Below are 122,777 nucleotides of genomic sequence, written 5' to 3'. Positions count from 1 at the left end.
CTCAAGACAGCATTTCTCTGTGTAACAGTCCTGGCTGGCCTGGAACTCACTGAGATCCATCTGCTTCTGCCTCCCAAATGCTGGGATTAAAGAAGTGTGCCACCACCATCTGGCTTAATTTATTTATTTTCAGACAGTCTCTTGTAGCCTGGGTTAGCCTCAGAATTACTTTGTAGTTGAGGATGACCTTGAATTTCTGATCTTTCCACTTCCTGAGTGCTGGGATTACAGGTATGTATGTACCAGCATACTTGGATTAAACAGTTCTGGGACTTGAACCCGGGACCTTGTACATTCTGGGCAAATACTGTACTTATATCCTCAGCCAAATTTAATTAATTGATTAGTTTATGTTTTTGTGGTGGTGGTGGTGGTGGTGGTGAGGTGTTTGTTTGTTTGTTTGTTTGTTTGAGCAGGGTTTCTTTATGCAACATCTCTGGCTGACCCGGAACACAGTTTGTAGATCAGGCTGGGCTCACACTCACTGAGATCTATTTGCCTATGCCTCCCAAGTGCTGGGATTAAAGATTTGCACCACCACCAACCGGTAAAATTTACTTTTTTTTTTTTTAAGTGCCAAGGAAGCTAGGTGGTGGTGGCGTGTGCCTTTAATCCCAGCACTCAGGAGGCAGAGGCAGGCGGATCTCTGAGTTTGAGGCCAACCTGGTCTACAAGAGCTAGTTCCAGGACAGGCTCCAAAGCTACAGAGAAACCCTGTCTCAAAAAATTTTCAAAAAAGGAAACTTACTTTATTTTTTAAAAGATTTACTTATTATGTATACAATATTCTACCTGCCTGCCAGAAAGAACACCAGATCTCATTATAGATCATTGTGAGTCACCATGTGCTTGCTGAAGATTGAACTCAGAACCTCTGGAAGGGCAGCCAGCGCTCTTAACCACTGCGCCTTCTCTCCAGCCCTCTAAATGTACTTTTTATTTGGAGATAAATTCTCATTCACTAAAATTCCCGAGACTGGCCTAGAACTCACTGTGTAACTCTGGCATGTCTTGAGATCCTCTGGAGAAACAGTGATTGTTAGCCTGCACCATCAGCTCCTGCTCCCACCTTTAATTCCAGCACTTGGGAGGCAGAGGCAAGTGAATATCTGTGAGTTCCAGGCCAGCCTGATCTATATAGTGAGCTCCAGGTAAGCCAAGGCTACATAATTTATTTATGTGTGTGTTTGTAGATATACATATCCCATATAACTTGTATGGAAGTTGAAGAATGATTTGCAGGAGTTGATTCTCTATTTCTATCATGTAGAATCACGGAATACAACTCAGGCCATGGCAAGGTTTTACAGGCTGATCCACCTCTCCAGTCCTAAACCCATATCTTTTTATCTGACTCACTTCTCAGATGTGCTGAAGTGACTTTTGGAACCCTCTGATGTAAACCATATGGTCTATGTAAAACATATGGTCTCCAGACCATGAAGAGAAGAAATGACGTGCTATTGCAAACAAACCTAAGCTCTCTGTTTTTTTTTTAAATATTTATTTATTTATTTATTTATTTATTATGTATACAATATTCTGTCTGTGTGTATACCTGCAGGTCAGAAGAGGGCACCGGACCCCATTACAGATGGTTGTGAGCCACCACGTGGTTGCTGGGAATTGAACTCAGGACCTTTGGAAGAGCAGGCAATGCTCTTAACCTCTGAACCATCTCTGCAGCCCCAGCTCTCTGGGTTTTAAACTCAATGTTTCTATCATTGATTCTAGAACATGCTCTTGGCTTCTGACCTCTTGAGAAGTGGCCCAGTCAGGTGTGCTAGCTCATGCCTATACTACTCACAGTGATCAAGTGGCTGAGGTAGGGGAATTTCTCTGAGTTCTAGAGCAGACTGAGATAATGAGTCAGACCCTGTCTCAAACAAACAAAAACAGAAGTGGTCTGGAGGATCTGACATTGTCTCCCTGTTCAACAGTTCTCAGCAATGACTTTACAGAGGTCCTGCCTCACAGAGCGGAAGGAAACATCCTTTGGGTTTCCGGAAGCATAAAGGGAAGGATGAAACAACTCTGGGGTAAGTTGCAGGGGATTTCAACAGAGAAGCTCGGACTTTAGTAGCCAAGAGAAAATTAGTAGGACTGGCTGGAGGTGGGGGAGGAAGTGGCTAAGGTTGGGTAACTAGGGAGTTTCTTATTCTTTCGGTCTAACATGGTAGAAGCATTATATGTCCAGTTGGAAACCTGGTTACTTCCCAGAAAGACTGGAAGTTTGACTGCCCCAAGGAAGGCCTGCACTTTAAGTGAGCTGGACTTTGTTTACTGAAGATAAGTGTGAACACTAGGAACCTCAGGTGAGCATGTCGTGTGTGTGTGTGTGTGTGTGTGTGTGTGTGTGTGTGTACAGTCTTACTTACTTACTTAGTCCTCTCATTTTCCAGGTAATTACAGAACATTTGAGGTCAGGAGAACACTGGTACAGACCTGAGACCAGAGAACCACTGTGAGTTCAGGCAGTCTGAGCTATATAACAATACAATCAAGAAACAAAAGGAAAGAAAGATCAATGCTCACTTGTGCAGAAGGAGGAGCAGAGGACAAGGGACTCCTGATTGTTCTTCAGGAAGGGAGAAGGAATTATGGGCAGAGGATGCCAGGTTTATGAGGAGCAGTCCACGCATTCTGAAGGGGTCTGGGGTTGGGAGAAATAGAGAATTAACATGTTTCCAGAAGAGACATTTGATAGGAATTTAGGAAAGAAGTCTAAGAATGTGAAAGAAAGGTCAGAGAGAGCCTAAGGAGAGAGCTGGGAACTTTGAGATGAGGTGGTGTGAGAAAGGCTTTCCAGAACCATGAATTCAAGTGAATTTTAGGAGCAGAACAGGTGTGAGGGGACAAAGCTGTTCATTCGAGGCAAGACAAACACCAAATTCTCATTCCATCTCGCTCTCATCTCCCTTCAGTCTCCATCATGTGGAACACCTCGGATACCAACTTCTCCTGTTACCACGAGTCCGTGGTGGGCTGTCGTTACTTTGCCGTTATATGGGGCGTGGTAGTGACTGTCACAGGCACCGTGGGCAATGTGCTCACCCTGCTGGCATTGGCCATTCGTCCTAAGCTCCGAACCCGCTTCAACCTACTCATTGCCAACCTCACCCTGGCTGATCTACTCTACTGCACACTCCTGCAGCCTTTCTCCGTTGACACATACCTCCACCTCCATTGGCGCACTGGAGCCAGCTTCTGCAGAATATTCGGGCTCCTCCTCTTTACTTCCAATTCTGTCTCCATTCTCACCCTCTGTCTCATTGCTCTAGGACGCTACCTCCTTATCGCCCACCCTAAGCTCTTTCCCCAAGTTTTCAGCGCCAAGGGTATCGTGCTGGCGTTGGTGGGCAGCTGGATTGTGGGGGCGGCAAGCTTTGCCCCACTCTGGCATGTGTTTGTCCTGGTGCCAGTGGTCTGCACCTGCAGCTTTGACCGCGTGCGCGGCCGGCCTTACACCACCATCCTCATGGGCATCTTCTTTGTGCTTGGGCTCAGCAGTGTGGGCGTCTTCTACTGCCTCATCCACCGCCAAGTGAAGCGTGCTGCTCGAGCGCTAGACCAATACAGGCTGCAGCGGGCCAGCATCCGCTCTCCCCAGGTGGCTGGGACAGATGAGGCCATGCCTGGCCACTTCCAGGAGCTAGACAGCGGGCTTGCCTCAAAAGGGCCCAGTGAGGGGATTTCATCTGAGTCAGTCAGTGCTTCGACCACGCAGACCTTGGAAGGTGACCCGTCAGAAGCAGGGGACCAGGGCACCAGAAAGGTAACCCAGCATATTGTAGAGAGAGGCCTTCCTGAAGCACATCATAGGGTCCGGGAGACTGCAGGAGAGCGCAGAGCCCCGGATGCCCCGTCGGAATTCGGAAAGGTGACGCGCATGTGCTTCGCGGTGTTCCTCTGCTTCGTTCTCAGCTACATCCCCTTCTTGCTGCTCAACAGTTTGGACGCCAGGGGCCGCGCTCCCCGGTTACTGCACATGGTGGCTGCCAACCTCACCTGGCTAAACAGCTGCATCAACCCCGTACTCTACGCAGCCATGAACCGCCAATTCCGCCATGCATATGGCTTCATCCTGAAACGAGGGCCACAGAGTTTCCGTAGGTTCCGTTAGAGCTGGTAGTTCATTCATCAGGCCAGCCCAGCATCAAGAGTGGCCCGCAGGATAGGAGCCCTTCGATCCTTGGATATTTTCACAGACAACCTTATTGGTGTTTGGACACACCCCTTTCCATCCAGGAATCAATGTGTCAGTCCTGCGTTACCCAAGGTCAATTATTAATAAATGCATCACACTTCCTCACTCTGCATATGTTTGTGTGTGCATGCGTGTGTGCCTGTGGTGTCCTTCCTGGTCTCTTTCCACTTTTTTTTTTTCAAGACAAAGTTTCTCTGTAGCTTTGGAGCCTGTCCTGAAACTAGCTCTGTAGACCAGGGTGACCTTGAACTCACAGAGACCTGAGTGCTGAGATTAAAGGCAGGCATGAGCCACCACCCACCACCGCCTGGCTTAGTTTTTTTTTTTTTAATTGATGGTTATTGAGCTCTACATTTTTCTCTGCTCTCCTCCCTGCCTCTCCCCTCCCTCTTCAACCCTCCCCCAAGGTCCCCATGCTCCCAATTTACTCAGGAGATCTTGTCTTTTTATACTTTCTACTTCCCATGTAGATTAGATCTATGTAAGTCTCTCTTAGTGTCCTCATTGTTTTTTTTAAATATTTGTTTATTATGTATACATAATTCTGTCCGTGTGTAGAAGAGGGCACTCTTCTCTCATTATAGATGGTTATGAGCCACCATGTGGTTGCTGGGAATTGAACTCAGGACCTTTGGAAGAGCAGGCAATGCTCTTAACCACTGAGCCATCTCTCCAGCCCCCTAGTGTCCTCATTGTTGTCTAAGTTCTTTGGGATTGTGGTTTGTAGGCTGACTTTCTTTGCTTTATGTTTAAAAACCACCTATAAGTGAGTACATGTCTTTCTGTGTCTGGATTACCTAACTCAAAATAATGTTTTCTAGCTCCATCCATTTTACTGCAAAATTCAAGATGTCATTATTTTTCTTCTGCTGTGTAGTACTCCATTGTGTAAATATACCACATTTTCCTTATCCATTCTTTGGTCAAGGGGCATTTAGGTTGTTTCCAGGTTCTGGCTATGATGAACAAAGCTGCTATGAACATAGTTGAGCACATGCCCTTGTGGTACAATTGAACATCCTTTGGATATATACCCAAAAGTGGTATTACTGGGTCTTGAGGAAGGTTGTTTCCTAATTCTGAGAAATCGCCACATTGACATCCAAAGGGGCAATGCAGGAGTGTTCCCTTTTTCCCACAACCTCTCCAGCATAAGTTATCATCAGTGTTTTTGATCTTGGTCATTCTTACAGGTATAAGATGGAATCTCAGAGTTGTTTTGATTTACATTTCTCTGATGACTAAGGATGTTGAACATTTCCTTAAGTGTCTTTCATCCATTTTGGATTCCTTTGTTGAGAGTTCTCTGTTTAGGTCTGTACTCCATTTTTTAAAATTGGATTATTTGTTCTTTTGATGACCAATTTCTTGAGGGTTTTTTTTTTTTTTTTGTATATTTTGGAGATCAGACCTCTGTCTGATGTGGAGTTAATGAAGATCTTTTCCCATTCTGTAGGCTGTCGTTTTGTCTGTTGACCATGTCCTTTGCTTTACAGAAGCTTTTCAGTTTCAGGAGGTCCCATTTATTAATTGTTTCTCTCAGTGTCTGTGCTGCTGGGGCTCTATTAAGGAAGTGGTTCCCTGTGCCAATGCGTTCAAGTGTACTTCCCACTTTCTCTTCTATAAGGTTCAGTGTGGCTGACTTTATGTTGAGGTCTTTGATCCATTTGGACTTGAGTTTTGTGCATGGTGATAGATATGGATCTATTTTCATTCTTCTACATGTTGATATCCAGTTATGCCAGCACCACTTGTTAAATATGCTTTCTTTTTTCTATTTGATATTTTTTTTGCTTCTTTGTCAAAAATCAGGTGTTTGAAGATGTATGGATTGATATCTGGGTCTTCTGTTCAGTTCCATTGGTCCTCCTGTCTGTTCTTATGCCAATACCGGGCTGTTTTCAGTACTGTAGCTCTGTAGTAGAGTTTAAAGTCAGGGATTGTGATGCCTCCAGAAGTTCTTTTATTGTACAGGATTGTTTTGGCTATCCTGGGTTTTTTGCTTTTCAATATGAAGTTGAGTTCTGTTCTTTCGAGGTCTTTGAAGAATTTTTCTGGGATTTTGATGGGCATTGTGTTGAATCTGTGCTTGGCTTAGTTTTTACAACAGTGTTTCTCACTGAACCTGCAGCTCAGAAATTTGGCTAGATTGGTGAGCCAGCAAGCTTCAAGTACCCTCCTGACATGGCCTCCCCGAAGCTGGGATTACAGACATGCATATCCATACCCAACTTTTACAAGTGTGCTAGAGATCCAAACAGAGGTCCCATGTTTGTATAGTAAGCCCTTCACTGCCCAGCCCACCTCTCTAGCTGTGTATTACATGCTTTTTACACCCAGGAATGTTTATGTGGGAAAAAAAAAGATCTAAGTCGGGATCAGAACTGAAACCTAGTAGTTAAGGCTTTGGGGTGACCTGTGTTAGAGCAATGTAGAAAGCAGCTATCCAGGTATAGACACAGTCTGTGACTGACAGGGTTCCAGGTTGCGGGACATGTATGGTACTTGGAGAGATTTAGCTTTCTTTCCCTTTTCCCCCCTTTAAGCAGTCTTGCTAAGTAACCCAAGTTGCCCTCAAACTCAAGACAGCCCTGCATTAGACACAGCATGATTATAGGTGTGTATCTCTTTCCTTAATAAAACTGCCCTTACCACTCATCACTGCAGCCAGGATACCCACCCAGGCCAGGAAGTTTATTCAACACTACAGGTTATATCCCTGCAACGAATCCTGTTCATTGTGTTCCAAGCAAGGAAACAGTCAAGGTGGAGACTGTGCTCTTGGAAAATGGAACCGAGCTTAGTGGGTGGCAGCTGTACATGGGAGACTCTCTTTCTCTGATCTCCCTGAAGAAAGTCCCGCAGAAACAGCTGGAGGGCACATCCCTGTCTTCCCAAAGCAGCTTCCATTCTGTAACAACCGCCTGGAAACATAATGTCCACCAGATGGCGCTGGATCTCTGTGCTTCCTTTCTGACTTCCGGTTGAGTATTGAAAGTGCAAGCAAGATCACTGACAAAGGGTGGAGGAACAGGATTTGCATCTACACACACACACACACACACACACACACACACACCCCACCACCACCACCAAACTTGGCAAGGGAAATGAAGAATGAGAAATTTTTTGGTTTTTGTTTTGTTTTGATTTTGTTTTGTTTTGTTTTTTTTTAAAGACAGGGTTTTTCTGGCTGTCCTGCAACTCACAGGCTGACTTCAAACTCACAGAGATCCACCTAATTCTGCCTCCAAAGTGCTGGGATTAAATGTGTGTGCCAATACTGCCCAGCTCGTTTTTTGGTTTTTTTTTTTTTTTTTTTTTTTTTTGCTTTTTGATAAAGAGTCTCACCATGTAACCATCTCATGATCCTCCAGCCTCAACGTTTTAGAGGGCTAACTATTAAAGGCATGTAATCCTTGCTGAGATCATTATTTTTCGTTTCTTTCTTTTGAAACATGGTGTCACTATGTAGCTGAGGCTGGCCTTGAATACCTGATCCTCCTGCCTCAGACCCTGGAAGGTGGGAATTTCATGTGTCAGTCACTATGCTCAACTCCTAGAGCCTTCATCCTCCTCTAAGGTGGGACAGGGTACGGTACTGGGTGAGCACCGGTAGAGTGCTGGAGATGGAATGTGGGTTGGGTTGACAAGATGACCCTACATGTGACCCTTTTCTATCCCTAAATGCCTGTTTTGAGACAAGAAAAATTTTAAGTATTGAAATAAGAATAGAAAGATACCCCCCCCCCCTCCGGGAGGGACTAATCCAGAACCTGTGTTTCTAGATGTTCTCCACAGTCTACTGAGACAGGGTACAGACAGATGCCTGGGATTGTGGAGCTGAGACCTGGCCAAGGACCTGAGTGACAGCTTCATGAACTTGAGACCCCTGGGTCACTCTAGGCTCCAGGTTTCACGGTCTGTAGAAAACTGAGAGTAGGGGGATACTCTCTGTGTAGCAAAGATATTTCATGGAAGCATAAAATTCCCATGACGATCTATTATACTTTCTTAAAAGGGGAAAACAAACACCAACAGGTTAATTTGTTCAAAGTCAAAGGGGTAGTAAGTGATAAACTGTGGTTTGAGGGCAAAGTGTAACCAGAGCTGTTGCCAGCATTAAGGACTAACCGCTACAGAACAGCTGCCTTGTTGAAGCTAGATCCGGGGACCGGGCAAACTAAAAGTTCTTCCTGCTCAGCCCTTCCAAGATTCTAAAGGTTTGGTCTACAAGGGCTAGCTCCAGGACAGGCTTCAAAGCTACAGAGAAACCCTGTCTTGAAAAAAACAAAACAACAACCAAGATTCTGAAGATTGACAACTCTCTGAAGGCTTGTAAAAGGGTTCACTTTTCACATTCAATTCAAAAGCTTCAAAAGCTTCCTCAAAGTAGAAGAGAGCAACCATAGAGACTGCTGTTAAACATCAGAGTGACTTCCTAATCTTCAATTGCTGGGGGTTGGGGGAGACCAAAGGACTGAAATTTAGCAAGGAAACTAGCAGCTGTTTCACGGGGGGGGGGGGGAAACGACGACTCTGCAATCATCTCCTCCCTTCCTAATTTCAATAAAGGCTGGGTTAGGAGAAAGAGAACAGAAAACAAGGCTTTCCTGAGGGTTTTCTCTTGGGTCACTCTTCAGATGAGAAGTCAGTGCCTGAATAGGATTTCACACACACACACTTCTATCTGTCAACCTCCCGCGCGAAGCCTCGCGCTGTCGCGGCCTCTCTTTGTCCCTCTCCATCTGGGCGTCTCTCGGATAGACTGCAGTCTCAGGCCCGCCCGCGCCCGCACCCGCGCCCGCTCGTCCCCGCCTCGCGCCTCCCCCACGGCCCCGCCCGCCTGCTCTCGCTCGCGCGCACACACTCTCTCTCCTTCGCTGTCTTTCCCAGGCAGATTTATGGTCAGCCCCGAGACTCTCATTGGCCGAGTGCTGACAGCGCTTGATTTAATGCCACCTCTCATTGGCTGTTCTTGACAGGTCGATTTACGAGTCGCGTTGCCATTGGCCCAGCGGCCTCGGCCCTGATTTACAGTTTGGTGGGCGCCGAGGGGGGTGGGGCGCGGCTGGGAACGAGGCCGCGCGCCCCTCCCCCGCGTCTTCGCGTGCCCGCAGCGCGTCCCCGCCGCGCCGCTTCGAAAGCGGCTCGGCGAGGTACGAGAGCCGCTGGAGACCGGCGGGCCCGAGGTCGGCGGCGCGCAGCCCTGGGAGCTCTGCCGCGTTTGTTGCGCGGGACCCCTCCCACCAACCTCCTAGATTTACGAACTCAGGCTCGGCCTTCAGGAATTAGGAATATTTATGCTTCTTTGGGAGTGAGGTTTGGAGGGTGATAAATAAGGGGCCTCTGGGGTGCGATGGGGGCTCCTATTTCGGACACGGCCACTTTGCCAAGGACCCCATCAGCGGCTCCCTCTAATCTCAAGCCAGAGGGAGCTCCGGGGCTGTGGGTGGTGGGCTTTCGATACCTGCAAAAGAGTTAGAATGGTTCGGCCCTTGAGAGCCCCCGCCGATGCCTGCTGAGTTTTGCAACTTATGGGATGGAAGGCAGATCAGGGAGGAACTTTGTGAACATACTGTCGTTCTTGGAAGCCCTGGTGGGCAATTACAGCCTTTCTGCAAAAGACCGGGAGAAGTCTGCTGTTACTTAACCTCTAAACTCAGTTGCCGATAAATGAATGGGGGAGAGGAGCTAGCAAGCAGGTTTCTCGGGGTTGACATCTCCCTCACAGAAAAGGGATTTGAAATCTCCCCCAGCCCCTCCGAGCACACAGCCTGGATCCTTGGGAAAGGAGGCTAGGAATGTGGCGCCCAATGCATCTCCTAGCAGCCTCGTCCCCAACCTATCCACCCGCTTTGCTAGCTGAGAATTAAAAACACTCCTTGCCCTGGGCCTCCAGGAAATGGGCAGGGGGTGGGGTGGGGTGGGGGATCTGTCTAAGGATCCACATGCTTTTTCCAGTCCTCAACCCCTGGCCAGCAGCTTCTTGGCTCTAGGCTTGGGGAGGTAGCAGACAAAGGATAGGGGCCATGACATAAGGGGGGTCTACAGAGAACTGGGGAAGTCACCCTGTCCCCACCCATGACCCGGGTGACACTGGCCATCTTCCCGCAGTGAGATGGGGAAAGAGAAGGGTCTAAACTGGCCCTTTAAGAGTCACTTAGGGTCAGAAAACCTGGCCTGCAGAGAGAGGAAGGAGCTGATGTCAGAAGACGGATGGGCAGCAAGATGGGGATTGATGCTAATGGGGGAGTTAAAGCTAAGTACCCAGACACTCAGAGGGCAAAACTGCAGATCTGTCTTCCTTATGCTCACCTCCCCCCAACACCAAGGTTGTAAATCTGCCTCCTCGATGGAGGGAAGTGGGGGGGGGATAAGAAAAAAGACAGGATCTCCTCTCCCTTTTCCTGCCCCTCCCAATTCTTTTGTTTTCTCCCTTTCCATTACCTTTTCCAGTAAAATTTCCAACTTCTAGCATTTCATCAGAAATAGAGACAGTGATTGCGCCTTATAGAGGAGCTGGAGAACAGATCTCAAGTTTCCCCTCATCCGCTCTGGGTAGAAATGGGTTGCTGGGACTGAGGTGAAGGCTCAGAGCTCTTCCACTTTGCTCTTGCTTCGAGTTTACTCTATTGTCTGTCCTAAGACAGGAAGCACGGTGCTGGATTCCAGGAGCACCAAGATTTTGGAGGGGTCTCCATGGGGAAAGTTAAGAATCCACCCATAGAAGATCCACAGTCTGGGTTCTCAGAGCCCCCGATCACACAAGCCTCTCCTCCACACATCCTGTCTGCTAAGGAAACAATCCAAGGCCAACTGATGCTAAAGGCAGCTTTTTCTGTGTGCCATGAGATGGAGGACCCCCAGGAGGCAGAAGTGGTAAGCCCTGACCAGCCTTCTCTTCAGCGGGAACCATGCCCCCTGCCTTCCTGCTAGTGACCTGACAGACCTGCCATGTGAGGCCCTCTGGAAATTAGAAAGCAGTTCTCTGTACCACATCTGGCAGCCTCCTCCCTGATTTTCCTAACCCAAGAAACAACTAGAGGCCTTGTTGCCTCTGGTTTCCAGTCCTACTCAATACCCATAAGAGAATGACCCTGTGACAGGAGTCTTTTCTGTTTCTCTCTCAAAATTTCCTCCAGAGGCCAAAAAAAAAAAAAAAAAAAAAAAAAAAAATGCCTCAGGGGCATCTTCTCTGTTTTCAGAGAAAAGGAAGAGAGCAATGTTGAGTAGGAACACTAGGGGTTATGGGCAGGAGCCAGAGAAGCCTACCCTTCCAGTTTTTTCTAACAGTCCAGTGTCCCCTCCCATCTCAGCCCTGCTCTGACTGCTTCTCTACTCTGGTAATAAATCCTGTCTTTGTCTCCCCTTTGACCCAGGCCCCAGAGTCTGGGGGAGGGGTTGCTGCAGAGGAGGGGACAGACAAGAAGAGTGGGAAGAGGAGATGGACAGGAGCGGCTGGTAGGCAGCCATGGGAGTGTGTAGTGAGGGGATGGGACCTTTTGATTGTTCTGTGGGTCCTGAACATTCCAGCAGGATTGTATTCTAAGTGAGAAAGTCGGGGTTCCTGAGAAGATGTGGAAATACCTTCAGAATGGTCCCTGGAGCATCAAGAATACTGGAACATGGTGTGAGGAGCCTCAAAGAGAGAAGCTGCCAAAAGGCTAATATTATGGACATCATCCTTTTCAGCACCTCAGGCCCCCACATACAAGTGTCATGTGCACATGTGCACACACATGATTTATGACCTGCCAGCTTGCCTCCTGGCCCCTCCCCAGTGCCTTTTCTAGCTGTCCTCTGTCTCCACCTCCATTCTTTCTCTGCTCTAGCCCTGCCGGCCTTCTTTGTATGGATTTCTCTCCCAGATTCCCACGTTCACTTCTCTCCACTTCTGCCTCTGCCTTCACTGCTTCTTTCTTTTTCCTTCTTATGCTCCTCTTCCCCTTCCCAGCCCCTGACACTGTCATCCTCCTGCCTCAGTTCCACCATAAACCCTGTTGCAACCCTGCAGAGAACTTTGGGTGTCAGGTTACAAGGATGGATGGGAGGAAAACAGACTCTACATGGGTCCCAGCTTTAGTGGATGCTAGTGGGCTATGCTCTGGCCAGGAAGTGGCAGAGTCAGGGTGCCTGGGAGGTGAGCAGAGAGCAAAGCTGCCTCTAAAGGAGGGAGACCCAGGAAGACATAGGGAGAGGACACCAAAAGCGAAACACCAAAGAAAGAAGGCGGACCTGTGGGCTTATATGAAACACAGATGGAGACACGAGGCCTGGAGACCCAGCCAGAGATGTGGAACTTCAAAGTCCACAACACAGCGCCAGTCATGGTCTTTGGTCTACCTAGGAAAGCCCTCTGCATCTAGCTCTGGAATACAGGCTCCATTCTGTTAGCCTACTCCGGTCCCGTCCTCCCCTGCTGAGAATGACATCAGCTCTGGCTGACACAGTCCTCAGTCCTGCTGCAGATTTCTTTCCCAGGGGTGTAGCAAGGGTGTCACCCTTTACCGACCCATTCCTTTTTCTGTCAGAGAGGGAGCCAGAGCTCCCCCAGCCCAGGGACCCTGCAGGGCTTCCTGGTCTTGGTGGGAAGAGGGGAGCATGGGCACCAGGCCTGAGAAGCCTGAAGGGGGCACTTGAGGAGGAGACTGTGGCAGTAAATCACCCTGTGGGGGGCTCCCTCTGCCTGGGCTCGGTGAGGCGGGGGCAGCATGGGGAATCGCCACATCTGGCAGGCAGGTGTCTGGCACTGTTCAGACTGTAGTCTCTTTCCCAGCCAAAGGGGGAAAAGGGAGGAGGGCCTCCTAGAATTCCCTGGGGAAGGGGGAAAGGTTCACAAACAGGAGGGGGAGGCAAACCAGACAGTCCAGGCCCCTGCTGTGTCTGTTTTAGTCGGTGCTAAGGATGGGTTGGTAGAGCCCCAAAAGGAAGTTGCTGGCCAGAGGACTGGGTAGGCAGGGGCACCAACATTTTAGTTCTGCTGGGAAACAGAAGGCTGGAAAAACAAGCTCAGAGAATTCGGGATTTGAGACTAGAACACAGAGAACGACATTCTCCATGTTGCTTATCAGCCCTCAACTCTGTAATAATCCTGCTCTCCTGAACCAAAGGCTATACAGGGGCTAAAGCTGGGCATTGCTCCTCACAGATGAGGCATCATGGCTCTTCTCCCACGGCCCTCTAGCTTCCAGTACAGACACCACACAGGGATGGTCCAGCAGATCGTTTTCTGTCTGCTTATGAGCATCTTAGGCCCAGGTACTTCACAGATGCTGAGCCCAAGTTCCAGATTTTCACAGAGGAGGAAGGAATGTTCAAACCACTGGCTTCATGCCCTGCAGAGAGGGTCTTCCCATTCTGTCTCCTTCCTCCTTCCCTTAGCCTCCATGGTCCAGGTTTGCAGACCCATGTCAGAACAGTAGAGGTGACAGAGGAGACCCTTCAAATCTCAGTGGAGAGGAGGAGTCCCCACACTGCCCCCTCCTTAAAATCCTGCAGAGGAAAGGGGAAAGAAAACCAAAGCATTCTCCTGTCGCCGCAGCAACCATAAAACCCCCAGCTAAATCCATCTTGTGAGCTCACCGCCCCATTAAGATGCAGGGCCAGGCTCTACGCCAGCCCAGCCACATTCATTTGTGCGAATAAAGGTGGAAGAGGGGGAGGGGAGCGGGCTCTGGAGGGACGGGGAAATGGCGAGAAGAGGTTATTTACACCACCGTCCTGACCTTCTGGAGCAGTGCTGGCTCCGATAAATAACCCGCTCAGTGCCTTTTCAGAGGAATGGGAGGTGCGGGAAGGGAGTAGGGGCTGGAGGAGAGCCCCCACGCAGGTGCGCGTCTCCAGGTTACTAATGGCTGAGGCGGGAGCAGGCAGCTGGCTTTGGGGGTGTGTGGGGAAGAACTCAGTTCCCCAAGTCTCCCACTGAGAAATTACCATCCCCACCCCACCCCTGGCGCCAATTTCCAGGCGAGGGGACCGAGAGATGCCAAGGAGGCAAACAGCCCCGTAAATTAGGGGCGGGAGTGCTGGGGAGTCTCTGAGGTACGAAGAAATATTATAAGGAGAGGTGGGGGGGGGATTGGAGGAACAGGAATAGCTGCCAAAAAAGGGAGGAACAGAACCATCACACAAAGGCAGTTTGGAAGAGATTCACTTTATTCCTCTGACACACAGCAGCGTACAAGGTGGACTTCGTCTGACTCCATTTCTTGCAGAGGCCGCCTCCAGTCTGCCCACTTCAGTCAAGGCAGGGGGTAGAATGTTTGCAGGCAAATATTTTTCTAAGACATTTTCACGGAGATGTGGGGTCAAGGGACAACATTTCACCCAAGGACGGAAATCCAAGCCTTAGAAGAAAGGCAGGCACCAGACCCTCGGCTGCGGGAAAGGCTGGGGCAGAGAGGGAGAGGTCAACAGCAGCCTGCAGAACCAAGGCAGAGGAGTGTGAGTGGGAGAGCAGAGAAGGAACATGGCAAGGCCCAAGTCATGAAGGACCCTTTTTTTCTGGTTCTGTGTAGAAACTTTTCTGGAGGCTACCTCGCTTTTAGTTCCAAGGTCTGGCTTTGCTCCAGGCTACCGGAGGCCACACCAGGCAAAGATCTCGCAGGTGCTACAGACAGAGGTGTGGTACAGACCTAGAGTAGGCTGCTCTCAGGTACAGGCAGGCACAGCAGCTTTGAGGCTAAAGGCCAGATTACAGCAGAGCCTACACACTCACGGACAGCATTTAAATCACTGCCCCAACAGCTCAGCTGAGGACAGGGCAGCAGGAAGGAGAGAAGCTGCACAGCCAAAGATGCACAGCCCCTGCCACTCCATACCCACTTGGGCTAAAAGAAGGAGTCCTCCCCTTTGCTGGACATATGGGCTGCTGGGATGAGGGCCCTTGGGGCACAGGAAGGGAAACACTCAGCACATTCTTTCTCCTGCTTTGATCTGAAGTACAGCCATAGAAAAGGGCCAAGAAATCAAGGAGAGAATGTGGGGGTGGGAAAACCAGTGGAGTAGGAAGAGGGTGTCCCCTGCCTCATTCAAATCTGCCCTGGAGTGGGAAGGAAGTGGGGGACAAACAACCCCGGAAAGGACAGAGATGCAAGGGTCCATTGTGATTCTCCAACATGACCCTAAGAGCATCTGTTGGGGACCTGGATAACAAGTCATAGCAGATGTGGGGGTTTGAGGCGCAAGGAACTGGGCATGAAACATCTTCACCGAAGGAGGGACCACTTGATCTGTTCCTTTGCTGACTGCAGCACCTGCGGAGACAAAGGCAGCACTGAGGCTTGCAAGCCGCCGGGTGTGCGCAGGCTGAGGCTCTCCTTCCCCACACTTGCCTTCCCTCTCCTTAGAAGAACTGGGGATAGAAAATCCCAAGGGTGGAAGAATAGGAGGAAGCTCTCTAAGGCCCTAGAGGATTGTCAGTTTGGGAAATTCCCCCCGAATTCAAATCCACTGGGGGGATGAAGAGAGAAGAGGTATACCTGGGAGAAAAGAAAAAAAAAGCTGGGGGTTATTGGACACAGTTATAAAAACGAGATTATACATCCAGATGGTGAGGATTCCTACTAGGCAGAACCAGAACTCTTCCCTTGCAGGCCCCCAGGTCAGGTAGACAGCCTATCTGCAGTCAAGGCAGAAGGACGGATCTGCACACTCTGCACAGTTCAGAATATGCATTTCCAGCTCAGCCCTCATTTGAATAATAAGAGAAAGAGGAGTGTGTGCTCACAGGCACACAGACCATCTGCTTAAGGCAAGTCTCTGCCGGGGAATAAATCACTGCCTGAGGTATCTGGCAGGGAAGGTTTGAAGGGTACAGAAAGCAAGGCTGACAATCATGATCACAGAGAGAGAAGGGGGCACGGCTGAGGACACTGTGCTCCAGGACGAGAGGCAGCCAGGCCACCTCACTGAATGTGAGGTCTCAATTCAGACTTGGCAGGTTCTGTAATAACACGTGGAAAGGAGGGAGGAAGAGAGTCATACCTGAGACACGGTCTGCTCTGTAAGGGGGACGTCCTCACCCTGTGTAGAGATAAGTGTTTAGACTGGAGTCTGAAGCAAAAGCAAATACCCTAAACTTCTCAGCCCCTTTTTCCAAAGACTGAGCCATACTTTTACTCTGCCAGAGGGACTGTCAATACAAAGGGTCATTTTATCCATCCTCCACTGAGAGGCAGGGGACTTCTTAAAAGGGTTAGTTCATTCCAAGTAATCAGCAGGATATCTGATCCTTCCCTCCCTCGAATCTGGGGTGAGGACCTGATTCCCTAGTCAGAGAAGACCTTCCATGAATATCAATATCAAGGGGGGGGGAGATGGAGGGAGCCAGGGTTAGTTTAATGGATACCGCAAGGCCTCATGGGTAACGACGGCATGTTAATTTGAAGAAATAAACTGCTGCAACAGCAGCCTGAGAAGGGGAAGGGGGAGACAGTGTGTGGGGGGAACCCTCTCTCTTGCCACATAGAGACATATGTTAGAGGAGAAGATTAAACTATGCAAATGGAGCCCACGGCAGTTAAGGGAGAAGACTTCCCATTACCCAGCACTGGCAACTTTCACTCTGGAGGTCAGAGCTGGGACACTGGGAACTGGCAGTGCTGCTCTGTTCAGACATCTCTGCACCAGTTCCCAGGTGGGCTCTGCAGGCTCTGTCATCTCCCAGGTGGGCTCTGCAGGCTCTATCATCTCCCAGGTGGGCTCTGCAGGCTCTGTCATCTCCCAGGTGGGCTCTGCAGGCTCTATCATCTCCCAGGTGGGCTCTGCAGGCTCTATCATCTCCCAGGTGGGCTCTACACATGCTATCATCTCCCAGGTGGGCTCTGCAGGCTCTATCATCTCCCAGGTGGGCTCTACACACGCTATCATCTCCCAGGTGGGCTCTGCATGCACTATCATCTCCCTGAGCAGACATGAAGCCAGTACCTCAGACTCCTTTCTGCTGTTACTAGCGCCAAGGAGGGCTGAGGTGCTGGCAAATAAGAACTTCCTGAGGGTTCCATGAGACTAAGACAGGAAAGACACTCCAATGCCTCTGATGACTGGATCCATTCTCAAAGAAGCAATAAGCCAACCTCAAGCTCCTTTATAGTTTCAGAACCATGAATAGCAATGCTTCTTTTACTTTGTCCATTCCATATGTTTACATTAAAGTGGCCATTTTGTGTAAGACCATATAAAATGCTAGGTTCCATGTTAGAAAAACAAGCAAGTTCCTTCGCTTCTCTGGTACACTGAGGTGGAAAGACATGTGTGAGGATAGGAAAAGGTAAGATGTGTTTATGAGCTGCACCCTCAGCTACACTCAGCAGGCTTGGCTTGAGAGAACCTGTGGAGAAAAGGGGTTGAACATTCTTGCTTACCCTCAAAGCCACCCGGTGCACCACTTGCTGGGGGTCGCTCTCTAGGATCACCCTACAAACACAAAGAAGATCATTGCTTGCTTGTCCTGTCCCAAAGGTAGGGATCACTGGCTGGTCAACCCACTTGACTTGGAACAGGGGCAGCCACTTCCCTTTCCCACTCCAAATCCAGGCAGGGCAGAGAACTCACCCTCCATCTACAATTTCATCCACAGCCAAGAAGAGCCCCTCCATGTTCTCCAGCAGAGCTCTCTTTTCTACATTCTTCCTAAATCCCCAAAAGAGAAAAAGCAGATTGTGTGTGAAAGGGATCCTGGGCCACTGTCTGAATAGGGGATCTTAAGCTAGACCAGTAACTGTCTTCATTACCCCACAAGAAATGTGTAAGGTAAAGAACCCTTGAGCTCTAGTGATCAAAATATCAAGAAAGGGATTCCAAACAGCTAACTTCTGACTCCTGGGCTGACTATCCAGAATGCTGCTGTTGGTGAATACAGCTCACAGTCTGGAGTGGGTGCTGGCGGAAGGTGGGAGGGGTAGGATGCAAATCCTATCTGCACTCAAGTGCTGACAAACTTGTAAAATCTCTCTGCCTTCCCCCTCCCCCCAGGTCTGTTCAAGCCCTAAAACAAAGGCCAAAGAGGGGTTAGGAACAGCCAGGGGCTGCACCCACCAGCCACAGATCCGGTGGTTTGTGCATGTGGCCTGTCACATCTGTCAGTGTGACTCTTTTCTCTAGATTACCCGAAATTAAGTCTATTCATCCACCTGGCTGGGAAATAAATCATTCCCCTTCCTGAGGAAACCTGAGCCTTTGGCCTGCTGGTTTGTGGGCTGAGAGCGCCCGCTGTTCTACTCCGGATGGATTTCTAAAATGCCTTCACTTAGGAGCTGCTGTGGGTGAAGTTCAGCACCTTGAATGTTTTCAGAGAAAGTATCTTACATTTTTTCTTGCTTGTGTGCATGGGAACAGAGAGCTACTGGGGAGGTAAGTAGGGCCAAGAGCACAGTGGGGCCATTCTATGCACCGAGAGACTACAAAGGCAATAGTAATGGAGACTGGCAACGCTTCACCTGGGACACGTTCCTTGTCCTTTCCCGCCGGCAACTGCAGAGGACAAAGCACCTAGGGGCTCACAACACTGTCAGAATCACTGGACATGACAAGCGTGGACAAGGACACCATGGTGCATGCATGTACTCTCAACTACTCTGGACACTGAAGCAGGCAATTATATGTTCAAGAGCTGCCTGGGGTACAGTGTTCTAAGACAACTTAGTAAAACCTTGTCTTAAATTAAAAGAAAACACAATAAAAGGTTTGGGTGAGTAGCTCAGTGTAGAACAATTGCCTACCAAGGTTCAATCATTAGTAAAGCCAAAGGAGAGACAGAAACTCCTCTGTCCCTCAGTAAGAGAATTATTCCATAGGAGGATCATGCTCTCCAGTACTCCCTCAAAGTACTCCACAAAGAACAAGCACAGTTTCTCACACTGAACTAATTCCCCCAGAGTGGCTCTGATTTCACACAAATTCCAGGCCCTGAGGGATAGGTACTTTCTCTTCCAAATGTAAACTGAGAACGGCTGCTCACCTCAGCATCTGGCTCAAGGAGTCAAACAGGCAATTCAGAACAGCCATTAGCATCAACTGTTGAGAAAGGAGACAGAAGGTTCAAGGTCCTAAAACTGCTACCCCAAAGCAAACCCCTCCACTTGCTTCCTTAGCAACACGCACAGGTTTTCACAACGATCAGAGACACAATGTGAGGAACAAACACAACAGAATTAGCCTCTGGTTTCTCAGAGAAGTTAATTCTGCTAAAAAATTCCACAAGTGGAGGTTTCTTTTCTTTTTTCATTTTTTTCTTCCTTCCTTCCTTCCTTCCTTCCTTCCTTCCTTCCTTCCTTCCTTCCTTCCTTCCTTTCTTTTTTCTGGAGACAGGGTTTTCTTTGTACAGCCTTGGCTGTCCTAGCACTAGCTCTGTAGACCAGGCCAGCCTCAAACTCACAGAGATCTGCCTGCCTGCTGGGATTAAAGGTGTGCACCAACTGTGTTAAGTGAAGGTTTCTTTAAGACAGAAATTCAAAAATTCAGAACTTTGCTGACATAGTCCTCAATGTATCTTAGTTCTCTGTGTGTTTGCTTTTTATTAATTAAAGTGTTTGTTTGTTTTACGAGACAGGATTTCTCTGTAGCTTTGGAGCCTGTCTAGGAACTAGCTCTTGTAGACCAAGCTGGCCTCGAACTCACAGCGATCCGCCTGCCTCTGCTGGGATTAAAGGCGTGCACCACCACTGCCCAGCAAAATTTATTTTTATTTATGTGTGTGTGCTACAAATATACAGGTGCCCACGAAGGTCAGAAGAGGGCACTGTATTCCACTTGAGCAGGAGTTACAGATGGTTGTGAGCTGCCCAACATAGAAACCAAATTCAGTTCTCTGAAAGAACAGTAAGCAATCTCTCCAGCTATGTTTTGTTTTTGTGTAGTAGTGTCTCACATTGCTTAAACTGGTCTTCAACTAGCTATATAACTGAGGTGACTCTGAATTCCTGCCTATACTTCCCAGGTGTGTGCACTGTCATGCCTCTCCGCCTCTATGTCCCTGTTAGTTTATATCATGTATGCTCATGTTTGTCTGCATCTATATCTGTATAGATGTATACATCTATATCTGTATCACACATGTGCAGGGCCCAGGGCTAGAAGAAGGCACTGGATCCCCTGGTATTGGAGTCATAGGCAGTTGTGAGTCACCATGTGGGTGCTGGGAATCAAACCCAAGACCTCTGGAAGAACAGCCAGTGCTCTTAACAAGTGAGCCATCTCCAGCCCCTACCTCTATGTCTTTACTAAGCTACCCGATGGGTTAGTAAAGAGAGAAATCATAAATCCAGCAAAAGCTGAAGCCAGAGGAAGGTGGTGGAAGGTCCATTTTAAAAACTTATTTATTTATTCATATTTTATGTATGAGTGCCTTGCACGTACACCTGCAGGCCAGAAGAGGGCACCAGATCTTATTGTAGATGGTTATAAGTCACTATGTGGTTGCTGGGAATTGAACTCAGGATCTCTGCAAGAGCAGCCAGCGCTCTTAACCATTGAGCCACCTCTCCAGCCTCCCACCCCACCCCAAGCTCCTTTTTAAAAATGATACTAGGGGTCAAATTCAGGATTTCAAATTTGCCAAGCACATATTTCACTACTAAGCTGCGTCTCCGGCCTCAGCTTGGGCTCTTGAGTCAGAATTAGGTTTGAATCTCAGCTGATTCTACATTTGTTATCCAATGGAGTATAAGCTCATAAAACAGCTACTTCTGTAGTTTGACAAACACCAAATACAAGTAATTTTATGATTCTTTGTGGTTTGCTTTTCTCATTGGTAAAACAAAAATAGCAATGCCTACAACCCACAGAATGCTGCCAAGCTAAAACAATAACTTCACAGAGTGTATGCACAGCCCAGAGAGCTCAGCAGGACCTTATTTCCCAAACTCTTTAACTATGATGGAAAATTATCTAGTGACTTATTTACCTGCCTACTCTCCCAGAAGTTGCTACCACCTGAAATAAACAGATTTTCCTGCATACAGGAAGGTTAGGACTGCACTCACCGTCCTACTTGCAGTGTGAGACTCATCCCATACGGCTTCACCCTGATCTAGAGCACACACACCCTTGACCACACCTTTAAACAACACTGTGGGAACTTAGCATACTGGCTCACACTGTATCTCAGCACTGGAGAAGCTGAGACAGGAGAACTGCTGAGTCTGAAGTCAGTCTGAACTACAATGTGTGTCTCAAAACCAAACAAACAAAATCTAAATCATCACTGTGTAGGGAAGGATACTAAAAACATTCTAATTGGACATGGTGACTCATACCTGTAATTCCAACACCTGGAAAACAGATTTGAAAATAGCCTGTGTTATAGAGTAAGATTCTGCCCCTTGACTCTTTGACTGGGTCACTTTGTAGGCTGACAGGAACCTCTAAAGGACTTCTTTATGACCTTGCCAGACATCAGAGGAATGTGGCTCTACAAAGTCCAAAACTAATGGCTGTGTCCCATCTATGGTTTCAGAAGCGACATTAGAGGTAGCAAATGGGCAGGGATTCTCACCTCATTTTCATAGGAGCTGCCAATCACATAGAAATAGAGATCGATGCTACTTTTATAGACCACTGTCAGCCCTTCCAACAGAGCAATTTCACCTTGGGAAGAAAGCAGAAACTGAATGGTGGGAGAAGAGGAGACAGAACAGGAGTTCCCATGAATTCCTGGGGACAGCTCTGTGGGCCAAGGAAAGGTCAACTGTACTGACCTCCAGGCACTAAAGCTATCTATTGTTTATGGAGTTGGCAGAAGGGACACAGAAACTCAGGGGAGTCTAAATCCATGTTCTCTAACTCTCCCTCCCCCCACTGCACTAGTCTCCGCCCTGTGTACGAGGCAGGACACCAGTGATCCTGCGGAGGGGAAGACGCAGAGCGGTCACCTTTACAGGCTTCCATTTCCCTGCCCTAATGGATGCGGTACAATAAGCAGAGCTGCAGTTAAATTTGTCAGGTGAGGCTCATAAATCCAGGGACTAGACAGGTAGCTAACAGCCAAGCTTCTAGTACGGTATTCCCGCGTGAGGTACACTCACCTCCCCATTACATTTCTGAAGAGTTTATTATATGAGGGGAGGAAGAGAAAAGAAAGAGAGAAAGCCACAACATTTTCTCTTTTTCTACAGTCTTGCTGATACCCCTTTCCCATGGTTCCCCCCAACACCCCTTTCCCATGGTCCCCCCAACACAGGGAACAGTGAAGGAGAATGACCTACTATCTGTCCGATGGGTCTTGTTGAAAATGTTCTTCTCAAAGGCCTTTTGCTCCTTGACACTGGGATAGGTGTCGTCATAGTACTAGTGGGAGGAAAGGAGACAGGGTTGGGTCATCATAGCTGCGAGCCCAGAATGATTGGTAATTGTTCTACTCAGGGTGGGAAAGGAATACTAAGAGAAGAAAGGTCTGCAGAGGCAGGTAATGGGAGTGAGTGATGGAAGAAAAAGAGGGAGCAAGGTAGGGAAGGAGGAAAGAGAGAGAGAGAGAAGGGGGGGAGGAAGAAAGGAAGGAAGAGAAAAGAAAAACACTTGATGCCAAGCCTCACAGCCTGAGTCTCATCTCCAGAGTCCACAGGTAGAGGAAGAGAGCCAACTCCTGAGAGCTGTTCTCTGACCTTCTCTAATAAGCGCACATACACACATCCACACACACAAAAAATAAATGTGTGGGGGACTGTCCTGTAATCAATCCTATTCTCCTAATGCCATCTCTAAGACTGAGGGCAAAACCTACCAGCTCTCCTAAGGACACGCCTACTACATACTTCCCAGGGGCTGCCCTGGTCAGGGACAGTGCGAGGAATAAGCACACTAGATGCAGGAGTTCATCCTCAGACTCCCCGTCACTGCAGGGAGACCAGTCCTTTCTTTTGGGGGTGAATACTGGGGAGATAGTTTTGTTTTTTCAGACAGAGTTTCTATGTAGCTCTGGCTGTCCTGAAACTAGCTTTGTACACCAGGCTGGGTTTGAACTCAGAGATCTGCCCATTTCTGCTTCCTAGTGCTAAGATTAAAGGTGTGTGCCACCACCACTAGTCTGGAAAAACCACTCTTTTACTGAGTAGTGGAGAAAGGCCATACAAATCTCTTCCATAGTAAGGCAAATCCATGCACTGTTCTCCTGCACATCTTGGCTGTTTCTGCCAGCTCAGCGAAGGGGGCTGTTAAGCACTTCACAGAGCCCACTCCCAAGCACTCCTAGCAAGGGGTTGGAGATGCAGGCTGCTAAACCGCCTGCTCTTTAGGGGCTAATCCGTCGCAGTCAGCTGAAGACCTATGACAGGTTTGGCATTTAGTAACTGGATAACTGTTTCCAAAGGTGTCCTGCATAGTTACATCCAATTACAGGAAGGAACAGCTGGTGAATTCTAACTAATCTCCACCTGCTGATTGATTTATGCTCTGCTCGCCCAGAGTTAATACACCAGGGACAGAAGGTATTTCTACAGGAGGGGGAAAATGAAGGAGAGGGGTGTCCTTTCTCCTCTCAATCCATCCAAAGTTAGCAACGCCTCACTGGGGCATGCAGTGTGGTGGACACCACAAACCTAGGGCTACAAGTCAGAAACTGGAAGACTACGGGGAAAAACTCAGGTTGCAAGACAAAGTAAGAGGGACAGGGACAGAAGGGGCAGACAGGACAGTCGGGACATAGACAACTTCTAACATTGAGACAGTGTTGTGTTTTGGAACTAAGGTACCAAAGTTCTTCTCGGCTCTGATGAGGATGACAGAGGAAGTTCAAGGACTGAGCATAGCTGGAAGAAAGCACTCCAAGGGACAGAAGATTGCCAACTTGGATTTATCTGGAGTGGTCAAGGTAAGACGGAAGAATTTTCAAAATCATGATACTCTTGAAGAATTTGAGTTAGTAGGGCCAGTCCCAACACCTAAATCTCCAATGTCTCCTGCTCCTAAATTAATATGAAAGGAAATCTCACCTTAGCAAAGAGCCGATCTCCATCATTGTCCAGAATCAGGACGGCCTTGACAGTGTACAGGGAGGGCTCCTGAGGAAATATGAGCACAGCTTCAGTTTTGAGGGCCTCACCACCACTAGCAAGCCTATTAACTTCCTTCCCTGGTCACACAGGGGTCTGTGCCCCCTACGGCAGCATGGTTAGGTCTCATACCCCCCCCCCGCCTCCGAGGATAACTAAGTGGAGGGTAGACGGACTGAACCGAGGAAGGTTTCGGTAGGAGCTCCAAAGCAGACTCGGAGAAACAGCTCAGACTCACAGCTTTCAGCAAGAAAGTTACGCTGTTATTTCCAGGTCCTAAGGCCAAATCACTTTCCAAGTCACCCTCCTCCCTGCCTCCTGGGCACAGTGGGCATGGAATGTGACCATGCTAACAAATGACACTGCTCATCTGAAAGAAGGTTGTGTACTTAGTCACTGCAATCTCAAAGCAGAAGTTAAAGCAAGCCAAACACAGCAGAAGAAAAGCATTTTGTACACACACCAGGTCTCCAAGACACCATCCAAAAATTCACTTATGTAACCTTTCCTCTGCTATATATGAACCATTATCACTTAATCTGTTAGGATAAAAATCAACCTGAATCGAAGTGTGGTAAACAGAAAAATATTTGAGAAGTCCAGGGTCCAGGAGGTAGGTAGCTAATAGGAGGGGAGTTTTCTCACACTACCAAGAATATAACTAAGGGCTTAGTAGTGTGGCTCAGAGCTACAGTAAACGTTTAGTATGCAGGGAGCCCTGGGTTTAATCCCCAGCCACTCCCCTCCAAAAAGAACAGCCGCCACTGGCTCCCGCAGGCACCCCAGTCATAGCTGACACTGGCTCCCGCAGGTACCGCAGTCATAGCTGACACTGGCTCCCGCAGGCACCCCAGTCATAGCTGACACTGGCTCCCGCAGGCACCGCAGCCATAGCTGACACTGGCTCCCGCAGGCACCGCAGCCATAGCTGACACTGGCTCCCGCAGGCACCCCAGTCATAGCTGACACTGGCTCCCGCAGGCACCGCAGCCATAGCTGACACTGGCTCCCGCAGGCACCCCAGTCATAGCTGACACTGGCTCCCGCAGGCACCCCAGTCATAGCTGACACTGGCTCCTGCAGGTACCGCAGCCATAGCTGACACTGGCTCCCGCAGGCACCGCAGCCATAGCTGACACTGGCTCCCGCAGGCACCCCAGCCGCAGCTGTGCCGACACTTCACACCTCTCTCAGCCCACAGACGGAACATGAGTCTATTAAGTCTGGTGCTCTCTCCTCTGTCCTCATAACTTTCGGAAGGGAAGAGTGGGAGGAGCTGGCGCTGTGCACAGAGGCCTCTGTCACTCACGTTATTTGACAATCTCACCAATAAATACTACTTTCTGTTACTTCTTGTGCCAAGGCAAGACTGTTTGCTTTGTTTTCCTGGTCATGTTTGACAAAGACATGAGGCAGAAAAAGGATCCAGACACTGCAGCCCTGTAGAGGTAAAGTGAGGCTCCGGAGGGGTGGGGCTCCACAGAGAGACGCAACCTTAGCTTTAAGAGAATGGGAAGTAACCAGGCTTTTCTAACTTTTATTTATTATTATTAATAGGGTCTCTTAATATGTAGCCCAGGCTGTCCTCGAGCCCACAAGATCCATCTGCCTCTGCCTCCTAAGTGCCATCACTTATGTTATTATTTTATATGTATGGGTGTTTTCTACACGTATGTTTGTGCACCATCTATATGGCTGGTGACCTTGGAGGACAGAACAGGCCCTAAAACTGGGATTACAGATGCCATATGGGTGCTAGGAGTTGAACCCCAGTCCTCTAGAAAGGAAGCCAATGCCCTTTTTAAAATTAATTAATTAGTTAATTAATTTATTTTTTGGAGACAGTGCCTCACTATGTAGCTCTGGCTGTCCTGGAACTCACTCTGTAGACCAGGCAGCTCTTGAACTCACAGAGAGCCATCTGCCTCTACCTCTGGAGTGCTGGAATTAAAGATATGTGCTACCACTGCCCAGCAGAAGCCAGTGACTCTTAACCGCTGACCTCTCTCTCCAGCTCACTAACCTTGTCTTCTGAAAATGGGATAGGAGGGCTGGAGAGATGGCTCAGTGGTTAAGAGCTCTGACTGTTCTTCCAGAGGATCGGGGTTCAACTTCCAGCAACCACAGGGAAGCTTACAACCGTTTGTAACTCCAAGATCCAACACCCTTACACAGACCTACATGCAGGCAAAACACCAATGTAAAATAAATTTAAAAAGAAAAAGAAAAAGAGATAAGAACTGGGCAGTGGTGGCATACACCTTAGTCCAAGAACTCAGAAGAGACCCTATCTCAAAAATCAAAAGAAAGAAAATGACCTAAGAAATGAAATCTTTGTCTTCCCAACTTTTTTTTTTTTTTTTGAGACAGGGTTTCTTTGTGTAGCCTGACTGTCCTGGAACTCGCTCTTGTAGACCAGGCTGGCCTTGAACTCAGAGATTTGCCTGCCCCTGCCTCTCAAGTGCTAGGATTAAAGGAGTGCACCACCACTGGCCTGATTTAAACTCTTAAGAACGCTAATTTTTGATGAGGCCCTGTCTCAAAAAGAAAAAAACAAAAACAAAACAAACAAAACAAAAACAAAAACATTCATTGATTTTTGTATTTTGTTCATCAGTTCATCTAAGTATCTGGAGCAATACCTGGCATATTCCTCAAAATTTGTTCAAAATTGAGAATAAAGTTTAAAAAGAAATCTCTTGGTGTGATGGTGTATAGAACCAGATTTTACATCTAAGTGGATTTTGTAGTGAGACCATTTGGGGTGCTGTCACCTCTCCTCTGACACACTTAAAACTGTTCATTCCAGACATACTGCTCTCTGGAATAATGGACAGGAACACCTCCTCTGCAACTGTGGAGCTGTACTGTCTGGCAGTGGGAAGTCTTCTGGGTCTAGTCTGAGACAGCACAAACAGAAGCTGCTCTTGTAACTCCTAGTTCTAAACAGAAAAACCACCACACAGGACAGGCTCTTTGCTATAGTAACTTAGCAGCTCAAGTACCAAAACTGAGCCCTCAATGGGAATAAGTTTCCTTAATGGACAAAAGTCCCAGTGAAAGGAAATGGTTATGCCCTCCATCCACACTCACGGCAACCACAGAGGGCTAGCTGCCCACAAGTTGAAACTGGACCTTAATCTGGCATTGGTGACTGTTCTTACAGCCAGAGTTTGGCATTTCAGGAAGAAATGGGAGCATACACCCCCACCCCAGCGCACGCCAAAATCCCTAATGGCCACCTGCCAAGTAGGAGAGCCAACTTCTTGTGGCCAACACTGTCTAAGCACCTAAACAGCCATGCTGACAACTGAGAAACATAGCCCAGGGTTCTGCTCCCGGCTCTTGTCACTAGCTTCCTAGAAGATGTGATCAAAGAATCCTCAAAGCAGAAACCCATAGTCTTCTTGGGCACAATAAGACAGGGTAAGGAGGAAGGAGAGACCAGCTTTCAGGCACCAACATTCTGGGAAGGGGAAAGGGAGGGAAGGCAGGACAAAGGTCTGACCATTGCAGATTTGCAAAAGAAAAGTCACAAGGAAAGTTGAGGGCTTAGGCAGGAGGAATGCACTTGAAGGCATCGCTCTGCTGCAGCAGAGCCAGCTCTCCCAACTTCTCCTGCCACCTCCTAACTCTAGCTGGGCCCTCTTCACCCTATGGTCTTTATCTCTTACAAGTGGGAAGTCTGAGAGTTCCCTTCATGTTATAAAGTCAGTCAGTTCAAAGGTGCCAGAAGCCACTGCTGATAATGTAATTTCACTCTAAGTTTTGCAAAGGGCACATTTATAAATAACTCCCAGATACTAAGAAATGAGCTTCATTGGGCTGGAGAGATGGCTTATAGGTTAAGAGCACTGACTTCTCTTACAGAGGTCCTGAGTTCAACTCCCAGCAACTGCATGGTGGCTCACAACCACCTGCAATGAGATCTGGTGCCCTCTTCTGGCCTGCAGGCATACATGTAGGCAGAACACTATATACATAATAAATAAATAAAATCTTAAAAAAAAAAAAAAGAAATGAGCTTATTCATGGACTGGGCTTTGATCTTGTAATACATTAAATGCTGACTCCTGGGAAAGACCCTACAATTTTAGGATCATATTCAAAGGGCTGAAAAGATCTATTCTTCCCTCTCACTTCCCAAAGGGGCAGCTGCTAGAAAGCTTTCGAGACAAAGTTCTGTGATGCACTGACTTTCAGAGCCACAGCCTGAGTGTATAACAGAACTTCACCTCAAATGCTAATTGTGCCTGCAAATGATGGATGGGCAGACTGACTTGTGGGAGGAGTACCAAGGATAGATTTTCATGTCTGCTTTTATTATCAAAAAAACTAGAAAGCTGCCCTCATCCACAGGACAGCAAAATGCCATCCAACAAGCAACGAGGCTGCTGCAAATATCTCCCTGGTCTCAATCAGGGGCTCTGGAAACCTGATGTAAAAATGATGTCTGAGAGCCTCACAACACACACTGGGAAGGCTACAGCGATAAGAGCCCTTCCCAGTGCTGCCCTATGCGGGCCTTCTCACTGACTAGCAGCTTCCTCGGGATTATAGCCCAAGCAAACGGTGCTAGAAAGGCAGTAATTTGCTATTTGGCAGAATGCTTGCCTAAGGTGTGAGACCTTGTATTTAACTACACACAAATCAAGAGACCTTGTGTTTAATTCACACACAAATCAAAACAAAGCAAAAGGGGGGAGGGAAAAAAATCCATCACCAAACTCTATTTGTGTGTATTTTGTATTTTAAGTAAAACTAATAGAAATAGGTTCAGAAAAGAAGACATAGGAAGCTGACTGACAGTAGTGCCTGTAGCCCCAGAACACAGGTGGTAGAAACAGAGGAGCAAAAGTTTAAGGTCATCCACAGTTACTTAGCAAATTCTAGGACAGGCTGGGACAAATGACCTTGTCTCAAAACAAGTACAAAAACAACAAACTATGGAATTAAGTCTATTGAAAATATATACAGTAATCGTAAGGGAATACTTGAATAAGGTCATTGTATTAACACCAAAAAATCTTGGAGGGACAATGTGTACGGCAGAGAAACAGAATATTTTAGAATTATGACTATTTGATTCACTTAGGTGATAAGACTGAAAGGCCTAAGAATCAGAAGGGACGGCTCAGAGTTTAAGAGCATTTGCTGCTCCTGCAGAGGACTCAGACTCAGGTCTCAGCTCTCAGTTCCAGGGGTTCCTGACACCCTCTTATGGCCTCTGAAGGTTACTGCATGCACATGGTGTCCATATATGCATGAGACAAAACATTTACACATATAAAATAAAACTTAGACGAAATCTACTTGCGATTCCTGGAAAGTTCTATGTTCCCTATTTAACCAAGATATTCTTGGGGCCATGGTAAAAGGGGAAAGTGCCTTGGCTTAGCAATGGATCTGACCAGTTAAAAACTAACAAAGCTGGGTCATGGTGGAACACACTTTCAGTCTCAGCACTCCATGAGTTCAAGACCAGTCTGGTCTACTGAGTTAGCTCCAGGACAGAGAAACCTGTCTCAGAAAGAAAGAAAGAAAGAAAAAAAAAAAAGAGCTGGGCAGAGGCAGGCAGATCTCAGGGAGTCAGGGAGTTTAAGGCCAGCCTGGTCTACAAAGCAAGTTCTAGGGCAGCCAGGAATCCTATACAGAGAAATTCTGTCTCAAAAAACAACAACAAAAACAAAAGCAAACAACAGAAAGAAGAAGAAGAAGAAGAAGAGGAAGAGGAAGAGGAAGAGGAAGAGGAAGAGGAAGAGGAGGAAGAAGAAGAAGAAGAAGAAGAAGAAGAAGAAGAAGAAGAAGAAGAAGAAGAAGAAGAAGAAGAAGAGGAGGAGGAGGAGGAGAATCCTTTTAGGCACTGAGCTGAGCTGTACTGGCACACATGAAGCCCTGGGTTCAATCCCCAGAATTACATAAAATAAGACATGGTACCACATCTGTAATCCCAGTGCTGCTCAAGAGGTAGAAGTAGGAAGATCACATCACAAGTTCAAGATTATCAGCTATAACAAGGTCACAAGCCTGTCTAAGAAAATACTAAAATAAAAACAAAATACGCGATCTGAGGAGATAGCTCAGTTGATGAAAATACTTGTCATGCAAGCATGGGGACATGAGCTTGAGCCCTAGGAGCCACATAAAAACCCAAGCACAGGGCAGGCAAAGATGAGAGGATCCCCCGGTGCACTAGCAAGACAGCCTAGCCAAACCAGAAAGGTTAGTCACAGCAATAACAACCAGGTAGACAGCTGCTGAGGAGGAATGGCCTCCTACATTCATGCACTCAGCCCACACAGACAGGAAACATGGAAGCACATGCATGGGACAAAACTGCGAAGAGGAGGAGCTGACGCTGAAGTCTGAACTCTGAGTGAGACATTAACTGAGTTTCCCCCTCCCTTTCTCTAAGAAGTGAAAGGCTGGGCCTAGATCAGCTAAGGCTAATGCCTTTTTTTCTTCCATTAATTACACAGACCCTTGTGATAAGCTGATAATATCTATGGACCTTGTTCCCATTGTAAAAACATACCACACAGTTTATGAGAAGTTCACAGACTAGGTTTAGAATGAAATAGTTTTTTCCTCTGAAGATAAGATTATATGAAGAGCCTAGTTTGGTGGCATACATCTTTAGTCCCAGTATTCAGGTGGAAGAGGCAGACTGGCAGACTGATCTCTGCAAGTGTGAAGACAGCGTGGTCTACACAGTGACCAGTCATAGCTACATAGCCAAAAAAGAAAAGACTGTGAGGAGGAAAATTGAGAAAATGAATGATTTCCCTTCAGCCAGCTAACAACTTCAATAAAAATACGGGGGCCTTTCTAAGTTAATATGACCAAGGATCTCACTCAGCCTGCAGGGGAGAAGTAAGGACCACACTGGGCAAGTTAACCAAACCTCAAGCTCTTTGGGAATGCAGGGTACCAGGTCTTTGCTTTTCTTTTTTTTTTCTAAAAGACTAATTTATTTGACATGTCTGAGCAACCAGCATTGTTAGAGAAGGCTATGATCTACTGTCAGTGCTGGGAATCACACGGGTTCTCTGTAAAAGCAACAATGCTCATAAGTGCTAAAGCCATCTCTCTGAACTCCAGATATCATCTGAATGCTCGAAACAGCTGCAAAACTTCCTCCACAGGAGTCACATGGTTCCTAACTCGTTAGCCATTACCAAGGCAAGTGTCACAAAAATGAGGTGGTGCTGAACAGAGCGACAGGCCTGAGGAACATCAGAACATCCTCCCACCTGAATTGGGTAATTCAGAAGCCCACACTTACATATTATTCAGCAAAAGAAAAATAATCAAATGAGGCACGAGACATCTTTTGTTTTCTTTCCAGTCCTAGGGATAGATGAAACCCAAGGCTGAGAATATGTTAGGAAAGTATGACATCATTGTACTATATCCCTAGGTCTTGGATATTTAGTTTGAGACAGGGTCTCAGTGTATAGCCCAATCTAGCCTGAATTTTGCAATCCTCCAGCTAAGCCTCCCAAGTAATAGAATAATGGGTATGTGTTCACACCTGGCTGGACATCTAAATTTAAGAGACTCTGAAGTCTTAAATTCTTTTTCTTTTCCTTCCTTCCTTCCTTTTTTGCTTGAGACAGGATTTCTCTGTGTAACAATCCTTCCTGGCTGTCCTAGAACGCTCTAGGTAGATCAGGCTGTCCTCAAACTCACAGAGATCCACCTGCCTCTGCTTCCTGAGTGCTGGGATTAAAAGTGTGCACCACCACCACCTGGCCAAGTCTTAATGTGAATTTCTCTTCGTTTTCAAGGCAGGACATTACTACAGTTTCCAGTCTGGCCTCAAACTCTTAGACTTGGGTCAGGAGTCCTTCTGTCTCAGCTTCTTTAGTGTCGGGAGTTACAAATCCATTTTTGGTGCATCCTTGGCCATAGTTTATATCATGGTTAATCCTGCTGCCCCCTTCCAACTGCTCCTGAGAAAAAGAGCTAAAGACTAGATGAGCAGCCTCTGAGTTCTTAAGTATAACACAACAGAAAAGATACCCGTAACTCCTGCACGCAGAAGACCCTGCTCCCCCAGTGCCCCATCATAAACACACACACACACACACACACACAAGTGGAAGATAACTGGTTGACAGAATTTATTCAGACCAACTGGGTACATATGGAATTGTGTACACTGATTGTGAGGAAGAAGGGAAGGAAAAGCCATTAAGAGACAGACTTTCTTTTCTTGGATTTATTTTGGGGTGAGGGTGGGTCTCATGTATTCCAGACTGCCTTCAAGTTGCTATTTAGCTGAGAATGACCTTGACTTTCTCCCAATCTTCCTGTTCCTATCTACAGAGTATTAAGATTACAGGTGTGTACAGACAGTCTATTTCAGGATGCTAGGTAAGCACTCTACCAACTGAACTACATCCCTAGCATCAAGATAAGCTTTTATCTGCAGCACATGAATTAAGTTACACAAAAGGATTTCCTGAAGACATGGCGGTTACAGAGGCCCATTTGGAGGCCCTTACCAACACTGGATCTCACACTGCACATGGATCTGGCCTCCCAAAGCACCTTCATCAGCTGTACTCTGTTATTCTAACGTAAATGGTTGTACAAGCACCGATGATGCCTGCTCCATCCTTATTGTCCCCTCTAGCTCCTCCTTCCTCTAGTTTTTCTGACAATACCCTACTAATATCAAGCCAAGTCAACCAGTGGAATAAGAAACAGCAGGAAGAACCTAGATGAGAAGCCTAACCTGCCTTGGCTTCCTCACATAGGTGGGCAGCTACACTCACAACCTGCAACTCAGGCAGGACCTGGCTTTCCAGGGTCTGCTTTTCTTCGGGTAGAGGCCTCCTCCACCCCTTCTGACCACGTGATGGCTCCTCTAGACCTTTGATATAATTTATACCTTGCCAGGGACTAACTCTTTCCCACCACTGTGACAGAGAGGGAAAAAAATATATAAATAAGTATGTCGGAAATCTATAACGAGGTCTTCTTGGAGGGCAAGACATGGGAAGAGTTAGAAGCAGCGTCAATTACTCTTTAGGGGTTTTAGTTCAAGCTAAGGTCTGCTTCTAGCAATCAACCATTAAAACAAGCCGGCCAGAGTAACAGCACAGTTTATTCTGATCATTTAATTTGAAGTGTCAATAAATTAAACTTCAATCAATTAAACTAGGTGTGCAATAACCCAGATGGACACTCTGACACCAACATAATCACAATAAAAATTTTTATGGCTGCCAGGGACCTCACCGGGGGCAGTGCTGGCACTGCTCAAGCCCTGGCTGAGAAATATATCTCCACAGCACAGGAACAAGGAGATTGCTTCTCCTAACGAAATGGAGGGCCAAGCACCAGCAAGGACACAGCTGGGAGTGGGGCACAGGGGACTGCCAGGAACGAGATGGGAGTGCTTTGGGGGCTTAATGTAATTGATACCTTTGCCCAAAGCAGGGGGAGGGGGCATTTAGGCCAACTATCTCTGTTAGTGCCAAAAGAATTTAACAAAAGCCCCATTAAGATGATTCAGGAAGCAAGGGCCACGAGCCGGCATCAACCTTTGAGTCACTCATGTGTTCACAACCCCCTCCTCCAGACACATATGCATCCCAGTGCACTTTAGAGGGCCTGATATTTGAATGGGACGTGGAAATCAGAATTTTGTCAGTTTAAGGATAAAATATTAAGGGAACACAATGAACAGAATTGAAGACTAATCTGTAAGACACTGGGAAAGCATTCTAAAATTAAAACCTGGAAATAGGAAGAAAAAAAATCGATGTACAAAGGTTTTAAGGATCTGAACTACTACAGTAATTCAGCTTTGAGGGTGAAAAAAAAAAAAGCAAAGGCTGAAGGAAAGTGTAAGTTATTAACTTTAAGATTCCAAATTATAAATGGAGAATGGCAACCACAGACTCCTGTCCACTAACTGAGAAGAGAAGAGACGGCAGACACAGCAGCAGAGGAGGCTGAGGCCAGGACAGGCTGGGAGCTGAGACAAAGGACTGAGGAAGATTACACAAATTCGGTCATGAGCTAAGGCAGGGATGACTCTTTAAAAGATTTATTTTATGTATATGGCTGATTTTGCCTGTCGATGTGTGTATCACCTGCATGCCTAAAGCCTAAAGTTAGAAGGTGTGTGTGTATGTATGTACGTATGTATACATGCACACATACACAGGAAGTTTGGGGGTTATTGTTTGGTTAGTTTTTTGAGACAAGATTTCTCTGTGTAGACCAGGATGGCCTCAAACTCACAGAGATCCACTTGCCTGCCTCCCAAGTACTGGACCTAAGATAGGTACCCCTAAGTACCAGTAGGTATTTTATCCTCAACAAAAACTGTATACAACTGATCACTGAAAGGAAATTCTGCACAATGAAGGAGTGTAAGAACCTACAGAAATATCAGAGAGAAACTTGGTGAGAAACTAGGAGATTACAAATCCAAGTTCGGCTTTGGCTACATATTGAGAGTGTTTCAAAAAACAGAGATTTGTTCTGGGAGAACAAAAAAGCAAAGTAGAATGGAGCTTTTGTACCAGGCTGCACTGGAAAGTACGCTAGTGGCAAAGACTCAATAAAGGTAAGGACCAGGCAGTGGCACACACCTAGGCAGAGGCAAGCAGAGCTGTGAATTCAAGGCCAGCCTGGTCTACTGAGTGAATTCCAGGACAACCAAGGCTGTTACACAGAGAAATCCTGTCCCAGAAAAAAACAAAACAAAAAAGTAAAGGTAAGGGGCGTCCAACAAGTTAGCAAGGACCTGTTACTAGGTGTAGTCGGTCAGCTCAGGTTAAAGTGGAAGGATGAGGAAGGAGCAGGGGCAGAGAAGGAAGAGAAACAACTCTCCTGGTGCTGGGGGCAGCAAGAGCGTGTGCTCTACCATTGCACTACACCCAGCCCAACAGAACCAACAGGAAAAGAAACCCTCAAGTATCACCTTCCTTGCTCTTTTTGCTTGTTTTTCTTTTTCAAGATAGGGTTTCTCTGTGTTGACCGAGTTGACCTGGAATTCGCTATGTAGACCAGGCTGCCTCAAACTCTAAGATCCACCTGCCTCCACCTCCTGGGTTCTGAGATTAAAGGTGTGTGCCATCACCACCCAGCACCGTCCTCATTCTTTAAGCTAGTTCTACTAAATTAATTTTGGTTGTTGGGTTTTTTGTTTGTTTGTTTTTCGAAACAGGGTTTCTATGTACTGGCTGCCCCGGACCAGGCTGACTGCAAACTCACAGAGATCCTCCTGTTTCTACCTCCTGAATTAAAGGTGTGTGTCACCAACACCCGGCTAATTTTGGTTTTATAAGACAAGATCTTATTCTGGGGGCTGGAGAGATGGCTCAGAGGTTAAGAGCACTGACTGTTCTTCTAGAGGTCCTGAGTTCAATTCCCAGCAACCACATGGTGGCTCACAACCATCTGTAATGAGATCTGGTGCCCTCTTCTGGCCTGCAGGCATACATGGAGGCAGAACACTGTATACACAGTATATAAATAAATCTTAAAAAAAATAAAAAAATCAATAAAAATAAATAAATTTAAAAAAGATCTTATTCTGTAGCCTAGGCTGGCCTCAAACTAGCAGCAAAACAGCTTCAGCCTCCTGAGTGCTGGGGTTATAGGTGTGAGCCACACACCTGATTAAAAAGGTTAAAAACATACAAGGAGGGCTGGAGAGATGGCTCAGAGGTTAAGAGCATTGCCTGCTCTTCCAAAGGTCCTGAGTTCAATTCCCAGCAACCACATGGTGGCTCACAACCATCTGTAATGGGGTCTGGTGCCCTCTTCTGGCCTGCAGGCATACACACAGACAGAATATTGTATACATAATAAATAAATAAATATTTAAAAAAAAAAACCATACAAGGAGACCAATTCCACAGACTTTATCCACATCTGTTATCAGGTTTAAAAAATTCATTAACTGACTGGTATAGTAAATACTTGAAGCTACTCAAGACAGTAAGCATTTTGCTTCGACTTGCCCAACTCACATAATGAGAGTAAATTTTCTTTGACATTTGAAAGAAGGGAAGTAAGACAATATAGGCAGATGGGTCAGCAATAAGTGCTTGCTGTACAAATGTGAAGGTGGACGTGGTGGTCTGCCTTGGTTGTGTGGCAAAGGTGATCCCAATATGATCTACATGAAACCCTCAGGCACACACCTTTAATCCCAGTGCCTGGAAAGTAGAGGTAGGCGAATCTCTGTGTGAGGCCAGCGAGGTTTACACAGGAAGTTCCAGAATAGCTGGGGTTCCAGGGAGGGAGGGAGGGAGGGAGGGAGGGACGGAAGGGGGAGAGAGAGAGAGAGAGAGACCCTGTCTCACACAAAACAAAACAAACAAACAAAATAAAAACCATTAAAAAAAAAAAGAAAGTAGGTAAAACTTGTTTTGTTTTCTTTTACTGACAGGGTTTGACATGTATGCACACAAGGAATCTAAAGGAAAACAGGAGCCAAGGAAGACTCTATGGAAACAATCCTGGAATTCAACTCAAGGAAAGAATCTGAAAGTTAAATTCCTACACTAACACACAGACACAGGCAGGCAGACTCCAGGCATCTTCAAACTGCCCACCAGTGCACGTGAAAGAAATGCTGTCCAATCCTATTTTAAAGGGGTAGTGTTCTATTTGAACAAGCAGAAAGAATCAGACAAAGGAGCTAATAACACTCCTGTAGCCACCACAATTCTCATGTAACCAGAGGAAAGTCCTACAGTTCCTAAAATCTGAAGGAGGAGGGAAAAGGGGACAGAATAAGGAGTCAGAAAAAATACCCCAAAATCAATACTAGCTCTAGCAGATATTCCAGAACTTGGACGCAGTGCTGATTCTCAATCATGACAGAATTATATACTAAGGATTAACAAGAAGCAGAAAACATGAAGAAGAGGACATGGAATTGTTAATTATCTTATCCTGACCACCACCAGGAGTTATCTGAGGCTGACAAAACACCTCTATTCTGCTGTTGCCACTTGAGGGGAATATGATGGTAGGTGTGATCGACAATGCTAACCATGTGGGAGAACTTGAAAGAAGACCCCATCCAGTACACTCAGAACTGTCCTATGGACCCCGCCTGCTCTCTTCAACTTTGCCACCGACCCTGCCCTCTTCCCGGCAAGGCTTCCTCCTCCGAACCGCAGCTCTAGGTCCCAAGTAGGCCACACTCGAATTCCTCGGGCAGCGGGAGCTTCGGCCCCCGAGGCCTGCCCGGAACTCCCCTCTCCCGGCCCCAACTGCTAAACCCCGCCTCCCGGACCCTCTGGACAGCGCGGCGGCGCCACCGGCCCTCCAGCTCCTACCAAAATCAGTGCCTCCATCTTGACCGCAGCTGCTGCCGACGTGGAGGCGCACAAGGTACGTCGCCGCTGATTGGCTCTGAGTCTTCACGCGGCCCCGCCCCAGGAAAGCAGCATTGGGTAAGGATAAGCCAGGCTTCGCTTCCTGACCAGTCGGCGTAGTCGCTCGTGTCCCGGACGCGAACTGTCCAGCCAGAAGGAGCGGGTGTCTGATTGTCATCTGGAATAGTCAATGAAAGGCCAGAACCTCACCATCTGAGAGGCGGGAGGATCACTGGGGGCGGCGTTGTTTCCATGGGGAACGGAGGAAGCGAGTGTTACTTTGCTATTGGTAGGAGGAGGCCACGTGATCCTGTTAGTCTCTAATCCGCACTCGCTGTAGGGGGTGCTATGGCTCTTTAGCCCTTAGTATCGGCCTTGCTGAAGAGTCCTTCCTGCCCGAACCCGGATTCTTAGCGCCTCCTTTAGGTCCTGCGGGATATCCACAGTTGCTGTCGTTCCCTTGGGTCATCCCAACAACCTTCACCGTTGAGCTAATCAGCCATAGGAAGCCATTAACTCGACGAACCAAGGTCTCCAGAATTATATCTGGATGTGCACCGTGTCACATGCACACATAACCAATAAATATTTTAATGTAATATATATGTACATATATACATATATATTAATTTCTGGGGCTTGGAAAAATGACTCATTAGTTAAGAGCTCATACTCTTCTTGTAGAAGATCTGAGTTTGTTTCCCAGCTCCCAGGTCCCACTCAGTGCTCAGCTACAGAGAATCTGCCGCCCACTTTTGGCCTGGAGGTGGAGGAGGGGATTGCACTTATATGGACAATCCCCACTACTTCTAATTTTTTTTCCAAATAAGAAATTAGGGAACTGGAGACCAGAGAGAATAGAAAGAATAAGGACCAAGGAAGAAAGAGATCTGAATGGAATATTCTGAGTGGGTAAAGGAGAGGGTTGTAGTTGGGCGTGGTGACACCACATTTAATCCCAGGACTAGGGAGCCAGAGGCAGACAGATCTTTATGAACTTGAGAACAGCCTGGTCTCCATAAAGAGTTCCAGGCCAGACAGAACTACACAGTGAGACCTTGGTTAAGAACACTGACTGGTCTTCCAGAGGCCCTGGGTTCAATTCTCAGGTGTATATGGGTACACATTTGCGTACTCGCTCAGAGAGAGAGCGACTGTGGCTTTCCAGTAGGGAAGAGCCCTTACAAAATAAGAAATACGAAAAGTTTTCTGAATGATGGGGATTTCATAATAGAAGGAGTTGTAGAAATGTGGTTCTCCCATGCCTCAGTTCCCAGCCCTAGAAAAATCCAAAACCAGTACCTTTTGAAATATTCCTTTAGAAACTTCTAAAAGTGCATGCAATTTTTTTCCTTTTATTTATTTGTTTGTTTGTTTGTTTGTTAGTGTTTTGAGACAGAGTTTCCCAGTAGCTATGGAGTCAGTCCTGAAACTCGCTCTGTAGACCAGGCTGGCCTCAAACTCACAGAGATCCGTCTGCCTCTGCCTCCTGAGTACTGGGATTAAAGACGTCCAACCACCTGGCCAGAGTTTTTCTTGTAATTTCAGAATGCAGCTGAGAAAAAAATTCAATATAAAACGAATTACATAGTTAATATATGCTAAGAAAGGAAGTAATGATATTTGTGGTGAAGTCTCACTTGATAAGGTTTTGTCTAAACAAGACAAAAATGTGGTGGTTTTGTGTGTGTGTGTGTGTGTGTGTGTGTGTGCGCGCGCGCACGCGCGCTTTGTTTGTTTTTGAGACAGGGTTTCTATGTTTAACAGCCCTAGTTGTCTTGGAACTCTCTTTGTAAACCAGGCTGGCCTCAAATTCACAGAGATCCACCTGCCTCTGCCTCCTGAGTGTTGGTTTTAAAAGCGTGTGCCACCATGCCCAACTTGGTTTTTACAGGGTCTCAGTAAGTAGCCCTTACTGACAGAATTTCACCTTCTTCTGCCTCCCAAGGGTTGGGATCACAGGTGTGTGTCATTACACCTTCACACTCAGCTAAGTTTGGCTTTTTCTACTGATGGACAGTTATCTAATCTGAACACTAGCCTGTTGTGGATTATTAATTTAAAATGTGTTATATTCATTTATAGTGTGGAATCTTTGTTTAATGATGCAAAGATGTGTTGCATCCTTCCATGTTACATTTGTTTAACTCGGTAAAGCTGTGTTACTTTCTTTGCCTAAAATATGTGACCTGTCTAATATAGAGATGAATGGTCAATAAGTAGGCAGGAGAGAGAAATAGGTGGGGCTTGCATGCACAGAGAAATCTAGGGACAGCTGAGGAACAAAAAAAGGGGGACAGGAGGATACCAGGAACAAGTCACCCAGCCACACAGTCAGCCATGGGGTGTAGTACAAATAATAAAAACCCAGAGACAGAAGTTTGGGTTCAATCTGAAGGTCAGAAAAACAAAAAAGCCAGTCACTGGCTCTTAGCTCTACCTCAGTCTGAAATGATGATCCTGCCTCCAGGAGTCTCAGAACGAGACTGTGTCTGTGAGCTGTCTCCTCCCATTTTATAATCCTCTCTAGGCCTGGGATTAAAGGCTGAACCCCTGGGATTAAAGGCAAGCACCACCTGGTTTCTATGGCAAACTAGTGTGGCTACTGGGATTAAAGGTGTGCGTCACCACTGTCTGGTCTGTACAGTTGTCCAGTGCAGCTGTTTTACTCTCTGATCTTCAAGTGAACTTTATTTATTAAAATGCAAATTAAATATCACTACTACTAGGAAAGAAAGATATATACAATAATGGTAAAAAGCCTAGAGGCAAAACATAGTTAAAGAGAAATTGGGCTGTGGAATAATACTTCTGCATACTGTGAATGGGTTGCTCTCATAGTTAATAAACAGCTGATTGGCAAGTGGCTAGGCAGGGTTTTCAGGGCAGAGAGCATGCTGGAGAGAAGGGAGGAGACACCGTGAGACATAGACTGAGCAGGATGGGAAGGACATACATGAAGTAAATGAGCCTTGGGGCAGCTCATAGATGAATAGAAATGGGTTAATTTGGGTTAGAAGAATTAGCTAAAAGCAAGCCTAAGCTATCAGCCAAGCATTTATAATTAATATTAAGTCTCATTGGGGAAGTGCTCACGGGAATGTAGCAAAACTCTGCCTACAAAATAGGATAATTTAAGGTAGAAAAGCTGGATAGAAACAAGCCAAGTTAATAACAGGCATTCGTAAGTAAGAATAAGTCTCTGTGTATTTATTTGGGAGCTTGGTGGCAGACCCTCAAGGAGTAAAAAAAACAAACTATTATTCTTATTATTCCATTGTTCTATTATTATTGTTATTATATGGATTTTTGCTTAAATGCATGCTCATCTTATGTCAACTTGACACAAGCTAGAGTTATCTAAAATGAGAAAACCTCAGCAAATTGAGAAAAATGCCAGGGTCTGGAGAGATGGCTCAGTGGTTAAGAACACTGCCTGCTCTTCCAGGGGTCCTGAGTTCAATTCCCAGCAACCACATGGTGGCTCACAACCATCTGTAATGAGGTGCCTTCTTCTGGCCTGCAGGATATTGTATACATAATATATAAATAAATATTAAAAAAATTGTGAAAGGGGAAAAGAGAAAAAAGGAAGAAAGAAAACGTGAAGAAAGCCAGGAGTGATAGTGTCTCCCATAATCCTAGTACGCAGGATGCTGAGGCAGGAGGATCAAAACTTTAATGCTGTTCCTCTCCGAAAGGAAACAAAATTTAAAAAAATACTGTTGAGGAATTGATTTCATAGTACAGAAGATTCAAATAAAGAAATTTGAAAGATCCAGGTGTTGGCATTGGTGTGAAGACCTAAAATCTCAGTACTTAGAGGAGCATTCAAAGCTCAACGCCAGCCTAGTCTTTGTATTCAGAGCTATATAGCCACCTTGGAAGGGGGGTGATTTAGCTCAGTGTAGAGTACTTACCTAGCAAGGGCAAGGCTAGATCCCTAGATGATGACAGATAGGTAATAGGTAGGTAGGTAGGTAAACAGATAATAGATAGATAGATAGATAGATAGATAGATAGATAGATAGGCAGGCAGACAGACAGATATAGACAGATAGAAAGACAGACAGGTAGAAAGGAGAGACAAGAGAGGCAGATGTGTATGAATATGATCAAAAGTACATTACAGGGAGCCAAAGAGAAATACACACAAAAAACACACATAAATCTTTTTTTTTTAAAACTAGACGGTGGTGGTGTATACCTTTAATCCCAGTACTTGGGAGGCAGAGGCAGATGAGTCTCTGTGAATTTAAGGCCAGCCTAGTCTATAAAGTGAGTTCCAGGACATCCAGGGCTACACAGAGAAACCTTGTCTCAAGAAACAAACAACAAAAACCCCAAAACAATCACACACACACAAACACACACATACACACATACAATTGTGTTAACATTTGTGATAATTAGTTATACTTGTATAATAAAATTTAGAAACTAAGCAATAAGGAGGAAAGAAGGGAAGCCTGATGACCCAAATTCTATCCTCTGGTCCCATGGAGTAGGAGGGCCTTCTGTCTATGTGTTACTTTCATTGGTCAAATAAAGAAACTGCCTTGGCCTTTTGATAGGACAGCAGCTTAGATAGGCAGAGTAGACTGAACAGAATGCTGGGAGAAATAAAGCAGAGTCAGGCAGACGCCATGGCTCTCCTCTCCGAGATGGACGTAGGTTAGACTCATCCCAGTAAGCCACAGTCACATGGTGATATACAGATTATTAGAAATGGGTTAATTAAGATGTGAAAGTTAGCCAAGAAGAGGCTAGAAATAATGGGCTAGGCAGTGTTTAAATGAATACAATTTGTGTATTGTTATTTTGGGTGAAAACTAGCCTGGCGGTTGGGCACCAGGAATGCAGCCCACTGCTCCCTCTTAGTACAGTCCCACGTAATGGAAGGAAAGAACCAACTCTTGAAAGTTGTCTTCTAAATTCCACATGTACACACATACACATGCATGCATGCACATAATAAAGTAAACTGGGTGTAGTGACTCATGCCTTTGCTCCCAGCACTCGAGAGTTCAAGGCCAGCCTGGTCTACATAATGTGTTCCAGGGCATCCAGAGAACATACTAGTAAGAACTTTGTCTCAAATGTAAACAAATAAATATGTAATAAAAAAATAAAAGATTCTAGCATTATCTTGTGAAGTTAACCATGACTAAGATTGGAAATGGCTCCGCAGTTAATAATATGTAATGGGGGTTGGGGGAATGACTCAATGGTTAAGAGCACTTACTATTCTTTCAGAGGACCCATCTGTTCCTAGTACCATGTGACTTCTCACAACTGGTTACTCCAGGAGGATTCAGTGCCCTATGCCTCTGACAATGACACCAGGCACACACTTGGTGCACATATATACAGGGAAAATACTCGTACATATAAGATGAAAATAAATAAATAGATAAAGGGGGGAAGTGTGTGTTGCTCTTCTAGAGGACTAGAGTTCTGTTCTCAGCATTGTAAGGCAGCTGAAGACTGACTTTAACTCCAGCTCCAGGGGTGTTGAGGATCAGATTCTTCCAAGAATAAAACCTAGATCCTTGGAAAGATATTCACAATTGGTAGAGGTAAGAGGTAGAAGTTCAATGGACAGTACAAGAAAACTTCATCAAGAAAGAGAACTTTGGGACCTGGAACTGTGGCTCAGTGGTCTGGTACTTGCATCCCACACTCAAGGAGGACCTGGATTCATTCCCCAGGAAGGATGGGGAGCCAAGATAGACAGGGGATAAGCCCCCAAAGGGTGTAATGGTAAGAATAAATTATGAATAGTTTCACATACATGGTTTTGTTTAATTTTATTACAATCTTGTACTTTGAGTTTAGAAAATTTTAAAGAAAAAGATTAAAAATGAGATTGGTAGTAGCTCATGCCTTTTATCCCAGCACTTGGGAGGTAGAGTGGGGGAGGAAGCAAAACAGCTCCCTGAGTAAAGGTAATTGTGGCTCAGCCTTATGACCTTTGTTTAATCCCCAGGACTCCCAATAAGAAAACTGACTCCAAAAGTTTAGCCTCTGACTTACACACACATGAACACACATGCATTTACACACTTCTTTGGAGAAAAGGTCTTTGTAGCACAGACTGTCTTGGAACTTGCTATGACAAGACAGGCTGGTCTTGAACTCACAGAGATCAACCTGCTTCTGCTTCCTGAGTGCTGGGATTAAAGATGTACACCACCAAAATAAATAAACACACAAAAGATGTACACACAAAGAATAATGAGAAAAATAAAAATAAAGTTATTGGGATAAATTTTTAAATTTTGGCAAAACCCACATTAATATTAACCAATTTAGGGACTGGAGATGGCTCAGCAGTTAAGAGCCCTGGCTGCGGTAGAGATGAATACTTTGCATTGGTATGGATTTTGGTTTATTGATGCAAATTTAAGGTCAATTTCTGCTCTTGATTAAGGTATTGTGTATGTGCAGCTCATTTAAAAATGTAATGTAAGCTGGCCGGTGGTGAAGCACACCTTTAATCCCAGCACTTAGGAGGCAGAGGCAGGTGGATCCCTGAGTCCTAGATCAGCCTGGTCTACAAGAACGAGTTCCAGGACAGGCTCCAAAGCTACAGAGAAACCCTGTCTCAAAAAAATCAATGTATAATTAAGAAATATAGGTTAATAAATAATCATCTATAATAGAAGTCATGTTAGTTAGGTTTTCTAGATATATAGAGATATATTTCAGTTATATAGGTATTTTCAAAATCTTTCAGAGACCTTCAGAATATGGCATTTAAAATGTTTTAAGAACTTAGGAGGAGGCTGAGAGATAGCTCAGTGGTTAAGAGCATTGCCTGCTCTTCCAAAGGTCCTGAGTTCAATTCCCAGCAACCACATGGTGGCTCACAACCATCTGTAATGAGATCTGGTGCCCGCTTCTGGCCTGCAAGCATACACACAGACAGAATATTGTATACATAATAAATAAATAAATTTAAAAAAAAAGAACTTAGGACTTTTCATGACAATGAGACACATCTGCTCCTCATAGCACCAATGTACTTCAAGAGGATGATGGGCATCAAAGAGACCCCTTATGGAGTTTGCTAGCTATTTGGGCAAGAAACTGCTCTTGCCTGGACTGCTTGATGTTATGCTGTGTGAACTGGCCATGCAAGACCCACAGAAAAATGACTGCTGAACTTGCCTAAAGGTGAGACTATTCTTCAGGGTTCCTGCTTCATAAGAGTCTGCCAGACATTCTGCAGGACACAGAAGAAAGCAACCGATGGACTTTGCCATTACAAAGAAAAATAGATCTTCAAATTTCCTGCTTCATGGACAAGTCTACCAGATACTATGGGCCTGTAGGCTTGAAGACAGGTGCCCCAATGTTACAGAACTTTGGGTGACTGTCCAGGCAACGAGATGTCTCTGTCATTTCTAGAGTTTTGGAAGTTGCTTACAATGCACTTCCTGTTAACTCAGGTAATATTATATCCTTCTGGGATCTTTGATGATGTTGAAGAATAATTATATTTTTCCTTAATTATGATAAAAGATAAAGTAGAAAAGAAGATATAAATATTGTAACTGTAATTCTTGCTTGATACCTGTTTTGTTATATGTAATTTTACTATGCTAAAGTTAAAACTTTCCTTTTTATTTAAATACAAAAGGGGAAATGGTATGGGAAGTCCTTCAGACTATGTGTTGCTTTTATTGCTTAATGAATAAAGAAGCTTCTTTTTGCCAATGGCTTAACAGAATATAGCCAGGCTGGAAAAGATATATATAGAGAGAGTAGGCAGAGTCAGGGAGAAGCCATGGAGCTGCCAGAAGAGAAAGATGCAAGCTGCCAACTGGAACCTTGCTGGTAGGCCACGATCCTCATGGTAAAATATAAAATAATAGAAATTGGTTAATTTAAGATATAAGAGCCAGCTAGCAATATGTTTAAGTGATTGACCAAGCAGTAATTTAAATAATATAGTTTCTGTGTGATTATTTCGAGTCAGGGTAGTCAGAAAATGATCTAGTGGCTTTTGTCAAAACTCCAGCACTCAGAGGGCAGAGGCAGACAGGTCTCTGATGTGGGATTCTCTCTGTATGCTGTGAATATATTTTATTACAATTGGTTAATAAAGAAGCTGATTGGGCCTATGGCAGGGCAGAATATAGCAACGTGGGTAACCCAAGCAGAGATAGAGGAAGAAAGAAGGCAGAGTAAGAGAAACACCAAAGGAGAAATTTGTCAAAACCTTACCAGTAAATCACAGCCTTGTGGCAATACACAGATTAACAGAAATGGGTTAAGATGTAAGAGCTAGCTAGGAATATGCTTGAGCCATTGGCCAAACAGTGTTGTAATTAGTACAGGTTTTGTGTGATTATTTGAGTATGGGCAGCTGGAAAACAAAAGAACAGTCTTTGCTTACAGATCTCTGTGAGACTGAGGCCAGCCTGATCTACAGAGCCATTCTAGGACAGTCAGGGCTACACAGAGAAATCCTGTCTTGAAAAACCAAACCAAGAAAAAAAGAAACAAAAAACCCAAACTTTCTTTTACTTTTTTTTTTCTTTTTGAGACGGGGTTTCTCTGTGTAGCCTCAGCTGTCCTGGAACTCACTCTGTAGACCAGGCTGGCCTCAAACTCAAAAGAGATCCACCTGTATCTGTCTCCCAAGTACTGGGATTAAAGGACCCTCAGCTCCTTCTTAGCACCATGTCTGCCTTCATGCCACCACATACCACCATGAAGATAATGTACTACAAGATACCTCAGTTAAATATTTTCCTTTATTAAGAGTTGCTGTGTTAGCCGGGCAGTGGTGGTGCACATCTTTAATCCCAGCACTCGGGAGACAGAGGCCAGCGGATTTCTGTGAGTTCGAGTCCAGCCTGGTCCACAAGAGCTAGTTCCAGAACAGACTCCAAAGCTACAGAGAAAACCTGTCTTAAAAAACAAAACAAACAAGCAAACAAAAAAGAGTCAATGTGGTTGCTGGGCAGTGGTGACACAGGCCTTTAATTCTATCACTCGGGAAGCAGAAGCAGGCGGATCTCTTTGATTTTGAGGTCAGCCTGGAACTACAAAGTGGGTTCAAGGACAGCCAGTGCTGTTACACAGAGAAACCCTGTCTTAGAAAAACAAACAAACACACAAACACCAACAAAGAAATAAAAGATAGTTGCTGTGGTCATAATATCTATTCATAGCAATAGAAACCCTAGCAAAGACAAGAGGGGAGGGCTTATTTGGCTCACATATGTGAGGTCACAGTCCATTTAGAGATGTTAAGACAGGAACTCAGGGCAGGAATCTAAAGGCAGGAACTGAAGTAGGACCATGGAGGACTGCTGCTTTCTAGTTTGCTCAGTCTGCTTTTTTTTTTTTGATTTTTGAGACAGGGTTTCTCTGTAGTTTTTGGTGCCTGTCCTAGAACTAGCTCTTGTAGACCAGGCTGGCCTCGAACTCACAGAGATCCACCTGCCTCTGCCTCCCAAGTGCTGGGATTAAAGGCGTGCGCCACCACCGCCCGGCTTCAGTCTCCTTTTTTATACAATGCAGGGTCACCTGTTCTAGGGTACCATCACCCATAATGGACTGGGCCCTTCTACATCAATCATTAATTAACAAAATGTCCTACAGGGACCGGAGAAATGGCTCACCAAGACAGGATTTGTCCGTATATCTCTGACTATCCTAGAACTTGCTTTGTAGATCAAGATGGACTGGAACTGAAAGATCTGCCTGCTTTTGCCTCCTGAGGGCTGGGAATAAAGGCTGTAGTGCCACCATACCTGGCTGAACACTTGCTACTCTTACGAAGGACCCATGTAGCACAACTAATAAAAACCCATACACAAATATAGGGGTTCAACCTGAAGGTCAGAAAAGCAAAACAGTCAGGTGATTCTCACCTCTACCTCAGTCCGAAATGGCTATCCTGACTCCCTGACTCCAGGAATCTCAAAATGAGACTGTCTGAGAGCTGTTTCCTCCCGTCTTTTTTGGGGTGTGGGGAGTGTTTCGAGACAGGGTTTCTCTGTAGTTTTAGGGCCTGTCCTGGAACTAGCTCTTGTAGACCAGGCTGGCCTTGAACTCACAGAGATCCACCTGCCTCTGCCTCCCAAATACTGGAATAAAAGGTATGAGCCACCACCGCCTGGGAGACAGAGGCTGGAGGATCTCTGAGTTCGAGGTTGGCCTGGTCTATAGGGTGAGTTCCAGGACAACCAGGGCTACACAGAGAAACCCTGTCTCAAAACAAACAAACAAAACAATCCTCCCATCTTATATTCCTCTCTAGGAATTAAAGGCGTGCACCACAACCACCCAGTGTCTATGGCAAACTAGTGTGGCTACAGGAATTAAAGGTGTGTGTCAACACTGCCTGGTCTGTAAGGCTGATCAGTGTGCCTGTTTTACTCTCTGATCTTCAGGCAAGCTTTATTTATTAAAATACAAATGAAATATCACTGCATTTCCATTTTTTGTCTAAAATAAAAAAGAAGGCTGTAACTATTATAAGAAAAATTATATACAATAAGTACAATGACTATATACAATATATACAGGCAATAAATATATCAACAATGTGTAGTCTATTTGCATTTAATACATTCAGAGAAAATACTCCATATCTATCCTATCTTGATGAATCAAAGTCTTGCACCTAATTTACTTTCTGTCATAACTTGCTTTTTGTATCAGGTAAACAAGGAAAAGTATAACTGTCTAGTGTTCAGGCAAGTTTAATTTATTAAAACACAAATAAAATATTACCACAGGGGCTGGAGAGGTGGCTCAGTGGTTAAGAGCACAGGCTGCTCTTCCAGAGGTCCTGAGTTCAATTCCCAGCAACCACATGGTGGCTCACAACCATCTGAAATAAGATCTGGTGCCCTCTTCTGGCGCACGGGCATACATGGAGGCAGAATGCTGAATACATAATAAAAATAAATAAATCTTTTAAAAAAAAAAATATTACCACAGACCCAGGTTCAGTTCTTTTTATCCATTCATCAATTGATAAACACTTGTGTTTACTGTACTTTTTGTTTTTGTTTTTGTTTTTTTGAAACAGGGTTTCTGTAAGATTTTAGACAATTCTGAAGCCATTTCTGACAATTCCAAACCCTCTCAGCCTCTGTGAGCCTCAGTGCTTCCCCTCCTCCCCTGGGAACCAAGGACCTAACAGCTACACATGCACGTACTCAGTTCCTGAACAATTACCCATACACGTATATTTTGACTCAGTCCCCTGGGAAACGGGGTCAAAATGACCTCTTACCTCATCTGATCTGACAATAGTTCTCCAGTCAATTATTGATATTAGCCCTTTTCGAATAAGCCAATCATAATGGTGAAGGAACAACCCCTCTTGTTTCTATGGGGCCTTCTCCTTTAAAAGTACCAGCTAGTCGGGGTCTCTTGGCTTCCCGAATGCTGAGGGACCCTGTCATGACAGAATTAATAAAATCCTCATGCTTTTGCATCATCGACTGTGGTATATGAGGTGGTCTCTGGGGGCGACTCCTTTCTCAGTTTGGACACTAGAGTCCAACATTTCTCTGTAGCTTTGGAACCTGTCCTAGAACTCGCTCTGTAGACCAGGCTGGCCTCGAACTCACAGAGATCCTCCTGCCTCTGCCTCCTGAGTGCTGGGATTAAAGGTGTGCGCCACCACTGCCTGGTTCGTGTTTATTGCACTTTTAATGTTTGTGAATAGTACCACTATGAACAATCATGTCACAAGTATTTGCTTGTGCTCAGGGAAACAGATCAGTGGTGGACTATTTACCCAGCATGTGTAAGTTCCTGGGCTTGAGTCCCAGACTTAAAAAAAAAAAATGTGTGAGAACATGATTTCAATAAATTGGGAGGCGGGGTGGTGGTGGTGCACACCTTTAGTTCCGTTACTTGGGAGGCAAAGGCAGGCAGATCTCTGTGAGTTCAAGGCTAGCATGGTCTACAGAGTGAGTCTCAGGACTGTTACACAGAGAAACCCTGTCTTGGAGAGAGGGAGCCAATTTCCCAGCTCTCGGGGGCTAGAAGACGAGGCTCAGAGGTTATGAGATCTTCCAGAGGTCTTGAGTTCAATTCTCAGCAACCACATGGTTGTTCACATCCAATATGTAATGAGATCTGGTGCCCTCTTCTGGTGAATGTATAAATAATAAATAAAGAAATCTTTCAAAAATTAAAAATAGATTTGGATATATATTTAAAGGTAGCAATTCTGTATTCACCTTGGAAGATTTGTCAGATTATTTTCCTATTGCCTGCACTATTTATTTATTTACTTTATGTGTATGTGTATGCCTTAGTGTATGTCTGTGTGCCATGTGCATACCAGAACCTACAGAGGTCAGAAGAGGACACTGGATCCTTTGGAAATCGAATTTACCAATAGTTGTGAGCAATCATGTGGGTGCTAAAAACTAAATTCAGGTCCTTTGCAAGAACTATACGCACTCTCAATCACTAAACTGTCTCTCTAGCTGCAATTTTTATTTATTTACTTGTTTATTTATAGATTATCCTGAGCTAGCCTTGAACTAACTCTGTAGCTCAGGTTGGATTTTGAATTTGTGACTTTTTGTTTGTTTGTTTGTTTGTTTTTGTTTTTGTTTTTCAAGACAGGGTTTCTCTGGCTTTGGAGCCTGTCCTGGAACTAGCTCTTGTAGACCAGGTTGGCCTCTAACTCACAAAGATCCGCCTGCCTCTACCTACTGAGTGCTGGGATTAACGGCGTGCGCCACCACCGCCCGGCCCAAATTGTGACGTTCTTAACAGGGAGCACAGTTCAGATGATAGAATCCTTGTCTAACATGTGTGATGCCCTGAGTTTGATGACTTAGAGAGAGAGATCCTTCTGTCTCAGTCTCCCAAGAGCTGAAAGTACAATGGGATGACCATTTTACATCCCTTAAGAGAAGTTATTATAAGGTTTCCTGATTTCCCCACATCTTCACCAACACTTAGTCTCTGAGTTATTGTTGTTTGTTTCTGCATTTTGTGCATCCATTCTCATGGGGATGAAGTAGTGTCTCATTTCCTACATAATGAATGCTTTAGCATCTTTTCCATATTCTTGTTGTCTATTTGCATATCTTCCAGAAGAAATATCTGTACAAGTCCTTAGCCCATTTTTAGCTTATGTTGTCTTTTTTTCTATTGAATTATAATAATTGGGGGTGAAGAGGGTCATAGAGAGACAATTCAGAGCATATAATACTCTTTTTTTTAGATTTATTTATTTATTATGTACACTGTGTTCAGCCTCCATGTATGTCTGCAGGTCAGAAGAGAGCACCAGATCTCATTACAGGTGGTTGTGAGTCACCATGTGGTTGCTGGGATTTGAACTCAGGACCTCTGCAAGAGCAGTCAGTGCTCTTAACCTTTGAGCCATCTCTCCAGCCCCCAGCATATAATACTCTTATTTTCTTTTCTTTTCCTTTCTTCTCTTTCTTTTTCTTTTCCTTTTTTTTTTCTTTTTGAGACTAGTTTTCTCTGTGTAACATCCCTGGCTGTTCTGGAACCCACTTTGTAGACCATGCTGGCCTTGAACTAACAGAGATTTGCCTGCTTTTGCCTCCTGAGTGCTGGTATTAACAGCCTGTACCACCATACCAAGCTAACCCTTTTTTTAAAGTTTGTTTTGAAACAGGATTGACTTTGAACTCACAGAGATCTCCAGGTCTCTGTCTCTCATGTGCTGAGCTTGTAACCATGCACCAGCAAACCCAGAAACTTACAGGAGATATTTATGTATTCCAGATTTTAGATACTGAATCTTTGCCTGACATGGGAATTGCAAGTATTTTCTCCTATTTTATAGAGGCTATTATTATTTTGCTATGAGGTTTGCTATATTGCCCAGACAAGTTTCTAATTTCCAGTTTTTCTGCCAGCCTCTCGAATAGCTGGGACTGCCCAGCAGGTGCCCTTAAGATGGTAAATATGACATCCATGTGCAGAAAGGATTGTAAGAGATGGGAAAGACAAAAAGATCATAGTGCTTCATCTTATAGTCAGAGCAGTACAGTCAGGAAATACACAATAGAAACAACAAAGTCAGAAAATGCTCCTAGAGAACATTTTCAATGCAGAGTACTCTGGATGGACTGAAAAAGGCAAATGGTGTTAGATTAGGTCAGCCTTTTGTGGACACGGCAAGTGATCTGACGTAGTTCTGGAAAAGCCTGGATCTGCCAACGGATCTGCAGGTGTAGCAACCTAATCACTTGAAGTGAAATAGCTGGAGCCTAAATGCAGCCAGGCTCTAACAAAATCCATTACAGCAACATGACTGAAGGGGATATAAACAGAAGCAATCACATTACACTTGACAAGAACTGTAACCCAATCAACTGAACTGTGCCTTGTCTTCATAGAAAGGGGAGTCACGGTCTTCAAAGAGGCTTCCCCACCTTCATCTACTTTTCCAGTGATGTTTTGGGGGAAAAGGCTCCCTGCATGGCCAACATGAATGAATATCTGATATCTTTATTAAAGTAACAGATGTAGGTCTATTACTCATGAAAATTAGAGCAAATTCTACTTGTTCACCAAGCAACCTTCTAATTACCATATTTGCCTCCTGAAGTAACCACCTATTATAATTAGACAATAGAATGTCCAGGACACTCTGAGTTTTATGTAGAAACATGTAAATCAACCATATGGCTTATACATCATGCTCTTTTAAGTTAGGTCAACATAAGTGAATTCTTCCAAGATGAATTAATTGACCTAAATTGGACTAAAATTGAATTTCTAAGTATTCAAGTCAAAGCTTAGTTCTTTGTACAGAAAAACAAATCAGTATTATCAGATATTTATACAATGTAAAGATATATTGCTGTGATTGGTTTAATGAAGGACTGAACAAGTTGGGTGGTGGTGGTGCACACCTTAATCCTAGCACTTGGGAGGCAGAGACAAGTGAATCTCTGTGAGTTCGAGGACAGCCTGGTCTACAGAGTGAGTTCCAGGACAGCCAGGGCTACACAGAGAAACCCTGTCTCAAAACAAACAAAAATAGCTGGGCAGTAGCGGCACAGCCTTTAATCCCAGCACTTGAGAGGCAGAGGCAGGCAGATCTCTGTGAGTTTGAGGCCAGCCTGGTCTACAAGAGCTAGTTCCAGGACAGGCACCAAAAGCTACAGAGAAACCCTGTCTCGAAAAACAAACAAAGAGGGCTGGAGAGATGGCTCAGAGGTTAAGAGCACTGACTGCTTTTCCGGAGATCCTGAGTTCAATTCCCAGCAACCACATGGTGGCTCACAACCATCTGTAATGAGATCTGGTGCCCTCTTCTGGCCTGCAGGCATACATGGAAGTTGAACACTGTGTACATAATAAATAAATCTTTAAAAAAAAAAGAAAAAGAAACAAACAAATAAATAAACAAACAAGCAAACAAATCTTTTAAAATATTTCACATATTGAATCACTGAATTTAACATAGTGTGTGTGTTGTGGGCTGTGGTGGTGCAAGCCTTTAATCCCAGCACTTGGGAGGCAGAGACAGAAGGATCTCTGTGAGTTTGAGTCCAGCCTGGTTCACAGAGTGAGTTCCAGGAGAGCCAGGGCAGTTATACAAAGAAACCCTGTCTCAAAAGCAAAAACAAAATCTGAAAAACCAAACAAAATGTGTGTGTGTGTGTGTGCATGTGCTTGTGTGTGTGCGCGTGCGTGTGTGTACATGTGTGTGCGTGCGTGTGTGGTAGTACTAGGCAAGTATGCTGCCACCGAATCACTCTCAAGCCCTCTTTTTACTTTTTGTTTTAAGACAAGGTCTGCCCAGGCTAGCCTTATACCCAAACTATAGTCTAAGCAGACCTTGAACTTTCAAAACGACAAATGAATTGTAAGGAGCCATCAGGACATCGCCATTATGGCGCTGGCGGTCCTGCAGCTTGGAGGCAAACGTATTTGCACAACTGAGCCTTTGTCCCTGGCCAATCCCGAGGCCCCGAGCATCTGCAAAATGGTATTCACCAATCAGGACAGTATCCGAGTCCCTCCACCCTAGAAAAGCAGCTGCCTTTGGGCTTTCCTCCCTCTCTCGCTCTCCTGCTCTCTCTCGCCTGCCTTCTCTCCCTCTCTTGCTCTCCCCCTTCTCTCTCTCTCTCTCTCTCTCTCTCTCTCTCTCTTCCCTCTCTCGCTCCACGCTATCCCTTCAACCGAGAGGCTCCAATAAAGTGTGATTTGGGAAGAATCCTCAACGCGTGGTCGTTCTTGCTTGCTGGTCAAGCAGCGCGCCACAATGAATATATACACTGAAGCAGTCAGAAAATGTGTTGTGGAACTGGCACTTGACTTGACATGGGCTTTGTAGAGTAGATCAGGGGACCGACATCACTAGAATTTCCAGTAGTAAACAATGTACATTGCCTCATCTGATCCCACACGTCCTGTAACAGAAGTTCACAAGGAGAAACTGAAACTCAGGGAAGTTAAAATATCTGCCCAGGTTCACACTGCTGGGAGGTAAGCTGAGGCTCAAAGCCCAGGAGGGCATTCTGGGTTAGAGAAGCAGTAGGGGCAAAGATAGGAGGGTGGGAGGCAGGATGCCTCTGAAAGGAACAGTAAATAGCTTGGCATCCAGTCATCCTTCCTGAGGGTGACTCCTCCTAGGCAGTTCTGTCCCCTGCAGAGGATTACAACAGTGGGGTAGGGTAGGGGCTCTGGGGTTCCTGGAAGGTGACTGAAGCCCATAAGACTGGTCCTGTGCCCACTCTGTGCTGGTATGGGAGAGCCATGGGCTGAGGCTAGTTCCTGGAAGTCTAGCTGCCAAACCTGTATCTGTGTTTCTCCCAGAATCAGGCCACCTCTTAACTTCAGCTGTCCCAAACATTTCTTCACCAATGTGACCTCCAGATAGAGTGTTCTAAATTCCTGAAGCCCCCAATACCTAAGCATTCACTTCCTAATAGTAATAAACTATTGTTTGTTTATTCGTTCATTTTGGTTTTTCAACATAGTTCCTCAGCAGCTATTGAGCCAGTCCTGGAACTCATTCTGTAGACTAGGCTGGCCTTGAACTCAGAGATCTGCCTGCCTGCCTCCCGAGTGCTGGGATCAAAGGGGTGTGCCACCACCACTCAGCCTAAAATAGATTTTAATGGCATCACCTACATTTTTTCAGGTATGAAAGTGAGGCTCAGAAAAGTTGTGTTTTCCAGGGCCACACAGTCAATACTAAAAGCCAGGACTGAAACATATGTAGTAAGATTCAAGATCCTAGGAGAAAAGCAAACAGAAAAAAAAAAAAAATTAAGATGTCCTCAGCTGGGTGTGGTGACTGAAACCTGCAATCCTAGCACTCAGGAAGCTGAGGCAGGAACAGTACTGGGAATTTAAAGGCCAGCTTAGGTAACAGAGTGAGTTCCAGATCAGTAAGGGCTACACAGAGAAACCCTGTCTAGAAAAATTAAGGTGGGGGGGAGAAGGGAAAAGAAAAGAAAACTTGATCCTCATTATACTAGGCAATCTATTTCTCCTAGGTTCTCCTATTTCTCCTAGGTTTAATTCTAGAATTAAGCTCCAATGACTATTTTTTAAATGACTTATTTACTTTTATTTTGTGTGTATTGGTGTATTTTAATTGCACATATGTTTGTGTGATGGTGTTTGATCCCCTGCAACTGGAGTTGCAGACAGTTGTGAGCTACTGTATGGATGCCGAGAATAGAACCCGGGTCTTCTGAAAGAGTAGCCAGTACTTAACTGCTGAGCCATCTCGTCAGCCTCTCCGAGGGTTAGTTTCTTTCTGGGATAGTCTAACTCTAGGCTCTGCCAAGACACAACCCTTAGATTCCAGAGTCCAGGGGAAACTGGAGTCCCGCTCAGATCCCTGCGAAGCTTCTGTTTCTTTTAGCCTCAGAGTGTAGCTTCCCTTCCACCTCCAGAGTCCTCTGAGAACTCTCTAAGAAATGGGAAAATCCTATCGCCGTTCCAACTGCAACACAAGGAAAATGAGTGGTGACTCTGGACATCGCACTGCACTATGTAGCTTTAGTTTATACTACCCTCACTCCCGACTTTAGCGAGGGGAGCTGCAGTATTCCCTGGTCTCAGGCTCCTCCACCACCTCCCCCATCCGGGGCAACCGCCCATCTCTGCTGTTTAGGATAACACCCAGTCCTCCCCTTGGCCCCCTGTGGCTGCCTCCCCTTTCCGTCTGTTGAGAGAGGAAGCCAGGGGGTGGCGGGTGCAATGCTGCCGGGCACTGATAAAAGGCCAGTCCTATCCCCGCCCTCTGGGGCCACTGCGGTCACACCAGTAGGCAAGGTCGGCGAGGCAGCCAGTTCCCTGTGGGACCCATGGCCCTCCCCTGGTTCCACCTCTACCCACCCCGCCCTGCTCACCCTTCTCGGGAAACTGGTTGCATAAGCGGTGGTGTGTTTGGCAACATTGCTTGTGGCTTGACCTGATGCTGATGGTGGTGTGCACATACGTAGTGGGGGTGGGTTGGCCAGGAGTGACAAGTTAACCATTTAGGGGTGTGAGCAACAAAAGTGAAAAATAGGAACATGGTACAGTTATACAGCCACTATTCTGTGCATTCAGTCTCTGCCTTTGTTGAAGTGGAAGGATTTTGGAGACAGGAAAATCTTTTGTTTTTCTTTTTTAAATAACTTATTTAAATCTATGTACATTGGTGTGAGAATGTCAGAGCCCCTGGACCTGGAGTTACAGACAGTTGTGAGCTACCATTTGAGTGCTAGGAATTGAACCCTGATTATCTGGAAAGGTAGCTAGCTCTTAACCATTGAGCCATCTCTCCAGCCCCCTTGTTTTGTTTTTCAAAACAGGGTTTCTCTGAGTAGCCATGGCTGACCTGGAACTCACTCTGTAGACAAGGCTCTAACTCACGGAGATCCTCCTGCTGCTGCCTCCTGAGTGCAGGATTAAAATCATACATCATCACTGCCAGGTACAACAGGAGAATCTTCGTCATTCTTACTTAGACAGGTCTATGCAGTCCACTCAGGTGGCACTCCCCAACACCTGCAGATTGTAAGTGAAGCAAAAGAGACAGTGTAAGTGTAGCAGGCAGGACACTGACTGTGGACCAAGCAATTTGAGAGGAGAGGGCTTTCTGGGGTGACCTGGAGATGGAACACAACCCAGAAACCACAGGGCTCTGTCTAGAGAGGCGTGAAATGCAGTGGAGGCTAGTGCCTCAGTGGAGGTTCACATTCCAACAAATAGATATTTCTAGGAGTCCCTACTGCCTGCAGGAGAGAATACACCCTCCCAAGTATTTTTGTTTTTTTTGTTTGTTTGGTTGGTTGGTTGGTTGGCTGGTAGGTTTTTCAAGACAGGGTTTCTCTGTGAAACATTCTTGGCTGTCCTGGAACTCACTCTGTAGAATAGGTTAGCCTCAAACTTACAGAGATCCATCTGCCTCTGCCTCCCAAGTGCTACAATTAAAGGTGTGCACCACCACAAGCCCCTGACTCATCTTCCCAAATTTGATTCTCAGAATGCCTTGCCCTTCAGTGAAAATTTACAGGCTTCCTTATCCCAGATTCCTGGGAAAATCTTACCACCAGGTAACATCCCCAGCCTCTAGGGTCTTTTTTTTTTTTTAAAGATTTATTTATTATTTTGGTGTACATTGGGGTTTTGCCTTTATGTAGTATGTCTACCTGAAGATGTCAGACAGATCCCCTGAAACTAGATCTAAAGGCAGTAATGAGCTGCTTTGTGGGTGCTGGGAACTGAACCTGGGTCCTCTGGAAGAGCAGCCAGTGCTCTTAACCTCTGAGCCATCTCTCCAGCCCACCCCTCGGGTCTTTAGGCTTCTCATCTGCTTGTCACCTGATGCCCACTTCAGAAAGCCCAGAGTATCTGTATGTTATGCCTCACTGCACCCATAACTTGGCCAGAATACTCTTCTCCTTTCCCCACAGCCCAGATCCACTGGAAAACCTTTCCTAAATTTTACCAGAGAGAATTTATTTATTCCATTCTGTAGTGCGTCATATAGACTTTTTGTTTTGTTTTTGAGACGGGGTCTTGCTATGTAGCCCTGACTGGCTTGGAACTCACTGTATGGATCAGGCTTGTCTGGAAACTGGCAATGCTATGTGCCTTTGTTCCATGACTGCTGGGCATATAAGCATATGCCATCACACCCAGCAGTTTTTTCTTTAAACAGTCTTTCATTATGTGTTACATGCTGACCACTACTATGTAGCCCATATTGGTCTGGAAATCTGTCCTCCTGCCCCTGCCTCCCGAGTGCTGGGATTTAGACATGTGACATTGTGTCCACTGGCTATAGATCTGTGTGAGAACACGGACCATGTTAGTCATATTTGTGTTTCTGGAGTAGAAAATAAATATTCTTGAATGAATGAATGAAGGCTAAGGTCTATGTTGCCTATAGAGGTATTTAAAATGCCACACTGCATTCACAGACTACCTGTGACCCAATATCATTATATAATCAACTGCATATTTGATGTCACTGCCTCTTATTTCCTATGAGGACCCAAATAAGTATGCATGTATGTGACCTAGATTCAGTCCCACACCAGGTCCTGAGCCCACATTCAGCAGTGAAGTCATTGGTTTGCCTCCCCTTCCACAGGCCTGAATGCTCGCCATCAGGATGGAATGCAGAGCCCTCAGCCTTGGGTCTGACTGGGCATGAACAATCTCAGCCACACCTGATGGGAGGCTCCTGTGAGAGCAACACTGCAGTTACTTGCTTGATTGTGTTGCCAGATTGTGGAGGATTCTTGGGAGAAATGGAGTGGCCAAAAAAGAGGTGTTTGTAAAGGAAAAAAATTAAAGGGCTCCTAGCAGCTGCTGGTACTCCAGGTCAGAATATTCTCATTATTCTAATAGCAAGCACAATCCTATCAGAAGGAGCGTAATAGCACTGTCTTGAGGTAGCACTCATCTGTTTCCTAATTATTTTTATTATTGTGTGTGTATGTGTGTGTGTTTTTTCAGAGACAGGGTCCCATGCAGCCAAGGGTAGCCTTGAACTACTGATCTTGTTTCTTCCATCTCCTAAGTACTAGGGTTATAGATCTTTTGTCAAACACCCAGCTTACTTCTGCTCTGTAAATATTTCTAAATTAACTTGAATATCGGTGAGGAGAACGATAGATAAAAAGTGTAAGCTCACCAATCAGAACTGAAGTTAGACCAAAAAGACATGTTCCTTTGAGCTGAGAGTCACTAAAGTGGGCACAGCGAGCATGCCTATAATTCCAGTACTTTGGATGTGAAGGCAGAACAATTAGGACAGCAAAATCCTTCTAGTCCACAAAGCCAGTTTTGGGCTGGCCTTGGCTACCCCATCTCAAAAGACCCTATCACAAAACAACTGAGAACTACTAACACTGGGAGGAAGGTAGACTTTCCTTCTAGAGAGAACTATTTGTCTTGTGACTTGGAGGCAGAAGAATGAGAGCCTTTTGGGAGGATACACAAGCCTGAGACAAAGCTGTTGTGTATTTGGAGATGAATTCGATGTGTCCTGGCCTGGAAGAGAGAAGGATCCCTTTTAGGGAGACTAATGATCACCCAACAGGACAGCCTCTCACCTAAGAACCCCTCCCCCAAAACCTCCATAAACATTGGCATTAAGTAAATAAATGTGACTGAAAAAGAAGCCTTTGTCCTAGAGCATCTGAGGCTAGGGAGAGGCAGACTGCACATTAAAGGGTCACTCTAAGCAGTCAGTAGTCCCTCATCCTCAAAATAACTCTCTTAGAGCCCAGGCTTTCTAGAAGTGAAGGTTGTTGCCCTAAGCAAATTGGACTCAGACACCTGATCCTCACTGTCTGCTGCCCTCTGCCTTACTCAGTTTCCCTATCTGTCATTTAGAGCCATCACCTGGGAAAAGGAGGAGGCTGATGACTGTATTTAAACTTAGGGGTCGCTTGTGAGTGGAGCATCGACTGGGAAGTCAGCCCGGACAGGGAGCGCACAGTCCTGGACCTGTTGGAGACAGCCCGGAGTCTGTGAGCCCCGGGTGCCCCCGTGGCCCTAGAGAGGCGGGGGTTGGGTGGTGGTGGTGGTGGTGTGTGGATTGGGGGGGCGGGGTGCAGGCAGAAACCACACCGGGCTCAAGTTTCCTCTCTTGGCCAGAAGGGGCAGAAGGAGAGGAGGGCCACGGGGAAAGGGAAGGGTTGGAGAAGAACTGGAAGAACTGCTAACTCAGGCCGAGAGCTTCGGAGAGACCTCCGCCGGTGTCCCAGCTTCTCCCGGAGCTAACCGGTGTTCCTTGCCCAGCCATGGCCCGGGGGCGGGGCTCGGCCCTTGGCGGCGCTCAGAGGCAGCGCTCAGCGCCCTGGAGGTGTCAGCCCTGACCCAGCCTTCCAGGGACAGTACCCGCAGCCTCACCTCTCTCCTGCCGGTCTTGGAATCCGCCACAGGTGCCTGAAAGGCGAGTAGGGGGAGGGAGCCCTCAGTGGCATCTGAGGAGGGAGGCTGGGCAGGTGGAGAAGATACAAGGAGGAATACTTAACTTTCTGTCTGAATGTTCCTAAGACATCTTCCTAGACCGGCCCTGGCGTAGGAAATTGATAACTTTGGAGATAACTTTGGATGCGTTCTGTCTGTTTTGGGATCCTTGGGGTGGGAGGTTGAGGATGGGGAGCACAGAGTGCTTTCTCGAGGCACCCTGGAGGAGCAGGGGAGTAATTAGAAGGAATTCTTCCATTGGCCTGTTGTCTGTCGAGGGGAGCTAGTAGGCTTCAGTAATATGGTGCCACCATGTCCCCTTCCCCACTGCATTCTGTAGCTCCAGCCATCTGAGATTTGCATTTGCGGCAAGCATAGAAACTGTAGATATTGGATATCTGAACATCTGAGAAGTCTTGCTATAGCAGAGGTGGGGTGGTTGTCTGAAAGGAGCTGAGTTCTTGCTGGTTGCTTCCCTTCCTCTCCAGTCCTGGGTCAGTGGAGCTAAGCTGGATCTGCAAAAAAGAGAGTGTCCAACCGAGTGTAGAAGCTTCTGTGGGAATTCTTGGCTGCTTGTAGCTGCAGGTTGAGATGCTGTGGGAGACAGAGCTACCAGATCTGCTGGATGCAGCCTTTATCCATTTTTTTCTAAAGAACCAGAGTTTGAGTTCGAGGGATAAAGTCACAGGAGAGCAGAAATTTGCTCCCTTTTTCTTGTTCCCAAGCATCATGTGAGTCATGGATGTGTCCAGGGGACTAAGCTTTCCTGGCTCAAATCGTTTTTTTCTTCCCTGTTCATTCTATTGATTTCTCTCTTTCACATGTGTGCCTCTCCCTTTTGGGAAATTTCCTTTAATCTTTGTAACTAGGTTGCTTACCTGCTAATTTACACTCCAAATTTTACTCATATCTCTCCAATCCTTCCATTGTTTGTGTTGACACCAGGAGAGGAGGAGTAACCTAATGAGCCTTCATAAAGTACCCTTGGGCAAGCTCCCTATCAAAGAAGTTAAAAGTCCTGGGCTAGCAGTGAAAGGTAAAATGTCTTCCCTCCCTCTTTCTCCAAATGATCCTGAATCCGTAGTCAGAAAGCTTATATTCTGTGAAGTCCTAGAGATCACGAGAAGATCTTTGGAGAATTCTAGGGATGTATCTTAGTAGTAGAGTGCTGGCGGGGCATAGTCAAGGTTCTGGGGTGTTCTGGAGAGAGGTCAAGAGGAAGGGAAAGAGGAGGGGGAGGGAGGAAGAGAGAAGGGGGAAGAAAGAGGAAAGTGGGTAGGACCACCAGGATGAAAGGGGAAGGAAGGACAGAAGGATGGATGTAGGTTAGTTTCTGTGGTTACTTCAAATTCTACCTGATCCACACCACTGAAGACTAAAGAGAATAACCAGCCCAGTGGATTCAGTTATTGTATGACCTGAAGATGAGGGCTAAACTGTAAAACAAGAGCTGCTTTTGCTAAAAACAAGCGCCCCTTGAAGCCTAGCCCACATTCCTTATCTCTTTTCAGTACCCTCTTTGGTGTTCTATTTGAACATGTTTGATTCCTGGTCTCTCCTAGTGGCTGCAAGTTTGCTGCTCCTCTGAAAGGCAGGCTTCCAAGACCCAGAGGTCCTGTGCCTGGTGCAAGTGATGGTTCAGTGATTTCCTTATGAACCACTGCCCAGCCTCTAGCCTCTTCCTGCCCCCTCTACCCTATCTCTGTTTTATAAGCTCAAGTACAGAGAGGAGAGCCACCTCCAGGTCTTCATGGGAAAGGATTGATAGCTAGGTGCCACCAGGTATCAGCCTTGCCTGGGGTCTGCAGTTAGGTGGAGACTATAGGTCATTTGCAGTTCCCTTCTAACTTTGTGTTCTCTCTTGCATATTCTGTGTTTCTTGAGGCAAGATTGGCCTTTGTGTGAAAATGTCCTGGACATATGTTGAAATGCTTGTTCTTAGGTGCCTGCACATGAATTCAATTCCTGGATGACCTTCAGGAATGTTTCCACATACCCCAGGTGAATGTGGTGCATAGTAAGGTTTATGGCTCAGACGAGACGCCGTCTTTTCCCTCGCATAGCATGAGGTTCTCTAGTTCTGCCTTCATTTACCCGGAGACTGTGACACAATTTGTCCAAAGTCATGCATCTGGAAGAGTAGAGAACCTTGCCTTCTAGGGCAAGATCTTTGTGTTGCTCCTCAGATTCAGACTCAGGAAGAAAGGAGAGACAGAGGGGTAGAGTGGGTGAAGAACTATGAGGCAATAGTCGTAGTCCCTGCCCACCCCAAAGTCCTTCTTCGTTCACCCTGTCTTTGGGCAATTTCCGCCAGAACCTGGGTGGGGAGGGTGGAGTTCCGGTGTTGAAATGGCATCCTGGCCTGGACAGACATAAACACCCCACCCATTCTACCCATTGGTCAAAGGCCTGTGCCTATACCAACTCCCATTTCTGAGGATGGCATTCTGGCAAGAGGGTGGAGGCTGGGCCTCAGGCAGATCAGCTGTGAAAAAGACACTTGTAGTAGCTGTACATATTTTGTGGTAGGTTCAAGAGGGGTTTCCATAATGAAAAGCAGGAATGGGCTATTCTTGTGGTGGGTGATGTAAAATTATACAATACAACTCGAGGTCATCCAGCCCCAGCCTCTGATCTTTATTTATATGGTGTGTAGTGTGGACGTGCATGCGTGGACATGCTGTGCCGTTACGGATCAGGAGAACCTTGCCAAGTCTACTTGGAATCTACTGTTGGACACAGAAACAACGGATTCAGATAGAGATGGGTATTGGGGAATATGGAAATAGGGTGAAGAGAGGCGTGGACCAAGAGAAGATGAGGAATTCTTCCGTTTGTCTAACTCCCTGGCTTATAATTGGGAGTTAGGTTAGGTGACTTGCCCAACTACCACACTACTGCTTTGTAGCAGAACTGAAGCTAGAGCCCAGATTAAAACAATGGACTGAAGGATGGGCAGTACCTGAGAGCCCAAAAGACATTTCCCAGAAGAGAAAAGGGTCTGGGATACCATGGGAACTTGCTGAGGTAGACTGCCCATTGAGGTATGGGTTGTGGACAGCTTACACCCAGGGAACTAAAGGGGCCTAGAAAGCAGCAAGGGATATGGTCAGGTTCCAACCTGCCGCCTGTCAGCTTAGGCTTCGGTGTCTGCCTCCTACCTCTTGCAAGGTCTTTGTGAAGCCCAGTCTGATGTACTATGCTTATAAAATGCCAGCACAGTTCTTGACAAGTGCTTGCTAAGTCTTTGCTGTGTGTTGACCTTGGAAGAGAAAGGAACCATGGTCATATGGGGTGGGGCATGGTCCAATGACCTGGTTGGGATACAGGGTAGAGGTCTAGTGTCTCCTGGAGCCCATTCCTCCTCTGCCTCTGCTGCCCACTGCTGCCTGCTGCTGATAAACCTCTTATCTGGCCCAGGCAGGGGAGCCCAGAGTAAGTATGGGAGTAGAGGGCAGGGCTGCTATCACCAGCAGGCCTGGGCCCTATCTAAGACAAGGGGAGGGGCTGTCTGCCTGTGCTTCCCACAACACACTCCTTGGGGATCCCCAAGCACTCACTCACATCTTGGGAAGAAAGAAAAGGACTGAAATGCTTGGCATGGCTCCTCACTCTTCTAATCCCAGCACTCAGAAGGCAGAGACAGGTGGATCTCTGTGAATTGGAGGTCAGCCTGGACTACAGGGCGAGTTCCAGGATAGCCAGGGTTACATAGTGAGACCCTGCTTCAAACAACAAAACTGAGGACCCAAAAGGAAGGCATCAGTGACTCTTGATGTTTTCCTCCAGAATGGAAAACTAAACCTCAATCTCAAAACCTCAGAAGACTGGATCTTTATCTCTGAACAGGAACACCGTTTCTAGGGAGTAAGAGAAGACATCTTGTCTGAGAAAAAGTAAAGATGCCTACTGTGTACCCAGAGGACTATGGCCAGAGCAGGTGAGGTAGAGAGTATGCCACAGAAAAGAACTTTACAGTTGGGTGGTGGTGGCGCATGCCTTTAATCCCAGCACTCGGGAGGCTGTGAGTTTGAGGCTAGGATTCACTACAAAGTGAGTTCCAGTAGAGCCAGGACTGTTTCACAGAGAAACTGTCACAGAGAAAAAACCCAAAACTTTCCAGTTCATGGGATGGTTGGTTGATGGTCCTGGCACGAGTGGACTACCTGACATTGCTCTCTTTTGGAATCCTGCACAGGGACAGAACAAACTTTCCATCCGGCAGAAGCAGCTCTAACTCTTCCTTCCTTCCACACAGGTTGCTGGAGCTCTTTGAACTTTGGGGGAACCAGGGCCAGCAGCCGGCACAGTAGGATGCCCCCGTGTCCTCCCCAGCAGAACAGGAACAGGTTGTCACAGCTGCCTGTTGGGGAGCTGGGTGAGATGGAATTGACTTGGCAAGAGATCATGTCCATTACTGAGCTACAGGTGAGTATGGGGTGGGCACTGCAGAAACAGAGAGTAGAGGGGGACAATGAGGAATTTGGGGTGGGGTGTGAAGGGAAGGATCTGGTTAGGGGTGTGGGCTCATGCCCAGCTGCGCTGTTCACCCTTCTATGCCCTATTCTCTTCCCCTCTCTTTTTATTTTCTTCTCATCTGATCTGCCTCTCTTCCAGCACTGCCCATCTTCCCTCATTATCACCCCTCACCCTTAGCAACGTGCTCTTTTCCTCCAGGTAGCAGAACTTTAGTTAAAGGGCCTCAGAAAGGGGAGTCAGACTATGCTGGGGTCCTCTCCTAAATGCTGGACAAAGAGATGTCTGTTGGTCTAACAATGATGCCTTTGTCCTCAGCTGGGCTTGGGGGCCTTGTTTGTAACATGTGTTCTCACTGCACCTGGGCTCTGTGCCTGCCCCCACCTCAGGCCTGGTGTCCTCAGGATCTGCCCTAGACCCTCCTCCCACACACCAGCTCCCTCTGCTGGACACCCAGAGAATGGTGAGGCCCTGAACTTGACCCTTTGACCCTAGATAACCACAGCAGGAAAAGGGTTCTGAGGGTCCATCTTGGATAAGGATGACTTCAACGTTCTGAAGAGAGTAAAGGACCAGGAGCTTTCTGGCCCAGTGTCTCCTGAGGCTCTGTAACCACCTGAGTGTGAGGTCTCCTCTGAGGTCTCACCACAGAGACTTTTATTCCTGCTGAAACTGCTCTTCCTCCTCATCCTCCCTACTTTTTCTTTTCTTTCTTTTTTTTTTCTTTTCTCTCTTTTTTTTTTCCTGAGACAGGGTTTCTCTGCGTAACCATTACTATCCTGGAACTCATTCTGTAGAGCAGCGTGGCCTTGAACTCAAGAGAGCTGGCTGCCTCTGCCTCTCTAGTGCTGAGATTAAAGATGCGTGCCACCATGCCTAGCTTCTTTCTTTTTCCCAGACAGGGACTCACTATGTAGCCCTGGAGTTTGCAATATATACAGGATGGCCTTGAACTCTGAGATACACCTGCTCCTGCCCTCTGAGTGCTTGGATTAAGGACCTCTTGATTTTATTTTTTTTTATTTCATGTGCATTTGTGTTTTGCATGCGTGTCTGTGTGAAGGTGTTGGATCTTTTGAAAATGGAGTTATAGACAGGTATGAGCTGCCATCTCTTGCGGCGAAGCTACTGCTCTTAACCAATTAGCCAACTCTTCAGCCTCACTCTCGATTTTTTGAAACAGGGTTTCACACAATACAGGCTGGTCTTGTACTTGCTATTTAGCCAAGACTGACCTTAACACTCCTGACCCTCCTGTTTCCACATCTCAAATGGTGGTATTATAAGCCTGTGCCTCCATGCCAACAGGCTGTCCTGGAATTTGGAAGATCGACCTGCCTTTGCTTGAGTGCTGGGGTTAAAGGTGTGCATCACCACCACCCGTCTCAGCCCATCTTCTAACCTTTTTTGTATCTTTCTTTGCAGGGTCTAAATGTTCCAAGTGAGCCATCCTTTGAGCCCCAAGTACCCACCCCATACTCTGGACCACTACCACCAACATACTGCCCCTGTTCAGTTCACCCAGATACAGGCTTCTCACTACCCCTACCACCTTATGAGCTCCCAACATCCACTCCCCCTGTCCCAGACCTCCCATACTCTTATGGCAACATGGCTATCCCAGTGTCAAAGCCCCTTACCCTTTCAGGACTGCTGAATGAGCCCCTCCCAGACCCCTTAGCTCTTCTAGACATTGGGCTGCCAGTGGGGCCACCCAAGCCCCAAGAAGACCCAGAATCTGACTCGGGATTATCCCTCAACTACAGTGATGCGGAATCTCTTGAGCTAGAGGGTGCAGAGGCTGGAAGACGGAGGAATGAGTATGTGGACATGTATCCAGTGGAGTACCCTTACTCCCATATGCCCAACTCCTTGGCCCACCCAAACTATACTTTGCCACCCACCGAGATACCCTTGGCCTTAGAGTCATCCTCTGGCCCTGTGCGGGCTAAGCCCACTGTCAGGGGGGAGGCGGGGAGTCGGGATGAGCGGCGGGCACTGGCCATGAAGATTCCCTTCCCTACGGACAAGATCGTCAACTTGCCTGTAGATGACTTTAATGAATTGTTGGCACAGTACCCGTTAACAGAGAGCCAGCTGGCTCTAGTACGGGACATTCGACGGCGGGGCAAGAACAAGGTGGCAGCCCAGAATTGTCGCAAGAGAAAACTGGAAACCATTGTGCAGCTAGAGCGGGAGCTGGAGCGGCTGGGCAGCGAAAGAGAGCGGCTTCTTAGAGCACGAGGGGAAGCCGACCGTACTCTGGAGGTCATGCGACAACAGCTGGCAGAGCTGTACCACGACATTTTCCAGCATCTTCGGGATGAATCTGGCAACAGTTATTCACCGGAGGAATATGTACTCCAACAGGCTGCTGATGGGGCCATCTTTCTGGTACCCCGTGGGACAAAGACAGAGGCCTCAGATTAAGTGGGCCTAGAGAAGACCCTCCCCTCATTCCCTTCTGATAAAGGTACTTCCCAACCTCAGGACCAGGAAGAGTTCTCCAGACCAAAAGAGGGCAGGTGTTAACATTAGCATTTGGAGGTTCCAAGGTATGTTTGGTGAGGTTTACTTGGAAGTCAGGTGAGTGTTGGCTTCCCAAGTCCCAAGCCTCTACTTCTTGTCTTAGCTTTGGTCCATACCATAAAAGAGCTGTGTGGAAATAAGGTTTTCATTGTGTCTTTCTTGAGGCTGCCAGAGCTATTAAGGAATCCTGAGCTCATTTGAAGCACAAGAATGTGGACATGAGCCATGGGACAATCTATCCACCCTCATTCACACCTCCAACCAGAAGCCATGGATGCTTTAAGGAACTCCACAGTCCTTGGTGGCCTCCAGTTTACAAATGACAAGAGCTATCAAACAGGGCTGCTATCTTCTGTGTAAAGTCTGCTCCCAGTCTCTGGAGTATAAATACAAACACAAATCCCTACTTTTCTCCTGCTTACCTATCATCCTGGGTCTGATGGGCCAGGGATCTCTCAAAGACCAAGGGGACTGACTTGTTCTTGACTGGAATGAGATTAGATATTCCAGTCAAGTGTGTACTCCTGTACAGCCTTTTAAAGGTTGTGCACCGAGCCTCCAGAACGCTAGGCAGGTTATCCCTGGTTGAGACAAAAGCTACCCAACTCATGCCAGGGGCTATGGTCTCCACCCTTCTAGATTTGAAACAGGGTCTCATTATGTAGACCAGGATGGTGACCTAAGTTTCATTTGCCTGTCTCCAAAGTGCTGAGATTGTGTACCACCACACCCAGCCCACTCCCTTTTAAAACACTGTATATGATTGGATGTATGTACTGTATTCAAGCAGAAACTTATGGAGGTCAGCAGAATTTAGAGTGCTGGGAACTGAAGCCTGCCCTGTATAGGGTTAACTCTTACACAGACCTCATGAGCTGTTGGCGTGCTACATGACATCTCCAACTCAAGATCCGCCCTATCTTTTTTCTTTCATTTGGAAAAACTGTGCTCTCAGGATAAAGGCAGGGGGAGATTCTGGGCCTGCCAAAGATATTGTCTTAAGACAACAAAGCTGGGTACTAGGGACACACCTTTAGTCCCAGCACTAGAATGGCAGAGGCAGGCAGATGGATGCCTATCAAATCTAAAAGCACAGTTTCTTTGGCTGTTTTCCCAATCACATTATTGGGATTGTACTTGGAGGATTTTACTGCCTCTCTCCAAAGAGGAAAAACAGAATGAGACCCAAGTGATAAAGGATACAGAAACCTTCATGTTTGTAGACCTTAAAATGTGGTCTCTAATCTGGGATTTTTGTGTCAACTTTTGGCCTAGCAATACTTTCTATGGAAGCTCACAAAAAGCAGTATGAGAACAGTGGCCCAGGCTTACTCCCAATACTAAGAGATAAAGGGCTGCCATAAATCTCTACATGTATCCATATGGAATTATCTGCATGTATGATTATATGAATGATTCAGGCCAGCCAGGGACACTCTAATCCTTTAAGGATCTCTGGCTGCACATAAACTGCTGCCTCAATATTCCTAAATTGGGATTATAGTGCACACTACCCAACCCAGTTGCCCCTAGAACCCTAAACCCAATTCCTAAACTCAAAACAACTTCTACATTTACCACTGAGCATAACCAGTATCTCTTTATTTCCCTTCAAGCTTTAGGTTTCTTACCTCGGAACTCCCCACCCCACACAAGTAGAGATGGTCAATTTATTCTTGCTAGGTTCTCAGGGACACTCTGTGATCAGTCTACTCCCCCTCATACATGAACTTGTAAAGCATCAATACACATGCATTCAAAATGTAACTTAAGGGCCAAAGAAACCTGAGTTAGAAATGATTCAGACCTGTCCTGCTAAAAATTCAAGCCACCCGCCATAAATGCCAAAGGGAAACAACAAACAGTACCAAGTTAATTAACTGCTCTTTATTTAAAAACCAGAGGCATTCACAAAACTGAATGATTAGCAGCATAGTTAAAATCCCAACTGCACGGCAGTGAAAATGAAGCATAGTGGCCCAGAGTAAAGGCTGTTTTCTTAAGGCTGTTCCTGTAAAGGAGGAGGAGATGTTATGTAGCTTAACAAAAACAGTGCTGGATTCTACAATTATACACCCACCCCCTGTTGGCCTAATAACTGCCAGCCACAAAAGTAACCAGGTATCTCTTGGTTTTTAACTGCAGCTTGACATAACTTTCAGGTAATAAAATCACCAACCATAAAAACCTACCTTTTAGGCAGGAACTTGTGAAGTCTTTCTAAAAATTTTACAACAGTGGTTAAACCTTGTAGCAGATTCCTTCCTAGAAAAGTAAACAAACTTTAGAACTAGTTTTTGTGAGGCCGATTCCCATCCTTAAGCTATTCCCCACCCCCTCCCCTTAATGATCCACCCATCCTCCCACCATTTTGGGGAAAGTGACTAATATTACTTTGAGCCATTGCTTTAAGAAAATGGGTCAAAGGAAGGTTAAATAAAATTAAAGGGCCAAATGTATTTTTACAAGAGAAATGTGTTCATTTCCTCCAAGTAGGAGTAATATGGGCATTAATTAAAACAATTCATCTCCAGAAAAACCAAGTGCAGCTTAACTGGACTAGTTTGGCTCAATACATTAAGAAAAATCCATCAGAAAATTGGACTTTTACAACTATATGGATGTAAGTAAAATCTGTTCTTACCTACCAGCATAGCAATAAAACCTTTCCTTCTGGTTCTGCCTGCTAGTCCTAAGAGTCAGGTGTGTGCCTTACTCTCGTCTGCCTCCTTCCTTGCGATGATCACTGAAACTTCACTCCCTTCTAGCTTTCATGGAGGTGCCGTGGCCTGCCCCTGGCTTATCTGTACTCCACATACCACAAGTGTCTACTCTCAGCTGTAGATTTTCTGAGCTCGAAGCCATTCGCGCTATACTTGCTAGCAGTTCCTAGTAGCTGAACATCTCCTGGATCTTTAAAGGCATTGTCACGATTCCTGAGGTATCTGCAAACTCCCTCAATAGTTAAGGTTCCACCTGCTATTGCAAACTCAACCAATATCATGGAACTACCACCCATGCTCCCCACACCCACCCATCCCTCCCCCCTCCCCCAACTTCCAAGTAATACACCATGAGATGTGATATACAAGTCCTATGGCAAACAAATCATCTATGCTGCCAGGTACAATGGCACTTAAAAGGGCACCAAATGGGAAGCTCGAAATAATCTATGCACAAATAACAATTATTGGGTAGTAACTGTTTTGAATTCATTTTCTATACAAATAGAAAACATTTCAGGATAACAGTGTGAAGGAAGACTGCTGTTAATACAAAAATACACAGAAATATCACCAATTATATATTTCTAGTTTGAATTTTAGTGACTAAATTACCCAAAGAAAACCTTGAGGTACACCCACCCACAACCCAATTGAACTGCAGTTTTCCTTCACCATAGCCTGCTCTTAAGGCAGTTAAGGCCCTTACTATAATCAGTTTTATGATGCACCAACACTTCTAATCTGTGGCCTTAACCATCAGTTGGTCTCTACTCTGGCAGAGCTTTGAACTCGCACTGTGATAACAAACAATCAACATTTACCAGGGGTATTGTGGGTAGGGAAAGTCCAAATCTCTGCCAGTCTCAAATCCATACAGTTGTCATTCCATTCAAGAGAATTAAATTCGTTTATTGATTACACATGATAACGGATGATACACAAGCTTCATTCCCATCTGTTATTTTATCTGATACCATTATTCAATTTTGATATTGCATAGGGTGTGCCAATAACCATTTTATAACCAAATTGTAACCTTGCTTGGATGATGACCCTTTTAATGAAACTCAAAGTCACAATAACTGGCAGTTTAACCACACTAAGGTTTTTGAAGACAATGGCTTCCACACCCAAGCAATCATAAATAAATTCCAAATGGAACTTGGCACCACCCTGAAAGGAATTCTAACTTCACACTGTTGGGGAAGTTTACCAAGATGGCTTCAGAGTAGACTAACTTTACACAGCACATTTAAAAAAGAAAAAAAAGAAAAAAAAAAAAGAAAAAAAGACATTTATTCAGTGTCATGATCAGACTATTACATTTAGCAATCAACAGCATGGGTGAAAAGAGGTCTACAGTAAAACCCTTTGTTGGAATGCTTTACACTTTCCACAGAACAGAAACTAAAATATCCTGTTATACAATTAGTCACAAATACAGTCCTGGAGTTTTTTTGCCCATACACATGAGTATTGTCTAAAACATGTCTTCTTTGTAGCAGCTAGGCCCTGCCACCACTGTGCTTGGCTGAGTTCACAAATCTGTTGTAACCTGTAGCTTCCCTGTCACTTCTCTGGCTCTCCTCTCCTGCTAAGCTTTGTTTCCTGTTGAACAATATGGAATAAAGTTGTTAATCTAAAACATATTAAGACTTAAGGCTACAATCCAATAGAGCAAGTTGTTTCCCACAAATTCTGCTGAACTGTACATTAACATCCACCATTTTACTGCAATTTTAACGTTAACTATTTGCACTGCGCAGCTACATTAGGGCTACTGGGCTCAATAAAATTAAGCCAGCACACACAAAACAGGCACTTACCTGGCTGTGATTAGAACCTCCTGCCACTGCCATAGCTGCTGCTGCTGCTGGAACCACCATAGCCACCTGGAAGTGTAAAAACAACATTGTTGCAATAGCAAAGATCTTGCAATAACAGCATAGATGAACTCAGTAAAGATCTGGTAAAATGTCCAATAAGGCTTACAGGATTTCTCCTGTTTGATGGGAAGGGCCAATTTAATTACCCATCTGTTGCCATATCATATATACTATACCTTGATTTCGTGGTTTAGCAAAGTACTGGCCTCCACCACCATAAGGGCCAGAGCTTCTGCCTCCAAAGTTTCCTCCTTTCATTGGTCCAAAATTTGAGGACTGATTGTTGTAATTGCCAAAATCATTGTAGCTTCCACCACCTCCAAAATTGCTTCCTGGAAATGAGAAGATCTTTATTGATGACCCAAGGACTGAGCCATTTCTATTTAGAGTCCTTCCTTCTTCCAAAACTGCTAACTCCAAACCCTTAATAGTTCATTCTGAGTATGGCATTCAGTCAATAATCCAGTATTTAAAGGAACCTAACTATTGGCAAACAGATTTTCTTAGTGGTACTTACATCACATTAGACTTGGAGACCTTCATGTATTCATAGCCAATGTGGAGATTTCTTGGATATATCAACTAAATTCCTGAAGTCCCAAAGGGATTTAGATACTAAATCCAACTATGGTGTTAATCTAATTATCTTAAATTAAAGACACCACTAATCACTCATCCACCTACTTAGTTTTTTGGGGAGGCGGCCCCAGCTTAAAGCCAGGAGGAGGTAGCACAGCAAGCCTACTACTTTAATGCGTCATGCAGTGTTCCCACAATGTTTTAAGAGGCTTGAAGTCCAACACCGGTATAAACTCTAAGGCTAATCTAGCTATCACACCAAGTACTTGCAGCACTGGATACCTACCACTACCACCGCCAAAGCCGCCTCCGCCTCCTCCGTTGTTATAGCTGTCATAGCTGCCACTCCCGCCATAGCCACTGCCCTGGTTTCCATAACCCTGTCCACCACTTCCATAGCCTCTGCTTCCTCCAGAGTAACCAGGGCCGCCTCCTCCATAACCACCTACAAGAATACAAGCCTTCTCAATAAGACAAAAGTATTTAACAATAAAACCTATGCAAGTGTTATGGCCTGCTCACAGCATGCATATTATGGGGCTGGTTGAACTTTGTCATGCACTAGGTTTAGTCTCTACTAGCCTAGACTAAAGGTATAGCTTGCTAAAAAATTTTACTTACAGAATCCTTAAGAAACTTACCGTCATTACCGAATCCATTATAGCCGTCCCCACTGCCACCATATCCACCACCACCACGGCTGCCACCGAAGCCACCTGAAAGAAACCAAACCCTTAAACTACTCTGCACTCTAAAAGCAATTAAGAAATTAAAAATAAGTAGGGCGGCAGCGGCACACGCCTTCAATCCCAGCACCCAGGAGGCAGAGGCAGGTGGATCTGGGAATTCGTGATCAGCCTGGGTTACAGAGTAAACCTGTGTGCGTGTATGGGGATTAAAAATAATTATATACATACCACGACCACTGAAGTTTCCCCCTCGACCAAAATTGTCATTGCCGCCAAAACCGCCTCCACGGCCACCACCAAAGTTTCCAGAACCACTTCGACCTTAAGAGATGTTTGGATCACTATATTAAGTAAACTTGCAACTCATTTAGCACCTGTAAATTTTAACTAAGCAACTGACATACCTCTTTGGCTGGACGAGGCACTAGCCATCTCCTGCTTGGATAGGGCTTTTCTTACTTCACAGTTGTGCCCGTTCACAGTATGGTACTTCTGAACTTTAATAAAGGAAAAAAATTTAGGGCTCAAAACACAGTCAACTCCCACAATCATTAGGAAGATCTAATTCGATACTTACTAACAATCTTATCCACAGAGTCATGGTCATCAAAGGTGACAAAAGCAAAACCTCTCTTTTTTCCACTGCCTCTGTCAGTCATGATTTCAATCACTTCAATTTTCCCATACTGCTCAAAGTAATCTCTCAGGTGATGTTCTTCCGTGTCTTCTTTAATACCACCAACAAAGATCTTTTTCACGGTTAAGTGGGCACCTGGTCTCTGAGAATCCTAAGAGGAAAGAAAAACTACTTCAGCCATTTAGAACATTCCAACGGCCTTAAGCCATTAGCAGCTGCAAATCTCCAAATGACTGGCAGCTGTGGTGGCCCACACTTTTAATCCCAGCAATCTAGAGGGGGAAAATCTCCCTGCTTTGAGGTCTATGGAGTATACAGTTCCCATTTGAAATGTAAAGAGAGCATCATCAGTAATAAAAACCTCACCTCTCTTGACACAGCTCTCTTAGGTTCCACAACTCTTCCATCCACCTTATGGGGTCTTGCATTCATAGCGGCATCCACTTCCTCCACAGTGGCGTACGTAACAAACCCAAAGCCCCTGGATCGTTTGGTGTTTGGATCTCTCATTACCTGATTTGGAGTTAATTCAAACAACAATCAACATAACTGCCTGATCTCGGGCCATTCCTACTCTGAATAGCCAGCATAAAACTCGATCTAGACTCAAATACAAAAGCCCCAAACTAAGCTTTTTTAAACTATACCACTAACTAAGTAATTAACAAAGCATCTAGAAAATGCAGCAAGAACGAACACTAAAGTTAAACCAGCTCTGCCTTCCCTTCATTCAATTCTTACCACGCAGTCCGTGAGTGTTCCCCATTGCTCAAAATGGCTCCTCAGACTCTCGTCGGTTGTTTCGAAGCTCAGCCCTCCAATGAAGAGCTTCCGCAGCTGTTCCGGCTCCTTGGGAGACTAAAGTGAGGAAAGGAGAGCGGTTAGTGAAGGGATTACAACTTTGGCGAATGAATCGACTCCACGCATCAACACAGGCCGCACTTTTTTATTGTTCTTTATCACTGCGCAGGACCACGTGCTCCTCCCTGGGCCAGGAGGTGCGGCTGGAGAACTAGCAGGCAGCGCATGCGTCCCTACTCTGTACGCACGCGCAACAAAAGACATGGGGCCGTTAACTTAATGGCCATTTATTAGACAAAGCCAAAAGGAGGAAAAAAAAGAAAGCCACAACCCTCAAGATCTATGGTCTATGAATTTTGCTACAAGCACAGCATGCGGAAGCTAGTGATTAGCGGACGGCAGCCTCATGGCGATTACGAGGACAAAATGGCGACCTACACTTTTGTGAGTAGGCCTCGGTAACGACCGGTCAAACACCGAAAGAATAGGTGCCAACAACAAAAACAGGTCACATCCCACCATATTCATTAAGTATGGAAGAAAACGAAGCTGCAGAGCGTACACAGCTCACCTCTGACTTAGACATGACGGCAGGAAAATGAGAGCCTTCAGCGATGCTTCCTCGGCCGCGTCAGTAGGCAGAAAGGAGTAAGCCAACGAACGTATCCGCCAGCCTACCTTCTGCTCTCCTTTTTATCCCGCCTCCTCGCTTTCGGCATTGGTAGACTCCGCCCTTGCCTCTCTTTGATTGGACATTTGAAATTATTCCCTCCCACTATTGGCCTGTGTGACCGCCCTGCTAGGAGACTGCATCCGTTTCGACGTTCTCCGCAGTCTCCGCCCCTCGGAGTCATGCCCCCAGGATCTCATTTTTAACCACAGCGATTGGCTAGCATCTATATTTGAAGGTGCCCAGGTCTTTAAATGTTTTCTATAACTTCCCAGCGACTTAACATTACAAACTCAATTGGCAAAACACGATACGTTAATAAAGTAGTTTGCTACCGCTTTTTTGGTCACCATCCATAGAGCGCATGTGTAATAAAATGGCGAGTTTCCGCCGGCGCACTGAGAAGTTCCGCTTGCCTACTGGAACACGTGAAATGGCGGGCGGGAGAGCGTTGTGAACCTGAGGCGCCTGCGTAGTGGCGGGAGAAGCGTCCCTGTTTTGCGCAGGCGTCTTGGGCGGAGAAAAAAAAAAAAAAAAGGACTGGTTGCGCAGGCGCAGGGAGGGCTCCGTTTTGGCGGGCGGTTGGCGTTGCGCAGAAGGCGGCGGTAGCGGTGGCTTGTGGTGCAGCTTTCCCATAGAGGAACCGTGCAGGCCTTAGTGTGAGTGATCACTGTAGATCCCGGGTAAGTGCCAGAGAGTCTCGATTACACGTACGAGCTCTTGGGCCCGCTCCAGTTGCACTCGTTATGTATGAAATGAATTGGATCGCTGGCCTGGGGCGGGTTGGGGGGGCGACAGGGAAGGGGCTGCGGAGGGTCGGGCCAGCCAATCGGAGGACTGGGGGCGGGATGTTTTAATCCTTGCGGCTTCTTTCGAGCTGCACCACCGAAGCGTTAGACGGGCGAGTGTCGAGGCCAATCGGGTCTTTGCTAGCTCCCTACGGAGCGGCTCTTGTGCATTGGAATGTCGGAGGCGGGTTTTTCCCGCCTGAGTTGCGTCTCTCTGAGCCTATGAGCCCTGAGCGCGCGTTAGGCCGGCCTTCTCCAACAGGCAGAGTCTGGAGTCCAATGGAGAGCGCGGGAGTCTGCAGGTTTAATCCATGGACCAACCCTGCAGCCGGTATGTGGACTGTCTCCATGGAAGAGAGCGCTCTTACCCCTGGATGGAGTTATGGGGGTGCATATTTCATCTACAGTGACTCCCATAATGGAGGCATTCATTCCATAAATCACCTTAACAAAAGCATATGTTTCCTTGTGCCCCTCTAGTTTGTCATTTTCCTTGCTCTTTTCAGTACGTCCCACTCTTCACTTGATATTTTGAAGAACTTAGAGGGGAGGCTTTGGTTTTTGAAAACTTTTAAAGTGGGATGTTTATAATTTATGCGTGAAATGGCTACGTAAGTACTGTAATAGACAGCATTAAAAATAAGACTTAACACTAGGAGGGACACATCTGTATTTCTATGGCCACAGAGAAGGTTTTTGAGGGCTGCAAATCAAAGCGTGTTGCTTTTATGGACACAGTGGTGTAGAGGCCTGTTGTATGTCTGATATTTGAGGAAATAATGAAAAGATTAATAAAAAATGGACCCTTTTTTTTGTTTCCAGTCATTGATTTCTCAACACCAGCCATGTCTCTAATTCTTTAATCGGAGTCTCTTCGGTGGCTTTTTTTTTTTTTTTTGGTTTTTCGAGACAGGGTTTCTCTGGAACTCGCTCTGTAAACCAGCCTGGCCTTGAACTCACAGAGATCCACCTGCCTCTGCCTCCCGAGTGCTGAGATTAAAGGTGTGAACCACCACCACCCGTCTATTTGAAGTTTCTTGAGACAGGGTGTCTCTATGTAACCTCAGTGGCCTTGCTGGAACTCACTTTGTAGACTATGCTCACGGACATCTGCCTGCTTCAGTCTCCTGAGAGCTGGGATTGAAGGTGTCCACTGCCACCACCATTCAGTTCTGAGGAACATTTTCTTCTCCTAATGATCTTTTAACATTCAAGGTCTCCTAAGCCCCTCTCTCTGCTGTTCACTTGATGATGTCCTGCTGCTTTAGTTGGGAAATATTTAGGATATTGGTGACAGAAGGCTCCCCTGTCTTCGGTCTCTAGGGTGTTGACAGTGCTCATACTTCCCAGAGGATCTGTGATTCTCATTTACTGGCTCTCTGTTGATTTATTTTGAGTCAAGGGGAAATATTAAAATACCTGGCTTAATCCCAGCACTCAGGAGGAAGAGGCAGGCAGATTTCTGTGAGTTCGAGGCCAGCCTGGTCTACAAGAGCCTAGTTCCAGGACAGGCTCTAAAATTACAGAGAAACCCTGTCTCCAAAAACCAAAACAACATGATGAATAACTTTTGAGGTAAACTTGTTATTTTAAAAAAAATGCTTTTCAGCCAAGCTTAGTTTGAACACCTTTAATTCCAGCACTTGAGAGACAGAAGCAGGCAGATCTCTGTGAGCTTCAGGCCAGCTTTGGTCTACAGAGTAAATTCCAGGACAGTCAGAACTACATAGTGAGATTCTGTCTTGAAAACCCTTAAAAAAAAAAAAAGCAAGAAGGGAAATGAAAATACTTTCCAATTTTGTACAATCTTAACTGGTTACCTACTTATGCTAATAATGCAGCTGCAGAGTTCAACTCCAAAGTGATAGCCTTCTCCGGCATCCATCTCCATATGGTTTAGGTCTGGGAAGCAACCGGGCTCAGATAAGGTTTCTCTGTGCCTGTCCTGGAACTTGCTTTGTGTGGAGTAGGCCATACTGGCCTTGAACTCAGACCACCCCTGCCTCTGCCTCCCCGGTGCTCGGACAAGAGGTGAGCACCGCTGTTGCTCTGCTTTTGTTTGTTTGTTTTTAATGTTTCAGTTTTAAAACAGTACCAAAAGTGAAAAATAAAGTCTCGCTCTAGAACTTATTTTCAGATATTTTAGCAGGTTGATAGTTAACAGTGTGGAAGAGGTGAGGTCTTAGGGATTATTCTTTAATAGGTGGATCCCAATCCTGTTTTTCCTCTTGCATAGATTAGCCTTGGGCTAAAAAGGAAAACTTTCCTAAAGTTTTTACTATCTTTTGGAGTGTAAACATAGGATTCTGCCACCTGTGGTGGCAGCGGAGGCTGATTTTTGAATTCAAGATTAGCCTTGTCCACTTTGTGAATTTCAGACCTGCAAGGGCTATACAGTTAGACCATGTCTCATAAATGAACAGGATTGATTACATCTTGTGTTTGTATGGCTTGCTAAAGAAATTAAAAGGGCTGGAGAGATGGCTCAGAGGTTAAGAGCACTGCCTGCTCTTCCAGAGGTCCTGAGTTCAATTCCCAGCAACTACATGGTGGCTCACAACCATCTGTAATGAGCTCTGTCACCCTCTTCTGGTATGTAAGCACACATGAAGGCAGAATGTTGTATACATAATAATAAATAAATAAATTTTAAAAAAAGAAGTTAAAATAAAGGGGCTGGAGAGGTAGCCCTTCCTTGGATAACTCTTTATTTTTTTAATTTTTTTTTTTTTTACCAGATATGAGCTCCTTCCTGACATTTTTTTTTTCTCTTTTCTCTTTACTTTGTCTGTGTAACAGTCCTGGGTGTGTGTGTGTGTGAACAGTCCTGGATGCCCGGGAACTCTCTGTAGATCAGGCTGGCCTCAAACTTGTGCTGGTGTGCTGGAAATAATGACATAAACCACTATGCCCAGTGTTGGTATTTTTTGTTTTGAGGTTTCTCTGTAGCTTTTGAAGCCTGTCCTGGAACTCGCTCTGTAGACCAGGCTGGCCTTGAACTCACAGAAATCTGTCTGCCTCTGCCTCTCAAGTGCTGGGATTAAAGGCATGTGCTACCACCACCTAGCCCTTTTGATAATTTTTATATACATTCACTTTTCTCAAAATTCTGCCAGTGCTACACTCTATTGAGTTTAAAACAATGTAGCTGTCATTTTATACAGTATAACTGTTACACATTGTTATTCATGACCTTTGAACAATCATCTTTTTTCTTAGACATGAACCTTTACTTTCTTTCCTTGCATATAGAAGATGACTTTAACTCATTGTACTGGTAGAAGTGTAGGGTCTTGAGATGGTTAAGCATTTTAAAACATTTGATGCTCTTGTAAAGGATCTGAGGTCAGATGACTTACAACCACTCCAGCTCCACGGGATTCAACACCTGCCCTTGGGTACTTCACTAAAAAGGAACCTGGGTCATTGTGAGAAGAGTTGGCTTGTATACAGTAAAAGCTATAAATTTGTTGCATTCTGTTAGCCACTTGAAGCCACATACTCATTTCTGGTGACAACTTTACACCTGGGCTGTCAGAACACCCACAGTGACAACTGTGCCTATGTTTAGTCTACCAGGAGCTCAACCCCCTTTCCATTTGTGGAAAAACCTACACTGTTCTTGTTAGCAGCTCTGTAAATATTAGCCCTCTTAGGTCTGTAGGTTTATTTTGAACAAAGTGTATCGTGTTTTCTTGAGACAAGGTCTCATTATGTCGCCTTGGCTCATCTGGAATTTACAAAGATCCGCCTGCTTCTGCCTCCCAAATGCTAGGATTAAAGATGCTTGCCATTGCACCTGGCTGTAGACTTGTTTGTTTGTTTGTTTGTTTTTAAAATTTACCCATTGAAATAAGGGATTAAAGGTAAAGGTTCTTTGCTATAGGACACAACACTTGGGAAGCAGAGGCAGGTGGATCTTTGTCTTTGAGACCAGGGAAGCCAACCTGGTCAAAATAGTGAGCCCCTGTCTCAAAAAAAAAAAAAAAAAAGGTTGGCGTGGTGACATGTGCCTTTAATCACGGAACTCAGTATTATGAGACACACAGCTCTCTAAGTTTGAGACCAGCCTGGTCTACGTAGTGTAGCAAGAGCTACATAGTGAGACCCTGTGTCAAAAATAAAAGAAACAGCTGGGCGGTGGTAGCGTGCATTTTTAATACCAGCATTTGGGAGGCAGGTAAATGTATCTCTGTGAGTTCAAGACCAGTCTGGTCTATAGAACGAGTCCCAGGATAGCCAGGACTACACAGAGAAACCCTGTCTCAAAAAACAAACAAACAAAAAATAAACAAAGATGCTAAGTTGGAGGGTGGTTAGTACAGCATCAACTTCGGCCCCTTGGTGAGACCCTATCTCAAAAACAAAAAACAAGTCAGGCTGAGCATGGTGGCACAGTCAGATATTGTGAGATGAAGGCCAGCCTGGTCTACATAGAGTCTTTCTAAACACAAATAAAACATAGAGGAAGAAGTCTTAGACATTCTTTGAGTTACGTGAAGCGCAGTTCTTTTCTTTATTTTTTGATTGAGTACTGGAGGCTAACTGAACCCAGAGCTTTGAACATGCTAAATACATTCCCTTTCCACTATGCCATGTCATTCTCCCAACTATTGATCTTTAAAAAATTTGTCTCCTCTGCTTATTCCATAGCAGCACATTGCAGACAATTCTAGGGGCTGGAAATCTACATTAAAATTTTTTTTTTTTTGGTGGGGGGTCTTGGTTTTTTTGAGACAGGGTTTCTCTGGCTTGGAGCCTATCCTGAAACTAGCTCTTGTAGACCAGACTGGCCTCGAAGTCATGGAGATCCACTTGCCTCTGCCTCCCGAGTGCTGGGATTAAAGGCGTGCACCTAGCTGGGCCTGGTTTTTTGACAGGGATTCTCTATAGCCCCGCCTGCCTCTTCCTCCTGAGTGCTGGGGTTAAAGGTGTGTGCCACCACCACCTGTCTCTTCACGTGAAGCTTTAATATACAGATTTGCTGAGTGTGTGTTATATTATGTTTCATAGCTAGGAAGGATACTAGAATTTATGAAATTGATAAGGTGTCCTTGAAAAGATTGTTTAAGGGGGCTGGAGAGATGGCTCAGTGGTTAAGAGCATTGCCTGCTCTTCCAAAAGGTCCTGAGTTCAATTCCCAGCAACCACATGGTGGCTCACAACCATCTGTAATGGGGTCTGGTGCCCTCTTCTGGCCTGCAGACATACACACAGACAGAATATTGTATACATAATAAATAAAAAAAAAAAAAAGAAAAGATTGTTTAAGGTCAGTCATAGCAAATAGTCCACCCATCTTTTTCATAAAGCCAAGGAAGAACACTGTATTCAAGTACTCCCTGATAGTAATCTACAGTCTTCAGAGTCCAGCACTTTTGTATCTGAGCCAACGGATATAATTATGTTGGAATAAAATGCTCTGTACTAAAGAGGTCAGCTAACAAGCTGGGAAATCTAAAGTTTGGTTTCTCAAGGAAATCCTTGAACTTGGTGTGCCTTATTTCTTCCCTAAATCATTGAGACTCACTTCACAGAGAGTTGTGGAGGGTGAAATACTGCTAATTTGTTCAGTATCTTACAACAATAAATTATGTCTAAAGATCTGATAAAACATAGCAAGCCTCATTTATATGAGTAGTTGGAGACAGCGTAGATAAACTTAGAGATAATTCAGAAAATTCTTTAAAATTATTTTTTAAATTTTATTGTCAAATTTTTGCCTCTGTTTCCAACGTGCTTTCTTATTCTTTTTCCATAACAGACCTATGAGATAGGTTGGGCAAATAACAGCAGGTTAGTTAATTAAGGAATCAATTAATTAAGAGGACATAATAATGTTAAATGTTTATACAGCTAATAATAAAAGCTTCAGGGGCTGGGAATAAAGCTCAGCGAGAGAGTGGTAGGAAAAAAAGATAAATGGGAAATAGCAGATATCTGTGATTATGTTTGGAAATTTAACTATTTGATAAAAGCAAATGTGGAGAAAAGTATGGAAATAGAAGAGAATATTATCAACTAGTCTGAATTGACACCTGTAGAATAGTTCACATAACAGCGAAATGTTTTAAAGTAGTATGGAATATTTAAGTCTCAGTCAAAAGGATGCTATCATATAAAGTATTTCTCCTCTTCTCCCCCCCGACAGTGTCTCTGTAACAGTCCTGCTGTACTGGAACTAGCTCTTGGAGACCAGGCTAACCTCAAACTCACTGAGATCCGCCTGCCTTTGCCTTCTGAGTGCTGGGACTAAAGGCTCATATAAAGTATTTGTGACCTTAATGCAGTTGTCTTAGAAATAGTTGCATGTTGGTAAGTCTCCATATATTTGGAATACTATATAGCACCAAAGCTACTGGAAATTTAGCTTATGTAGCTTTTGCTTATGCAAAGTGCTGGTTTGGTATATTCCCAGCACCACCCTAGCAAGAAAGAATTTGAGAGGCTGAGGTAGGAGGATCACATGAGGTCAAGGACAACCTGGGCTATATAGTGAGATCCTATTTCAGAAGACGGGAACAGAAAAACCAAACTGAAAGTTATTTGAGAGCTGATAAATCAAGAAAAATAGAACACAAATAACCATTATTTGGAACAAGAGATTGATGCTACTGTTAATCCTTTAGAACTTTCAAAGAGTCATAAACATTAGAAAGCTTGGGATGGTGCTTCTCTCATCCTAGGAGGACTAGGCAGCAGGATTGTTGCACGTTAGAGACCAGCCCAGGCTACAAAGTGAGAACCCATCCCATGTTTTCATGTCTGATGAAACCCAAATTGCTTTGTTCCACTTCTCACTCCCCACAGCAGACCAGAGCAGTGATGACATTTAAGGTTAAGTGAGCTGTTCAGTTTCATCTTTAATTTACTTATTACAGTCTTCATCTTTCCAGTATTAGGAAGTTGCCTTTGGGTTGGGCATGGTGACAGGGCATTTAATTCTGGAGGCAGAGGCTAGTCTGCTCTATCTCTAGTAGTGGTAGATACCTTGTTGTTTAGGTGCCTTTGGACTTGGCAATAAGTAGATAAAGGCACTTACCCAATGCCAATCCTGATGGTCTGAGGTCCATCCCGGGACCCACATGGTGAAAAGAGAAGCCAACTTCTGCAAATTGTCCTTTGACCTCCACAGGAATGACACAAAGGTGTCCCCACAAAAACATACCTGTGAGCTGAGACTGCTTGTTCGTCTCCTGGCTGCCCAGGCCTGAATAATAATCACACAGAAAATATATTAATTACAACAGTGTTTGACCTGTTAGCTCAGGCTTATTAACTAACTCTTACATCTTAAATTAACCCATTTCTATTAATATGTGTATCACTATGAGGCTGTGGTCTACCAGTAAGGTTCCAGCATCTGTCTCCTTTGGCAACTACTCGTTTGTCTCCTGACTCCACCTTCTTTCCTCCTCTACCTCTGCTTGTTATTTCCGCCTTGCTATATTCTGCCCTGCCATAGGCCAAAGCAGCTTCTTTGTTAACCAATGATAATAAAACATATTCATAGCATACAGGGAAAAATCCCATATCATATATCTGCAAGGATAGACAAATAAATAAATGTTTTAAAAATGAGACTTATTATTTTATGTATATGAGTGTTTTTGCACCAATGTATGTATATGTGCCACATGCTTGTCTGGTGCCTGCAAAGATCAGAAGAGGATGTGAGTGGGCCTGGAGCTATAGTTACCAGGACACTCTGCTGTATTCTAGCTGTCTTCACCTGTGGACTGCTGAGTGCTGGGAACCTATCCTATTCCTCTGTAAGACTAGCAACTGCTCTTAACAGCCGAGCTATGCTCCAGCCCCCAGTTTAAAAAAAATGTTAAATTACTTTGTTTTAATTTTTTGAGGAGGCAAGGTTTCTCTGTGTAGCCTTGGCTGACCTCTGACTCACAGAGATTCACTCTGTCTCCCAAGTTAAGAACTGTAAAGTTACCTTTTAAGTAGCTGTTCCTTTTCCTTCTGAGACAGTTACACTGTAGCTCAAGGCTGTGGTGAAGCTCACTATGTAGCCTTGGCTGGCCTTGAACATTCAATGATCCTTTTGCTTCAGCCTCCTGATTGCTACTAGTTTAACAAACATGTTGCCTTTCTGCTCATTTGGTTTGGCTTGGTGGTACTGGGGATTGAATACTCAGCCTTGTACAGGTGGACTGCCCCTTAGCATCTAAGGTGCTGCTTCCAAAACCCGTGTAGTCTTTTTGGGAGGTCTGGGGGGCAACCTTTATGAAAGCACTGACTTAACCAAGAAGAAACTCTGATGTTTTTAACCTACAAGTTGAAGGCAGTGGATTTAGTGCCCATGCAGTACTTGATACTTACTAGACTCTCAATAATATCCCCAGCCAGCTAAAGTTTTCAAAAAGGAACAGAATGACTATATTAATCATATCTTTGGCACAGGATTTGAATTGGGAATGTGGCTGGAAACTGGACAAAAAGAAAAATCTTACTTGGCTTAAATAACACATCAAAACACATGAAGAGCTAGGTGGTCTGATATCAGCCATCCTCTTGGTCATTTATCTGATCGTGGCCTCTCTTTGCATTTAACTACCAATATATTTGAAGTGTAGAGCACACTTTTATTATGTTGTGCCATAGTAACTCACACTTAAATGTCAATATTGCAAAGTCCTGCAAGGTTCAGTAACTTCTGGTGTGGTTTGCTCCTCCTATCATCACCTATTACTGTGTGTGTTTTAACAGCTTTAAAATTGCCACAAAGCAAAATTGGTCAGGATCATAATTGATGGCCCAGGAGCTGCCATGGATACGCTTGTATGGAATGAAAGAAATTCAATACTGGCTTGGTTGTATTTATCTAAAATGTAGGGCATGACTTCAATATAATTCATTTTGCAAATACACCAAGGTGATAGCCAAGCACCATATTGTGCCCTATTTGAAGGAATGCTCTCTTTATCCACGGAAGTTTTACAGCCTGAGGTGTTTCTTACTTTAATCATGTAAAGATTCCTTTCTTGTCAACATGTATTAATCAGATTGTAGTATATAGACTTATAAATATTCTCGGCAGTTAAAGTAGAAATATTTTAGATTATGGTTATGTAAGTTAATTTTTATGTCTTTTGAATGTCTTTGCTAAGCAGATTATTGAGCCAATCTAAATTGCCTGTATTAGTATATATAGCTCTTCCTTAAAAATAGATGATTAAAATAGTTGAAATGACCTGAAGGGGTCTTTGTAAACCCTAAGCTATTTAAGTCTAAAAACTGCAAACAACACCAGGATAAAAGACTGAGCTTTATAACTGATAAACTGATATTTTGGTGTTTTTTTTTTTTTGAGATAGGATTTCTCTGTGTATTCCTGGCTGTTCCAGAGCTGGCTTTGAACTCAGAGATTTTTGCCTGTCTCTACCTCCCTAGTGCTGGCATTAAAAGCGTGCACACCACTACTCCAAGGTTGGATGATTACAAAGTGTTTTATTTAGACAGAGGGCTTTTTGTTTGTTCATTTGTTTTTGGAAACAGGGTCTGCTGTGTAGCTCTGTCTGACTTGGAACTCACTGAATAGACCAGTATGGTTTCAAACTCGAAAAGATGTATCTGCCACTGTCTTCAGAATACTGGCATTATGTGTGTACCACTATACGTGGCCTCAGATGATCTGTCAAAGTGATATGCATAAATTCATGGTAATCTACCCAAACATTTTTGTTGCCCATTTTTCTTAAGATTTATTTATGATGAAATCACAGGTTGTGTGTTTGCCTGTCTGTAAGGTGGCAGATTTATTAATTCATGTTTCATCATATTAAAAGAGGAGTGAGTATGAAATTAACACCCTCTTGAGAGTGGAGCTTTAAGATAATAGGACTTTCCTGAGGTAGAATTGTTAAGAAGAACCATTTGAAAAACATATTCCAGTAATGATGCCAAGTTCTACTTTCTCATAAATCCTGGAACAGTTGAGGATACAGTATCTGCCCAAGGATTAATTTCCCAGTACCCTAACCAAACTTCATTACAACTTACATTTAAGAGGAGAAATTCAGTAGATTTCAATAATGGGGAACAAAAATTCAAATAACCTTTATTTGAGAGAAGAATTTGTGTGTTGTTGCTAAAAATACCAGTTTATCAGACTGATGTGTCAAGCTGTTCTGAGAATTGAGATTGTAATCCACATTCATTTATAAAATAATAGTGGTCAGAGTCAGTTTCCCTTGAGGACCCATACCCAGTCTTGATTATGCCTTATTCACTCCCAACCCCCCACCATGTGCTTCTTAAAGCTGTCTTTCTTTTCTCTGAGCAATTCTGAGCTTCTGTGCTTAAGTCTATGTTAATATATCTTTTTTTGGGGGGGAGTTCTTTGTGTAGTCTTGGCTGTTCTGGAACTCACTCTGTAGACCAGACTGACCTTGAACACACGGAGGTCTGCCTGCCTCTACCTCCCAAGTGCTGGGATTGAAAGTGTGTGCCACCACTACCTGGCTTATTATATCTTTAACCCTCAACTCTTCTTTGTTTTAAACAAAAAGAAAATATTGGTCAACTGGGCTTGTTAACAGGAGGCAGATGCAGAGAATCTATATTTTCTGGCCAGCGACTCTTTTTTTTTTTCTTTTTCTTTTTCTTTTTCTTTTTTTTAAGGTCAGATTTGGGGAGGGCTCACATACATCCCCAGTGGAATTACAGAATGGCCTTTAACAGGTAGTCTATGTCTTAATCTGAAAGAACAAAGGAAGGAAACTGAGTAATAACCTGTAACCCCAGTGCTCTGGAAATACAAACAGGATTGTTGTCCATCTAAAGGATGAGACAAAATGAGACCTTGTCTCAAAAACAAAAGCCAAATAAAGATCTTTACTCCTTTGTTCATTGTAGCAGGATGTTTATATAACCAGTAGTGATGTAGTATAGTATATGGTTGATAGAAACAGTGCCTTAGCTTCTCATTGTTGGGCTGTTCTAGGGGTTATACTCAGAACTTTGCACATGTTGAGTATTCCCTTTACTAGACTTCAATCTCAGCCACTTAGTCTGATTTTAAAAGGATGCGCTGTAACTGCTAGCCGCAGGGAGGACACTTCATCTGTAGATGCTCTTTCCTCTACTGTAATAACATTTGTGTTGTTTGTGTGTGTTTGTTAATGATAGGGCTGTTAATAGCCACAGATAATCCTCCTCAATTCTTTGCAAATCTAGTCTCTAACACAGACACTTTCAAAGCTTTTGACTCTTCTTAAATTGGGTGTTCATCTGCTTCTGTTATAGATAGAATGATAGTTAGCCCTGTAACAAAACCTGATCCAACCCGGACAATTGTAGTGTGCAGCTCTGCTGTGCTCTTATTAAAGTGCCATATGACCAATACTTTAGAAATCATAAATCCAGTGCAAGATAAAATACTTTTATGCTGTATGTATTTCATACCTAAAACCATTGGTACTTCAAGATCCATAAAGAGCAAAAAACCACAAGCAGTTTTTGGCCTGTTTGTATCTGTTCATTTCTCAAGACTGTCTGCATAGAGCACTTTAGAAGTTAGGACTGTAACCAACAACTGAAGCTTTACATCAGCTGCAAAATTTGTTTTACTTGTAGTTTCTTGAGAAAGATCTTATACAATAGCCCAGGTTGACCTCTTACTTATGCTAATTTTTCTACATCAGCCTCCCAAGTACTGGGGGACTGAAGACATATACTACCATGCCCAGCTACTCCAAAGATCTTAGAGAAGAAATTGCGGTTTCTCTTTGAGTATAGTGATGTGTTGCCAGTAATCCCAGAACTAGGCAGGCAGAGGCAGGAGGATTACTGCAAATTGGAGGGCAACATACTTGGTATATATACAGAGAACCTTTCAGGAGGGAAGAGGAGATAGAGGGGAGGAAGCCACTGATCAATAGCATATTTAATTTGTATGATAAGGGTGAGTTTTGTCTGTGTTTTCTCTGTCTCTGCTTTTTAGCTGGGGCTTGCTGTCTGGAAAAATTTTGCTACTTTTTTTTTGTGTTTCCAGACAGGGCTTCTTGTGTAATAGTCCTGGCTGTCCGAGAAATTGCTTTGTAGACCAGGCTGGGCTCAAACTTACAGAGATTCTCCTTCCTCTGCATCCCAAGTCATCCTGAGCTGGCTTACAGAATTCTTATTGTGATTCAGAAATGGAGAATTCATTGATAATCCATCTGGATACCACTTCTGAATAATTTGGTGAATGATGCAGTGAAGAATTTTATCAGTTAGTTATCATCCGTATCACTTTTGTTCTTTAATTGGTAATAAAAAAATGCACATGATGTTTCATGATCCTTTAAAAAAAAAAAAAAGCCAGGACAGCCAGTATTGAAAAGTAGCAAATAGGGTAGAGGGGCTGGAGCAGACTCTGACACCAGGGACTTTGCAGATGGTTTTAGTTCAGTGATTAGTTAATACTGACTGCTGGCCATTATACCTACTGTTTTGAATTGACTAGGACCAACGGATTTTAAGTGTTTTTTTCTTTAATCTTAAGTTGAATCTTATTCCCTCTCTTCTTTCTGTATGTCCCCTCCCCCATACCTATTTTTGTTTGGGGGGGCAATTTCAAGACAGAGTTTCTCTGTGTTGCCCTCGCTGTCCTTGAACTAGTTCTGTAGACCAGGCTGGCCTCAAACTTACAGAGATCCCTCTCCCTCTGCCCTCTGAGTACTGGGGTTAAAGGTGTGTTCTACCACCACCATGATTTTTAAAGATTTCCTCCGTTAAAGAATCCCTTGTCACCGGGCAGTAGTGGTGCACATCTTTACTCTCCGGTAGGGAGAGGCAGGCGATCTCTGAGTTCAAGACCAACCTGGTCTACAGAGTGAGTTCCAGGATAACCAGGGCTGTTACACAGAGAAACCTGTCTTGAAAAACAAAACAAAAAAAGAATCCCTTGTCAATGGTTTGGAATCAGTGTGACTCTGCTTGACCATGAAATTCTTTGATGTTTTTCCAGGACTGACTTCTGTTCACATCCCTTGTTGTGGAACCTATAATGTGAATTTGCCTAGGAAGGTCTGCTGGTGCTCTTTTTTGGTCCTGTGGACTCCAGTTGCTGAGTCTATGGTGTATAATCCTTTTACTAGAGATGACTGAAGGCTGTTTTCCTTTCAAAGGCTCTCTAGAAATGTGAGAGGGTTCTCACCCCTTCCCATGAAGATTTCCATAAGGATAAGGCTCGTTCTCTCTTGCTCTGCCATAGTATCAGGATTCTGCTTTAGTCACTCGTCATCCTGCCAGCCATATCTCATTTCTCATACCAGAATGCGCCTCCCTTCCAGGCTCAGCTTGAACCACCAGCCTTGATGCTTTATCTGGTCCAGGCTCTAGCCTTAAATTGTCCGATTGGCTTTGTGTTTCATTTGACCCTAATATAGTGGGTTGCACTGTCTAAAAAAGAATAATGTCCCCTCCCATGTCTGGCTGCATTTCTCATTTCTTACTACTGGTCCTGAGCAGATCTGTAACTTCAAGGTTAAGATAAGATATATTCCATCAGAACTATGTCGTCATCCTTGCCAGCTTCTGATCTGAGTCTGTTCAGTAGATTTACAAGACAGTTGTACACCATTCTTTAAAGAATATTATGGTTGGAGTCTGACTCATGGCATCAGGCCAATTTGATTTGTCAGCTGTTACAAAACCCATTTCCCATAGAGAGAGGGGCCTTGACTCATGTGTCCTTCAGCATGTTCTTTAGATGAATGGGAGTTAGTAGATCTGAACCTTTTATTTCCTGGTGTTTTATAAGGGTAAAGGTAGATAACGAGAATATTTTGTACGCTGTTGTGTGTTTGTGTGTGCATGTGCGCACATGTGTATCTACTGATGCACAACATGCAAATGTGTGAAGTCAGAAGACAACTTTGTAGTCTGGTGCTCTCTCCACTCTGTGGGCTGGAGGTCAGGCTCGCGTAGCAGAGCTGCCTGTGACGCAGCTTTCGGTACAAACTCAGCTCTTTTCTTATGGGATAGGCTTTGGGGATTTATTACTCAAGGTTTTTATTTTATATGTATCAATGTTTTGCTTATGTGTATGTCTGTGGACCCCTTGTGCTGGCAGAGGTCAGAAGAGGGTGTCAGACCTTTGGGTCTGGAGTTATAGATATTGTAAAGCCACGATGTGGGTGTTCTTCACTGCTGAGCTATCTCCAGTCCTGGGTTTTCTTTTCTTTTTTCTTCTGAGACAAGATCTTGCTGTGTATCTCTGACTGGCCTGGAAATCACACGGTAAACAAGGCTGGCTTTTAACAATGAATCCACCTGGCCCTGATTCTGCCTTTGCTGTTGCTCCCAGCTGTGTGTCCTATTTTAGTGATACTGAGATCTGATATAAAGCTTATTTGTTCAAGATCAGTTGTGCCTAGCAAGTTACTACCTTGACCATATTTTAATTTCTCCAGTGATATTTTCACATTTCTTTTTTTTAAAAATATTTATTTATTTATTATGACAATATTCTGTCTGTGTGTATGTCTTCAGGCCAGAAGAGGGCACCAAACCTCATTACAGATGGTTGGGAGCCACCATGTGGTTGCCGGGAATTGAACTCAGGACCTTTGGAAGAGCAGGCAATGCTCTTAACCACTGAGCCATCTCTCTCGGCCCATTTTAACATTTCTTAATTACAAACGATGAGGACAAGCATGACAGTGTACATATTTAGTCCCAGCACTGGAGTGGCAGGTGGCAGAGGGAAGTGGATCTCTGAATTTGAGGCCATCCTGATTTAAAGAGTGAGTTTCAGGACAGCTAGAGCTACACAGACCCTGTTCTCAAAAAAAGAAAAGAAAAGAAAGAGAAGAGAAGAGAAAAGAAAAGAAAGAAAAGAGTTGGTAAAAAAAAAAATAAAAAAGATTTTTGCTTTTGTGTTTGTGTGTGTGCTTGGGGTGCCCATGGAAGCCAGAAGAGGACATCAGATCCCCTGGAGCTGGAATTACAGGTAGTTATGGGTGCTGAGAACTTACCCTCTGAAGAGCAGCAACAAGCTCTTTTTTTTGTTTTTCTCAATAGAGAATGGGGGTAATTTAATGGAGACAGAAAATAGATACCAAGATGGTATTTGTAAGTGTAGGAGTATCATTTAGACAGCTGCACAAAACAGGCAGAAAAATCTCAAAGGCATACATGACAGCCAGTAAGTGAACACATTTAAACACATTAAGAGTTTTATTGTAAGCTTAAACACATGCCTTGCTCTATTCTACATAAATCTAACCATTGTGACATAGATCTCACATATGAGAAGACATAAATTATTTTTAATCTTAAAAAACAAAAAAATATGGGCTGGAGAGATGGCTCAGTGGTTAAGAGCATTGCCTGCTCTTCCAAAGGTCCTGAGTTCAATTCCCGGCAACCACATGGTGGCTCACAACCATCTGTAATGAGGTCTGGTGCCCTCTTCTGGCCTTCAGACATACACACAGACAGAATATTGTATACATAATGAATAAATATTTTTAAAAAAAAAACAAAAAAATATAAATCCTTGTTAAACACTTCATTTAAAAATATGCAGCTTTATTTTAAAATGCAGTATGCTCAAAAATGGCAGTTAATGTCTCCCATATACGTTGTTTCTTGAGATACACATTTTCTTATACATTATAAAATGCTTTCAGCTAAATGTTTCATGAAAATTCTCAAATGATTGTCAAGAGTTTGTTATAAGCCCATCACAACACTAAATATTCAGAGCTAAAAGGTAACAGTTTGTGAACTATTAAGATTCTCATGTGATGCAAGTCACAGGAACATATATATAAAGACAGCTGAGTGGTAAATCAGTAGTAGTTCTTGCTTTTATTTAGGGGACAAGATTAGACATAAGTTTGTTCTAAACGGAACAACCGTTTGCAAACTACAAGAGAAAGAGAGTGATAAAGGTTGCTGGCCATCAGTGCTTCACACACCCTACTTTAAGATATTTCTCGAAGAGAAATATCCACATTAAGGTCAGCAACAAGCTCTTAACCACTGAACCATTGTCTCAAGACCTCTTTAGTTTTTATGGCAATCACTGTAGCCCTGATGGGCCTCACACTTGTGAGCTACTGGTAGTTTTCTTTTCTACCTTTGCATGATGGCAGTACCGCAGAACACTGCCACACTGTTTGGGGAAATAGCTCTGTGGGTAAAGGAGTCTGTTGCTAAGCCTGATGAGCTTCATTCAATGTCTGGAACTCACATAGCAGGAGAAAATCAGCTCCATAAGCACACCATGACATGGCAGGCATCCATCTAGATATTGATATATAGATACATATGTAGAAGGCTATGATGGTGCTCAACACAGTGGTACACCTAATCCCAGCACCTAGGAGGCAGAGGCAGACAGAGATGTATGAGTTCAAGACCAGTTTGGTTTAAATAGTGAGTTCCAAGACAACCAGGGATACAGATGCGCTCTTTTGGGTGGAACACAAATACACACACACACACACGAGAGAGAGAGAGAATAAATAACTATGTAAAGGCTGTTGCCCAGCCCCTGATACTTCTGTTTGATGGCCAGAATTACCACCATTTTCTACTTTCGAAGCTCCCCCCACCCATTGGCCTTAAACTGAGAGATCTTGGGTACTGTGAGTGAAGGTGTGCACCACCTGGTAAGGCAGGCCTTCGTTTCTTACGTTTTTATACAGGTATATGTGATATATTGTCCTCCCATTTCTCTTTTCCTCTTTTTTAGTGCCTTTTCTCCCCATACAGGTTTAGCTGTACATACATGATTTTATATGTTTCTATTAAAACTATATTTTTTGAGAGAACATACTGTATCTTTCTGAGACTGGCTTGTTTTTATATGATTATCTCTAGTTACATCTATTTTCCTGAAAATGATATAACTTTATTCTTCATGTCTGAAAAAGATTCCACTGTGCATATATGCATTTTATTTACCCATCCCTCTGTTGCTGGCTGCCTAGTTTCTGTATTTTAGCTGTTATAGATAGCTTTACCATAAACATGGTTGTAATGTATCTCTATGGTATGCTGATTTGTTGTTTTTTTTTATTTTATGTGTATGAGTGTTTGCTTGCATATATGTCTGTATATCACATACATGCCTGTTGACCTCAGATGCTAGAAGAGGGTGTCAGATCCCATGGGACTGGAGTTACAGGTGGTTGTGAGGTATTCTGGGTGCTGGAAGCCGAACCCTGGTCCTCTCCACAAGAGCAGTAAGTGTTTAAAATCATTGATTTATCCATCTCTCTGGCCCCTGACAAAGTAAAAGACACCCCCTTTTCTGTACTCTCCTGTGGAAGCAGCCTTAGCATGCATAAGGGTCTGGTACCACAAAATTTTAAATTTCTGTATGTGAAGCAAATACAGTTTTGGATCTCTAAAATGTTCCAGTCAGGTGAAAGGACACTATGTATTATAGTCTGGTTTTCTTTCTCCTGAGACTTGGTTTCATGTGACACAGGGTGGCCATGAACCGGCTGTGTGGTTAGTAGTGCTTGATCTTCAGCTTCCTGTTAATGGGCCTCATTTTATTATTATGTCCTCTTTTCCTTAGGTTTTAGGGATTATTAATTTAGGGTGATATATTAGGGGGTAATAATTGCTAAAAGTATTTTATAGCATCACAAGAAAAACTAACAGGAATAACTAACAAAATACTTAAATTTAACCATAATGGCTGTGGCCAACTTGCTTACCCTATTTTTTTTTTTTTTAACTAAGGGACTAATTTTTCTCACCTGTAAATTCAGTTGAAGGGTTCTTTTGTGAGTTGGGGATGTAGCTCAGTAGTCTATATAAGGCCCAGCTATTGTTTTAAGTCTTTGGATTCTAGTTCTGTTGTAATTCTCTCGAACAAGAAAAGTTACATAGTATCATTAAAATACTTCCCCTCTCCCTCTTCCTGTTGCTTCTTTCCCTCAAGAAATTTTAATTAACTGTACAGTGCCTGATGGTGGAAAAGCTTTGTCCAAAGTGCTTCTAGATGAGGGTGGTTTGCCTTGCTTGGTCTGCTGTAAGGAGAACCTACTCTTGCCCCTCCCCTCTGCCAGTGAACTGTGATCCTGTTAGGTGGTCCTAAAATGCTATTGATTAATTCACAGCTTTTAGAGGAATAAGCCTAAATTTTAGACTTTAAATCAAAGAACTAACTCCCTTGAGCTCTGAAAGCCTTGGCCGTGGGGCCGAGGGAGGGAGGTGCCTGCCAACTTCTCCACCCAGTCTGCAGTGAAAAGGAAAGTTAAGCCTTTTAACTTTTTCATTCGCCTCTCCCTCTTAGTCTAGTGAGGCTGCCAGTTGTCATGGCAACGGACTGGGACAGCTGCGCAGTGGCGCCCAGGCAGCTGCGTGGGGGCGGGGGAGCTGCCAACCCGCCTAGCCCCAGACCTGGGAGGGGAGGCCCCTCCTGTTAGCCCAGAGGGAAAGAACGAACTGGGGCGATCCGGTAGGTAATGGACGGAACCCCCTATTGATCTACTTAGGGCTTTTCTTCAGCATGAAGATATAAAGAAAAAAAATTATCTTCCTCCCTCTGTAGAACACATATGTAAATCCTTGTGTTTTTTTCCCCTGGTGAGGCAGGGAAGGCCATAGCCACAATGCTTAGCTGCATGCTTCCAACATGGGGCTGGTTTTAACCCAGCGCTCTGGCTCTGACCTAAACTGCTCAGCTCACGGAAATTCCAAGGTGAGTGGGGGTGGGGGTGGGGTGCTCTCACTGGAAATGGCATTTCCTGTCTGTGGTGAGGTCGGTGGCTGTTCATTTTAAATAAACCATATATATATACATATATGTGTGTGTGTGTGTGTGTGTATAATTTTTTGATGCCTGGGAGTCTTCCAAATTAATGGAAAGATTATTTGAAAGTCTTATACCTACATTCCCCCGTGCCTTCTCAGATAAAGTTATTATAGGTCAAAAATTAATACAAGCAATTTCTGAGGCTGGCCTACTTAGTGCTAATAAGTTCTGTAGGTAGGATTTTTAACACTATATTCCTGTAATGGGTTTCTTAAGTTACTAATTCAAAATAAATTGATAAATACAACTTCTTCTTCTTTTGACTTTAAAATTGTGAAATTAGTTGCCCTTTCTATTCCCGAGGTCGACTTTCTGGCCAGGATGGGAATGCTTTGAAAAACATGTTTAGAGATTTATAGCAAAATTACAATGAAGTCAACTAAAATATCAATTTCTGCTATTTGGTAATCCAGACTATAGGTGCCATTTAACATGATTAAGGACTGTGGTTCAACAGTGTGGGAATTTTAAAAACTAGATTCTCTGTTGAATACCCCTGACATGCATATTTCTGAGATTAACTCAGTTTCCATTTGTGCCACATTGCCCTGGCTTTCCTGGGCGATGAATAGTCCGCTGTGTTCTGCATGTTGGTGCAGAGGCTGGGGCCAGACTTTTCCCCTCCTCTTACTTTGGCCCAAAGTCAACTTCAGTTAAGGAGCAAGGTACCTCCATAACTATTTGGTTTAGTTGAGCCCTGGGAATTGCAGGCTAGTCCAGTGACTAACTTTGAACTTTTTCTCTGCCCTTTATCCCCCCCCCTTTTTTTTTTTTTTTTTTGATTTTTCAAGACAGGGTTTCTCTGTAGCTTTGGAGCCTGTCCTGGAACTAGCTCTTGTAGACCAGGCTGGCCTCGAACTCACAGAGATCCGCCTGCCTCTGCCTCCCGAGTGCTGGGATTAAAGGCATGCACCACCACCGCCCGGCTCTTTCTTTCTATTCCCAAATGAGCTTGTTGAAAAGGAGGCTTAGTGTGTCTGAGCTGTTAGCCTGGCTTTTGTGAGCTGATGAACACGCTGAAAGGACAGGCTCAAGCATTTTAAGGAAAATGTACCAAGTCCCTAGAAATGTGGTGAGAGATGGCCTAGGAGGTGTGTGTGCTGCTAAGGGACTGCTCAGAGTACAGAGAAACTACTTTTCAGTGTTCTGAGGGGGAAGGTTTCTTTTTTCTTTTTCTTTTTTTTTTTTTTTTTATTTTGTCTTGGTTCCTTTAATTGAAGGTTTCCCACATTTCTCTTTGAGTTCCTGGCTCACAAGTAGATGCAGAAACAGTCAAGAGTAACATACCATGCTATTTGCCTTTTTAGAATATAAAATTAAGGGAGTTAAACAATTGTGCCATCTTATAATTTTGATCTTTTCATCTGAAGAGAAGTTGTTGTTAGGGAAATGCGCGGATTGACCCATTTACAAAATAAATTTGTAGCCCTGTCTTAAAATAATTGTACACCAAAAAGAAGGGTATGCGGTTGATGTGTGTCCTCTATTCCATTAAGAAGTGACAGTTTTAACCCTCGTGGATTGTAACCATTTTGTCTTTCCCCTTCTCAGGAACCTGGTGGCCTTAGTCCTTCAGGTGAATCAACGTGCGACATGGGAAAGAAAACCAAGAGGACAGCTGACAGTTCTTCCTCAGAGGATGAGGAGGAGTACGTCGTGGAGAAGGTGTTAGACAGGCGCATGGTTAAGGGGCAAGTGGAGTACCTGTTGAAGTGGAAAGGCTTTTCCGAGTAAGTGCTTTCTTTTCCAGGCATTAGAACTCTGTAGAGGTAGAAACCTTTGGTTTACTTGCCCATGAGCCAGTGTCTACCTTTTTCCCATTTACACACAAAATAAGAATCAAGAGAAGCAGCAGACCACATAGTCTCCCCATCATGGAGCTGATGTTTAATGATCTTATTTTGAAGGATAATGTAAGGAATGGTTGGGAGCACAGACTTGGGAGCCAGATTTTCTGGATCAGATTCTTAGTTCACCCTTTAAGATCAGGTGGATGAGCTCACCTAATTTCTTTTATTATTGTTATTTAAGAAATTCTTTTCTTGCCAGGTAGTGGTGGTACACACCTTTATTCCCAGCATGGGGCGGGATAAAGGGGGGGCAGAGGCGGGAGGATTTCTGTGACTTTAAGGCCAGCCTGGCCTATAAAGCAAGTTCCAGGACAGCCAGGGCTCAAAGAGAAACCCTGTCTTGAAAAACAAAAATAAATAAATAAATAAACTTTTGTTATTTTGTGTGTATGAGTGACTTGCCTGTGTTTGTATCTATGCACTGCATTTGTGTTGTCTGGTGCCCACAGTCCAGAGAGGGCATTGCAGCAGTTAGAACAGGAGTTACAGATGCTGTGAGTGGTCGTTTGAATGCTGGGAACTGCAGCAGTTAGAACAGGAGTTACAGATGCTGTGAGTCGCCGTGTGAATGCTGGGAACCAAACCATGGTTCTTTGGAAAAGCAGGCAGTGCTCTTAAACACTGAGCCATTTCTGCAGTTCATTGGCTGATTTCATAATCTTTTTTTCCCCTTTAATAAAATAGGAATAAGCCGGGCAGTGGTGGCACATGCTTTTATTCCCAGCACTTGGGAGGCAGAGACAGTCCTCTGTGAGTTTGAGCCGGGTCTACAGAGTAAGCTCCAGGACAGGCTTCAAAGCTACTACAGAGAAACCCTGTCTTGAAAAACCAAATAAAATAAAATAAAATAGGGATAAGAGGTGGGTGTAGCTTAGTAGTAAAGTGCTTTCACCTGGCATACTCAGGTTTGATCCTGAATTTGATCTTCACATATGCCAGGAAAAGAAAAAAAAAAAGATAAAACCAGGGTCAAGGATATAGTACTTAGAGGTCTCAGTAAGTGTGAGTAGACAGCTTGTCATTGCAAGTCTGAACATTTGAGTTTAGATCACGAGAACCCGAGAGAGATGTGGGACAGGTGAGAATCCCTGGAGGCCTGAGGGACAACGAGCTTGGCGTATACAGCGGTGAATAAGGGAACCCGTTCAAACGAGGTAGAAGGCAAAGGACCCTTGACAGGAGAGGAAGCTAAGTTGGGGCAGGTAGGAGTTGGGAGCACTAATTTTTCCCCTGAATCCAGGTGGCTAGGTTTGGGTCTAGCTCTGGCCTATGCCAGTAGCTAAAAAGCCTCAGGCAAGCGGCTTTTTTTGTGAATTCGTACCCCAAATGTTGGGTGCCAATTGTAGCACGATTAATAAAAACCCAGAGACAGATATTGGGGTTTGACCTGAAGTTCAGAGAGTAAAAGAGCCGCACTGATCAGCCTTACAGATCAGGCATTGGTGACACACACCTTTAATCCCAGTAGCCACACTAGTTTGCCATAGAAACCTAGTGGTAGTGCACGCCTTTAATCCCAGCTTTAGAGAGGAATATAAGACGGGAGGAGACAGCTCTCACTCATAGTCTCATTCTGAGATTCCTGGAGGCGGGATCACCAGAGGTAAGAGCCAGTGGCTGGCTGTTTTACTCTTCTGACCTTTAGGTTGAACCCCAATATTTGTCTCTGGGTTTTATTAATTGTGCTACGAGGACCAACAACTGAGGGATCTCTGACCTCCAGTTCTGCACACCCACACTCACATGCAAACAAGCAGGAATGTATACCTAATACATATACATGTACATACATACTAAAAGATTGTTTTGTTCTTATTTTTAATCTGTAAGGGACAGTCAAGTTCTTGCTTTGGTTGTATGCAGGATATCTGAACCTGGCTGGCCTGTAGCCTTCAGTTTTGTCTTTGCCTCCCATCTTGCAGTAGGAACACCAGCTCATCCAGCTTTTTATGTGAGTTCTGGGGATCGAACTCAGATTTTCAGGCTTGGATAGCAAGTGTATTTACTTACTGAGCCAATTCCAAAACCTGACATCACAGCTTTAAAGTGTAGGGCTTCAGGAGAGGATCTATAGCTCAGTAAAACAGTGTTTGCCTGGTGTATGTGAGGCATTGGATTTTGTTCTCTTAGTTTTTTGTTTATTTGACTGATTGATTTCTTGAGGCAGGATTTCACTGTGTAACAGCCTTGGCTGCCCTGGAACTTGCTTTGTAGACCAGGCTGTCCTGGAACTCACAGAGAAACGCCTGCCTCTGCCTCCCAAGTCCTGGGATTAAAGGCGTGGGCCACTATCTAGCTGTGTTTTATTCTCAATACCACAAAAAACAAACATAGAAATAAAACGCAACAAAAACAATGGGTATAACTAAATTTGCTAAAAGAGTCAATGTTTCCCAGTCCTTTAAAGTTAGGACCCTTCAGGACCTAGTGAAAGTTATTTCATTATATTATTTAGCATTTTTTTCATATGGATCACTGGGCATATATTCATGTATAACACAGAGTACTATTTTTATACCAGGTCTCATAGCCCAGACTAACCTATGATGCCCACAGATGAAGTGCAGTACTAGGATTCTGGGCTACCACACTGGATGTTGTAGCACTTTGTGTCTGTAGCAAGGATTCTTCCCAGCCGAGCTCCGCCCTGAGCGCTGCTCCATCACCGTATTTCTAGAGAGGAATAGCAGCACTACTTATCAAGTATGAAAACCATGGGCTGTGAGTGAGAGATAGGACATACTTATAAAGCCATAGAAATAATACTTATCATTTAAATACACTGACTTAAATAGTCTTATGGCTGAATTGACACTAGAAATACTTGTATGTTTGAAGAGGCTTAAAACAGTGTGAACTTTTGGTACTTAACAGAGGTACAGAGCAGAGGTGAAAGACAAAACTAGGGTAGATATATTAAGAATGTCACAAATAAATGCCTGGGATTGGGACTGGAGACTTGGCTCAGTAGTTATAAGTGCTCCTTGCTCTTTCAGAGGACTACAGTTAGGTTCCCATTGCCCTTGTACCACAGCTCACAGTGGCCTCATTTTTACATTTAGTGAAAGAATTTAAATAAAATATTTTTATTTTGTTTGTTTGGTTGGTTTTTTTTTTCAAGACAGGGTCTCACTATGTATCTCTGGCTGCCCATGGAGCTCTCTTGATAGACCAGGCTAGCCTCAAACTTAGATATCTGCCTGTCTCAACCTCCAGAGTGCTGGAAATCAAAGGTCCGTGCCACTACACCCAGCAAATAAAATCTTTTTAAGGAGCAAATGCCTGGGGTTTCATAAAAGGGTAGAATTAATTTTTTTGTCTTCTGAGCATTGTCTGCAAGAGAATACCTAGCTATGTACCATGGTACCATCCATATCTAAACTGTTGTGATAAGACTTTGTTATTCAAGTACAAGGTTAGCCGTAGAAACTAGGAATTTGTCTTAGTTGGTGGAGTGCATGCCTAGCATATACTAAACTATGGATTTGATCCCTAGCACCGCACTACTGGATAAACCAGGCTGTGCCCCTCCCCCCAAAAAAATTTTGGTGGATTGATGTGTTGGTGTGCTTCTTAGAAAATATGTTAAAGCACAGCATTGGTGGCGAATGCCTTTAATCCCAGCACTCAGGAAGCAGAGAGAGACAGGTGGACTCTCTGTGAGTTCAAGGCCAGGCTGGTCTTGTTCTAGGACAGGCTCCAAAACTACACAGAGAAACACTGTCTCTAAAAACAAAACAAAACAAACAAAAACAACAAGAAAAGACTTATGTGTATGAATTCTTTGCCTGAATGTCTATATGTATAGCTTGTATATTGTACATGCCTCATCAGAGGAGGGAATCAGAACCCCTGGAACAGGGCTGGGGAGATGGCTCCATGGTTAAAGAGCACTGACTGCTCTTCCAGCTTCAAATCCCGGCACCCACATGGCAGCTCACAGCTGTCTGTAACTCCAAGACCCGAGACCCTCACTCAGACGTACATGTAGACAAAATTCAATGCACATAAAATAATAAAAATAATGATTTTAAGCTACCACATAGACATTGGGAATCATATCCAGGCCCGCTACAAGAACAAGTGCTCTAAGTCACTGAGCCTCTTCTCCAGCTTCCTGTTATTTTTTTGGTTTTCCGAGACAGGGTTTCTCTGTGGCTTTGGAGCCTGTCCTGGAACTAGCTCAGACCAGGCTGACCTCGAACTCAAACAGAGATCCACCTGCCTCTGCCTCCCGAATGCTGGGATTAAAGGCGTGCACCACCACTGCCCAGCCACTTCCGCAAATTCTCAATCAGAAATGTCACACAAACTGCCCCAGTAGAATCTTTCCCACAGAAATGTCACTAGCTAACACCACTCAGCCTTTGAACCCAAGGTTTCGTTTTAGCAACTTTTGTCAAGCTGAGGGCAGGTTACAGATGCTGCCTGTATGGCTTACAGACTTATTTTTTTGCTTCTGTGATTCATTACAGGTTACAGGTGTGTCTCAAATAAAAACTAACTTGTATTTTCTGTCTAACCGAAGAATTATGTCTCTGGGTAGGGAAAGGGGTGATAGTTTTCTTGCTGTAATTTCACAAGATTGTTGTAGTTTTAACTTTCTAGAACCCATGCTATAAATAGAAAATACAGAGGACAACCTTGAGAATATCAAAACTGAAACACACATGTTGGTTCTTTCCTATAATCTATTTGGAAGGCTGAGTCAGGAGAACTGCCGAGAGTTCAAAACGATCTTGGACTACATTGTAAGACTGTCTTTAAAAATTCAGGGGATGTGTGCGTGTGACAGTGCACACCCCTAATCTCAGCAGAGACAGTTGAATCTATTAGAGGCCATCCTGGTCTACCTAGCAAGTTCCAAGACAGCCAGAGACCCTGGGTTAAATGAAAAAAAAAAATAATAAAATAAATAGAAACCCATAGAGAAGGCTGGGAATATCTCTCAGTAGAGTGTTTGCTTGAGATAGCTAGAGCCCTGAGCTGGGCCTGGTGCCACATAGAGGTGTGGTGCCACGTGCCTGTGAACCCAGTGTTCAGGAGGGGAGAAGTTCAAAGTTATCCTTGACTACAACATAGTTTGAGGCCAGCCTGGTCTATATGAGACCCTTTTCTCCCAAAAACTTTTTTTCTACATCATAGGGCTTCCTGTTTTGTTTGATCATACTGTTTCAGATTTTGTGTATCGGTATGTGCACCCTTGCATATGTGTGCGCGCACACACACAGACAACTTGTTGACAGGAGACTTGAGTATCACATTTGAATTAATGCATTCCACCTCTTACTTGCTAGAGTAACATCTACCACAATAGAAATTGGAGGTATGTAACTTTATTAAGTTAACCTCTTTCTACAGGCACCTGATGTCTGTATAAAATCACACTCTTTTGGCACTTAATTAAGCAGTTAAATTTAGGGTTTTTTTGTTGGGAAGCTGTGCGATGGATTGAACCCATGAGCCTGACTATGACTGGAACAAACATGCTTACCACTGAGCTATTTGCCCACTTTATAAACTGGGTCTGCTTGTTGTTGTTTTTGTTTTATTTTTCAATTGTGTGTACCTGCCTGCCTGCCTGCCTGTCTGTGAGGGGTGTGAATGCTGTACAGGTGCCTCAGAAGGCACTAGATTCCCTATAACTGGAGTTACAGATGTTCAGGTCCTCTGCAAGAGCAAGGTTAAGCACTCTTAACCACTCAGCCATCTCTCCAGCCCCAAAATTGGAAGTTTTTAAAAAGTTTATTATGGTGTAATTTATGTACCATGAGAGTATCACCCACACCTGGTGTGCACACCTTTAGTCCCAGCACTAAGGAGGCAGAAACAGGCAGTTCTCTTGAGTTTGATGCCAGCCTGTTCAACACTGGCTGAAATTGTACAATTTGATGTTTTCTGTTTTATTTTTGAGATAAGTAAGACAGGATTTCTCTGTTAACCCTGGCCTCTTGAGTGCTGGAATTAAATGTGTCCACCCTGTACCTGGCTCAGTTGTTTGTTTGGTTTTGGTCTTCTGGTCAACGTTTGTAGATCTGTGAGACTGTTACAACATTCCCATTGTAGAGCATTTCCTCAGTCTAATCTACTGCATGTCTCTAAAATATACAGGACTTGTCAGAAAACCCAAAAGAAAGCATATCTTTTCTTGTGTCTGTTCTTTTCTTTTTTTTAACTTAGTCTGTGGTGTTAGATATTTTCTTAGGTTGTATTTAGTTTCTTTCTGTTGCTGGATACTGTTCTCTTATACAGTTGCACTACGTCTTGTTGATGAGCATTTGTTTGTTTGGACTATTAAAATGTTGCTACAGGGTTAAGAATTGACATAAAATTCAGGTTTGGGTTTGATTTCCCAGTCCTAAAAATAACACTGCTGCTGTAATAATTTAATAATTATTCCCCTGGACCATAAGATAGGGTTTCTCTGTGTAGCCCTGGTTGTCCTGAAACTCACTTTATAGACTAGGCTGGCCTCGAACTCTGGGATCTGCCTGCCTCAGCCTCCCAGGTGCTAGGATTAAAGGTGGGTGCCACCAATCCTAGCAGCCATGATTCTTCACACAACTTTGTGTGAACATATTTTCCCCAAGTTTCTTCCGTGAAATAAGATGAAATTTGTTGGTTTTTTTTCTCTCTGCAGAGCTGGGGATCGGCATTACATGTGCTAGGCAAGTACCTTACAGCTGAACTATATGCATATACCCCAAACCTCTTGTTAGATCTTTATTACATGTCCTCTTTAAAATAAGATTAGCATTGAAAAAGGCTGAGGCTGTAACTTGCTAGCACTTGTCAGTCTTAAGTTCTGCAGAGATGGTAAGTGTGTAAAAATAGAGCATTATCTAAACGAGAGAGAGAGAGAGAGAGAGAGAGAGAGAGAGAGAGAGAGAGAGATATGCTGGGTGGTGGTGGTTCACACCTTTAATCGCAGCGCTTGGGAGGTGGAGGGCAAAGAATCTCAGTGAGTTCAAGGCCAGCCTGGTTTACAAAATGAGTTCCAGGACACCTAGGACTGTTACACAGAGAGATTCTGTCTTAAAAAACCAGAAAATAAATAAAATAGGGCCTTACCATCATCCCTCAGTCGTTTTCTTTTGTCTTTATTGTTATTGTTCAGGGAGCACAATACTTGGGAACCTGAGAAGAATTTGGATTGTCCTGAACTAATTTCTGAGTTTATGAAAAAGTATAAGAAGATGAAGGAGGGTGAAAACAACAAACCCAGAGAGAAGTCAGAAGGAAACAAAAGGAAATCCAGTTTCTCTAACAGTGCTGATGATATAAAATCTAAAAAAAAGAGAGAGGTAAGTTTTTCCCACCTCTCACTACTATCCTTTTGCTCCTGCTATGCAAAGAGGGGTTAGGTTTTTGTTTCCTTCTAAGGGCAGACCTGCAAGGTATATTGAACAAAAGCTTCCAAGGAAGTATACTGGTTTACTACAGTGACCCCTTCTGGCAAGGGAGAGCTGGTGTAGTACTGTTTCTGACTAAAGCGTCAAAACTAATGTAAAACTGTCTCCTTCATGAATTGAAATGTTTGTGTGTGTGTATCTGTGGGTGCTGAGGAGGCCAGAGGAAGGTATTGCAGCTAGAGTTACAGGCATTTGCGAGCTCCCTGAAGTGAGTGTTGGGAACCAAACTTCTGAGTCTAGAAGAACAACAAACTCTCTTAGCAACTCTCTAGCACCAAAAGGAAGACTCTTAATTTTTTTTTTTCTTTTTAAAGAAAGAAAAGTAGCTAAGGAGATGGCTCAGGAGTAAAGGTGCCTATTCCAAACCTGGACAGCCTGCGTTCAAATCCTCATATTTGGAATGAGAAAATTGACTCCTAAAAACTTGGCCTTTGACCTCCATGGGCACCTACCTACCTGAACACACCAATAAGAAGAAGAGTAATAAATTTTTACTTTATTAAAAATACAAACAGAACTGGGCAGTGATGGCCCATGCCTTTAATCCCTAACTCAGGAGGCCAAGGCGGGCAGATCTCAATGAGTCTGATGTCAGCCTGGTCTACAGAGTGAGTTCCACAACAAAAACCCCATCTCAAAAGTCAAAAAAAGAAAGAAAGAAAGAAAGAAGAGAAAACCATCTTTTGTGTCTGTTTGCGGTTAGTTTGGTTGGAAATTAATTCTGAAGTTTGGCTTGACTCAGTTGCTTTTATCTTTCTATAGTAATATAAACACCATATTGCCTCTTTTTTCTTCTTCTGTATCTTTGCTTTGTGGTGTAACACATTTGTTATACCACTCTACCCCTCAGCTTTGCCTCTTTACGTTTTATTTCAAGGTGATGAAGAATATATCATACGCCTAAAATTTAATACAATAGAAGTATAAGTCTGTGTAGCATCCCTACATCAAGTCCCTGTTTATCTGCATTATACTTGTACGCTCATTTGTCTATACTGTTACTCTTGACTCTGACTACACCTTAAAGACACCCAGTGGGTATTTAAAAAATCTCCAGTATCCAAGATGAAATTGAGAATTCTGTGGAAGGACTGAGGCTTTGGGGTTCTATAAAGGTTTGGCCTCAGTCTTGGCCTCAGACTGGGGGCTTTTTCTGTCTGGCTCCTTTCTCTGGTTAATTTTATTTTCATAACCATTTATTTGTTTATTTGAGACAGGGTCTCTCTATGTAGTCCTGGAGCCTGCTATGTAGACCAGGCTGACCTGTAACTCAGAGATCCTCCTGAGCACTGGGATTAAAGGTGTGGGATAGTATGCCTGGCTGTAACCTTATGCCAGATTCTGGAAAGGTCTGAATATCGTTATCATAAACTATATTGATAAAGAATTTAAACAGTTTCCATTTTCTAAGGGAATAGGACTTGATGTTTTCAGTTCTTTAAATTTTGTTTGTTTTTTGAGGTAGGGGCTCACTATGTAGTCCTGGCCTAAAACTCACTGTGCAGACCATGCTGACCTCAGTCTCTGTCTATCTTTGCCTCTCAAATTTCCCTGTGCCCTTTTTAAATTTTATTTTATTTTATTTTGGTTTTTCAAGACAGGGTTTCTTTGTAGCTTTGGAGCCCGTCCTGGAACTAGCTCTTGTAGACCAGACTGGCCTCAAACTCACAAAGATCCACCTGCCTCTGCCTCCTGAGTGCTGGGATTAAAGGTGTGTGCCACCACCGCCCGGCTTTAAATTTTATTTACATATTTTAATACATTTTATTTTTTTGCGCCAGGCGGTGGTGGTGCCTTTAATCTTAGCACTCGGGAGGCAGAGGCAGGCGGATTGCTGTGAGTTTGAGGCCAGCCTGGTCTATAAGAGCTAGTTCCAGGACAGGCTCCAAAACTACAGAGAAATCCTGTCTCGGAAAAAAAAAATTATTTTTTGCATGTGTGTATGAGCATGTATACCACTACACATGTGTGGTGGGTGGAGAAAAAACTTGGGAAAGTCAGTTATCTTCTTTTCACCAGATTAGTCTGGTCTGTAGGCTTAGAGCAGGCACCTTTATTGACTAAGCCATTCATTCGTTCATTCATTCATTCATTCATTCATTCATTAGCCCTTGTATTCTGGCTTGTGTCATTTGGTTCTTTTCTAGTCAGGTTGATATAGCAGAAACAACACAATTAAAGACTTTTAGCTGTGTATTTGTGTGAGTCAGTAAACAGTTCTTCAATTCAGTAATCTGGCTTAGAGTCCCAGCCACTTCAGAGGACTTCATGTCTGTCTAGTTCTGGAGCTGCTGACCTTGAAAACAACCTCCACACATCCTTCACATCAGTTGTCTGGGGCCCCTGGTAGCGTTCTCAGCATCCTAGCAGCTGTCAGGTAGACAGCTGGCATGATAGGTAGTAGCCAAGTGTTTTTAAGGTATGGAGGAGATTACATTTCTTTAGACCACTGCAGAAGAGATTTCCTAGCTGGTTTTATACCTGATTTAAGATTACTGCCTGTGATGATTTCAGTGTTTGCCTTGCCTTGGCTCCTTTCAGCGGCTTGAACATTCTTTCTCCATTTCCCTCCTCCTGTAACAGGCTGTTTCCAGCCACCAGTAATGATGGATGACTTAGTCCCAGTGCCAGCATTCCAGCTGTGAGCAACTGTGTTTGCATCTGGGAACCTGTCCCCCTTAAGCGCCCCAAAGAGTCTGTGTCTTAAAAAGTCAGTATCTGTGATACAGTACCCATTGATCTATGACGAGAATTTCTTTCCTGTTGTGGCTTCTGGTATCTTTGGGGACCACCAGGACTGCGCAAACTTTTTGTGTTTCTATTTAAAATTTTTCATTTATTTGTTCAATGGGTCGGGGGGCATCATGTACCAGGAGGTCCAGGAACATGTGGGAGTTGGGTACTTTTCCATCCACCATGTGAGTCCCAGAGACCAAACTCGGGTTCTTAGACTTGCCTGCAAGCCCCTTTGCCCACTGAGCCATCTTTTGATGGCTGCTTTTGATCTCAAAGGAAAATAAGACGATCTGAGAGATGTTAGGAAATCACACACCCAAGATTTGGTTCGTTTGAAATATCTTAAGGTTTTTGTGTGTGTGTGTGTGTGTGTGTGTGTGTGTGTGTGTTGCTGATGAGTGAGTTTTCAGTATCTCAAGTCTAAGTCCAATCCCAGTTAATGCTAACAGTGTGTCTGTGGTACAAAGGACTGAGCAGACCAGGGGCTCTCCTGCCAAGTATATGCAAACTAGTGTTTATGACCTTTGAAATTTTCCCTTTTCAGAGTATTGGTCTTGCATTCTTCTTGCCTGTTTTTTTTTTTTAATAATATAGAGGACTGGAATATGAAAACAGTTGGTCGCTATTAAGATAAATAAGTCTAAAAGGTTATGGTTGAGAAAGCATACCTGAAGTTAAGAGAGTAAGAATGGGCTTAGGTGTCTCAGGAACAAGAACAGAGAGATCAGCCTGCAGTACTGAAGAGATCCTAAGGGTTAGGATAACAGGACTGACCAGATGGTTCTCCAGAGACTCTAGGACTTTCTAGACTTCAGGCCCTCTTTGGTCATTGCAAGGAATCCCAGGAAAGACACTGCATCTTCTTGTAGAAATATCTCTTGACATTGCTACTACTGGTTGATCTAGTATTATGTTTCTTGAGTTCTTTCAGAATTCAGAATTTTTCTGAATTGATGGTACAGATGATACTAACAAAGGCTGTGACTTGTTGTTCTGAGAAACCCTTTTTTGTTTTTATTCTTTGTACAAGCTCTAATCTCTCCTGTTCTATTTATAGCAGGGCAATGATATCGCTCGGGGCTTTGAGAGAGGACTGGAACCAGAAAAGATCATTGGGGCAACAGACTCCTGCGGTGACTTAATGTTCTTAATGAAATGGTGAGAGAGGACGGCCTCACTCTACAGTTGTGTTCCTTTGTTATGAAGAAAGAATGTAAAACTGAGAATTCCTAAGTCTAATTCTTTTTTTTTTTTTTAATATTTATTTTTTATTTATTTATTTATTATGTATACAATATTCTGTCTGTGTGTATGCCTGCTGGCCAGAAGAAGGCACCAGATCTCATTACAGATGGTTGTGAGCCACCATGTGGTTGCCGGGAATTGAACTCAGGACCTTTGGAAGAGCAGGCAATGCTCTTAACCTCTGAGCCATTTCTCCAACCCCCCCTAAGTCTAATTCTTAACTAACACCACTGTCACTGTCAATATTAAGTAGGGATTATGGTTCAGAATGGGTTTGCGATATTGTCAGGCTTTGTTATTATTGTTTCATATACCTGCATATCAGAAAAATAAATTTTGGGTAAAATATTTGTAGCCATTTCCTAAACATCTGTTTGCATAGAACTGAATTGTTTCCATGGGATAAGGGGCTGGGTAAAGCTTATTCCCATCTCTGAGTGCTAGGATCACAGAGATGGCTAAAAGAGAAATTAATTTAAACAAAGGACGTTAAGATTAATGGCTGAATAAAGCACAAATTACTTTATCAATGATAGTAACTTCTAGAAGAAAGTGGAGTACTTCCTTTTCCTTTCTCCCTCCTTTTCTGACAGGGTCTAATGTAGCCCAGGCTGACCTTGACTTCAGTGTATAGTCTAGGATGTTGAACTCATTCTGTCTCTATCTCCCCAGGGCTGGAGTTGCAGGATTACAGGCATGCCTGACTGGCTTTTTTTCTCTCCCCTGTTCTTTTCCTTTCCCCTCCATCCCCTTTTCTTTTTAAAATTTTTGTTTCATTTTATTTTATGTGTATGTGTATTTTGCTTAAATATGTATGTATGTGTACCATCTGTGTACAGTGCCTACAGAAGCCAGAAAAGGGCTCCGGAACCCCTGGGACTGACATTACAGTCCATTGTGAGCTGCCATGTAGTTGATGGGAACTGGGAACTGAGCCTGGGTCCTTCACAGTAAACCTAGCTGGCTTCAAACTCAGAGATTCATCTGCCCCTGCCTCCCAAGTGAACAGTAGTGTGTATTCTTAAATGCTGAGCCAACTCTAGCCTCTGGGGTGTTGGATCCCCTTGAGCTAAAGGGAGAGACAGTCGTGATCCACTGTGTGAGTGCTAGGCACTGAACCTGGGTCCTGTAAGAGCAGCTGTCTCTTCAGCTTTTTCTTTCTTGTTTACTTTTTGATGTTAAAGATCAAATGCAGAGGCTCCACCACTGTTATACCTCCGGCCCTGTAAAGATCCCTTTTACTTTTAGATCAAAGTGTAAGGAAGAGATCAAGCCAGCTAAATTCAAATAATGACGTTCAGACAGATATCTTCAGTCTCACTAATGTCCTTTCTTTCTAGGAAAGACACAGACGAAGCTGACCTGGTTCTTGCAAAAGAAGCTAATGTGAAATGTCCACAAATTGTGATAGCATTTTATGAAGAGAGACTGACGTGGCATGCATATCCAGAAGATGCAGAAAACAAAGAGAAAGAAAGCTCGAAGAGCTAAAGGAGGGTGGTCTCTGCCGTTTCTCTTTGTATATACCACGTTCACCTTCCTGCCTCCTCTCCCTTCTCCTTCCCTTTCCATCCTAAACACATCCATAAAAGTATGTGCTCACCACTGTGCTTCATGGAGAGGTGTTGGTATTGGTTCTCTTGTAATATAGCTGACGGTTGGACCCATAAGTGAAACTGTGAAACCAAGCATTTACATGCTGTGTGTAATTCCCAGTTTTTTCTTTACCCTCATCTTTTCCTTCTGCTCCCCTGTTACTTTTTAATCACCTTAGAGTCATGAATTTTTGAGGCCAGTTGCTTTTTAGGCTGGGGGATTTTGTTACAATGGTGATGACTTCAGTTTCTTGATTGTTATTAGAATGTACTGATGACCAGCTGGCCTTTGTTTTGACGTACTGAGGTGGAAAAGATGTTGTCCTTCTTTTAGAAAGCCAATAGCAGTGGCCTACTTGTATGTTTTCCAGTTTCATTTAGCTCTGCCAGGACAATAATAGGGTTCTTGGTGTGTTCTTCTGGGCTGCCCCTGTCCGTTCTCACTTACCCTCTTGTAACAACTCTGTCTTTCTGAGAACTTGAAACTTTACATTTAAATCTGTCAAGGCACTCTGTTTAGCCCTCAAACGTTTTTGGCCTTGTTATTGTTCCTGCTTCTGCTCCTTTTCAGTGGATGAGTTTGTCATCAAATGACAAGATGACTGTGGAGTCTGAGCTGCAGTGCAGGAAGACGGGTGGGTCGGTATCGCATGGTTTGTATGTGTGCTTTCCTTTCATCCCTCATATTCAGACTATATTTATGTAGGTGTGAGTGATTGCCTGGTGCTTGCTTGTGCCAAGGTGCTGGGCACCCTCTAACCCTGCCAGTTTCTATGACCTCCCAAAGCTTCCTGTTACCAAAGCGGCATCAGCAAATTCACCTCTCAGTGGACTCACATTCCCTTCCGTGCCATTATTTTCAGTTGTGAATTCATAGAGAAGCTACTAGCATAGTATCAGTTTTTAAATGCTCACAATAGTACTAATCTGTAATTTTACCGTCTCATGACAAAGTATTAATGTTCTTTGCCTTCTCTGCTCTCAGACTTTTAGTTGTATCTTATTTTTAAAACTGTGTTTTCATAGAAGACTTATCATCTCAGAAAGTGTCAGATCTTGATACTAGCTTTTTGATACAACCTTCTCTCAAAACAAACTTTCTTTTTTGGTTTACTCTTGCTTTGCTATTCTATTGAGAAAATTTTCTGGCTTTACTTTGCATTTCTGTCCTTTGAGAAATGTTCACCTCCTCTTCATTCTTGTGGTAGTTGAGGAGGCTGGAGAATCAGGACTGGGAGTGGGGAAGGATTTGGAGCTCAGTGCTCTTGTCCTACCTTGGAGCTCAGTGCTCTTGTCCTACCTAGTTCCACACTGAGGAAAGAAGAGTAAATGCTGACTTCATCAGCTACTGAGGCTGCTCCTGTTGTTGCTTCTGATTCTTAAAACATAGCTGTCTAGCAGGAGCATCCAGCCTTTTCTGGATTATTATTCATAGTGATGAGAGAAGAGGGTGGAGAACTCCAGGCCACAGATGAGCCAAGTGATATGCAAATCGTAGACCCATTCATAGCTTTTGTTAACATTGCTTTCCTGCCTAGCTGCTGCTTGAATTCTGTGTGCTTGTATAAATTATGTCAACAATTATATGGCACAGTTGAGACGGCAGCTATTGTAGTGAGGTGACAGACCAGACAGTGAAGCTTTGCTTTAAGTCAGCCAGGAAGACCCTGTGAATGGTGATGTGGTCAGGGAAGGGCACCAAACCCATACCTCGGTTTCTCCCTACAGTCCATGTTCTCTGAAGGAGTTAGAGGCTAGATCAAGTGCTGCATCAGTGACTTTGTACTTACTGTGGTTGAGAAAGGGAGTGGTGGTTAGAAAGCAGTTTTTCATGCAGGCAACCAAGGATGCCTGGGTAGATGAAAACCGGACAGAGGTGATCTGAGTCTCTTGATGGAAGGAAAGGACAGTCAGTAGGTAGTAGACTTGTAAATTGGGGTGGTCAAATTTTTTAAAGCAAAGTCTTAGCCTGTGGGCCAAACAACAGTGCTATTTGGTACTAAGGCTGCTTCTAAGAAGCCAGGCCTGGTGGAATAAGCATACAGCCCCAGACTGATACAGGGGTGTTGTATGTTCAAGGCCTGTTGGGAACCTTTGATGAGACCATGTCTCAAAATAAAAAGGAAAAAGAACCAAGGCTACAGTTGAGAGTTCAATCCCTTGTAATTCAAAAAAATCAAGAGAAGGCCCTGAGAAACCTAGGGTGCATAATTGCTGAGACAGCTAATGGTGTTTAACAGAACCTAGCACTGTTGATACACATTACCCTGCCTTTTCTGTCCTCAGTTCATGGTTTTTTGCTAAGTATTACCAAAATATTCTTGTTTTCTTCTTAGTACTTTTGCTGGTTATATCTAGAAATAAAGAACTGTATTGTCTTCAGCCCTCGGTGTGAAGAAGCCAAACACCTGCCTCTAGCATTTGTTGGTGCCAAGTAGCTTGCTTGTTTCTGCTGGAGAATGTGACAGCTTTGGGCAGAAGAATTTCCTGTAGATTTCTTCCCTGTAAAGAGTGAACAGCCAAAGGTGAAACACTCCTTAACACCTAAGTAAATTTTCCTGTGTTAAATCCTTTCAGAACTAGTTTTGTGGTACTAGGAATTGAACCTGGGGCTAGCTTAGACATGCCAAGCAGATGCTCTACCACTGAACTGGTATCGTTATATGCCCCGTACCCCGACACACTCCATTTTGTTGTTACTGTGTTTGGTTTTAGTTGGTTTGTTTGGCAGGTTGGTTGCCTTTTTTTCAATACAGGGTCTCTGTAGCCCTGACTGTCTTGGAACTCTATAGAGCAGGCTGGCCTAACCACATGATCCACTTACCTCTGCCTCCTATGTCCTGAGATTTAAAAGTTACCTTGGCCTGTTGTTGTTTTTGTTTTTTCAAGACAGGGTTTCTTTGTGTAACAGTCCTAGCTGTCCTGGGGCTAGCTAGCTCTTGTCTGGCTTGGAACTCATAGAGATCCGCCTGCCTCTGCCTCCCAAGTGCTGGGATTAAAGGTGTGTGCTACCACCACCCGGCTCTGTTGTTTTAAAGACAAATTTCGTTTACCAGGCTAGCCCCAACTTGTGAATTCTTTTGTTTGTTTGTTTTGACACAGGATTTCTTTGTAGCTTTGGAGCCTGTCCTGGAACTAGCTCTTGTAGACGAGGCTGGGCCTCCAAGTTCCTCCTGCCTCTGCCTCCTAAATCCTGGGATTAAAGGCGTGTGTCACCACCTCCGGGCCTGACCTTGAATTCTTGATCCTTCTGCTGCTTCCACCTCCCAGTTTTTAGGTACGAACCTTTAATCCCAGCGTTTAGAGTTGAATCTCTGAATTGGAAGCCAGCCTGGTCTGTATAATGAGTTCTAGGCCAGCCAGAGCTGCATAGACCCTATCTCAAAAGGAATATAAAGAAAAGGCTACTTAGACCAGCTTTGAATTTAGGGGTTTTTTGTTTGTTTGTTTGTTTTTGGGGTTTTTTTTGTTTGTTGGTTTGGTTTGGTTTGGTTTGGTATCAGGATATCAGTTATGTGATACCATGCCTAGCTCAGAACATTTTTTTTTTAAAGTTACTTATTTTATGTATATGGGATTTCTGTCTGCAGATGGGCTGTTTCCCTAGGAGAGTACCATATCCCCTGGGATAGGAGTGAGCCACTCTGTGGGTGTTCTCTGCAAGAGTAGTTGGTGTTCTTAATTGCTAAGTCATCTCCTCCCCAGCCCCTCAAATTATGTTTGTTTTTGTTTGTTTGGTTTTGGGTTTTGAGGCAGGGTTTCTTTGTTTAGCCCTGGGTGTCCTGGAAGTCACTTTGTAGACCAGGCTGACCTCTCACAGAGATTGACATCTGCCTCCTTAGTGATGAGAGTAAAGGCATCGTGCACCACCGCCACCTGGCTAGAAGCATCTTTCTAATGCTGAATTTCTTTTCTCTTTTCCTTTTCCCTTCTTTTCTTCCTGCGTAGTCCTAGATGTTTCTTACTGGGCTGGCCTTCTAATAAGCATGTTGCCAAGTGTATTTTGCCAGGTGTACACAAAAGCAGGAGTGAACTGGGTAACTCACCAACTTTACGTTGTCCAGTTCACACTTCCACATTAGCATACATCAGTATTGATTTCATTCAACAAACATTTTTGGCTCAGGATATAAAGTTCCAACACCCTTGCCCCTTGGAGAACTTTGACAATGGTGGTGTGGGATGAGTTGATTGTTACAGTTTTGTATAATAAATACTGCACATGCATATAATTTCTGATGGAGCAGAACAAACATGTATATAAGGAGAAGTCTTGGGTGGGCAATTTAGTGTAGAGTGCTGGTGGGGCATTCATGAAGCCCGGGTTCCCACAGGAAAAACCCTGGAGTAGAAGGGTGCCATTAACTGGTTCATCTATGAAAAAGAACTATGGTCTTGGATTAACTGAGTTAACTGGCCATGGGAGCATTGCAGAAAATAAAACTGAGAAATGGCTATCATTACCAAGAGGACACAGATAAAGTAAACATTGAGAACCTTTAGCTCGTTTGGACTCTGCCAAAACACTGATGACTGTGGTCACTTTGCTTGTGCACAGCATCATCTGCATTGCAGGTGCCGTGTGGTGCTGTGTTCTGGGTCCTTCTGGATATTTATTCTTTGTGGGCATTTTAGCAAGTTATTCATACTCCTCAATTTTTCATCCCTTTTGGAGAAATCAGCTTAGGGGATGGGATGTCCACCTCTGGGTCAAGCACTGCCAGAATCAGTCCTAAGCAGCACCTGTGTCACCCACGTAAAAACCTGCCCAGAAATGCGTGTCCTCCAGGGGGTGCACCAGGAGGCCTTCCTACTTGAAGGTCTCAGGTAACTTGAGAGCAGAAAGGAAGGATCTTAACTCTGCCTGGATAACTGACCTTGGATGTCAGAATTCCCAGGAATTCAGCCAACTTCTACAAGTTAAAAGGTGAAGTTTCTTGTTTCTTTTTTGCTTATGCTGAAGTTTATGAATTTTAATCTACCTCATCTTATTTTTATATTGCCACTTGAGTATCAAGCCTGACTTTGGTCTAAGATGGTATCTCTTTTGTTCATTGATAGTTCATTCTCTTGCCTTTTCTCTTGGCCCTCATTTTACCTAACATCATCTCTTATTGCTCCTGTCAGAAATATGTTTTAAAATCTTTTTTATGGGAAGAAGCAATCCACCAATGCTGTTTGTCTCTGAGGTCAACAAGAGAAGGAGTTAAAACACAGTGGTGGAGGAAGGGCAGATCTTGCACTGGAGGCAAAAGCTGACAAGGAAGGAGCCATTAATTAAAGACAATTTCAAAGTCAACTGATTGTGATCATTAATGTCACAATAGATCAAAACCTAATTATCACAGCCTAGGTAAGAGCCATCAGTATTAATCGGAAAATCTAATAGGAAACTATTATCAAGAAATTAGGCCAAATTAAATGCAATGAACTTTTTATCTCTCTCTCTCTCTCTCTCTCTTTCTTTCTCTCTCTCTCTCTCTCAATGTTCCTTGGCATTGCAAGTGTGACACTAATAGTTGATCCAGGCTCAAATTGATGATTTCACTTTTAAAGACCTATATATTTTTTTTTTCTTTTTAGTAGCCCAGACTGGCCGCAGTGCTTATAGTCCTGCCTCAGCCTCCAGAGCACTGGGATTATGAGGGGGTGCTTGTATTCAGGCTTGTGTGTGTGTTGGGGGGGTTGTTGAACTCAGGGCCTTGTACATTCTAGACAAGTGCTCTACCACTTAGCGATATTCTTAGCTCAAAGAGTGTTTTGTTTGTCGGGAGTTTTCCGTCAAGCTGAATCTGAGCTGTCATTGCTGAAACGCAGCCCTTGAATTTCCATCACCTGGACTTGTCCAGTACAGTCAGCCCTCATGGGAAATCTCCATCTGTTGTAAAGTCTTAGCGTGCCTATGGTGAAGCATTGTGCTGGTATGCTGCTGTACCATCCTTCAAGTTCTTGTCCAATGTAGAGGCTGTGGGAGGAAGGGAATGTCCTCTTTGAAATTCTCCAAGAACTCCTAAAATGATAGTTTCCTTGTGTGGCAGCATTCTCAAATTCCAGGAACATTAGGATTTGTTTCTCAACCGGCTTTGGCAGTGGTTTCTCCCACCCCCCCCCAATACTTTTAAGATAGGAAAATAATGATTTCCCACTAGAATTTTAAGGGGTGGGGAAGACCTCAGCTGGTTTATGTCCACCTTGGTGGTTTGTTTCTGTTTTCCTTCTGTGTTAGAAGTTAAATCTCGGGCAGCAGGAGGAGCCATCACTGTACCCGACAGCTGTTTGTGAAGACGCCATTGCTCTTGGGTGAGATGAGGTAGACTGGAAATGCTACTGAGCTTTGGGTGTCACAGAAGAGTGCAGACAGTAGGGTCATGGACAGGTGTTTGCCTGCCGCACTTCAACTGCCCAGTCCTGCCTACTGATCCTGCTTAGGGGCCATGCTGCTTTCTGGATTTTTGGAACCTGAATTATTCAGTAGAAGACTGAGAAATCAATGTCTTAATCGTTCACTTAACTGAATTTTTGTGTTTAAAATGCAACCTAATTTTCAAAATAGCACTAAGATGGTCTTAAGCCAGGCTCTTCAAGTGACTCCAGGTGAACAACAGCCTGTCTGGGCCCAGTGAGGTTCTAATGGATACTGATCTTGCCAGCCTCTCTACTGTATCTTAGTGGCTGACCTTGGGCAAGTCTTTCCTTCCAATGCCTCAGTTCCCCATCTGTCAAATGGGGTGATAATATTGACCTACCTCATGGGATGTCGTGAGGCATTACAGATCAGAACTGACGACTCCTTTGGGGTTGCCTGTGGAGGATGCCTCGACATTTTTTATCCTCACCGAGCTGTTTCCAGATTTGGAAGTACTTAGTGACCTTGGCAAGTTTCTGTCCCCCCACCCCTCATCAAAGCTGCTAGTTGAGATGTTGACAATGTTTTTGTGAATGTTGGAGTCTGATAGCTCTGACTGACTTGGGATGGTAGGAGGGTAGGACTAGGGCGTGTGTCCTTCATTCACGAAAAGGCTGTTTGAAACCCAAGAGTCTTTGGTTAGGGAATCATGAGGCAGGAATGTTAAACTGTATGTCTTTCTCTGGAGGTTGGATTAAGGTCCTGTTCCTATGGACTTAAAACCACTACTGAGTGTCTCATGAGCAAAGCAGTTTGTTGCATTTTCCAGACTGATCCCAGGACAGTGAGATCACTGCTCCTCCATGCTCCTAAGCCTCTGCTTTTCAAATAAAACAGATGGTTTTCAGTCAACATAACCTGCCATTGGACACCAAAAAAGAGCTACTTAGGATTTTTTTTTTTTTGAAACAGGTGTTAACATTTAAAATTGAGCATTGGTTCTCAAGGCTTCATCCAGTTCACTGTGTATGGAATCTGTCACCTTTCCCAGTGCCACAGTTTGGGAGGGCATCTTGGACACTTGCACACTTCTGGATTCAAGAGCCTTACCCTTTCCATCTCATTTAGGGGTAAGGCAGCCAGCCCGCAGCTCGTCCCCCTCCTTGACTCTGGATTGGTAACCCATGAAAAGCACAAGGTCCTGGTATCTTGGAGGCTCACACTCCAGTTCTGTTCCGTGTTCTCTGCTCCTAATAGGGGTCCTGGATGCGGGGAGCAACCTCACGTCCTGCCAAGTAGTTGCAAGCAGTTGCCTTGCCCCTGCCTGCTGGCCGTGTTCCCACTTTCTCACAGAACGAGCTTCCAGAGACCCTAGAGACTGGGTTTCCTCAGCAGTGTGCCATTCTGAGTAGGAAGCAGGTCATACCTTGTTGCCAGGTGTCTGAACAGAAGTGAGACATTGAATTCTCTGTTGACTTTTGGTTGTGGGGGAGTTTTGATTATTTCTTGGTTTTATTTCAGCAAATTTTTTCTGCTTTTGATTTCTTTAAAGTATAAGTGGTCTATATATATATGTGTATGTTTGCATTTTAAGTGTAAATGGTTTAAAAAACAAACACATTTATGTCTTTTTACAACTGACATCCAATTCAGACGCCATCTTTCCCTCCCCCCTTCCCCCCATTTTCATACTCTTGTATTGGTTCTAATAAACGATTGCTTTTCAAATACGGATCTTGAGTGGTGGTTTCAAGATCTGGGTCGTCTGTACGCCTTTTCAGTTTGGGTTCTGGAGTGTTTGCCAATAGTCATATATTTTTGCTGTCCTCTATTTTCTTGGTGCTGAGCACCAAACCCAGGGCCTTGTGTATGCTAAGTAAGCATTCACTCATGGAGCTGAACCCCAACCCATTTGTACTATTTATGAAGCATAAAAGAGAACTTTCCTTAAGGGTTTGTTGGTTCTGCAAACAACCACCAGGTGGCGCCAACCCTGAAGAATATGCTGTGACCCTGTGCGGAGTCAGTTTATCTGTTCTCTTCAGAGCCCAGGGTACTCTGAGTTTGTTCTTCACTGAAGCACACCAAGCACAGTCTAAGGTTTACAAAACCTAGTATGGTTTTGCTATAACTGCCTCATCTTTGGTTTGCCTCACAGATGCCAAAGAAACTTGTGTCCTAAGGATTAACACCTGTAAACCAGAAATGCGGTCGCAATAGCGAATTGGGTCAGGAGGGGAAAATGAGGTTATCTAGGGTTTATTGGGCACCATAAGTGATGTGGCCCCGAACCTGGTGGGGCTGGGCAGAAACTTGTAGGGCTAAGTGATGATGGACATACCCTGGAGTAGCCCTGATTGCTACCAGTTTGTCTTTGCAGTGCCCCTGCTTGTTTTCCTCTCCGGCTGCTGAGTTATAGGGTCTCTGCAGTCTAATCTCATAAAAGTCTTATGAAGACATCTGTAGGTTGGCTGGCTTAATGGTCCATGACCTTATAAACATGGGAGCGGAGAGCCATTTGGTCCACCTCAGAGATGGGCCTTTGTGGACATTATTTATTTCCGACTTCTGAGGCACTGGATCTGCATGCTTCCTTCCTTTTCTAGTTCTCTTTTCCCATGGGCAGTTTGTCTGCCTTGGGCCTGTTGAGACTCAGGACTAACTCCATGGTTGGAGGGACTTTGATCCTATACTCTCACCCCTAGACAACTGTCTTGTGTGTCTCCCTTCAGTAAGGGAAGGGGTTTGTCTGCTTGGCACTCCGTTTAGATGAATTCTGTGTTGCCATAACTCATCCCCTTGTAAACTTTCAGTTTTCTGAAAAAGTCCAGAAGTCACCGAGCTAATGAAGTGGATGCAGTGCTGGCAGCTGGAGGCAAATGGAGACTCACTGTGGGGGTCTGTGCTTGCCTGGCTCACTGAGCACATAGCTCTGAGCTGGCCTGTTGGCGTCAGCCCCAGGCTCGCCCTGCTTTTTGGAAGGAAGTGTAAGTCGAACCAGGTGTTCACAGTGAGAGCTGACCCTGATTGAACAGGGGAAGCCATGCCAGAGCTGCTACCCAAGCCTGGAGTGACCTGTGTGTGTGCTTAAGGATGAGAAGAGTCTGCAATCCCTGGAAGAGATGTGGAGAAAATCTACTCCATAAGCTGTTTACTACTCCATGACTTCCCCATGTTTTTTTTTTTTTTTGTTTGTTTGTTTTTTAAGGGAGATCTTTAAGAAAAGCATGGTGGCACACCTTTAACTCCAGTATTCAGGAGGCAGAGGCAGGTAGATCTCTTAGTTCTAAGCCAGCCTTCACAGAGACCCTATCTAAAGCAGGGGAAGAGACAAGGTGAAGGCTGGGTCAGAGTCTGGGCGTGTGGCTCAGGGCAAACTATGAGCCCACCTGATATGTCAGGTGGGAGGATCTGGGTAGCTTCCCTTTGCCTACTGAATTGTGTCTATTTGTCTGTCCTTTTGTCATTTTCTCCTCCCCTCCCAATCCCAAAGCGACCTTAATTTGGATATTTCATTTCAACCCATCAAATTAGCAGCTTTCTTGCAACAATCTGGGGCTCTTTACAAGCTCATTCTGGTCCATGCTGTCATTGGAAGCAGGTGCATGTGTGAAATGTGGTATGCCCTTTCAGACTAGGAGAAGATGCCCGCCCACTAACCGCCAACTCCATCACCAAGGTCTTGTTCGGTATCATTTGGTTATAAGCCAGGGAAAAAGAGATGCTGATAATTTTAATTGGGGGCTGCTGAGATGAAAGGTTTGGGTTATTACTTCACCCTTTCCCCCTGCTGCCGCTTGTGCCGTTGGAGAAGGAAGGAAATGTGTAGGAGCCACAACGCTGGCCACAGCTGCTGCAGCTTGTGAGGTTCTCTGCCACAGCTGCCAGGAGGCAAGGGAGCAGGTGAACAGGAGCCCTTGCCTGTGCTGTTAGGAGTAGGATGGACTTCCTCCACATCTGCAGCACCTCCAGAGGCAGCCTGCCCCCCCCCCCATAATTATCTGCTTCCTATCTTTTCATGGTGGGAGCCAGGGATGCCCAGCTCCTAGGGACTTGGGACTGGCTGTCATTGCTCTAGCTTCTGTCTCACTGCCTCATTCAGGCCTGTGTAGGAAACTGGAGATGGAGAGGGTGACCGTGCCTGCTGTGGAGCTGCGGCTACAGCCTTGCTGGGTCGTAGCCTTGTTACACAGTAGTCTTGCTCGAGGGCTTCTTCCCTCTTCCACCTCTTCCTGCTTATGGCCCTTTCTCAGTTCCTGATTGTTCTTTCCTTTTTATGTCAGAGAACTAATAAAGGGAATTTAAAAAAGGGAGACAAGGGAGAAGAATACTTCCTTTCTTTTTTCAGAGTGCTAGTGAAGGGGAAATTGCTTCTGGGAATCAGAGTGTCTCCATCTTCATCTCTCCCCGTTTAGCAGTGGTGTGTATAACAGGCCAAGCATGCACCTCACCCCAAATAATGATCACTTTAAAATAATTTTTAAGCTGGGCAGTGGTGGCGCACACCTTTAATCCCAGCACTCGGTAGGCAGAGGTGGGCGGATCTCTGTGAGTTCGAGGCCAGCCTGGTCTTTAGTGTGAGTTCCAGCACAGCCAGGGCTGCACAGAAACTGTGTTTACAGAGACAGAGAGCAAATGTTCTTAATCTCTGATTAAGTCTAATAACGGCCACTTTTAAGAATTTCATAATCTTTGCGGTGTTGATGCCACCTCAGGGCAGGAGTTACTGGAAGACTGGAACTTTTGGACTCTGAAAACAGCAGGTTTTGAGGCGGGCCTTACTATGCCTAGGGCGGGTCTGTACTCTTATTCTTTGGCCTTAGCCTCCTGAATGCTGCGAATACAGGCATGTACCACCATGCCTAGTTTCTCTCTGAAATATTTGTTCCATTTATCATATACATAAAATGTTCCATTCATCAGCCTTGGGGAGCATGTAGGCAACTGGGAACCTGATGCCGGGTGGGGTGGGGGTTCAAGCTCACTATATAGGCAAGAGTGATCTCTCTGTTTCTACCTCCCAAGTGCCGGAATTCTAGGTGTGTACCACTGTACCTGGTTCTATGCTGAGGCCTTGTGCAAACTAGGAAAAGCAAGTCCTTTACTGACCACCAACCGAGCTGTGTCCCATTCCGTGCCCCACACTGCCCTTCACTTCTCAAACCTCAAGACAGATGAGTCTGGGGCATGGATTAAAGAGCTGGGTTGAGGGAGGGAAACTGGTGGGTATGGAAAATAAATGAAAAAAAAAATAATTAAAAAAAGGAAAAGAACAAAAGGCTGGATTAGTGTAGTTTAGGACCAAAGTCCAAGCCTGGGAGGAGCAGGGAGAGAGAAGCAGACTTACGGATTATCCCTGTGGAAATTAGCAGATGAATAAAAAGGGGGAAAGGCAGAGGTGAGAAACTTAGCGAAATCATATGTGTCGTGTGTGTCAAACAGATTCAAGGGCTGAGGAAGCCCATGGAAGGTGCATACCTGGGCTTCTGTGGCTTTACCCTCTGCCTCCAGACAGCACCCTCACTCCCTACAAACAGCAGGCTAGACTCACCTCCAGAGCTGTGTGTGGCGAGTGATCTCAGCATTTACTCTCCTGTGTTCTGAGACAGGACAGGGTCCCTCTCAGCTCCTTGAGCTCCCTAGAAACCTGAAGAATACATGGGTAATTTTAGGAACCCTGTGCATCTTTAATGACTTTAATTTGTACCTACTGTGGGAAGATTAGGGAGCTTGCTTTAGGTATTCCAGAAAGGGAATAAGGGGAGGGGCAAGTACTTGGCCCTTCAAGTGGCCACAGGTAAGGATACCTAGTCCCTATTAGAGATCTCGAAGGCCAAGTGATAGTTGGGGTTATTCCCAACAACTCTGGGTCCCTCTGGGTGTGGCTGGGTTGGAGAAAGGGTTCATTTGAATATGTTTGTGCTCGTATGATTACTTTAAGACCCCACCATTTAGTGGACGTGGCTGGGAAGCAGTTGCCTGGGAAGTTGAAAGCAGCACAAGAGCTGCAAGTCATTTATGAAAATGAGTGAACAGTGCTTAGGTTGCTGCTTGGGAGGGCTTCTCTCCCAGCCAAGACACACTTTCGTCCCTAAGCAATGCCCACCTCAGCTCCTCTGTTCTGAGAGGCCTAGGAGGGAAGAGAAAACCAGGGATATGGCTCACTTGGTATAATACTTGCCCTAATTGGAATAATGCAAGGCCCTGGGTTTGGTCCCCAATACCACATAAAATTAACCATGGCACCCAGAAGCACTGAGTCTTCTCACCAACTGAGTAACATTTTCTTAAGGGATTCATAAAGCTAAAGAACTTTTTAAAATGCCTTTAGTCCCAGCACTCGGGAGGCAGAGGCAGGAGGATATGAACTCAAAACTAAGCCTGTTTTATATACTGAGTTCCAGGACAGCCAGAGCTACATAGTGAGACCCTGTCTAGAAACACTCTCCCCCTCCTCACAAACCAAACAAACAAACAAAAAACGTAACTGTAAAAAATTTTATGTATTAATGTTTGCCTGGTTCCCTCAGAATGCATAAGTCATCAGATCCCCTGGGCGCTACAGGCAGTTGTGGGTGCAGGGGACTAAACAGGGTTCTCTTAACTACTGGGACATCTCTTTAGCCTCAAGAACTTGAGTTTGAACCCTGGAACCCACAGAGGTGGAAGGAGAGAACGACTCCACAAAGTTGACCTCTACACGTGGCATGGTGTGCCAATGCATACATGTTAACTCATTTTAATAATGTTATTTGCACATTATACTTGTATACATTTATAAGGATCAAAGTAATATGTATATACAGTATGAAATAATTTAATCAAATTAACATGTCCATCACTTCAAATGCTTCCCATTTATTACTCCTGTCTACCTGGACCGGTCACATCACCTTTGCGTTCTTCCCAGGTGATGCAGACACTTGAGCCTACAGCTCAGAGGAAACTGACCAGCCTAAGTCACATGTTGCTGTGCCAGGCTCATTTCTGGGCAGACAGGGCTCCTTTCCCCTGAGTCGTTCTAGTCCTTGACCGATTTAGGGCCTGTGACCACTATGGGAA

General features: G+C 44.5%; 5 protein-coding genes across 12 annotated transcripts; 3 read left to right on the top strand and 2 right to left on the bottom strand.

Annotated features, from left to right (window-relative positions):
- Positions 1-2,068: 2,068 nt before the first annotated feature.
- Gpr84 (G protein-coupled receptor 84) lies at positions 2,069-4,312 on the top strand. The gene is made up of 2 exons (XM_048449556.3): positions 2,069-2,315; positions 2,925-4,312. The coding sequence occupies exon 2, from the start codon at positions 2,933-2,935 to the stop codon at positions 4,121-4,123; it is 1,191 nt and encodes a 396-aa protein (XP_048305513.3). The 5' UTR covers positions 2,069-2,315; positions 2,925-2,932; the 3' UTR covers positions 4,124-4,312.
- Positions 4,313-14,347: 10,035 nt separating this feature from the next.
- Positions 14,348-37,662, bottom strand: Copz1 (coat protein complex I subunit zeta 1). Its single transcript, XM_048449702.3, has 9 exons — positions 37,515-37,662; positions 24,136-24,204; positions 22,414-22,495; positions 21,705-21,796; positions 19,170-19,225; positions 17,765-17,842; positions 17,575-17,626; positions 16,196-16,234; positions 14,348-15,465 (listed from the first exon to the last, which is right to left on the bottom strand). Exons 1-9 carry the CDS (start codon positions 37,530-37,532, stop codon positions 15,418-15,420), a joined length of 534 nt encoding a protein of 177 aa, XP_048305659.1. The 5' UTR covers positions 37,533-37,662; the 3' UTR covers positions 14,348-15,417.
- Positions 37,663-59,219: 21,557 nt separating this feature from the next.
- Nfe2 (nuclear factor, erythroid 2) lies at positions 59,220-67,114 on the top strand. Of its 3 annotated transcripts, XM_085678678.1 has the most exons (5): positions 59,220-59,527; positions 59,655-59,952; positions 63,759-63,909; positions 64,228-64,397; positions 65,871-67,114. In XM_085678678.1, exons 3-5 carry the CDS (start codon positions 63,897-63,899, stop codon positions 66,873-66,875), a joined length of 1,188 nt encoding a protein of 395 aa, XP_085534804.1. In that variant the 5' UTR covers positions 59,220-59,527; positions 59,655-59,952; positions 63,759-63,896; the 3' UTR covers positions 66,876-67,114. The 3 variants fall into 3 exon arrangements, with proteins under 3 accessions (XP_085534804.1, XP_048305652.1, XP_048305650.1); XM_048449695.2 differs by lacking the exon at positions 63,759-63,909 and having other exon boundaries at positions 59,655-59,941; XM_048449693.2 differs by lacking the exon at positions 63,759-63,909.
- Positions 67,115-68,841: 1,727 nt separating this feature from the next.
- On the bottom strand, positions 68,842-75,022 carry Hnrnpa1 (heterogeneous nuclear ribonucleoprotein A1). Of its 3 annotated transcripts, XR_007235011.3 has the most exons (12): positions 74,864-75,022; positions 74,233-74,349; positions 73,858-74,004; positions 73,432-73,642; positions 73,259-73,351; positions 73,083-73,175; positions 72,807-72,881; positions 72,452-72,610; positions 71,763-71,918; positions 71,527-71,592; positions 69,167-69,239; positions 68,842-68,985 (listed from the first exon to the last, which is right to left on the bottom strand). XR_007235011.3 is itself a non-coding variant. In XM_048449696.3 (11 exons), the coding sequence occupies exons 1-10, from the start codon at positions 74,876-74,878 to the stop codon at positions 71,537-71,539; spliced, it is 1,122 nt and encodes a 373-aa protein (XP_048305653.1). In that variant the 5' UTR covers positions 74,879-75,022; the 3' UTR covers positions 70,589-71,308; positions 71,527-71,536. The 3 variants fall into 3 exon arrangements, 2 of the variants coding, with proteins under 2 accessions (XP_048305653.1, XP_048305654.1); XM_048449696.3 differs by lacking the exons at positions 68,842-68,985; positions 69,167-69,239 and adding an exon at positions 70,589-71,308; XM_048449697.3 differs by lacking the exons at positions 68,842-68,985; positions 69,167-69,239; positions 72,452-72,610 and adding an exon at positions 70,589-71,308.
- Positions 75,023-75,490: 468 nt separating this feature from the next.
- On the top strand, positions 75,491-117,443 carry Cbx5 (chromobox 5). 4 transcript variants are annotated; one of them, XM_048449699.3, is made up of 5 exons: positions 75,491-75,645; positions 96,083-96,261; positions 103,499-103,685; positions 107,587-107,687; positions 109,115-117,443. In XM_048449699.3, exons 2-5 carry the CDS (start codon positions 96,125-96,127, stop codon positions 109,263-109,265), a joined length of 576 nt encoding a protein of 191 aa, XP_048305656.1. In that variant the 5' UTR covers positions 75,491-75,645; positions 96,083-96,124; the 3' UTR covers positions 109,266-117,443. The 4 variants fall into 4 exon arrangements, with proteins under 4 accessions (XP_048305656.1, XP_048305657.1, XP_085534807.1 ...); XM_048449700.3 differs by having other exon boundaries at positions 75,498-75,621; XM_085678681.2 differs by lacking the exon at positions 75,491-75,645 and adding an exon at positions 94,104-94,174.
- Positions 117,444-122,777: the final 5,334 nt, after the last annotated feature.

Source organism: Myodes glareolus, chromosome 19 (genome assembly GCF_982192425.1).
Source record: "Myodes glareolus chromosome 19, mMyoGla1.1, whole genome shotgun sequence".
In the NCBI taxonomy this organism is placed as follows: Eukaryota; Metazoa; Chordata; class Mammalia; order Rodentia; family Cricetidae; genus Myodes; species Myodes glareolus.
This window is presented reverse-complemented; position numbering and strand designations above follow the sequence as displayed.

Coding starts and splice junctions, on each gene's coding strand:
- Hnrnpa1 (XM_048449696.3), bottom strand. Junction 73,643..73,857: donor AGAGAGCTGTGTCAAGAGAG/GTGAGGTTTTTA, acceptor CTTTCCTCTTAG/GATTCTCAGAGACCAGGTGC. Junction 72,611..72,806: donor TAATGGATTCGGTAATGACG/GTAAGTTTCTTA, acceptor GTATTCTTGTAG/GTGGTTATGGAGGAGGCGGC.
- Cbx5 (XM_085678679.2), top strand. CDS start 94,352: ATGGGGCTGGTTTTAACCCAGCGCTCTGGCTCTGACCTAAACTGCTCA. Junction 94,418..96,082: donor CAGCTCACGGAAATTCCAAG/GTGAGTGGGGGT, acceptor TCCCCTTCTCAG/GAACCTGGTGGCCTTAGTCC. Junction 103,686..107,586: donor AATCTAAAAAAAAGAGAGAG/GTAAGTTTTTCC, acceptor TTCTATTTATAG/CAGGGCAATGATATCGCTCG.
- Copz1 (XM_048449702.3), bottom strand. Junction 17,843..19,169: donor TCCTTGAGCCAGATGCTGAG/GTGAGCAGCCGT, acceptor TTGGGGATTTAG/GAAGAATGTAGAAAAGAGAG. Junction 16,235..17,574: donor TGCACCGGGTGGCTTTGAGG/GTAAGCAAGAAT, acceptor ATCTCTACACAG/GGTGAGGACGTCCCCCTTAC.
- Nfe2 (XM_085678678.1), top strand. Junction 64,398..65,870: donor TGTCCATTACTGAGCTACAG/GTGAGTATGGGG, acceptor CTTTCTTTGCAG/GGTCTAAATGTTCCAAGTGA.
- Gpr84 (XM_048449556.3), top strand. CDS start 2,933: ATGTGGAACACCTCGGATACCAACTTCTCCTGTTACCACGAGTCCGTG.